This window comes from Lissotriton helveticus, chromosome 4_1 (genome assembly GCF_964261635.1).
Source record: "Lissotriton helveticus chromosome 4_1, aLisHel1.1, whole genome shotgun sequence".
In the NCBI taxonomy this organism is placed as follows: domain Eukaryota; kingdom Metazoa; phylum Chordata; class Amphibia; order Caudata; family Salamandridae; genus Lissotriton; species Lissotriton helveticus.
In genome coordinates, this window is record NC_136063.1 from 2,082,968,090 (window position 1) to 2,083,112,268 (window position 144,179).

Below are 144,179 nucleotides of genomic sequence, written 5' to 3' on the forward strand. Positions count from 1 at the left end.
CTAAACTACAGGCATTCAAGATGGCGCTCAAAAAAACAGATCGCAAATTCCGCACACTCATAGTGTGCGATTCCTATTATTGCGTTCAATCTTATAATGGATACTTGCAGAACTGGATTGAAAATGGTTTCAAAGATGCAAAAGGTGCCACAATCAAGCATAAGTTGCTTTGGGAACAAGTAGTTCAGTTACGAAGAGAACTACAAAAAGCTCACTGTGATCCATACACTGAGTCATCAACGTGATGGTGTTCACGTTGCAGGGAATTCATTGGCCGATGAAACCGCGAAGGCAGCTGTGCAAACGGCTTCCGTAGCTGCAATCACTCGTTCAAAAACAAAAATAGACAGCAAAATAATGCTAGCTGTAAATGCCACAAGCAAGTGCAGTGTTACCTCTAAACTATCCACCCGAATATTCATACATAATTGATGCCAACTCCGTTCCTTTTGCTCGAATCCCTGGAGTGGGGGATAGAGTAATTCCAAACAGGAAACGTAGAGTAGCTTTGATACACAAAGCACATTTGGGAGAGGGTCTGATGCATCAGGGGATCTCTAAATCTATACTAGAATGAAAAGAGACGTATTGGTGGCCAGGGATGAATAGTCACATATACACATTTGCAATTAATTGCCATGACGGCATTAGAGATCGCAGCATAGAAAGCCGCCAGATACCTGACTACAGTGTAGACAGCCCAGGCCAGACACCATTGTTAGACAGCATTAGACTGTATACACGCAGACGTCCCTATGGACAAATGCGTTCCCACAAATTTTAAGACGAGACTCATTTGGAAGTGGCCCCAGCGCTCAGCTGATGCCCGAACTGTTATAAACGATTTGCGAGTCTTTATCGGCACATACCCAGTCGGCACGCTACGCTACCAAGGTCCTGCGTTTAGCTCAAAAGCTTACAAGGAGGCCATGGCCAATCCGGGCGTTGCATTGTGGTTTTCTAGTCCATTCCATCCTCAGGGAAATTCGTTAGTGGAGAGAAAAAAACGGGACATAAAGCAATCTATAACAGCTAGGGTACTAGGCTTGGGTGATAGGTGGGTCAAACATCTAATAAGTGTTGAGCGTAGTCTTAACAATCTGCCAAGAAGTTCTCTAAGGGGAATCATTCCATATGAAATCCTTTTTGGAATTAGAATGATTGTCCAGGACCTTGATCGTCACACTTCAGTGGTAGAACAAAAACCATTTTGATATCAAAGACCGTTTGGCTGTTTTGCAGGACTTAAATGAAAAAGGAAAAAGTCAAAGCAATGTATTCAACGACCACTGAAGAAAAACCACCCATCCCAGCAAGGCCTGCCTGGATTCCAAAGATTGGGGATCTGGTCAGAGAAAAGATCGCGGACAAGAAGGAATTTGACCTTCATAGAGACAACCAGTAGCAATTCACGGATCAAGAACAGTATTACTCCCACCCCTTGCTGGAAGAAAGGAGAACAGGTTTGTATCCATCGACCTGGTAAAACCACATCATCTGGCCAATCATAAGTAGTAGGCCAAGTGGACTTCAAAGATGTAGCAGACGCCCGAATCTGGCTACAATCCAAGAGGTTCAGACTGAGAGAGTGACAACATTCGAAGACTCTGCAACACAGAACAAAGGACTATGTAGCAAAGCCATGGAACTTGTGCTTCTTGAGACCCAAATAACACTTCATTAAGAAACACCTGTCTACAATGATATAGCATCCGAGTATACTAATATGACAAGTGATCAAGTGATTCCCGCAATTTCATCGAATACAGAAGCAATCGCTACAATTGACAGAACTGCCTCTGGCTATTTCATTAACTTTGATACATTTTACGAGGATCTGGGTGAACCTTTAATGCCGCCAGCTAAAAAAACTTTCAAAAAAACAAATAACAGATCTCTTTCAACAACTGGAAAAGACATATCTGGTTTCACCATGGGTTGAAGTATGGATTGTCTTAGGTGCACTTTTTATTCAACTATGGTTGACTATGGTATTTACCTTTGGAAGGCTGGTCAGTGGGAAATATAGTACAAATGACACAGTAAGAAAGAACATCAACTTACTCCTCAAGCCGCATAAATCATCCCATCGTGTACAAAGAGACTTGTCAGCAGTAAACATTACAGCCATTCCTATACCAGGTGGTATAGCTTGGGACAGAACTGAATATGATATTCTTGGTCCGGCGGAGCTGTTGAAGATTCTACACCAATTCAAGGTTTCCTTGAGTGATTTTGTTTCACCCAGCACATTTTCTGAAGATTGGGACTTTGAGACTGTTAATAATATGATGTCAGACCTAGAAATATCTGCAAAATTTACAAATCATGAATACTTAGAAGGTTCATCAGATTATGAACAAATGTACTGTTATAATCACTATGGTCATCATTTCTTGCATAGATCTGCAAACCCTAGAAATGTTTTTACTTATACCCAATGGGAACATTGTTCAACGCCACCAAAAGGTAGCTCAAAAACATTTCATGACAAATTTCCGTACTTTTCGGGCTTTAATGTTTCCAATCAGAATCATTTTACTTTAAAAATGTTAATAGAACAGGAATGAAAAGTATGTTGACAAATACAAAGCAACTGTATTCTGCGGCCTTTTATGCTCAGCTGTCTACATTAGGTTTTGACTTTTGGAATGACACCATTGGGACAAAAACTGTCTGGGGCACAAAAGACTGGCAGGTGCAGGGCTTAGAAGCTTTATTTAGAGCCTGCATTATCCCAGAACAAATAATGTTTTTGAATGACACTGTTCAACAGACATCTTGTCTTGGATTAGCTAAGATAAAAGATTTAAACAAACCGTCAGTACCTACATCTACACCTGAAAGCAGTAACACTTCAGAGGGGGTGGTCGACGTAAAAACTATTTTGCTTAACAACAGAACAGATCCTGATTGGAAAAAAATGGTTAATCTGGCCTACGGACACAAACAACTTTCAAGATAGATTCCTGAATAAAACAAAGGGGTTCACATTCACTAGGCCAGATCCAAGATATGTCCAGAGACAACATCCAGGGATAGTAACATGATACAGTGTGGGAAAACTCAAAACTGTGCCTTGAGTGTCTACACAAATCTACACTAAAGGAAGTAAAACAACACTTATCTTTACTTAAAGATGGGATTGATTTAAGGGACCTCTTACAAGGACCTGTGAAACTGCTTCATAAATGTTTTATATACGCCGGTATCTATGCCATGTATAATGAAGCATGGAAAACAACGCAAGCAGAGACTGCAGAACGGATACGAGAAATTGATCATATTCATTTAAAGAAGTTTCTCCCTGTAGTTGTCAATGGGTTAACGACTCTGTCATCCAGAATATATTCTTTGTACAGCATAGTATCCTCTGCCATTGACATAATGGAACAGGACTTGGTCATTGTCCAGCATGGTCAGTCACAATTGCGTTCTATAATGCTTCATTCTGGCTATTTGCCATGGCGTCTAATCAATACCACGTCATTGTTTTCTGAGTTTAACCTTACAGATAAACAAATCACTTTGTTACAGAGAGGGGCAGACTATACGGTGCTGAGCATTGAAAAACTGGAAAGATTACCATTAACTGTTTCTGAGAAGCCAGCGACAGAATGAATAATACATGGTACAATCATTCTGCCAGTGACGATTTTCCATTTTCAGTATTTTTTTTTTTTGTCCTCATTTATGCAAATTTTCGTGGTTATGGTAGACAAGATCCCCATGTCACGTTACCTTCCAAGGAAATGAAGAACGCCTTCTTCATATCATACTCGGATATTGTCCAAGAACCTTCAAATTGATTGAATTGACCAGTCATCAAGCCTCCAAATCAATTGTTTACAATTTGTTTGTTCGCATATGGTGAAATCATTGGACAGCCCTCCCTACCCTACCTCATGTTCTTATCCCACAGTTCCCAGTATTTAGTTCTCTTACTATTCCTTCTTGCATTGCCAAGCATCCTGACCCTTCTTACATAACAAAGCCAATCTACCCCATTTGGAGGAGTGGCATGAATCCAGTTTACACATATCTCGGACCTGGCTAAAAGAATTAACATAATTAGTAAACATTTTTGTATTTTAGTTAGAATAATACTATCATTATTGTCATCCAAAATACCAAAACTAATAATAAATAGGCTTACCTCAATAGTAGTAGCTAATGCTTTGTCAATAATCTTACCAACTTGTTCCCAAAAAATTTTGAGTTGAGGACACAAGCAGAACATATGGATATCATTTGCTCTTAACTTCCCACATTTTGGGCATTTTTTCTCCACTTGGTTACTCATTTTGGATAACTTTTCCGGTGTCCAATATGACCTGTGTAAAGTAAAAAGGTGGTTTCTCCTAAGAGGTGCAGAAGCTATGAATTGCCATAAAAAAGTGCAGTAAATCTTGAGCTGGGAAAATCTTCTTCCGAATATCATCTGGGATTGTAAATTCTTCCTCTCTTGTTTGTATCAAGTGCCAATACCAGATTGATATTTCCTTCTTCTTCGGTTCACATTGAATTTCAGTTTCTAATTGTTCTATGGCTTCTAAGAATTTCTCTTTGTCCTTCACCCAACTTGACAGTTTATAATATTTGAATCTAGAAATGTTCCCCTTTGAGTCTTCAAGCAAAGAATTCTAACTTCGTAGCGTGCCAAAGTCCAGCAGTTGACCCCATCTTGTTATTCCTACATCCTTCAACCCAATTGCTAAGGAATCTTTTAAACAGTCAGGAGTTCCTGGAGATCCCTGTATGGGTACCAACCAACTGTAATAGGGGATCTTCCACTTTCTTCTTATTTCATATCATGACTTATATGCCGCACGCAATACCTTTAGCTGAATCTTTTTAAAGTATTTGAGATAACCAAAATGTGTATAAGGTGTAGTCTGTAACAGCTTTCCAGTAGGAAAAATAAATGACATGAGGTCTAAAAAGAATTCTTATGTTTGTAAATTGGAAAGCCCTACAATAGGACAGCACGTCAGGACTAGCTATGCCCCCACAATGTTTCTTTTGACATAGCTTTTTCCATGTTATTCTTATGCCTTTGGAAGCCCATATGAACCCATTAATTTCGCGTTGGATCTTTTTTAACCATTGGGTCTTGAACTCCAGTGGTATTGTATTAAATAAAAAAACTTGGGGAGGATAGACATTTTTATGACATTCGATCTTCCCAGAAAGGAAAGGGATAAGCAACTCCATGATTTAAACAGTTTCCTCATCTCCTTAACTTTTAAATTTAAATTTAACTGAGCAATTTCGTCTATATTTTTTACAACCTCTATCCCGAGATACTTAATTCTGTTTTTTGATGTAGCTATTGATGATTCTAGGTTCCAGTACATTATTTCTGTTTTCTCCCTATTAACTTGCCAACCTGAAATGCCTCCAAATTCAGTTAGTAGCTTGGTAATTATGGGGAAAGAAGTGTTTAAGTCACTTGTATACACCAGTAAGTCGTCAGCGTATAGAGCTACTTTGTTATTCCGTACCTTAAATTGAAATGGGACTATTGCCTGAGTTTTCCTTATCATATTTGCTAAGGGTTCAATGTATAGATTAAAAAAGTGGGGGGATAACAGACAGCCTTGTCTCGTCCCTCTTTTGATTTGGATTGCTTTTGATAGGCTGACATTTATAAGTATTTTTGCTACTGGAGCTGTATATATGTTCCTTAGTGCTCTTAAAAGGTTTCCTCCAAGGCCTTAGTAAGATATAGCATTCTGCAGAAATGACCAATTCACTCTATCAAATGCTTTAGCAGCGTCAAAAGTAAGAACAGCTAGTGGGATCTTTTCTTGAGTTGCGATGTCAATTTCTCCAATAATTTGATAGGTAAGATCATGTAATTGTCTTCCCCTTGTGAACCCCTTTTGGTCAGTATGTATAAGTTTACCCTTGATGTTTCCTAATCGTGTGGCTAATATTTGAGTAAACATATTGTAGTCATTATTTAATAAAGATATGGGTCTATATGACTCACAATTAAGAGGGTCTTTCCCTGGTATTAAAATCAGGCTAATAGTTGCATCATTCCGGGATTTAGGGAGAGTTAGTTCTTCCAAATAAATGTTATTGAACAGGTCCACTAATCTAGGAATCAATGTTTCTTTTAAAACTACATAAAACTCATTGGGGATGGCATCTGGGCCTGCTGATTACCCTTTTTTAATCTATTTAGCGCATTCAACACTTCCTCACTAGTGATTCCTGCATTTAATATCTCACTAAGCCCACCCTCTAACTTTGGAATCAAGGAATTTCTCAAATAGGAATCTACTTCATGATCTATGGGTGCTAAGTCCTCTTCGTATAAGGATTGAAAGAAGTCTTCAAAGGTTTCTTCTATTTCAGTCTTATTCTCTACCTATCCACCCATCAAACTACTGTGTACTGCCATAATTATATTTCTGTTGGAATCTATTTTAACTTTCCATGCTAAGAGTTTCCCACTATTTTCCCCATATTCATAATTTGACAATCTACTTGATTCCCATCTTTTCCTTACTCTTCCCTCCAAATAGTTAGATAAGTCGAATTTCTTCTTGGAGATTTCATCTTTTGCTCTTTCCCTTTCTATGTTAGACGTTGTTGTTGCCAGAATATTGTGCTGATCTAAAATGTCTGCTTCAAATTGGAATTATATGTCTATTCTCCTTATTTCTTTTTGCTACCTGACCGATCAAAGTACCCCTAACAACTGCCTTATAAGCATCCTATACTACTTGGATGGGAACTTCCCCATTAATAATAGTTTGGAAATATTCTTCCTTTATGTCCTTCACCTTCTCCATAACTTGTTCGTCTGAAAGAATTGTGCAGTCTAATGTCCACCTAATCTCCCCCTGAGGATATCCTGTATTTATTTCCATTTGGACTAGAGAGTGATCAGAAAGATGGGCAGGTACATGTTCTATTTTAATTACACTTATACTTAACAATTTGTCTATCAAGAAAAAATCAATTCTTGATGCATGCCCATATTTCTGATTTTTATAAGTGAATCTATTTATTTGATCACCTTTAATATTCCAAATGTCTACTAGACCCATATCTTCTTTAAATCTATTCATCCATTCCCTCATTTTGGGATGTCTGTCATTTATAGGGTCTAATAAGAAATTAAAATCCCCGCCCAAGATAATTGGGATAGTTACGCTAATTAACTGAGCATATAAAGACTAAAGGGGGGTAGGATCGTCAGTATTTGGACCATAGTATCCAACTACCAAAAGATACCTCTCCTCTAGTTTAATCTTAGCAGCTGCCCATCTACCTTTCTGATCATTGTACTCTTCTACTATGGTTGGTTATCTTGGAGGGTTTTTTAACAATTATTACCACTCCCTTAATATAGCACGTCTGTCATGTGCACACCTAATTATCCACCCATTTCTCATATTTCATGATTTCGGGCCATTCATAATTTAATAAATGGATTTCCTGTAAAATTATTACATCGCATATTAATAACTTAAGATATTCAAAAATCTTTTGCCGTCTTCTCCTTACTCTCAACCCATTTACGTTCCAAGTTGCAATTTTTATTTTCCTTTTAGTGTCTATCATCTTTGTTTAGAACTCTCTTCCTTCGCTTACTTACAGGTATTTGGCATGATTATACAATCATCGGGATCTTGAATGTCCTTGTTTCTTTCATATTGGACAAATATATATTTTTTTTATTTCTCCCCGCATGCTCCCCCCCCAAACAATTGTAAACTTGTGCTCAAAGTAATCAAAAAAGTTACACCCATCACCCACCCCTGGAGAACCCCCCCTGCTGTCATTGGGCAATGCTATTTGCCCCTTTGAGCTCCGCTTTTGTGAGACTTTTTAGTGTATCATGTTTGTACGGCCATATTTTTTCGCTTTAATTTGTTCAAGTAAGGTTTCTACTTCTTTCGGTTTCCTAATGTTATAGTTTTTTTTATTCCACATGATCTTTAATAAAGCGGGGAACCTCATCTGAACTGTGGCACCTAATGATCTCAATTCTTGCATAAAATTCCCAAGCGCCCACTGACTATCTAGTGTAGCTTTCGACATGTCTGATCGAATCTTAAAAATGTAATCACCCCTGGACAAAGTACCTACTTTCAAGGTCCTACTTGAGATATTCTCTTTCAAAGTATAAGTTTTAAAGTTTACCAATAATTTCTGGGCATTTTTTCTTAATTTGTTCTGTCTGTAGGGGTCCCTGTGTACTCTTTGAACATCATCGTCTAGATTTTCCTCTTCCAATTCTGGGAAGCATTCTCTCAGAAAAGTTACTACAATTGTTTTTATGTTTTGTCCTTCTAGACCTTCCGGGATATTTAGTATTCGTATATTACTTCTCCTTCAATTATTTTCCAGGGTCTCAATCTTGTCTCTAAGCTCTTTTTCACTAGATCTCAGTTTGTCAATGTCATCCTGACAGGTTCTCACCTCCTCCCTGGTTTGTTCTATTTTGTTTTCCATATCTGACACTCTGTCTATTAGAGCAGTAAATCTAGATTCCAGGGCCTCACAGGATGCTTTTGTCTTTTCCTGATTATTTTCAGAAGTGGCGAAACCCAGTTTCATCTCTGTCATTAATGCTCCCAGCAGGTCGCTCGATCCATGCTGCAGTGAAGAAATCATATCCTTTTCGCACTCTATAGGAGGGACACTCTGAATTAGATTTCCCTCTATCTCTACGTCTTCTTCAACTTCTGTTCAATATTCCTCCACCTGATCTTTAAGTGCTAGAACTTGGAAGCGGTTTGGAGATATCACATTATTGTTATCGGGGAAAGATGTTAGATCCTGCATGCTTTGAACACTTACACTAACACCTTCTCCCTAGGAGCGAAGAGAAGGTGTCATTTTTTGGTTGGCCCCTTTCACAGCTTGTTCAGTTTTTGCAGCCTTGGCAGCTCTGGTTGACACTACTGCTGTGGTTTTGGTCTTTATTTTCTGAGCTCTTTGCTTCTTATTTGTATTTATATATATTTTTTTGCACCTCCACCAGGAGTAGTCTTTAATTCTTACTCTTCTGCCAAAAACTGGCCCGTTTTCTCTAAGGGGTCCAGCGTGGGATGTCTATTCCTCAGGCAGTAAGCTGTACCACTTATACTACTTAAAGTAGTCTCTTGCTTCGTGGAGTCTAAATGTTCTAATTGCTCTTTTGTGCCTTCTTTTATATAGCTAGGAGTTCTGTTTTGCTCTAACAGCGAACCCCCCTGGTCGTTGCTTTATTTTACCGGTTAAAGCAGCTCCTCTCTTCGACCTTACCTTCCTCCTTACCGGATTCATACACACCAAGTGGCCCAATTCCTCCTCACTGGCTTCCTTTCCTTTAGACCATCTTCCCGAATCTAAAAACCATCCAGAACAACCACTGGGCGGGCCTCTGAAAGTAATTCTGGCCGTTAATTTCCTTCGTGTTAGTATCCTGGATGCTGCCTCCGTCCAAACGCTCCAGCTTGGCAGGCAGGATGTTGTCCCCCGCAAGGCCCCGCCACCACCTCTGCTCCCAAGCAACGCCAACCTGGGAGCCGCGGAAACTCGCTCTGCCGCTTTGGAGTTTCTCACATGAAAGCTCCAGCAGCCCACAAGACCAAAAACAAAGAAACTCAAATCGCCACTACGCCTCCAAGTCTCCTGAATCAGTTGCGGGTAGAAAACCTATTAACTCAGAGCCGTAACGCTCCATCTCAGCACGCCTCTAGCGGAGCTCGCGGACGGACATTTTAGCCATCCATCATGTTCTCCAGTTGAAGATGCTTTGTTCAACAGAAATGCGGCTGGGGGTAGCGAATAATGTTTTCCATTTTCAGTATTGTTTAAAACATATACCTGCGGGCGAATATGAAAGGTTGGGTAGAGAATACATCAAGATATTCTAGGATTCACATTTTACACACCAATGTTGGAGTGGGGAAAAAGAAGTATTTCTTAGTGGTATGAATTGTGAAAACACACTAAGTGGTTTACTCTTATGTCAGGGTATTAACTTACACGGGCCTGTGATGGTTCCTCAAACAACTTATCCTGCCACCTGCAAGGTTCTCTAGCTGCTTTCTCCCTCTGTCAGGCGACCATATGCCACTTCGGTGAAGCTGCAGCTCTCTCCTCTGCCGAGAGCATCCCCGCTTTGGCTTGTAAGATGTCCTTTATGGGTGCAGTGCTGGAGCACTCGGTGTGAAGTCTTGGTTTAGGGCCGGGCAGTGAGAAGCAGCGGTCCTTATCCTGAGTCAGCAGCTTCAGCTGCTTGATAGCAACACCTTGCACTCCTGTGGCGCTTGATTCGTTGACTCATGGCCGCACTCTGCTTTTCTCAATTTCTCCTGCCACAGCAGATGGGGCCTCAGCCCCAACAGCGCTCCTCACACTCTTGATTTCACCATGTGAAGCACTCCTTGTGGTTGGTTTGTTTGCTCTTTATCAACGTGGTATTTAAAGCAAAGTGCTCCACATACACTTTGGGAGGGAGAAAAAAATCAAGTTCTGTTGCAGGCTTTCTATTAAAACAAAAAGGTGAAGAACAGTCCAGTCCTTTTCCTGCTCCAGGCAGGAGCAGCCACTGCTGGCTGTCCTATACCACTCACATTAGGGGCAGCACTCCTCACGCAGTTTCTTCAGCACTCTTCCTAGGCAGGACACTTTTTAAGATCCTGCAAGGATCTGTCTTGAAATCTTTTATCTCCCAGAGATTTTCAACAGAAGGCAAGCTCACACAAGCCTTGGAGATTCGTCACAAGCAGGATATGACAGCAGGGCAAAAATTCAGTCCTTTTCCTCCATTCCAGACAGAAGCAGCAACTGCACTCCAACCCACCCCTCACACAGAAAAGGCAGCGCTCCTCATACAGTCCCTCAACTTTTCATCTTGACAGGGTACTCTTGTTTCTGTAAGTATCTCAAGTCTTGGGGTTTTGGATCCAATACTTATACCCCATTTTGTCATTGTTCTCTATGTGGCAACGGTGTCTGAGCCCAGTCCAAACCAGTCCTGTCCTCCCTGGTGTGGCAAGAACACAGGGGGTGGAGACAGCATTGTCAAAAGGAGACACAGCCTTTTCAGATGCAAGCGAAACTCCTTCCACCACTCTAAATGCAGACCAGGTCTATTCAGCCCAGAGATGAGTCATCCAGGCAATGCAGGGCAAACCTCAAACCCCTTATGAATGTCTAGAGTGAATGCACATCCCCAGCGCCTGTTACTCCAACCACAGACGCTGAATACGCAAACAGTCTGAGGCACAAGTAATAAATGGGGGGGCCCTATATCGCTCAGCTAGACTGGGCCAGTAAATGTAAACAAGGGAAAAATTGCTAGCTCACCGTTGAAATATGCTGTCATCAATTCAGCGTCCACGGACCAAGATACTTAATAGGTTTGATGCAATCATTTAATCATTGCGTTTTTTATCGTTCTCAGATTGGCTTCAATGATATTTAGCAAAAAAGAAGGACAACACTTCACAATTTACATAAATTCTTCATAATTCAAAAAACGTAGGCTATTTACTTCGCCACTGCACAAGAGTTTGAGACTTTGTAGCTAATTTAAAGCTACTGGAATACTCACTTAAAAAAATACAGCAAGAACAATCTGATTTCAGTTCCACTCCTATCTGCTGCACCGAGGTGGCAGTGGGCGGCTAGATTAAAATGCAGGAGGACTGATTTCCTGTTACCAACCTCCCAGGTGCAGGAGAGTCTAGCAAAGGTTTCTGGGCTTTCTAGTGTGTGAAATTATTTATGCATGTGTTTTCACAGGCCTATGGTCCTCTAAGTGACTCATTTAACACTTGGGGTACAACAAGTGTTGGAGTGCAGTGACATGAACCTATATTTAAGGCCGATCATGATTTACTGAGGCATATATCATAATAAGCTCGAGAAATGTCAGACATTTCACTTAGTCCAGATATAGCGCTATTAAATTTGAGAATGAGGTAAGCCTCTTTTTGAAGAACCAGTACCTTAGCTTTGGTCTCAGGCTGTAAGGCTGTCCTGGTCGCTTCCTGTTGCTGCGTTTCCGGTTGCTGGTTGTTGGTTGTTGGTGTGCCGAGCCGAACCGCGTCGCACTGCCTGGAGGCTCCAGAATCAGGCATGGCTTGCGGAGGTGCCGCGAGGCGAACGGCCCCGCCCACTACTTTCTCCCCGTGCGGTGACAATTCTCTGCCCGCTCCACTACCAGCTCCACTGCCCGGCAGCCCACAGGGAGCTGCTGGTGTGCCGAGCCATGCTGAGTTGAGCCTGTGGCGGAGCTCCTCGGTGTGCAGGAAAGGGTGCTTCTGTGGAAAACTGTCAGGCTCCAGAATCAGGCACGGCTGGCGGAGGTGCTGCGAGGCGAGGCGTCCCGCCCCGCCCACTTCTTTCTCCCTACGCAGCCCTCGGAGAGCTCATGGTGAGCGGAGACAGACCTCTGCTGTCCGGGTCGGCTGCTGCAGTCACACCCAACTAGTTTGAAGGTCAGCTGGAAGGCAACAGTGGAAAACTGAACCAGCAGTAGGGAAAAAAGGTTTTTTACTGGATTAGGGTGGATAGGCTCTGCAGTGGTACGGTCTACCTAAACCCCTAAGCGGGCCTGCCCAGCCTTTGTTGTTTTTTCCTCTACTACACCAACTACATCTGCAAGGACAGCTGTCTCAAGTGACCAAGTGGACAGCGTGGTGCAGCGCTGGAGAAAGGCGCTGCACAGAATTACTACTCTAGGTTAGTGGAACCCTGACGCTACCCCTAAGGCGTTTTTTACACATCAGTAGGGGGGTAGTGCACGCAGAGATCATTCACCGCACACCGTCCCCTTCAACTGTTCTGCCCTCTGCCCTCCTTTGGTGGTGATCCAGGCTGCGCCCCACCTAGCCCAGTCCAGATCTTGCCGGTTGCTGAGGAGCAGATCGTCTGCAAGCAAGAACGCGGTGAGGACACTGCAAAAAAGCCGAAAGAGCCGAATAGCTGCTTGAGCCGCGTACGCCGCTGAAGCGTCAGACAGTGATTCCCCTACTTGGCCCCCCATCATCAGAGGTCATCAGAGGTGAGGCGGCCGAATTTGGAGTCACAGGGGGGCCGACCGGCGACCAGAGCTGCGAAAGACTGCCGCAAGAGTATTGCCGTATACCAGAGACGGCGAACCGAGCCCCCTACTTGGCTCTCCTCGGCCCTCCTTCACCAGAGGTGAGACAACCGGACAACCGGTCTTTGCGTCGCAGGGGGCTGCCTAGAGCCTAGCGCCACGAAAAGACTGCTGTGAAAGACTGTGCTTATCAGAAAAGTTTGTGTGTACCATGGAGGCACGGAGGCGTGGTGGGGTTGGCGAAAGATTGCTGTGAAAGACTACAATATATTAGAAAATTGGTGTGTACCACGGAGCCACAAAAGCTTGCCCATCAAAAGTTTGTTCAAGACAGCAGGAGCCACGGGGTGTTGGCCAGGTTTGGCCAGTGCAGTGGGAAACACAGTGGGTGCAGCAGAAGTTGGTTTAACGTGGCAGGAGTCGCATACTGGAAACATGGCTTCAGTTGGGAAGTGATCCGACTAATGTGGGGGCTATTCCACAAGGTTACACTCTTAAACATTTAGACCGCCAGACAGGCAAAGGTGGCGGACTGGCCATCATTTATAGAGACAGCTATAAATGCCTCATTACTCCATCTACCTCATCAGCCTGTGAGAGCCTGTATTTTACCTTAGAATTCTCTCCCACCACCACATTCTCTGGCATTTTAGCTTATCGACCACCTGGCGCTCTTAATAATTTTGTATCTAACATGACAGACTTTTTCGCCAATGCTTTGTTCACTGCAGCAAATTTTACCTTGCTGGGCGATTTTAACTTGCACTTGGACGATCCTTGTGATACATCAGCCACTAGTTTTCGATCCAACCTTCATGCTATTGACCTGCGCCAAAAGGGTTTTCTTGCGACACATACCAAGGGGCACCTTTTGGATCATATCTATAGTAATTTGGACAGTCTAACGGTTGAGACCCCTATTCCATTACCCTGGACATATCATTTATTAATTCCTTTTACATGGTCCATTAATCCCCCCTTTATTCCTCAAAGCCTTCATAAGCACTGGGGAAGGAAATGGTCCTCGCTTTCACTCCCTGACTGGGAACTGGCTCTCACCAAATACCCTCCCCAGAGGTCGAGGGATCCTAATGTTGCTACAATGAACTTTGATAACTGGATCTCTAGCTCCCTGGATCAAGTTCTCCCTAGGAACCCCTTAAAATCAATAATAAGACCCAAAGTTGCCCCATGGTACACGCCTGCCCTTAGAACAATGAAGCAAGCCTGTCGCAAACTGGAGAGAGCTTGGAGGCAGCACCACCTACAACAGAGGAAGGCTGAGTACAGAGCTGCTATAAAGCTCTATAAAAAGGAAATAAAATCTGCACAATCTCATTTTTATGATTCGAAAAGTAAGTTGGCTGCTAATGCCCCGAAGGAAATTTTTAAAATAGTCAAATCTTTAATTTCTCCCCCCCCCTGAGCGGCCATCATTAGACGGCGCACAATCTCGCTGTAACGATTTGGCCACTTTTTTCTCCCAGAAAATCCAGACCATTTACTCTTCATTTACCACGGGCAGTATTGATTCCACTCCTACAACTTCCGACCATTCTGTTCCCTGTTTGCTCGACAAGTTTCCACTCCTCGACCTCACCACATTAGATAGGCTGATTCGTAAAACCACCTCGGGATCGCCTAATGACCAAGCACCCCCTCAGACCCTCATTAAGGTCATTGACGTCATTTGTCCGGTTGTCCTGGATGTCCTTAACGCCTCCATCACTTCTAATTCCGTTCAATCTTTATAGAAGTGTGCGATGGTGAAAGCTTTACTGAAAAAGCCTACACTGGACCAGAACAACTTGGCTAACTATCGTCCTATCTCATTGCTGCCATGGATGAGTAAACTGCTTGAGAGGCACGTAAATACCATCTTAGTGGACTATCTAGAGTCCAATAGTCTGCTCCGGGCCTCTCAGACAGGGTTCCGCCTCAGCATGGAACTGAAACTGCTCTTCTGGCAGTGACAGAGGAAGCCAGAGCGGTGCTGGACCGAGGAGGAAAGGTCGCCATCATATTACTTGATCTCAGTGCCGCGTTCGACACGGTTAACCATGCCACATTGTTACAACGATTGAGTGGTTTGGGCGTGTCGGGCGCGGCCCTGGAATGTCTAGCCTCCTTCCTCGATGAACGATTTTTCCAGGTCTTTGAGGGCGAGTCAGTTTCCCCCAAGCATCCACTCAGCTGTGGAGTGCCCCAGGGCTCCTCCCTGAGCCCCACTCTTTTTAATGCCTATATGGAACCTCTAGAAGGGATAGTCCAGCCCTTTGGTGTGCGTATTGTTACCTACGCCGACGATACCCAATTGGTGGTCTCCCTTGACCACTCTGAGGGATCGTCTTCCACCTTAGGCCCCTGTCTAGAGGCGGTGGCTAGGTGGATGCAATCTTCCTATCTTAAGCTTAACGGAGAGAAAACTGACATCATGTTGCTGGGCAACCCTTCTCCGCCCACCATAGCATCCATCTGGCCCCCCTGTCTTGGCACGCCTCCTCCCCCCAAATCCCAGATAAAGAGCCTGGGAATTTGGTTGGATAAAGCGCTTGACTTTTCAGTCCAGGCTACTAAAACTGCCTCTACATGCATTGGGCTGATGAAGATGCTTCGCAAGGTGCTCCCTTTGCTCCCATTCCAGGCAAAGAGGATCATGGTTCAGGCCCTGATTGTCTCTCGCCTGGATTATGGGAATGCCCTTCATATAGGAGCCCTGGCAGCAGTGACCCACAGGCTTCAAGTCACACAAAACTGTGCCGCCCGGCTACTGTATAATATTCCCCGTTGGCAGTCAGCCAAGAAAGCCTTGAAAGAACTTCATTGGCTCCCAGTAGCGGCCAGAGTGCAGTTTAAGGCTATGTGCATTGTGTTCAAGTCTTTTCACCGTACCGGCCCGGCAATTCTGCACCCCATATCTATGCCTTATGTCCCGGCCAGAGCTCTGCGCTCTAGTTCTTTACTTCTTGCGACTACTACCAAAGTCACCAAAGCCCGCTGGGGTGGTCGCTCTTTTTCCCATACCGCGGCTAAACTGTGGAACTCCCTCCCCCTCTCCCTCCGAGAGATCAATGATCGTATGTCTTTCCGAAAGGCCTTAAAGACACACCTGTTCGCAAAAGCGTGTTAATCTACCCTTAGCCCGCCACTAGCAATCAGTCAAAGCGCTGCGAGGCCTCCGGGTAGTCACGCGCTATACCAGTGCAATTTTTCATTTCATTTCATACTAGAAAAGTGTCACTTCACGCTGAAGGAACCGCACATCAGAGGGTTGTCTGTGCCATGGTAGTGCTGCCTGGTGCGGTGGAGCCGCATATCAGAAAGGTTGTTTTACGTGGCAGGAGCCGCGGGCCATCTCACAGCGAGGCAGACTCTGGCCCCCGGACGAGTCATTCTTTGGAGCGGCGTGGCCGTGGGGCATTCTTCTATAAGACAGAAGCCGCAAACCTTCAAGAGAACGCAGGCCAGGAAGGCTGAGGCGTTGCCGGTGAGGTGTCTGCACGAGCTCCCTGCAAAGCCTGCGGAGTGCTGCGGTGTGCTGTGGGGGGAAAAGGAGAAGGTGAAGGCGAAGGCGTCTGCTCGCAGAGGGACGAAACTCGTGAGGGCTGATCAGTGAGAAGGGAGACGGTTAAGCATAGAGAATACTAACAGCAGTCAAACATCAAGGTAAATAGCTTGATTTGCACTACAGCACCACAGCTCCACAGCACCCACAGAAGTGCTCCAATCAGAAATCAAGATTTAAAGGTCAACATTCGACTACCTGTTTGGACCATAATTTAATTGAAGGTTTCTAAATACAAAACTTGGCTGCGGGGTGGCATATTCGACGGACTTTCAACGGTCTCGGTCATAGGTGGCCACATGAGGTCGAGAAGAATGAGAGAGGCTATGCCACCCAAACTGAAAGGAAACAAGGTAAAGAAACAAATCCCCAGCTCTCAGGTCAATGTCGAACAAAAACTTATTGCAATTGAGCAGGACCAAAAAGAGAGCACAGTAAGGACGCTTTCAGGTAACGCGGTACCTACTTACCAACCCAAGATATTCACAAAGTTTAATTTTTTTTAAAGATGCAGGAGCAGTCTGTTTCTCGAGTAATGCCTCTCTCAAAGGCCTGCATTCGCCACTGCTACCTTTACCTTTGGAAACAGAAGGGACTGTATCATCTCTGCCTTCCCCAGACAAAAATGGATCAACACCGCAACAAGGACAGAAATTGACGTTTAAACACCAAGTGCAAATACATTCGGCTAGGAAGAAGGAGGAAGGCAATCCACCGCCAGCGGGCTCTGTAGGAATGCCTGGGAAAACAGGACTGCCCTCAATAAAACTCAGACAACAGGACTGCACTCAGAAGAGTCCGACCGCAGAACATGACCCTCAAAAAATAGAGGTCAATGCTAAAGCTGAAGAGCAGGTCATCAATGGAAATAAAAGCAACAATGAAACCAAATCAGACTTGGAATTAGGAGATGGGGTTCAAAATACCGATACTAACACCAGCATTTCAACCAACCTGGCAATAAAAAGCTACAGTACTCCCATTAAAGACACAGATCGAATAAACTCCCTAATGCCACAACTTTTGGCCCACGGTACGGTGATCCGCCAGCTTGGAGATCCAGCTTCAGGGGTCCCGGAACTAAGCTAGAAAGGGGAGGGAAGGGCGACCATGTCCTATCTAAACACAAAAGAATGGGAGGACATGCTCGCTACTTATATACCAGATCAAGCACAAAGAGTGCACCTCCGTCAAGATCCTCGGCAAGAATGTCCAAGAGATTCTTCTTCGGTAGGACAAAATAATAAAAGCGAAAAAGAGACTGAGCAAAGAAAGGAACAAAACTCTGGTACTTGGATCTCACTTCTAAATACAATACAGCTAACAGTTGAAGCACTGCAATATCAGTCTGAAAAAATGGAGATCCAATTGTCTTTATTGAACACACTGGCAGTTTTTACTGCAGGCATTGATGAAAAATTGGGCAATCTAAACGGCCTGATAACAAGAGCGCAAGCAAATACATATCTCAGCTGTAAATGTGAGCAGGTTGTTGATAAACTATCTACCTTGTCCATAATGCTAAGTGGGTTGATAACGGATATAAAAAATGCAACAAAAGGTAATTCAACTAAAGACCAGGACATGTCAAACAGCCCGGAGGGAACAACTAAAAACAAAACATCTGCCAACATACATATACGCAACTCAGAGGCAGACACCGAGAAGGCAAGTGGACACGAGGATGGAGTGCTCCAAAAACTCAATGCTAAACAATGCCGTCAACAGAAAAGGAAAGGGCGTAACCAAAAGCTCCAAACAAACGCAATGAAATACTTTCCCATTTTTGATGGTCTGCAGAACAGACAGAATAATAACCTCAAAGACGCAAACTTAAACCCAACTAAGCAGGCTCAACCGCTACCAGCCAATCCTAACCAGATTACGGCACAGGTAATAGTTACAAAACAGTCACATGGAATCAAGGCACATCCTGACACAGGAGAAGGATCCAGCCAAACGTCTCTACAATGGGAGAACATAGACCAAATAGAAATAAAAAAGCAATGGGAGAACATAGACCAAATAGAAGTAAAAAAGCAAGAGTCTACCACTATTGTGCTATCTAGACCATCTGTAAGAGGTGCCAACGGTCAGCCAATAAACAGATCAGATCTGAGGAGTGAACCTATAACACCTCAAAAGGCTTGTGGAGCAGGACATGACTGAAGGGCCTCAAGTTTGAAAGCGAGGAAACAAATATCTACCAACACGAGCCCTATTATCGAGCCCAGGAGAAAAGAGTATGGAATGACAGAGTTGCTGGACAAGGTCTCACCGGCCAGGGAGACTAAAAAGCTCTGCACACCAACCAAACTGAGCCCCAAATACAAATCATTGGAAAAAGGGCCCAGACTGGGGGCCAACATCAAAACAAATAAGCAATACACCCACAACACTAAAACCGACTAAAATGAACCACATGGCAGAAGGAACAAGTAACCAGCTGGAGATCCAACCAGCAAAAGCAAAAATATTTACATCCTCTCTAGAAATGTCTGACACTACAAATGTACTGCCAACACAAGTATCAGGTACCAGACAACAAGAAATAGAGGCCCTGGTCTTTCATCCGCTATTCACCTTAAAGGGTCACCAGGACACACTAAATCGAGGAAACATTCTAAGACTAATGAAGTCCATTCCAAATTTGGCTAGCATAACTTCAAATGATCTACTGTCTGTAGAATTTAGATCTCCTACCACTTCTACTAATCGAGAGGCTACAAAGACAACATGGTCCACAACTAGAATTGCAGAAATAATTCTAGCTGAACAAGGGGTATTCTAAAACTGGGGTATTGACATTACCCCCCTACAAAAACCACCCTATCCATTCCCGCTACTGAGTACTCTAAGCCCGGCATCAGCAAAACATAAAGCATATGCAAAGAGTGTGCTTAGAGGAGCACAGGGAAGAACGGGTCAAGTGAATACAATCAGCCAGAGGGTTCTATCGGATTCACGGCTGGAAGTAGCTTCCGATTCAAATCAAGGTTCAAGAAGGGAAACAATATCCCGCACAATAAATATGCATTTACAGGACGATTGACGCAACATACGACAGAAAGTTCATAGTAGGTCTATGGAATTGCCCCTTAGCTTATGCTCATGGAATATCAATGGGCTAGCAACAAAAATAGAGGACCCTGATTTTTTTAATTATGTTACTACTTTTGACATAATTCTGCTGCAAGAAACATGGCTCACAGAGCCACAGCACATTAAGGGCTATACATGTTTCGCCACCCCAGCAGTAAAGATCGGCAGATATGGCCACTGCTCGGGTGGGCTGATTACCTACATCATTGCAACAAGCATACTCTCAGCAACCCCCATGGACTCTATGCCAAGCACGACTTTGGCAATTAGAATTAGGATCAAGCTGGACGAAGAGGAAAAGGAGGTCTGCACAATCAATTCATATGTCCATCCCAAATGAAAAGCAAAGGACTCTACTAAAATCATCAATCTTTTGTCAGAGTATGCAGCAGAGGTGGAAAATCCAACATTCATTCTGTCGGGGGACCTAAATCAACATCTCCTTGGCTCGGCAGAAGGGGAGGAGGTAGCAGCTCTGACCAGAATGTTCAATATTCCTAAACAATTGGATCCATTGCATGCAAAGAAGAAAGTTCACCATAGCCACTTCCTTGACGATCTAGAACATCACATCTCCGAGCACTGAACGGAAGATTTCCAAAAGACTGCCCCCCAGTCGAATCCTTCCATTCCATCTCTGCATGCTCCATTCTGGACTATACTTTTGTCAGCCTCGAGCTGTTCCCTTATATTCTTGGGTTCAGAATGGGGGATACGGGTGATAGTGACCACCGCCCCCAGGAAATTCAGATAATAGCTACAGCTACTGCACCTACTTCAATAAGGCCAGATATATCCTTGGGGCCCATTCACACCCAAGATCAAAAAAGGATCAAATGCTCACTGGGAGGTCTTCACAGCCACACTGCCATAAAAGCTTGCAGGCACTACCCCCCACTAAAGTTAACTTCCAAGGAAAAGGGGGAAAAACAAAATACAGAAAAAGCATAGAGTACAGCTCATGACATTGAAAAGATCAATAAACTCAAGTCTGCGTAGGCTGAGAAGTTCGCCAGGAAATGTTAACACACGAGCTTCCCTGCATCAACAGAGGGCAGCCCTAAAAAGATTAAAATGGAACATCAAGAGATACTATGAGAATGAAAGCTGGGCAAAACTCTTATATGATGTAAACAGCAATGATAGCGCCCGTTTTTGGAAAACTGTGAATGGGATATTGCATCCAAAATCTGAGGATATTGGGTCACATATCTTAGAAGGAGCCTGGATAAAATATCTTACCAGCCATTTTAACAACTGTATGGAAAACCTAAGAGAACGAACGGTCAATCGTGGGTTCTCAAAGAGAGCAGCTGTAGCTTGTATACCTTTAGCTAGTATACCTGAACTAAAGGTGCAGCAATGCCCAGCCATAGGAAGCAAACGACTGGGAATAATAAACCATCCGCAGTCACTCCTAATACAAAAACAGATTGTTAAAGGGAGGAAAGGAGGTACCCCGGGACCAAATGGCATACCACCAGCCCTGTTTAAAGCTAAGTGCAAAGAATGGGCAGATATTCTACAACCTCTGTTTTTGGAAATCAAACTGCAAAACAGAATACCAGAAGCCTGGAAGGGCTCAACAATAGTCCCAATACACAAAAAAGGTGACAAGGCCGAGCCCAACAACTACCGCCTAGTTGCGCTAATTGACAACGAAGCGAAGTATTTTGCAGGAATTATTCTAGAGGAGCTCACACTCTGGGCAGAGACGATTCATATGATACCACTGAATCAGACCGGTTTCCGCAAAGCAACCAGCACAGCTACAAATATCCTCGCAATTTCTCTAATAATTGATGCGGCAAAAACTACCAACTTACCATTATACCTATGCTATATTGAGTTTAGTGCTGTGTTTGATAACATCGAGAGAGGCAGACTATGGGAGAAATTGGCACGATGGGGCATTCCCCAGTCTATTTTAAACATCCTGATGCTCCTACACACGGACACCTGGGTACAGGTGAATCTAGGTGGAGGGACTCATCTCTCCTCGAAAGTACCAACCACAAAAGGATTGAAGCAAGGTTTTGTGCTCGCCCCAACCTTGTTTAATTTATTCATGGCTGACCTTCCTAATCGGCTGGATGCCTGCAACTCCCACGCCCCCAGGTTGGGAGGGAAAACTCTAACCAATCTCATGTACGCAGATGACGTAGTTCTGCTAAGTCATACTTACGTTGGCCTGCAACACCTACTAACTGAAATGCAAATCTACGCAAAAGAAAATAACTTCAAAATAAACTTGTCCAAAACAAAGACAATGTCAATTAACAGCAAAAACTGCATACAGAAACATTGGTTTCTTGGCAGCATCAAAATTGACCATGCCAGAGAGTACAAGTATTTAGGGGTTGTATTTGACAAGGAAGGCTCATTCTTGCGTCAAAAAGAGGGAATAAAAAGGAAAGGTCTGTTAACTGCCTTAACGATGAAAAATCTTGCAAACAAACTGATGGGACCGACATTGATCCTCCTATTGAAGGTAGTTCATGCTAAACTTCTCCCCTCGATAACTTATGGCAGTGAGGCAATGAGGGGAAGAGATGCTAAAGAGCTGGATAGGACATTGGTCAAAGCCTATCGAACTATGTTTTGTCTTCCGTCATATACGTCAGCAGCACAAATAAGGCTGGAGTTTGGCCTTCAACAACAAGTCTTGGCTAGATACGGGGCTTATATCATATGTTGGCATAAGATAAGTAAGGCCAATCTAGACACGCTTAACTATCTGCTGTGGCTAGACATACAACATAGGGAGGTTTCCCAAGCAAGAAAGTACCTCAAACTAGCCATAGACTCCACCAAATTGTCTGGATTATGGGAGGCGCAACTCGGCCAACTTACTTTAAAAAAACTGGTCTGGAAAAACATAAAACTATCCTCCCTACTTAAGGATAAGGCAGCCTTCTCGAAAAGATCTCACGCCTGGATGACCCTCAGCTCTTACAAATCGCTCACCCCACAAACATATTTCAATCAGCCCTACCCTAGGGTGACAAAAATGAATTTCCTAAGGTACAGACTGGGGATCCTTCCATGTACCCAACATTCACCACCATGGGTGAGGACCAAAGGCCAAGCTGCCTGCAGACTGTGTAACAACAAGAATGGTGACATTTGGCACCTAATTTGTCTATGTGAAGAACTGCATCAAGCACGGACACCTCGGGCACGCATGGAAGCATGCGGTAGTTATGCCCATTTTGAAAAAACCATCTCTCGACCCCTTAAAATCGGAGAACTACCGCCCGATTTCGCTTCTCCCGTGGCCAGCCAAACTCGCGGAGGTGCATGTTAACACCGCCCTCACTGATCATCTGTCGCGTGCCAACATTCTGGACGACACCCAGAATGGTTTTCGGGCCGGCCACAGTACGGAGACAGCATTGTTATTTATGGTCGAGCACCTGCGGGCAGTTCTGGATGCAGGTCAAACGGCGGCGCTTGTTTTGTTAGACCTAAGCGCCGCCTTTGACACGGTCTCCCATGAAATTCTCCTGCAGCGGCTGGAGGAGATAGGGGTGACTGGCACTGCACACCAGTGGTTTCGTTCGTTTCTCAGGGATCGTTCCTTCTGTGTGGCGTCCCCGCCCTATCAGTCCAAATGTCATCCTCTGTCTCTTGGGGTTCCGCAGGGTTCCTCGCTGAGTCCCACGTTGTTTAACATCTACGTGAGGCCGCTGGCTGAGGTGGTGAAGCTCTGTGGTATGACCATGGTTTCATACGCAGATGATACCCAGCTAGCGGTCACGATCAGCGGGGACTCTGGGGTGGATGCCCCAAGATTCAGAGAAGGACTTAGGGCGGTGGCTGGTTGGATGACGTCCAACTGTCTCCAACTTAACGCCAAAAAAACGGAGGTGATGGTCTTTGGGAAGCGGACGGACCTTTGGGGAGATACCTGGTGGCCCCCTGAGTTGGGTCCCACCCCCACTCCGGTTGCGGAGATCAAAAATCTTGGTGTCTGGCTGGACCCTTCCCTCAACTTTGTTGGTCACACTAAAAGGACGGCGGCGTGCTGCTTTGGCATCTTGCGCAATCTGCGACCTGCCCTTAAATATTTTGATGCCGCAACCCGTCAACTTGTGGTACAAGCAACGGTTTTGGCTCGGCTGGACTATGCCAGCTCCCTTTTCATAGGGTTAAACCAGGCCGAGCTAACCCGACTTCAAAGAGTGCAGAACGCAGCGGCCAGAGCAATCGTAGGTCTTCCTAGGTTTTGCTCGGCCGGTCCAACCTTGCGAGCCTTGCATTGGTTACCCGTTAGGCAGCGGATCCATTTTAAAGTACTGTGCATATCTTTCAAGATTCTGAAGGTCCTACCGCCTCCCTTACTGTGCCAACTTTTGTGCTCTTACATCCCGGGCCGCACTTTGCGTTCGTTGGACCAAGAACTAGCGGCAGCCCCTCGGTTCAAACTCAGTCGGGCGGGGGGTCGCTCTTTTAGGGTGCGGGCAGCCGCGCTCTGGAACGCTCTCCCCTTGAAACTCCGGACCCTTGGCGACTTGCTTTCCTTCCGCAAGGCCGCTAAAACCCTTCTGTTCTCTGAGTTATGTTAAAATCCATACCCCCATTTTTAAATAATATTTTCTGTTTTCTGTTGTGTTGTGTTCGCCACCTTGTCGGTGCGCCGGGACGCTCCTTCGCTGGAGCAGCCGTGCGCAATACAAATAGCCCTAACATAACATAACATAACATAACACAACTTTTAAAAGATTCATTTAATCAGAAAGGGATCCGCACCAGAAGGCAAGCGTTGCTGGCCTGCTTAAACCCGGCGAACATTCAATTAAACTGTAGACTGGTAAAATATCTGAGGATGGGCGAACAAAAAAATGCAGCTAAAGTTTGCTCTCAAAGCCCAACTGTGTGAAACAGCTATTGGAAGTGGATAAGCAGCAGCATCAGGAACTTAATTGTAACAAGCAGAGACAATCTCGCTAGGATATCTGAGCATGCATGGCCGCTGCCCAGATTTCCGAATCACATAAAAGTCACAATATCTCGTGATCCATTGACTGTTCCAAATACCGTAATCCAATCATGTTTTATTACAATGTATTTTTTATTCTAATTTTTAAAATGATTTTAAACAACGTTATATGAATTTTGTAGTGCTACTTTGGCAACGGTTTTAATTAAATATGCTAATAAACTTAGACTGAAACTGAATCTTTTTGAAGAAGAATTCTCTGAAGGTCCCCACCCCTTGGAGGTTGTTTTATAATGCATAGGACCATCTATCTTATATCTCTGTCACAGTGATTTGCTTGCACAAATGATGCAGTGGTGCAATGGTGCAGTCATTACTTTTGTGCCTATCCTGGACCTGTGTTGTCCGATTTGCAAGAGAATCTGTTGGTTGGTTTTGCAAATGTATAATTTACCACACAGGCAAGTCATTGTAATTTTAATTATAAGTTCTTATATAGCGCAAACTGCCACCCTTCAGGTATCTTGGCGCTTAGACTGAGAAAATAACCAGCATGCGAACGGACCAAAGTATCCGGAAGAAGAGGGATCAATCCTTGGGAAAGAGACAAGTTTTCAGACTCTTGCTGAACTCGATCAGAGAATTGATTTGTCTGATACTCTGAGGTGGCTCGTTCCAAAAATGGGCAGCAGCCACACTAAAGGCACTCCCCCCATCCTAGAATGCTTGAATCTAGGAATCACCATCAAACTTGCACTAGAGGAGCGGAGCTGCCTCTCGGGATGGTACCAGGTAAACTTTTCCTGCAGTGGGACAGGGCCCAGTTCGTGTACCGCTCTGTACACCATACAGATCGATTTAAAGTGGACCCTTTCCTTAATATGGAGGTCTCTCAGAGCCAGGGTAGTGGAGGATCTACGTTGCCTATAGCACCAATTTTGCTGCTGCAGACTGGACACTCTGCAACCCCTGAAAGATGTACTGTGGTGCTTCCAGATAGAGGGAGTTGCAATAATCCAGCCTGCTTAGCACTTTGCTTCTCACTACAAGGGAGCGCGAGTCCTCTGGTAGTAGTGGGAGTATCTGGCGCGGCATGCGCAACAAGGAGAAGCACACACTGGTGGTCTCATTTGCCTGCGACTCCGTTTCTGGATTAGCATTGATCAGGACCCCTAAATTGCGCACCGTGCTGACCGGGACCAGAGGTTCCTCCTCAGGGGTGAGCCTAAACTCCAGTGGTATGTGCTTGGACATCTTAACAGAAGAGCAATACACCACCTTGGTTTTCCCACCTTTAAACTGTAAAGAGTTTCTCCTGAGCCAGCTAGCAGTCTGACACATACACTCCAGGAACGTGTCCATGGATACTGCGTGTTTCCCTTCCAGGGAGAACGCCAGTTGGGTATTGTCAGCGTAATTGACTAGGTCGACCCAAAATGATTTAATGATGGAGTGCAAGGCCTGTAGATTGATGTTGAAAAGAATAGGGCTGATCGCAGAGCCCTACGGTACCCCATAAACTACCGGGGATTTGCTGGAGGTGAACGGTGCCAAGGTCACCACCTGCTGTCTCTCCGATAGGTAGGACTGTAGCCACTAAAAACCCGCCCTTCACCCCTATCTTCCCCAGTCTCTCCACTAAATTTGAATGTCTCACCGTGCGGCCGACATATCGAGAAGCACTAAAACAGTGGCATTCCCGTTGTCGGCCCGCATGCGTAGGTTATCCACCATGGTTGTCCGAGCCGTCACGATTCCATGACATGGGCGGGAACCGAATTGGTCCTTATCCAGCAGCTGATTATCCTCCAGAAAGCATGATAGAATCTTGCTTCCAGCCTTTTCCAGGATTTTAATCGGGTATGGCAGGAGGGAAATAGGTCTAAAGTTAGCTGGGGTTGTCGGGTCCAGTGAGGGCTTCTTAACCGCTTCCATGCTCATGACGTCATGAGCCTCGGTTGAGCTGTGCTCATGACGGAGCGGATCCGTCATGGCCCGCCTGGCGCGCCTGCGCGGCGCGAATTCCGCGCCTGCGCTGGACGTTCCATTGAGCGGGCGGGGCCATGACGGAACCGCTCCGTCATGAGCACAGCTCAACCACGGCTCGTGACGGAGCGGCTCCGTCACAAGCATGCGAGCGCCGCTCCGGCCGCCCGCCCCCCTAGCACTACGGCCGAATTCTAGCCGCAGCGAAGGGGTTAATCAATGGTGTCACCACTGCTTGCTTGCACCTCTCCGGGACCGTACCTTCTTCCAAGGACTGGTTACAAATTTATCGCAGCCAGGGGAAGGTAACTTGGCCAAGTGTCTTCCATATTTCGTGGTGGAAGGGATCCAGGGGGGAGCCCGAGGATACACTGTGTGCCAAGTTATTAAAAGAGGTGTCCGTGAGAGTCTGGAAATTGGCCAGGGTGGTTGTCTGCCGCGGATCCTCATCCGCCTTCTGTGTGATGGCATAAACAACATTTTGGGATTTACAATTTGAAAACGTTTTGTGGGTCCATTTAATATCTGTGCCATTTGGGGAAACTTAAAGGGGGGCTTGGCACTCACCAGGTCTTGTTGGAAGCCTGGGCTCAATCGTCACTCCTGCCCGCCCCGGTCCGACGCGGTAGCCAGTACCGTTGCGCGGAGGGCGGGTCAGGGAGAGCCAGGCACGTCCACCCTTCCACTGGAGCGGTTAGCGCTCTAGTTGTCGGATTATCAGGGCTATTTAGCCCTCGGCTGTCTTCAAGAGCGCAGCGATTGCGCGTAGGGAAGCGCCAAAGACACGCCAAAGAGTAGCCCGTCTGCGCCCGTCCGCGACAGGACGGGGCCAGGCGCTATGGACTCTGCCCAGGTCAGCACAGATCCTGTTGTTGTTAACCGTATTACATACTCAGCCCATAAATTATTGACTCTTCAGACAGTGCCCTTATCTGGCTGTGCACGCGACTCCTGGCCAAGCCTAGAGGGTCCCATCTCATGTAGGCACTGCCGGTTTCAGGCTTCCCACCTGGCCACTGTAGCAGGGTGCAAAGGGGGGGAATACCGCAGGCGACTGGCTGGAAGAGTTTCCTATGTAATGTTCACTCCCTACCCTAAACACCATACGGAACTATGGGATCTTATCTCTACTGCCCAGCCCGAAATATGTTTCCTAACTGAGACCTGGCTAAAAACCCACACAGTACCTGCCATTACGCTCGGTATTCCAGCGGGGAATAAAATTGTAAGATTGGACCGTCCCATTAAAATTGGTGGTGGCATTGCCATCATTCATAAGGAGAGGATCAATGTCTCAATAGTCGAACAAAGAAGCACCCCCCAGATGGAAATTATGATCTTTCGGATTAACACCGGGCCCAAAAATCTGTGGAAGAGAGCTCTTGTCTACCGTCCACCGGGACCAAGTACTAATTTTGCACTCTCTCTAGTGGAGGCATAAGCCCCGTATTTTAAAACTGGAACTGACTTCCCTCTCCTAGGGGACTTTAATGTGCATGGGGGGCTCTCTAACAACTCTGAAACATTGTCCTTCTTTGCAGATCTGTCACTATTAGGGCTTACACAGCATAACAAAGGCCCTACTCATCTAGCAGGCCATACCCTAGATATGATCTTTTCAAAAACCTCCAAGATTGTATGCCAGCCCTCCACCCAGGTGAATTGGTCAGACCATTTTGTCATTGATTTCTCCCTATTAGGGTTGGATACGCCTAGTAAAAGGTCCTTCCTCCCCCCATTTTGGCATAGACAATGGCATAAAGTGACCCCAGAGGACTTTCGGAGAGCTCTAGTTGAACCCTCCATAACAGCCTCTGACAACACTGAAGCGGCTTTATCTAATTTTAATTCAGTTATCTCAACTGTAGTCAATACTCTAGCCCCTCTGAAATTATGCAAACAGCGCCCTCCCTCTCATTGTATACTGACCAGCTGCTCTTAGAGAAGCAGGCCTGTAGGAAACTAGAAAAAACATGGAGGAAAAGTCACTTGGAAGCAGACAAAAAGAGGTACTATGCTACCCTGTCCACATACCATAAAAACATTAGATCAGCCAGGAAAAATCACATAGCCTTGCAATTGGCAGAGGCGGGCAACTCCTCAAGGGCCCTTTATCGGATTCTACAAGCCTTTACCAAACCCACGGCCTGTGAGAGCCTGGATGTTTTCTCACAATCCCTATGTGATGACATCTCTCTCTTTTTTAAAGATAAGATAGAGCTGATCTATGACAAAATCATCAAGACAACCTGTATTACGGACTCCCCTCCTATAGCCCCCCCTCAGTCCCAGGTTATGGACGCGGAGACACTCACAATCTTCCCAGCTGCCAACTTAAGTGACATTGAGGCACTAATGGACCACATCAACACAGGGTCTCCGCTTGATCTCATTCCGGCCAGAACTGTCTCCACCTTGGGCAACTCCCTTGGGCCTCTGATTCAAACTCTGGTGAATTGCTCTATTGCTGAGGGCCAGGTACCACGAGATTGGAAGAAGGCCATTGTAAACCCAATCCGGAAGAACTCGGCCCTTCCCTGGTCAGACTTATCCAACCTCCGCCCTATATCGCTCCTTCCGTACCTAAGTAAGATGATGGAAAAGCACATTAACACCCACCTGTCGAGATTCATCGAGCGGTCTGGTGGCTTAGACCGTTCCCAGTCCAGATTTAGGGCCAACTACAGCACGGAATCAGCACTACTATCTGTGACAGATACCATCAGAATGTCACAGGGTAATGGTAGTTCTGTGATTCTAGTGCTGTTGGACTTCTCCGCGGCTTTCGACACGGTATCGCATGAAATCTTACTTAGTCGACTGCAGGAGATTGGGGTTGGGGGTTTGGCATGGTCTTGGTTAAAGAGCTTCCTATCAGGCCGGTCGCAGAGTGTCAACCTGGGCACCTTTCGCTCAGCCCCGATAGAACTCACTAAGGGGGTTCCACAGGGCTCATGCCTAAGCCCCACACTTTTCAATGTGTACGTGGCCCCCTTAGCGGATCTCATGAGATCATATGGATTTATTCCTGTCTCATACGCAGACGATTCCCAGCTGCTCTTCCCTTTTAAAACCCTGACAGCTGCAGTTAAACACTCATTTTCGGAAGGGATGAGTGCTGTGTCCCAATGGATGGCCGCAAACTTCCTGCAATGTAATGTGGGGAAGACTGAGGTCATGCTATTTGGAGATGCACCTCTGCTGTGGTCACCGGACTGGTGGCCATTAGATCTAGGCCCCGTTCCTATCCCCAAACAGACAGTAAAGAACTTGGGGGTTCGATTAGATCAGGGATTATCACTGAAGGAACATGTCAGCCAAACAGCTGGGTCCTGCCTGCACGTAATTTGACTCCTTAGAAGAGTGTTTCCTCTGCTGCCGGATACATCTAGAAAGACTCTAGTCCAGCCCCTAGTGCTTAGTCGCCTGGACTATTGTAATGGGTTACTGATATCAGCCTTTGATAACTCATTAAATAGGCTTCAGGTGGTCCAGAACACCGCAGCCAGGCTGGTTCTCGATGCCCCCCCGATAACTCCCTCGCGCCCTCTTCTGGATAAATTGCACTGGTTACCAATCCGGGCACGGGTGCAATTTAAAACGTGCTGTATAATCCACAAGAGTGTTTTTGGCTCATGTCCTCTGTACTTGGCTGAGAAATGTGTCCCATACAACCCAGTACGCACTCTCCGCTCCAGTAACCAACACCTACTCCAAGTTCCCTCAATAAGAAGGGCGAGACTGGGCTGAAGAGCTCTTTCATTTTTAGGTCCCACACTTTGGAACAAATTACCCCTCACCCTCAGACAGTGCTCCAACCATTTAGCCTTTAGGAAAATGCTGAAGACCTTTCTGTTTTGATTCCATCCCAGTCTTCAATTTGGTGAGCACATCACCCCTACCTGTAGGGCGTACAAAGCGCAGAGATACTCCTTCGGGAGTCGAGTCCAGCGCTATACAAGCCTATAAATAAATAAATAAATGTTGTTGTGCTCAAAGGTGGTTCCTCTACACGTGATCTCACAAAACACACAATTTCCACATTTGTGATGTCCCTCTATTGGTTTGAGATTCCATTGAGCAAAAAGGTCTTGTTTTTCAGTTGTTGTGGCATTTCAAAAGGACAGTCTAGGCCTTCCAGTAAATGCCTATTTCTGAGGATCATTTGGCGGAACATGTTTGTGTGTGGACTGTAGGTAGACACACACAATTTCTGGGAGATGGGTTACTTCACCCTCTTAGAGAGGAGACACTCTCTTGGAGCGAAGCATGCACGCCTTTTAGCTTTTTTAATAAATGCTTTGGGTAGCCTCTTTCCCTTAGTTGTCCGCACAGTGCAGTGGCATGGACATGAAAGTCCTCATTCCTAGAACAGTTCCTTCTGATTCTTAATAAATGGCCGTATGCCAAGTTATCCTGTAGATTTCTTGGGTGTGAACTTTTATAATGAAGGATCGTGTTTCTGTCAGTTGGTTTTCAGTGCAAAGTTGTCCTTAATTCATCTTTTATGGACATGTTTTCAACATCTAAAAATGTGAGAGCGGTCGTACTTTTGGTTATCGTAAATTTGATATCTGGATTCCTGGTGTTTAACCAATTGAAAAAGAGGGATAAAGGGGAATCAGTGCCGCCCAAAGGCACCAGATATCATCGATGTATCGATTCTATTTTGCCAGATGGTGCCTGTAATTTCTCTTCAAATCTGGCCATTTCCGGCGCGAAGGGACATTCCATGGCGGTCCCCATGGTCTGAATATAGAATTTACCATCAAATTTGGAAACATTTCAAGCAATTGATGCAAGTTGTAGGTTAAATTCAGTGGGGACCTGGTGCGGATGTTCCCTTGTAGCCAAATAAGATTCCAATGCTTCAAGGGCTTTGTCTTGGGGGATTTGTGTATATAAAGATACTATGTCAAATGAGACAACCCATTTATTGTCAAGATTAAAGTGGAGGCCTTCAACCTTATTTAAAAATTCCATCGTGTCTCTAAGGTATGATGGGACCTGCTGAAGGAAGGGCTTGAGGAACAAGTCAACATACTTTGAAATAGGCTCTAATACTGAGTCACAACCGGAGACGATTGGTCTTCCCGGTGGATCTAAAAGCTGTTTATGGATTTTGGATACAAAATACATTATCGGTGTTCTTGGATGATCTTTATTCAAAAATTCATACTCCTTTTGACTCAAAAAACCACTTTCCAGGCCTTGATTCAAAATAGGTTCCTGTACTGCTCGTGTCGGGTCCTCTTGTACATGCCTGTACCAGGCATTATTTTGTACTAAGCCACAAGACTACCGCCCCTGCCTTGTCTGCTTGTTTGATGACAATTGATGTATCTTGTTTGAGAACCTGAAGGGCCTTGCGTTATGATGGTGTCAACATAGGAATCTCTATTTTCAAATTGCTGAATAGAGGACAGTACCACTTGCTCAAAAGCTAGCATTTGCTTTGGAACAGAGGAAACTGGAAGGACAAACTTGGATTTGTTAGCTAGTCCTGATGCACCTTTGAGAGACGGATTTTCTTTATTGTGAAAAAAGGCCTTAAGTTTTATTTTTTTAGAGAATTAAACTGCTCCTATCTTGAGGCGGGTTATAACGGTCATTTCGGGACGAATTTAAGTCCTAACTCATTTACTGAAATTCCATCAGCTGTCAAATTTTTTGTGGATAAATTTACAATGAGCGAAGAGGCTACGACTTGTAGTACTGGCGTCGGGTACGCATCTTCCATGGCTGGGTTTTGAAGCAAATCTTCTTCTGCTGTTCCTTCTCTAAAAAAGTCTTCTGTCATTGCTGATTACGGTTTGATCCGCCCTCACCACTAACAAAGCTGATGAAGCCTGTTTGAATAGAATTACAGGTGAAACATATGAGGTAAACACATTGAAAAAGAGGGGCTTTGTTTAATCCATGTGTAAATTATCCCCCTAAACAAAGTTTTTCTATTTTCCTTCTTGGTCCCACAGAACCCAGTCACTGCCCTGAAGAGATGTCCTCTGATTCATAAGGGCTTTGAAACGTGTTGGCATTTATTTTACCAACATGGGATTAAGGTATCAAACTAGGCAGCAAATAAAGGAATTTGTTTCCATCTTGCTGATGTTGCTCTATAGCGTGCCTCATGCTAGAATCTGTTGTTCACTGGCAGATATTTGAATTTGTTTCTCAGTATTTAAGGCTGTTTATAATTGTTCAAATCGTTTTTCTGTGTGAATTACGCTTTGTGTCTTATGAATTGCTTTTTACTCTTCCTTAAATGTTTAATGTGAATTTCTTAATTGTGAATTATAAAGGAATGTATATAAATTGTGAAGTGCTGTCCTTCTTTTGTACTAAATATCATTGAAGCCAATCTGAATAAGATAAAAAACGCAATGATTAAATGATTGGATCAAACTTATTAAGTATGTTGGTCCGTGTCTGTTGAATTGATGACAGCATATTTAAATGGTCAGTTAGCAAGTTTTCCCTTGTTCAAACTTTCTAAAAGAGGCGTTTTCGAACACTGAATTTAAATACCACCTTCACCAAAAGGTGTGTTAATAAATTCTGAGTTTAGAGATCCTAAACTCCAAGTTTCTATCTTGCCCCTATTGGAAGTTACACATGTAAAAAGGTTACAGTCCCAATGATAAGTCAACCTTTCAATAGTAAAAAAAAAAAAACACAGTATTTAACTATCAGGACATGTCACACACACTAATACATGTCCTACCTTTCACATACACTTCAACTTGCCCATATGGCCACCTTGGGCCTACTTCAGGGGTGCCTTACATATATGAAATGGGAATGTTAGGGCCTGGAAAGTGGGGAACTTGACAAGACAACGTGGCAGTTTAAAACTGCATTCACAGAAACTGTACCGGCAGGTGTGAGATACATTTACAGGTATACTCATGTGGGTGGCAAAAGCAGTGCTGTAAGCCCACAAATACCATTTGATGTTCAGGCCCTGGCACACACTGTGCACTTTACTAGGGACTTACCAGAATATCAAATATGCCAATCAAGGATAACCAATCATATCACAATTTATACAGACTGCATATGCACTTTAGCACTGATCAGCAGTGGTATAGAGCCCAGAATCCTATAGTCAGCAAGAACAGGGTCAGAAAAAGAGACAAATGGCAAAAAGTTTGGGGATAAACCTGCAAAAAGGGCCTGGTCTAACAGACTTGTAGCTGAGATTTCACCAAACAGATTTGATAACATAAAACTGAAGATCAAGGTAATAAATCCAAAAATCGTTGTATTCCCAGTTAACAGACCATATCTGATGATTTTAGGGACTTGTCTCATCCTGTTGTATTTGATGCATGTGAGATAATGCAATACATTACCAAATCGGTTAAGTACTGAGTTTGCAAAAACTGTTGAGTTTCAGATACCAACCAAACTGTTTGAAGAAAACGTTTTCTGCTATAGAAATTAAACACACCTCTTCCTGTGGCAGAAGTGCAAAAAGTGCGTTTAATTTATCAGAGCATATATTTATAAGGTCTAACTTTGGCCAATGAGCACTTCCAAAAAATCTTTCTGAGAGGGGCATAAAACGTAGTACCACGATGCAGCACAATTTTTTAATCTGTCAAAACATAGATGAAACCTGGTGTAGTGTAGGGGAAACATCCTTTACAACGCAACTTTTACCATGCAGTGCCTTTACGACGCAACTTTTACAACGCAAACCATTACAACGCATTGCGCTGGGGGGGCGCTCTAGGATAGGGAATACATTTAATTTACTATCCAACACCTTCCCTACTATCCACGGGGACTGGAGTTGGAATAGTAAATTAAACAATTCACTATCCAGCACCCCAAAGCGCTATGCGTTGTAAAGGCATGCGTTGTAAATACCGCGTTGTAAAGGCATGCGTGGTAAAAGCATGCGTTATAATGTCATACATCCGTAGTGTAGTTCCTATATTCTCAATAGGCTCTACGCATTGGAATAATATATCCTATAGATGTGACGTAGGACTTAAGTCGATTAGGTCTTTATCGAATATATTAGACTGAAATGTGAGTGCCAGCTAGCTCAGAGGTCACTAGAAACTTTCTTGTATACACAAGAAGGGATTAGTTTCTGACAACCGCATAAACATGACAACTTTGTTTCCCCAAGATAAAACTGATCTTCAGAGTCGTGGAAACAATAGATAGATATTTCACTCAGTCAATCGTGCATGCTTCTTTTCATCAGAGGTGCAGAGAAATAGAGAGACAGGCGTTTTCAATAAAAGTATTTATTGAACAGTCTTCTTTCTCATGCAAAAGAAATGAATGGCTACAATCGTAATACTGGCTGTAAAGTATAATGCGTACAGCAAGAAGAGTATTATAAAATAATAATGTAAAAGCATGGTATGGTTTCTAAGCCATAAAATACATACATAAATAACAAAGACTAAAAGTACTCAACTGGTGCTTCTAAAATACGCCTACCCCGATGTACCTAACCTAAGTCTAGTACGAGGGGAGAAGTAAGTATGGGTTTAGTTTCTTTGCCAAGAATCTATCCAAGATTTCTCTTAGGGTCTAATCAGCTCCATACCTTGGTTTAGAATGAAGGAGGTGTGGTTTCTCTGTCTCAGACTCGATTTCCCAACACCCCTCGAGTGGAGCTTAGAAAAACTGGAGCTGGATTCTCAGTGCGTCAGCTGGAGGGTTGACTTCCTTCGGCACTTGCTGTAGCGAGATGCGTCCGGCAAGTAGATAGTCGAACTGCTCCAAACCACTGTGTGTTTGCTAGGGCAAGTGTGGGCATATTTATATCTTGAAGGTGCCTGGTTTGACGTTAAGTCAGACATAATAACGTCACAAAGAACGGTAGTTCTTTGAAAATGTCATGATTTCTAGGACAAATAAATATTCAAGAAAGGGGATGTTCCTGACTGCTGAAGCCGAGTTTTCCAAGAAATCGTTGTGGGTTTTTGGTAACTAGTAGAAGTAGCCATGCCTGTATTAGGACTGCATGGGCTATGTCTAAATATGGGAATGATTTCTATGCCTATATAAGGTTAATGTGAATTATACTTATGTAAGGACATGAATCAGGAAAATTACACTAGGGTCCTAAAATGCTATACAACACTGGGGACAACCTACAACAAGACTCATTTGTTCTAATTCCTAGGACTGTATCATGTGAAGGAATAGACAGGTGCTGCAGGGAGTTTACAAGCATGGAGTGGATTTAAAGGGTTACAAGTGCTGTGGAAATTGATAGAGTCATGAAGGAGTGATTGTCCTAGTGGGTTAATGCTTGCAGATCACTAATGAATTCAGGATTGTCTTTTGTCCAAAAGTATTTCTTGTTGAAAAAGGCAGAAAAGTGCAATGCCATCAACCTCTACTTCAGTAACAAAATACACAAAATCCAACAGCACATAGGCAAGACTAAGCCTGCTTCATCTCTTGAACCCACCCTTACCCGTAATATTCTCAATGGGCAGCCTTCAAAGCCCTACTTCTCTCAGATCTCACTGACATGCTCAACTCATGTGGAAAAAGTAGATTCTGAATTATGTTGGACCGTAGTCCAGCAAAACTAGTAACATCACTATTATTAGGACCAGTAAAGGTTTCAGTACTTTAAATCTGCGCGCAACCCTGGTAGCTATGTCATAGAGCAAACAGGTTTAACTTAAGAAAATGTGAAAAGCATTTAGGAGTACCAAAGCAGCTAAACAGTCAAAACCGAAACACAATAGAAATTGTCATTTAATTGATAAAAATAGAGATTATTATAATTAACAAAATGACACAAATCTGACAAAAATCCAATAAGGGGAACCAGACATTTGAAATATTAAAATTTTTAAATAAGAATAGAGCCAAAAGGCATAAAGCCAACCACAGGCAACTGGTCTTGCTGGACAGGTTAAAGGATAAGATTTGAGGCAGACAGCGATGCAGCATGGGTCAGACACAAGGAGCTGGTCGGTCCAGGTCAAAGAGTTACCTGTGGCAGCAGACTGTATCCATAGACGGGGTCGATGATGATGGGTTTCCCCTGTGTAAAGACCCAGTGAAGCCATTGACCAAGGCAGGAAAATCTCTGAGCAGGAATATTTGGGAGTTTGTGCTCCGGAAGTCATTGACCACGGCTGGCTGCAGCTCAGAATTGCGCCAGGTAAAGTTTTGTTTCTTCAGACTTAGGGACTGATTTAGACAATGGTGGATGGGTTAGTCTGTCAAATTGGTGATGGATATCCTGTCTGCCAAAATATAAATCCCATAGGATATAATGGGATTTATATTTTGGCGAACATGATATCTCTCACCAGTGTGATAAAGTAACCCATGCACCAAGATCTATATCACTTTTCTGGGAATTGGATTCCACCAGCTGGAAAAGGATTCAGGCTGTAGCCGGAGAGTTTAATATCATTGGATGTCAGTCTGCATCGGGCACTGAAATTAATTTGTTGCTGCAGAGAAGAACATAGCGGGAGCTGAGGCTCAGTCAGGCCAACCAGTGAAACACCCTCACTAGATCAGCTTGGCAGCTTGGTCCTGTTCTTCGGTCAGTTCTACAGGTAACAAATTGTGATAATTGTTTAAGTCCCAGGTTTTAGGGTTAGGCAGTAAGAGTATACTCAGGCACACGCTAAGGGTTCCAAGACTACTGGCACAGGATTTGTAGGTCCTTGATTGAAGCTATCTGTAGGGACGCTTTCTTAACTGTACTTACCATTGTCAATGCTTCCCTTTCTCAAGGCATCGTCACAGAAGTTTACATTGGGATTTATTCACCTATCCTTCAATGGCAAGATCATTGAAAAAGCACTCTATGCTCAACTCCAAGATCACATCAGTGCTAACCATTTCCCACACAACTAGCAATCTGGCTTCTGATCATGCTACAGTATGACAAACACTAACTTACACATGCTAGATAGTTCACTTTTGACCACTGATGAAGATGACCCCTATGCCCTGATATTGCTGGACTTTCAGCCCCTTCAACAGAGTCCATTGCTACACCTTCTTATGCATGCTGGAGTCTTAAATTGGATTCACTGGCAACGCCCTTCACTGGGTCTTCGCCTACATTTCTAACCAACACCAGTTTCTTCACATTGGCACCTCCAGGTCATAATTGACCTTGATCACTTGTGGAGCTCCCAGCGGTTCAATACTGTCTCTTGTCATCTTCAAACCTTCACATGGAACAGTTTGGTGCTATACACACAGATAACTGCAGCAACAAAAATATGATGGATGGAATGCTTGATTTAATCTCAGCCAATGACTATCACTACAGCCGCATCCCAATACATTAGGTCCAAACTCAGGTGACATGGTGTGCAAAATAACAATGGATTGGGATGCAGCTCTGAGTTATTACCAGTGGCTGAGATTAATAAAAGCTTTCTAGCCATCACTTTTTTGTATGTTTTAATATGTCTACTTACCAATAACAGCATCGAGATTTAATCAAACTGCCAATGAAACACAACTCTACTTGAACGTCTCCTCTGCTTCAGACATCCAGTGCCTCAGTCACCACTTGCACATCATCCAGACCTGGATGTTCAGTGCCGACCTGAATACAAACCCATCCAAGACATAATTCCTAACATTTAACAAAATCAACATACATGATACAGGACAAACCTAGTTGAATGACATGAACTATGACAGCTTCCAACCTCTACAGTCACTGAATGCCATGTATGTTGGATTCACTCTTGACACTAACCTGAAAAAAGCCAAATAAAGATGGCCTGGTATCAGCTCTATCTTCTAGTTAAAATCTACCTGTTTCTTCCAGAAAGTGACTTCAGAACTGCTGTTTAAACCTGAGTGCTCTCATGTGTGCATGGTGATAATGCCCTTCCAGGCTCCACACTCGCACCCAATAAGGGCATTCAACACACTATAACAAGTCTCATTCAGGCCAAGAAGGAATATAATCACATCGCCCTCATCATGATGGAACTCTATTGGCTCCATTGCCAGCCCGCACTGTGTACGGATGCCTGCATTGGAACAATGTGCACCGGGGCAAGGAAAATACTGTATAATTTTGTATTTGTATTTGTAGTTGAATTTATAGGGCGCGCAGCTACCCACAAGGGGTCTCCCTGCGCCAGTAGAAAAGTGCTTACAAATCACAGTTATTATTGAGGGAAGAGACAGGTTTTAAGGTCGCTGCGGAATTTCAACAAAGATGGTTCGAGTTTCAATGTCACCGGGAGAGAGTTCCACAGCCTAGGGTCAATGCAAGAGAAGGAGCGTCCACCCATTCTCGTCAGTTTGAAACGCGGAATCAGGAAGTTACCTTGGGATGAGGATCTGAGAAGGCGAGATGGGGAGTATTGTTGGACAAGAGACTGTAAGTAGGTTGGAGCCGACCCTTGTTTGATCTTATGCATAAAGCAAAGAGCTTTAAATTTGACTTGGTTTTCAATGCTGAGCCAGTGAAGGTCCTTAAGAAAGGGGGAGATAGAAGATTTCCACGGGACCTTACAAAGGAGGCGGGCAGCCGAGTTCTTGACAAGCTGAAGTCTCCTCTGAATCTCCAAGGTGACTCCCAGATAAAGCACATTGCCGTAGTCCAGGCGAGAAGTAATCAGAGCCTGGACCACCGAACGCCTCGTCGAGACTGGGAGCATCCATAAGATCTTCCGGAGCCACCCCAGGATGGAAAAACAGGTGGCTGCCACCTTGACCACTGGGTGACACATGGAGAGTGAATCATCCAGAACAAAGCCAAGGTTGCGGACCTGCGTCACTGGAAGGGGTGGAGGACCCATTTCTGACGGCCAATGTGCGGGGCTCCAGAGGTGCTTGTGCTTGCCCAGAATGACCACCTCCGTCTTATCTCCGTTCAGTTTCAGGAGGTTTGCCTGCATCCACTCTGCCACTCGGCTAAGTCCTAGTTTAAGAACAGATGGATTATTCGCTTTGGCCGAGGTGAGGGAGAAGAGAATCTGGGTATCGTCTGCGTATGAGTAAAGGGAGAGACCTGCGTCTTCCACGATGGTTGCTAGGGGCCTCACGTAGATATTAAAGAGCATAGGGCTCAGAGAGGACCACTGCTGTACCCCATACGCAGATGAGCGAATAGAGGAGGAAAAACCAGAAGAAACAACCTGAAATGTCCGGTGGCTTAAAAAGAGGCCAGCCAAGCGAGGGCAGAGCCAGTCACCCCGGCCGCTTTCAATGCTCTCAAAAGAATGGAGTGTGAGACCGTATCAAATGCGGCGCTTAAGTCTAGAAGAATAAGCGCCGAGGGCTCACCATGATCAAGGCGAGAGCGTAGGTTCTCAGTGACCCCCAAGAGGGTAGTTTCGGTGGAGAAGTGGGAGCGGAACCCTGATTGGGACGGATGTAAAAATCCTGTAGTCTCCACATGACAAGTGAGATGTATGTTAACATGCCTCTCCAGGATCTTTGAGAACATGGGCAGCAGGGAGATGGGCCGGAAGTTGGCAAGCGTCTTGGGATCTGCGCCAAGTTTTTTTAAGAGCGGAACCACCATAGCTCTTTTCCATTCGTCCGGGACAATAGATTCCCGAAGTGAGGTGTTCAAAAGCTCTTGGATAACTGAAAGAACATCAGGAGATAGCTGGCGAAAGATGTCCATAGGGATTGGATCCAAAGGGGAGCCTAACTTTACCTTCGCCATGCAGGCGAAAAACGAGTTTGAATCAAACAGCGGCCACTCCGAGATCTGAGTTGCCGGAAGTGGGGGGTCTGATACGTCCAGAATAGAGGAGTCAAGGGGGGACTTGGGGGAGGTCAGAGAAAGGGCGTTGTAGATAGTTTCGACTTTGGATGTAAAAAAGTTTGCAATTTCATTGCATTCCACTTTCCCTAGCGCAGGTGGGGTGGGGGAGGTGTTAGAGCCTGCTAACTTCTTAACCATAGAGAAGAAAGCTTTCGGCCAATTAATAGCCCTTTCAATAGACTCCGCGACAAAAAAGGCTTTCGCCTTTCTGCAGGCTTGATGGTATCGCCTGAGTGCTGATCGATAGATCAGTTTGTCATTAGGAGCGTAGGCTTTTCGCCAGGATCTCTCCAGGTGTTTACATTCGGACTTCATTGCCTTCAGATCGTCCGTAACCATGGGGCTGGAGCAAGATGTGGGATTGGTCATCTACGACGTGGCGGCAGATGGCGGTTGATGTTAGAAGTTAGCCAGTGAGATACTTCCTGAACCAGAGAGGTGCACCTAAGTTTGGTGTCGGGGCAGGTGGCGGTGAGTGAGGAGTTAAACGCTGAGATGTTCAACCTAGTCCAGGCTCTGTGGTTGGCCATGGTGCCAAAGCAGGGCATACCCTTTGCGGTGTCAGCAAGCAGAGTAAAGTGAAAAGCAAAGTGGTCAGACCAATCAAGGGGGAGGGCAGAGGAGGTGCAGTCAAACAAAATGTTGGAAATGACAGGATCAAGTAGGTGGCCTGCCTGATGGGTGGGACCACGGTTGCGCAGTATTAAATGTATGGCCTCGCAGTCGGATAGAAACATTCTGCTTAAGCCATTAAGCGTGTCTTCCAGATGGAGATTTAGATCTCCCAGGATGGTGAAATTAGCTGACTTCATCACATAAGGGGCTACACGTTCCGCGAATGAAGATAGCCATTGAGTCGGTTTATCAGGGGGGCGGTAGATAAGTATTTCTGATATCATCAGTTGAGGGGTGACTGCCAGTTTGAATTGCGCTGCTTCACAGTCTGGGAGTGGAATAACTTCCAGAAAACAGGAGTAGATATCCTTAAAAATATTTGCTATCCCACCCCCTTTCCCAGTGGCTCTGTCTTGCCTGACTATAACATAACCAGGCGGCAAGGCACTGGCCACATCTGGCCTGGAACTGGCGTGAAGCCAGGTTTCCGTGAGAAACAAGGCATCTGGCTGGGTGGAAGTTAATAGGTCAAATATATGATCTCTGTTTTTGGGCAGAGATCGACAATTAATGCTCCAAAATTTGTAAGGTGAAGTAGGTGGTACTGTAAGTACAATGTTACAGGTAAATTGATAGTTACAATGTGGGCATCTTACCGGGGTATTGAGCGAACAATCGAATGGTACACAGAAAGGAAGGCTGCTATTAAGGCGGCGTAGCTCCTCAGATGAATATGAGACTGGGCGGTGGGTAGCAGGCTCAATTTGGGCAGAATTCATGGCCGCTGGGTGCCTCAGGGCGTGGACGGGCGCAGACGGACGCAGACGGGCTTGCCTTTGGCGCGCCGCCGGCGCACCCGCTGCGCGGCCGGGAAGTGGTGCGTACTATGTAGGGTTGGGAGAGGGCGGGGCTCATCCCAGCACAGGTGCGTAGAATGACTCAACCCCCAATGGCGGCAAGCCCTGCCTCCAAAGCGTCAGATCCTAGTCATCTGCGCGAGGAGCGGGCGATGAGTGCGGCGGGGCAGGGTGAGTAAAGCGCTTGCTAAAAATAACACAATTGCAAGTCTAAAAATGCAGCAAACAAAGAAAGAAAGAAAAAAATTTGTTAAACGAGGCTGTCTCGTCTTCAGGCTTCCGCCTCAGAGGAGTCGCAATCACTGATCTAAGGCGGGCGGGGAAGCGAGGGATTAAGTAGGCGGGTGGGCGGGACTCATCCCAGCACAGGTGCGCAGAATGACTCAACCCCCAATGGCGGCAAGCCCTGCCTCCAACGCATCAGATCCTAGTCGTCTGCGCGAGCAGCGGGCGGTGAGTGCGGCGGGGCAGGGTGAGTAAAGCGCTTGCTAAAAATAACACAATTGCAAGTCTAAAAATGCAGCAAACAAAGAAAGAAAGAAAAAAATTTAAAAACGAGGCTGTCTCGTCCTCCGGCTTCTGCCTCAGAGGAGTCGCAATCACTGATAAAGTAGAGTATAAAGTAGATTACGACATTTTCTTGCCCTTTTGCTATCACACACATAATATTTGGATAAAGATGTAGGTTTGACTGACAATGGGAACCTAAACGAGTTATCATGACTGTGAACCAGAGAGATATACAGGAGCCTATACACCACCATGAAATACATATGTTAACATTTCCTATACTAGCAAAAAAGAGAAAGAGTTAGTGAACAGCAGATTTTGAGATGTCGAGGTTAAGACCATAGGTTCCTAGATTTACTGGACTGAAGAATGTTAAAGAGCCTATGCTGCGAGGAAGTCACTTGGTAATTGAGTTGAAGATATTCTGAAGGTTGACACCAGGAGCTGTTGTTTGATAGAAGCTGATGGAAGAGAGAGAGAGAGAGAGAGAGAGAGAGAGAGAGCGAGAGAGAGAGAGAGAGAAAGAGAGGCATACGTAGGGGAGTATTTGTAAATCAATGAGCAAGATGCCAGTTACAAGTTTTTACTTCTCAGTTTGAGAGGCACACACATTGATTGAAATTCCAAGTGTGTACCATCCTTCTGGTGTGTGGTGCCAGTCCCTATGTGGTTGCAATGCTATGTACAGAAGTCCAGATTGAGGCAGGTGCTAGAGGGGACAACAAGACAGGACCTTAGACATAAACAAAAAACATTAATATATATTAGTTTACAAATATAAAAAAGAAGGTGAGACTTGAATACAATTAAAAGAAGTCCAAGATATGGCAAAACATATATTGACATTTTTTTTATTTAAATAATTTTTAACAATCCTCTATAGTCTGTTCTTAAACGACATGGAATAAAACACATATTAATATTTCTGTTTTGAAATAAAAATGGACAACAACCCTCAATTGTCTATTATTAAAAGACACAGCAAACACATATTGACATTTCTATTTAGAAAACAAAGAAAATTGGTGAGAACAATCCTCTATGTTAGTCAACGTGCCAGCATAGGGACATATTTATCTGTATATATGGGTTACATTATAAGACCTGCCCTGTGTGTCACCACACTGCGTTGTACTGATTTCTGCCCCAGATTAAGCAACAAATTTGGCTGTATGAGGAGAAGTAAAATCAACAGCAATACAACTTGTATAAACTTTTAGGATGTGTGTTACAGGGTGTTAAGGAGGAATATTTAAGTGATGTGCGATTAACAATACAGGTGTGAGTGAAGGACAGACATAGATGAGTGAGGGTAAGTTTGTTTTTATAGAGTAATGGCTGATCACGTTTTTTTTTGGCATTCCAAGATGACAAGTCTCATAACTCAAAGACAAAACTGTGAGTGGCTTACCTTGTCATACATGGCCCTGGGGAAATTGAGAGGGCCATAATCCTACCTAGTACCACATTAGTGTTGTCCTGAAGTGGCAGCCGATACAGCAGATGGGGGTGCATGGTGGAGAGGATGTCCTTCTGTGGAGGGGTGCTTGTAGCATTTATCCAGAAATTAAACTGTAGGTGTTGTCTCCTCCTCAGTAAAAAATCTATTCCTCTTCAACACAGGCAGCATCCTGAGTTTGAGAAAGAAGCAATGGTGAATGCTCAACACTAAATTGAAGAGGAAAGAACAAGATCCTATGTGATGGGTAGTATTTTTGTGTTTTGCATTTGTAAGGGAATGTGTATCAGGTGTGTCTGATTTCTTTCAGCAGCATTTCATTTTCCTATTCACTGACATGCAATTACCCTGTTAGCAGACACTCCACCCCTTGTGTGGAGATCTACTTACTACCATGCGGAGTCTCCACCCTGTCTGCGAGGTTCCGTCCAGAATGTGTAGATTTCACTAGGTGTAAAGTACAGTTGTAAGTTACATTAAGTAGCTATAAGGTCATAAATCATGATTATTCTGACGCCACTCCCTAAACTGAGGGTTGGGAGACATGTAAGTCTACATTTTGGAGTAAATTTACATTTGAATGTTGTAAATAGCCAAAAGTAGGACATTTACTCAACATGGTAATAGAAAATTACACATGTACATTTACACACATATGGTAAGTAACCTTTGTGAAGAAACCCCTATGTCTCTAAGATGTCTGCTTACAGACCCCTTAAAATAGCTGTGTGTGTTTTCATCAAAATACTTTCAGAATATGTAGGAATAAATAATTCATATAAGGGTTTAACCCACTGAGCATAATGTTGCAAATAAGCTCTTTCAAAGTTAAAAAGCTTGAGTAGGGCTAGTAATGTTGTACATATATTTGGAAGTTGGAAAGTAGCACACTTGTGCAGGAAGCCAGGAAAAAATCATTCACTCTCTCTGAATAACTAATATTTATAGGAAAATCACTTTAGATATACAGTTTTAATTTTTTTATAATTGGTTTTCTATCCATGCTGGACTAAAAGTGTCATTATTCAGTTTCTTGTCAATGTGTATAGTAAAGTGGTCATCTGTAGCATAGATGTCTTTTTGGAAAATCTCTATAATCATTACTGCAAGGAGTCCAAGGTTGTTCTTATACCCTTCATTCAATCTTGCATAAGCATACTAAAAACAAAAGAATGAAAAAGGATTCAGATACCAGATTCAGGCTTTATAATTTCATTGAAGAAACCATTAGCTATATCCAAAGTTTTATATTAGAGTAGATTTGTAACTAGTCAAGTACTGTGACAATTTTGTAAAGAATGAGTGATTGCATGTGCATTTAAATTTCTATAATTTAAAGCTATTTTATATTCATTGTCAGGTTTAATACCAGAGAAAATGAGTTTCAGGATAGAGTGACAAGGCACTATTATAACTTGGTATTGTATTTCATCTCAAATAGCTTTTATATTGTGCTCAGCTTTTGACTTAAGAGGATATTGAACAAGGACCTGTGGCTCATTGCTTAGGGGTAGTAAGGCGAACAAGGGTACCCCAATATGTGAACCTGGGGTGATAACTGTTTAAAGGATCAGTGGTTCTAATGTGGCCTAACGGTCCAAGTTTGAAGTAACACTGTGGAGGGCACTAAAACAGAGGGTAGGAACTTAATTCTAAAAGAGAGCGGTGGGTCATTTAGGAGGGACATATAGGTCAGTGTATCACAAAGATTTATTACGCAATAATAGTATTAAGGTGCTCACACAATTAGTAACAATAGACGTGACGTGAGAAGTGAGGGTGAAGTTAAAATAAAGACATCGCATTGACAACAATGATAGAACTCCTTTAGAAGATTTTTATAGAGTATAAGGAGTTCATGTTGTAGGGGGTTGACAAAGTTTTGAACTCAATTATTCGAGTTCATCTTCAGGACAAACAAGGGTGAGCAAGCTGAATTGGGCTGAGGGACTGGAGGTAATTGAACTTCCTGGGTGGAGGGCGCCTATGAAACGCTGGGCTCCTTGAGGGGACGAGGGAGATTGAAAGTTATTAATGTCCGCGATAAGAACCGCCCGTGAGATGCTGAATTGCTTAGAGGTAGGTTTGTGGGAGACTTGTGAGCAGAGTAAAGTACTGCATAGGCAGCTGGCTGCAGTGTGGCAAGGTGCAGTGCTGGTGTTTTATTTAGGATGAATCCGGGGCAGTCAATGAAAGTATGGAGGGTTACTGAAGCGTCTCCAGCCTCTGCTTAGGTCCGCGCTGAGTGCAGGGTTACTTCAAACTTGGACCGTTAGACCACATTAGAACCACTGTTCCTTTAACCAATCATTGCTTAGGGGTAGCATATGTGGTACAACTTCTTTGGATGACCAGTTCAGTTTTTATATGAATCTAAAGTCTGCTTTAAGGCCCATTCATGTGCATATTTTTCCTAGAGCTGCTCTTTAGGTACTAAGAAGGAAAAAACTTGCATTACTAACTCTTCATCTCAATGTGCATCCCTTATAAAAACCAGAGGCCAGTCATCCTCCACAAGGATGATGTTGTCCATCCATAAGTGACAACAGACTATAGCTTTGCTTTTAAGTAATATATCATCCTCAAACTTTCTTTCTAGCCTGTCAAGAGGGTTCACATGTCCATTCGATGTCTCAACCTGTATATTTTTATTTGCTGGAGTCACCACATGATAATCCTTGAGAGTACTGCAAAGTGTTTCCCCTTTTGCTGAGCTGTGCAGAAGCGTCATTGTCCAAATTCTGTTCCATAGAAGAACCCATAGCCACCAAGGAATGCATTTTTGCTAAAACAGCTACTTTTATTTCCTAAAATATGTCTTTGAATCTGAAACTTTCTCTTCTTTATACTAACTTCAACTTCATACACTGGTTCAGATTTATGTGTGACGTATTCTTACTCTAAACAGTACTCAGTATGTCCACTCATTTCTATCCTTTTTCTGTCCTCAAAGATATGAATGGGAAGAATGGCTATTGAGAATACTAATATCAATTTAGCTTTCCACATTTATCAGGGTCCCTCAAATTATTTCTACCCCTGCTGGGCCCATTTAATCAAAGAGATCCAGTTCTGGTTTTCTGTTTTGCTTTCTGTTTTTCCTTAGCCCCCAGTGTAGCTTTCTCTTTGCCATAGCCTTCAGTCCCATTTTTGCATGGGGTTGCAGTTTTGCAGCTTATCTTAAAAAGCTCCAATTCAAGATTTGTGTGTTTGAAAAACCATTGGCCAAGAAGTGTTGTGTAATTTCAGCCCTGGATTTTACTCTCATCGAAATATGTAAAACTGTCTCAAAATATGAGATTCGAAATAGAAAACAAAATGGGGAATAACCTTCTATAATTCACATGGTTAGCAAACCCACAGTAGAGAGGGAGCACCTACTTGAACTGAAGGGTGTGACCAAAATGACTGCTATTAGTAATAATTGGTAAAGTCTTGAGTGTGTCATCCAAGAGTACTCAAAGATCAGGCCTGTATTAGATTTTATTGATTTCTCTGAAGGGCATGAACCAAGAATGGTTTCTCTTGACCCTTCAGCACTTATTACTTAGGGCCTGATTCAGAGTTTGGCAGATGACGGATATCCCATCCACCTGATTACAAGTGCATTAGGATATAATGCACTTGTAATTAGGCAGACAAGAAATCCATCACAATCGTAACGGAGTAACCCATCTGCCAAACTCTAAATCAGGCCCTTAGTCAGTATCACAACCTGAGAAAGATAACCGGATAGACTGCAACCACCCTGCAAGGAACTGATCATTACTTGATGGAGTTACACTTTAGGTAATAATTAGTCCTGTGAAATTTTACGGGGATAGTAAGTGCACACTCAACAACAGTAGGAGGCTAGGAATATATTTATTAAAATCAAAACCATATCCTGATGCACACAATATGAATAGTAGTTAATATAAAATTAAACAAGATAGCAGTGACGATACTTGTCAGAAGGCAGAGCAACAATATGATTGTATTATAGTGGTCCTTTACATCAAAATCCCCAAGCCCTCCTTTCTTTAGACTATTTAAGTTAAACGTAGACCGGAAAGGGATCTATTTCGAGTTTCATAAATGGTCAGTCTTGCGCACCTTTTCTGGACATTCAAAGCAATGTTCCGTAAAGAAACTGAAGCCTACTATTCCTGTCAGCATCTCAGAAGATATGTCCTCAAGTATGCAGATAAGTTTGTGTTACACCTGTCAGTCTTAGGGTGGTCTTCCTCTGAACCTTTTGTCATCCTCCCCCATTTTTGCTGGTCTCACTTTTGCTGGCCTTAGAACTCTGCATACCTTACCACTTCAAAGTAATGCTAAAGTGCATGTGCTCACTTCTTAAAGATTCCTCAGGCCTGCCATTGCAGCCTGCACTTGCGGTTTTAACTGCTATTTCAACCTGGCAAAATAGACCTTTTGTCAGGCTCAAACATATCCTTTTTATACACATATGTCACCCCTAGAGTAGGCCCTTGTTAGACCAGAGGGCTAGGTGCAGTGTATTTTGGTAGTCAAAAACCCTAAATTAGTTTTTCACTACTTCAAGGCCTAACTCTCCCATAGGTTAACCCTGGTGTTAGATTATTACATTTAATCAGTTGTAATTTCCAAATGGAAGCAGGTACCCAGTACATTGTGTGTGTCTTTGTAATTGTAATGAAAAATCATAACTTATAGTGAAGTTGGATTTTACATTGCAATTTTAAAAATGACACTTTTAGAAATTCGACATTTTCATGCCGTAGCCATTGAGTGTCTGTAGCCTGTACTTGGATCACATGACTGGGTGTAGCTGACAGTTGAGCTTTGTGTGTATTTCCTAGACAGCCACACAAAATAGGGAGCTTAGGTGTGCCTCTATAAGCCATCACTGGCAGAATGGGAAGGAGGAGCTGGACACAGCCCCACTTACACTTGAATAGACTGTGCCCTGCCTGCGCACAACGGGCTGCATACCCCCTGTAGTTAGTCTGGAGACAAGACAAGGAAGACAGGTTGCCTGGAGTCATCAAATGGAAAGATCTAGAAGCTTCTCCTCACATCAAAGGCACAATAAGGTATAAATAGTGGACCTCAGACACCACCTCTTCAGTATACCTTTTGACCTGCCTACACTCTGCTAGGAAGAAGGACCGCTGTGCTGGTGAAGTTTGCTAGGCTACTGCATTGATAGACTCCTTCCTTGTTGAGCTCTCTGTTGTCTTCTTGCCTGGGTGAGAAGGACTGGACCTGCATCTCTTGAACCCGGAACCACAGAGTGACTCCAAGGGCTAGTTGGCTAGCCTCCTGAGTTTACCCCCTGCAACAGAATGCTCAGGCAACCGTGCTTTCTGGACTCCGCCACCTGTGACTTTACCATTCAAAGTGGTTCTACCCCAGTCTTGAAACCTTGAAAGTGGGCCTAAGTTGCTCTGCCAATCTCTGTGATCCAGTGGAACCGACACATCTCCTATGGTGGGAAGCACAACCTTGAACAGAATGACGCATTGGCAATCAAAAACTCTGCAAAGACCCGCATTGCGTCATAGCCCGTCACTACATCATTACTGCTGTTGAATGGTGCATCCTCTGCACATGCCCTCACATCCCTTATTGACGGCAGCCTGGACAAGGATAGCAGAGTCTGCATCACATCAGGGGAGGTCATCGGAATCGGCACATCGCTTTGAATGTACAACACATCTTCAAACTCTGGACTTCACATCGCAAGTCCTCGTCGATGGGATCCTCAAATTCGATGCATCAGGACCTTGCGCCACAGCCTCACTGCATCTTGGAACCGTCAAATCGTTCCAGTTGTTCTACACATTTTCGACGCTGATCCTCACAATGATCTAAAAATCAGGTATTATGGCACTCTGTTCTGTTGGCCTAACTGGGTCCCTCAACTTGTGACTTAACCCTGATCGGGTGCAACCACATATCTGGATCTATGCCCTTATGGTGCTATTTTTACTTAAAACTTTGGTATTGAATATGTCCGGGTCTATTAATTGGCTTTTGTGGAGTGTTTTCACTGTGCTACTGTTTGGAGTGTTGCACAAATACTTTACACATTACCTCTGATTTGAGCCTGAATGCTCTGTGCCAAGCAACCGGAGGGTTGAGCACAGGTTAATTTATTATTTGCTTGTGACTTCACCTTGAGATAATTTGTGGTTGCTCTTTAAGAAGGGTTTAACCCTTTCAACCACCAACTTAATTTCTTACAGTACAGGTGGGTGTAACTGGTGTAATTCCCTCTAGCCTAATTTCCCAGAATTACAGAAAAATACTCATAATTATATGTGATTGTGTGGGAAGCGTAATCCACTATTAAGCAAAATGCATTCTCATGTCCAAAATGGGCCACAGTGTCAAAATGACACTTAGGAGCCTTTGGTCGGACCCTTTAGGACTGCATCATAATGTGTTGGTCGGATTCCTTTCCGACTGCATCATTTTGTTGGAGGCGGTTGGAAAGGAATACAACCAATCATTTTGGCTGGCTTCTGACGGGCTCAGAGAGCCAGTCCGACAGTCGGATTAGGCCTTTATTCACAAGTTAAGCCTTGAGATTACAACGCACGGTTTCCGACATGGTTTCCATGCTGGTCTGTCTGACATGGAAACCATGTGCGAAAGCATGTTAGGGGCCTCCAGCAGGGTCCCCTTTGGTGCATGCTCTCCGGTTGGAGGCAGTGGAGGCACCTGTGGTGCCCCCTGTTGATCCTTGCACCTTGTGGCAGGCACTTTGAGGTGCCTGCCATGGGGAGCAGGGATGAACCGCACCTCCCATTTCAGTATGGGAGCCTGCATTACCCTGGTTTTGCGTCCGTAATGCCTGCGCCCATAGTGAAATATATGAATGCGACCGAGCACTGTTCGGTCATATTCTAATGGAGCGGTCAGGACCGACGACCGGGTGTCGGTCGGTCCCATGACCAAGTGGGTGTTGTGCGGAAGTGATTCCACCCAAAATCTTAATGTCCCCTAAATATCTCACTCTCGCCCACTCTTAGTTCATTGTTCCTGTGCTCATGCAATAGTATTTGTACCCTAAATTACTCCTAATTACTCAAGCTGGTGTAATTGTGTGATTATGATCATTTTGCATCACAAGATTAATGTCTAATTACTGAAATTACTCCAATTTGCTCCTGTGTAATTAAACTTTTGCCCAGGTTTACAGATAAGTGGAGGACTCGATGTTCCTTCCCTATAGCCTTCAATTAAAAAGAAAGGTGTTTACAGCTAAAAGATTACTCTCAGTTTCTAATTATTGGAGAGAAGTTGCTCTCTATCTAATAATGTTTTGTTCCAGATTATATAATCTGTTTGAACTTTGTTGAACATTTTCTAAATAAATGAGTAATAGACTTTCACCTACTCATATTCTCTGAAAAAATGCTTATAGTTTTAAAACTATAATGGAAAAGCAATCAAAACTGTGTAGAAATAAACCTAAATATATCCAAGCAAGCTGAATTATCATGCTGCAATGAATAACAACATTACCAATTATGAATTTGTGTTTGACACATATGTCTTAATAATTGAACACATATAATCCAAAGAGGGCATACCAAGAACAGGAAATATATGAACATTATAACATACTGTGATTATTAATATTATTAAATAATCAAATACATCACACATGAGCAGTAGCTAATCTGCCATTCTGCAGCTTCACCCCGAAATGGTCACGCTTTCTAATCCTATTTTTTGCAGCTTTTTAAATCTGTGAACTTTCCCCCTCCTAAACAGGAGTAAAGTTCCTTTGCCCTTTAGACTTAGTTAAATTGTATTACCTATGACTGACATATTAAACTTGCCCGTAAACTAGCCTGTAAATCCCTATTTTATGGTGTAGAACAGTGATTCCCAAACTTTTTCAACTGCCGGTTCCCTTGACGTATTGCCTGTTGGCCAAGGCTCCCCAGTATTATATGTCTTGGTGGTGGTATGTAAGCCAGACATCAAGAGTACTTCCATTTACTTCCATTTTCTCCCTGAAAGCTACTGGGATGATGTAGATGAGGTAATAGAATCATAGATGAAACAAAAAATATATAACAGATGTTTAATAAAAAAACTTCACTTGGTTAAGTCTGAAGAAATACTCTTACACTCGTATATGGAGTCTGTATATGGACTTTTTTAAAACAATTTTTGTTTAAAAAAATTGCCTCTAGCATGTTGGAGGAAAACACACTTTTTTCTGTTGTTGGTAATTAGAGTGAGGGAAGCAGAAGACCGCCCTGTCCATCATCATCAGCAGTACGGGCTGGGCTGTTCCCATGAGGAACAGGGTCTGTCCATCATCTTACTGTGTTTGCCTTGGATATATTTTCCAGAGTTTCCAAGTCATATTGGTATTACCATGTGTAAATGTACTAAATTTGTCAATCTTAGAACAGCAGAATGGTGAGTTACCTACTGAGTGTTCAGCGGTATAATCTGTAAATTATTTTATGATTTCTACACCAATCTAAGCCTCTGAGCTACCTCAGTGGTATACTTTCCTGACAATACGTTACTAGCTGGGTACTACTCCGCAGCAGATACTGTAGCATTCAAGCTATCCAGCAGGAGTTAAATTGTGTACATGCTTGTGATAAACCAAGTCCTGTAGAAGGCACACTAGTAGGTAAGACAGCAATGCAGCTTTCATTTAAAGGTAAACGTAGTGCTTGAACCCTTGATAGCTTACACTGAGATAGTGTGTTCTTCTTTGCTCTAAGTCAGTAGAACAGAATGCATCATATGGTTAATTCAGGACTGTCAGGTGCCATGTAGTGGGGTAACTCATAACGGAATCTTATAAACGCAGTACAACACAAATGTATTCCAGGAACAGAAATAATGCAATCTCACTATTCTATAAGAACTCCCTTTCAACCTGAAATACTCGTTTGTAGCCAAATCTAAAATGAAACATTTTCTAATTTCAGCTAGACAAAAGATGCGGTGCAACCTTCTTTTAAGATATGTTTTAAGGGGGGAATAAAAAATGTTTGAGCTACTTCCTTGGATATGTTTTCTATAATTATATTACTATAATTCTTGAAGAGAACACTTACAACATGTCTCTTAAAATGTTAGCTGTTCTGAGAGATTAATCAGTTTTCTGTTTCACATTCAGTGTGGCAATAATTCACACTGGTCTGGATAGAAAAAAACATTGATTTCATGTTTACACATTTTTCAGTTCCAAAAGAGTTTTATTTAAAAAATATAGGTTTCAACATACAATTGATAAAATTAAGCAAAGGTCATCACCGTACAGAGAAGCTCTTAAAAAAGATACATGAATTTGATTAATGTATTATAAAAATGATATACAATGAATTGGACTTCTTGTAGGCATGTTTGAAGCATACACCAGTGCTTGGCACTCATATCAATATACAGCGTAACAGGTGCCCATAAATGCAAAAGCTTTGGTGCCAGAGACAAGGGGTAAACAAACGAAGTATCCAACCTATGATTGTGGCAAAGTGCATACCACCAAGCTTGATAAGACATTTTGGTAAAGTCTTTCCAATTCCTAGTAATTTGTTGGAAAGCAACTGCTACTAACAAATCAATATTGTTGACCTTAGACGGGTAATTGTGCCAAATAGGAGAGAGACTTCCCAAAAACACGAGTAAATGAAAAAACAAAGCTTGTACCAAAAATTGAACTAATTTGAGACCATACACGTTTCCAGAAACAGTGCACAAATGAGCAGCAAAGAGCATGTGAATCAAATCAGCATTTGAGGATGAGCATGTCCAGCAAATGTCCCCTGCCAAGGGATATCTTTTTCTTAAGGAACTTGGACATAACAAAAGCCTATTATGAATAAAAAATTAATCTTGGCCCAGATCTTTCCCTAAAAAGATAAAAGCCATGATGACCCCAGATCCTGCTCCCATGCACTCTCTATTTTAGATTTTTGTCTGGTGTCACTAGGGCAACATAAGTGAGTGCAAAGAGTGGAGGCTTTAGGCCTGGTACGCAGTAAAGTGTGAAAACTGTCAGGTGGAGCGGAGGGATGAACAATATCCGGTGTAACGAGAAATTGAGTGTAAGTGTCAAGCACCGTCTTTCTAAGGAGATTATGTTTTGGAAGAAAAGAAGCAGGTAGAATAACTAATAGACTGAGCAAAGGGAAAGGTAGAAATTGCGAGTGAGAAACTAATTGGTGAACCCAAATTAAACCTTTCTGTCTCCACGTCTACCAATCGAAAGGTTTATTACGGATTAGCAAATAATTATTATGCCGTATTGAGGATTTGAGAAAGGTCTCAGAGGTATCATGGGTTAGAGAGAAGTTTGATCTCAAAAGCAGAGATGTAAGTTCGATTATAGGAGTTGAAACAGATTGTGGTTTGCGAGAAAAAGAGAGAGATTCTTGAAAGGAGAACGGAGATAAAAATAAGCTCTCGACCAAGGTCCATAAAGGACAATCATCAGTGGAATCATTCAGCCAATATGCAGATTGGCGGAGGAGGAAAGATTATGCTACATGGAGAAATTGTGAAAATGATCCCTCCCTCATTTTTAGGGCGGGTCAGTTTGGATAATGACAATAGAGATTTTTTGTTAGTCCATAGAAACGAGGAGAGGATGGAATTGATTTTTTTAACCATTTTGGCAGGTATAGGCACTGGAATGTTGGAAATAGTGAATAAGACTATAGGGGAAAGCATCATCTGTATCGTATCAAGGCGGCCCCACCAAGACAAGTAAAGAGGATGCCACTTTGTAGTTAGCTCTGAAATCTTTTGGGTACATTTATTCATACATACGGATACTGTATCGGAAATCGGAAGAGTGAAATGTAATCCTAAATATTTAATGTTTTGGGTTCCACGTGAAGTGGGAAGGTGCAAAATCATGTTTAAACGTGTATTTGGTGAGGGGAGGATCTCACATTTATCAGTATTTAACTTGTACCCAGAAATGGAGGAGAAAGATTGCACCTCCATTAAAAAAGCAGGTATAGATAAATTGGGCTGTGACATAAAAAGCAGAATGTTGTCAGAGTAGGCTACCAGTTTGATGTGACATTCTTTAAATTCAAACCCATGTATATCTCTATTCTGACTGATTTTTGAAAGGAAAGGTTCCAGAGTCAAATTAAATAGGAAAGGGGATAAAGGGTAACCTTGGCGTACACCTCTGCCCAAGTAAATAAATTGAGAAATTAAACTGTTGGCGCAAACAGCCACGTGTGGGTTTGAATAGAGAATAGAGATTAAAGAGAGAAACCTTCGGCCAAAACCAAACCATCCGAAGGCATAAAAAAGGTAAGGCCATTTGACTCTGTTGAATGCCTTTTCCGCATCAAGTGCTATTGCTGCAAGGAATTAAGTTAAATCGGAGGATTTAGATAAAATGTTAAAGAAAAGTCGTATTATCTGTAATGAGTCGGCCTTTGAGGAAACCAGATTGTTCTTTCTCTGATAAATTCGGTAAAAATGATTATAGGTGAGGAGCCAAGGCCTTGGAAAAAATGTTGGAATCAATATCAACTAGGGAGATAGGCCTATAATTTCTACAACATTTTGGATCTTTACCCTCCTTAGGGATGAGACTGATATGTGCATCAGAAAAAGAGCCAGTGGAGTCTATTGGGAAACAAAAAGAGTACACCAAAGAATGTAGTTTGGGAAGTAGTAATTTGGAAAAAAAGAGGAACAATTTGACCGTAAAACCATCTGGTCGTGTGTTTTATCTTTTTTAAGATGTGTAAGGGCGTCAAGAAGTTCCTGTTGTGTGAGATCCGATTCTAAAGAAGATAAATCCAGAGTGGTATCTGCAAGTTTTTGAATAGTAGAAATTTTTTTAGCTAATATATGAGCTGTTGAGTGAGTCGCTGCAGTGTATAATGATTTATAGAAGCGGGAAAATTCAGTTAATATGTCAGTGTCTTTAAATTTTAGAGTGGAATGTTCGCCATAAATAGAATCAATAGTTAACTTGTTCTGTTTAATTTTCAGATAATTGGCTAGAACTTTTCCTGCTTTATTTTGACCTCCATAAAATTTCGCACTAGATTTTAATAGATACAGGGAAGCATTATCAGTGGACTCCCTATTGAACTGAAGCTTAGCTTTTATAAGTGCAGATAAACATCCTTGCAAATTAGAAGGGTAATAGGATTGCACCAGTCTCATTATTTCTTGAAAAAGGTCAGTAGTGCGCTTACGAGCTATTTTAGGTTTCTTAGCAACGTAACAAATTATGAAATCCCTGGCAGAGGCTTTAAACCATCCCAAATAGTCGAAAAAGGAACAGAATCATTCTGAATAAACTGAAAATATTCATTAAAAAAGTGATAAAGGATGAAGTAAATGCAAGATCCAAGAGAAGGGTATTATTAAAACACCATCTTCTAGGAGCATTAACCTATGGTAAAATATCAAGTTGAATTGAAGTGGGGGCATGATCTGATAATAAGATAGAGCCAATCTCTGCATTCATGAGAGCTTGGGAAACATTATGGGACACAAAAAAATAATCAATTCTTGATTGGGTGTGATGGACAGGAGAATAAAAAGTATACTAACAAGTGGTGGGATTGCATAATCTCCAAGCATCCAGGAGTTTATGTTGGGTGATACTGTGAACAAAGGATTTGTGAGATTTATTAGGGAGAAAGGTGACCTTAGAATTTCTACCCAAAAATGGATTGAATACCTGATTACAGTCTCCAGCTAATATGAAATTATCCTCAATACATACATTAATTTGCTGGGCTAGTGATGACCAAAAAGAAGAATCACCACCAGTGGGAGCATAAACAATAATAAAAGAGACTGGAGCATCTCTCAACATTAATTTAACATTTAACCAGTAGCCATTTGCATCAGAGTCTTGTGAAATGAGTTTTTTTTTTTTAACACATTTTATTATTGAAGTTTTTGTATCAAGTTTCAACTAGTAAAGAAAATGCATATATTGACATCCATACAATTCAAAATCAGTTTACATAATACAGTTTCCAAAATTACTCAAAAAATGATTTCCAAATTTTATCAAATTTCCTTATCCCCCCAATTCGCTTTGCATAACGAAATTCGCTTGTTCTAACATTATGTGAAATGAGTTTGATAGAAAGTGATTTTTGACAGAGTAACATGATACCATTACGTTTACCATCACCTGAAAAAAAGAAAACATCCCCTACCCAACCCTTTTTCAGTTTCAATGACTCAACAGCTGTCAAATGAGATTCTTGAAGACATGCTATATCTGCGTTTAACTTAGCAAGATGACTTAAAACCCTCTGTCTTTTGATGGGAGAATTTAATCCCTTGACATTTCAAGATATTACTTTCAATGCCATGAGACAATAGAGAAGGAAACAAAAAAGAAATAATCAGAATATCCAACCAATTCATTAAGAAGATTAAAGTAAATAGGAGAGTAAGAGTGCAAGAAAGTGACCAGATGTAGTATTGGGTAGAGAGAAAAAAAGAGGAAAAGTTGAAAAAAACACCAGTAAAGTTGATAAAAGCAAACGTTCAAGTGAGTTGAATTAGTTGAATTGATAAAGAAGAATAAGAGGACAAGAAGTAACCTATAAGAGATATTAGGAGTATGCAAGAAGGAATGAGGGATACAGAAGAGAGGAGTATTGACAACACCTGAAAAGAAAATAGGAAAAGGGTCTGGAGGAAGACCGAAAAGAAAAGATGAAAAATAAAAAAGAAGGCATAGAAGAATAACATACCTACATAAAGAAGATTCAGGGAAATGGGGGGGGGAATGAAACCACATGGAACAGACAAAACATCCGGGGTCGACCAAATGGAGGACTAGGAGACGAACACGCCATGAGGGTGAGACATCTGTGGAGGCGAAGAATAACAAGTGTTAAGATAATTAATAAAACGTGTATTGAACAAGAGAACAGTGAAATCAAACAATGCAGTCTAACACACAAAAAAGCTAGATTAAAACGATGTGCACATCCTATAGATAGCGCTAATTACTGAACATTGCTATAATGGACAAAACAGAATATAGAAGACCTGTTAGGAAAATACATAAAGTCACGCTTTGCCTGCAGAGGAAAGTCCCGAAGAATCTATAACATCTGTTTTACATGAATTTATGAAGCTTTGTAATCACAGCAGGTCTTCATATGTTGTTGTTCTGGTGTTATACGTGACCTTGAAAAGACAAGGGTCAAAAAGGCCATACCGAGCTCCTATTGACCAAAGATCAGATCTCACATTGAGAAATGCCTTACATCTGATAGCGGTAGCCTTGGTGTAATCTTATGCGAAAAATAAGATTGAGCCCGACCAGGTGATTCCTTGGGAAGATTTGAACTCTGACAAAACTTTTAACAAATCTGTGTATTCTAAAAAATACAAGATGACTCCTCTCGGTCTTTGTGAAGGTGAGGTATTTGAGGAAAGCCGGCCCAATCTATGTGCTTGTTGAATGTTCAGTACAGAGCTCTCTGGCATATGGAGCACTTTGGGGAGGAAAGACTTGAAAAAGGTGAGAGGATCTGACCCTTCAATTCCTTCCACTAGACCATAAAAACTAGGCCTGGGTGGTAAATTCCGTTCCGCTAGCGGAATTTGAGGAATTTGGGTAATTTTGCATTCTGCGGGTACCGCGAATTTGCCCAACATTCTTCTTTCCGCAACTTCGTGAAATTTTTTGCTTGTTCGCGTACTCAAAATGCGTGTTCGCCAGATATTATCCCCCGAGCACGCAAAGAGCAATTGCGAACAGGAAAAAAGCATCACGAAAAAGCAATTCCACGTGTTCTGTTGTTATACGTGACCTTGAAAAGACAAGTGTGGAAAAAAGCCATACCGAGCTCCTATTGACCAAAGATCAGATCTCACATTGAAAAATGCCTTACATCTAATAGTGGTAGCCTTGGTGTAATCTTGTGCGAAAAATAAGGTTGAGCCTGACCAGGTGATTCCTTGGGAAGATTTGAACGCTGACAAAACTTTTAACAAATCTGTGTATTCTAAAAAATACAAGATGACTCCTCTCGGTCTTTGTGAAGGTGAGGTATTTGCAGAAAGCCGGCCCAATCTATGTGCTTGTTGAATGTTCAGTACAAAGCTCTCTGGCATATGGAGCACTTTGGGGAGGAAAAACTTGAAAAAGGTGAGAGGATCTGACCCTTCAATTCCTTCCACTAGACCATAAAAACGAGGCCTGGGCGGTAAATTCCGCTCCGCTAGCGGAATTTGAGGAATTTGGGTAATTTTGCATTCCGCGGATTACGCGAAATTGCCCAACATTCTGCTCTCTGCAACTTTGCGAAATTTTTTGCTTGTTCGCGTACTCAAAATGCGTGTTCATGAGATATTTTCCCCCGAGCATGCAAGGAGTAATTGAGAACAGGAAAAAAGCATCATGAACCAGCAATTCCGCGTGTTCGCGGAATTTCTGCGTGTTCGCAGAGATTTTTTACCGTTTCGCAGAGATTTGCGTAACGCGTTACGTAAATCTTCGCAAAATGGTAATTGCTTGCTGCTTTAATTATTTTCTCTCAGTCATTTCATCACAATGCTGGAAAATGGTATGGCGCGCCAACATCAAGGATCCCCAAAGAGTGGCAGTAAACAAATGATGGCCTGAGCACGCTGGGGTTGAATTCAGGCAATTGTAGTTCCACGAGTCCTCAGACGAGAGGAGCTCCGTGAAACAGCGAGATCGCAAAATGGCACCCGCCATATCGCGTCGCCAAAAAGGAAAAATCACTAAGTTAAAAGAGCCCTTTTACCGGTATTAACAGGAATGGTTAGGTTCACATGGTGTCCCGGAGATCTTCAGACACCCCTAATGTGCGGGGACTTCGCAGGAAATAGCCGGATAGCGCCCAGTTGCACCAGAGAGCTTCAGCCGGACGCCACGCCCCTATATTTACACATTTTATTATGTATAGAATGATCTTTTAAACTGGGGTCATGGCCTCTAGTGTTATTCGAATGCAGCTCTGCCAATGCACCTCCAACCTGACCTGCTACTCCTCTGCTGGTACAGCCCCACCCCCACAGCTCAGTCTAACCATGATGCAGAACTCAAATGTGCCTGTACTGTGAGGCTATGCAGGTGCTAGACAGTGCAGCTCAAAAATAAAAATAAGACGACAGTAAATGCAGATCTGCATCACGCCATCTACTCTAATGCAGAGCTTTGGTGAACCATCCTCACTTACCCATATGATTTCTTTTGGTCAGTTAATCCCAGTTGTGTTTTCACGTACACACTTTCACCAGATTACATTTTCAACCGAATAAAGGCTAAATATTTTTTCTGAAAAGGAGCGCTACCTTCCTTCCTCTTTTTAGTATTTTTTCTTTTTGTTCCATATAGGTAAACATCACTTACAATGAAACTTTTACAACGCACTACCATTACAACGCGGTCATTACAACGCAAACTATTACAACGCATTGTGCTGGGGGGCGCTCTAGGATAGGGAATAAGTTTAATTTACTATCCAACACCTTCCCTAATGTCCACGGGGACTGGAGTTGGAATAGTAAATTAAACTATTCACTATCCAGCACCCAAAAGCGCTATTAATGGTATGCGATGTAAAAACCGCGTTGTAAAGGCAGGCGTTGTAATAGCCTGCGTTGTAACGTCATACATCCGTTCATATAATTTTATCGGATTTCCCATGGAGGAAAGCAATTAAGATATACAAGAGAAAAAGACAACTAACCATAAAACTTAGATAGAGTTGTGGATGTAAATGTTCTCACAAAGAGTCCAAGAGAATACACATCTCAGAAGTACGATACATTTTTACGTGAGCTTAGATCATCTGGTGTGCATTTATTTGTGATGCCTCTGGCTAGTTTTGACAGTGCACTAAGGTGCCGCAGCACACAGATTGGGTACCGCTGGTGTAGAAAATACAGTCAGGGCCTGGTGGGTAAATGCCAACTGTGGACCACAACACCCATGGTGCTATCCACAAGACTGACTGCACAATATGGCATCAGGCCTACGATGTGCAGCCTGATTGCTTCAGGCTAAAACCCTACTGTGAAGCCTGTCAAAGTAACTCTATGATGCAATCCATAAATTTGCCCTGTAAAACATGCATCAAGGGCTACCACATATAGCCTGACTTCAGCAGACTAAAAGGCTACTGTCAAACTGTCAAAATACCTTTTTGACAAGTGGGAAATCCTACTTTTAACCAGTAGGTCACCCTTAAGTGAGCTTTGTTGCCAACAAGCTAGGGCGCCTGATATTTAAAAGAAAAACATGAACAATTAAAGTCGACATGTTACTCCAGTAACTAGCCCCAAAAACTATTTTTACTGGCAGGGCTGTAGCTGTATACAAGGCAGATCATACATTTTAATGTGTAACATTTAAGGGGAATTGGCTAGAATAGCTATTTATAGACTATTTCTCATATCTATTAAAAGTCAAATTAATTGGTGAAGTTTGATTTTATTGAATACTTAAGGATAGGTAACTTTTAGAAACGTTGCTGTTACAAGCTTGAAGCTCATGGAAGATAATTTGCATTAGCTTTCCACAGCTTCCCTGCAAGTGCTTGACCTTAATGAAGTGTGAAAACAGCTCCTAGAGTAGTACAATGACCTAGATCTGGTTATAGTGTGGACTGGGTTTGGGGAATTTGATCTCTATCAAACCAGAGAAAACAGTTGGGTTACACCCAGGAACTTTATTAACTTGAGAGGAAAAGAGGTGGGACCTGCCAATTCATAGTTTGGTGTAGGGACATGCCTGTGAAAGGAAAAGCCTTTGTTCCCAAGCCCCATACAAGCAAGGCTGGTTTCAAACTCCATTGGAGGAAAGCTACAGATTTAGCAGGTTTGAAGTAGATGCTTGGGAGGGAAATGCTCCTTTCCATGGCCCTCCCTCTCGGTAATCACAAGAGACCTACACAAGGGGAAAGGCTTTCCCCATTTTGTATTTTAGGAGTGATGGACATTGTGGGATTGCCTGTAGTAGAGCAAACAGGAAATGGTGAAAAGGTGGGTATGGTTAACCCCTATAAATGTTTGCCCCATTAGTTAGGAATAGTCCAGTAGTCATCCCAACCCATTGGCTTGTAACTAAATCCTCCTCAGAACACTTTCTGAACTTGCAGAATGTAGAAAAGGTCTGGAACCTGCTTGTGGTGATCTGGGAGTACCCTGAAGGACAGGTCAGGGGCATAGCTGGAAGGGCAGGGGGTGGTCCACCCTGGGCTGCGCTGCTTCGGGGGGCTGCAGATGTGAGAAATTGTGTCTGCCAACTACCACCATCCCCCCGCCTCTGAGAACTAGTCGGCCGCCAACTACCCCACTTTTACCTGCACTGGGTGGCAAACATAAGGTCTGCCCAGGGTAGCAGTAGGTCCAGCTTGCCACTGGGACAAGACCTACTCTACCTTGTCCCCAGGACAAAGAAGTGGACACCAGGGGTCAGTGGACTGACCTCCTGTGTGGATATAGGGACACAACAAGCTGGAATTGGTTTTTTCCAGAAATGACAAGTTCCAAAGTACTAACTGGAGCCTGACTGGACAACGGTGATGGCCTCTGCTACCTAGGTACTGGTCTCTTAGTGTGTTGTGCTTTTTTGCAGTATTTTTACTTAAAACTTTACAAATTCGAATCTCATGTTCCCCATATTGAATATATGTCATTTGGTGTCATAAGTTATGTAAAATTGTACTCAATTTTTCTAATTACGTTTTTTCTTTTTTGTTTTTTGTTTTATATTACTCTATTGTTTACTGTTTTGTTACTGCATAAACACGTCACACATTGCCCTAAGTTAATCCTATTAGGTACTAAGGAGGTGAGCTCTAGCTTATTTCGTAACCTTAGGGTTCAATGTGACAAGTTTGTGTTATTTTTCCATGACTTGGGTGTTCCCCCACCTCAATATTAATCCACTTTCTTACATGGACATTGAGGGACATCAATATCTTTCTATACTTTTTTTCATTGATTCATATACTGTTTGTTTTCCTTTCCTCTGCCTTTTTACTGATGTAAATCTGTGGAAAGTCATGGATAACCCAACTAAATAATGTAAAGAAAGGGCTTTGTGTCCCCTGGTTTCTCTCTGACTTGAGGTGTGTGATAGGAACCCTCTCCCAGTGCTCACTATGAATCAGCCCGAACACACACAAATTATCAACTCTCTTGTGCTTCTGCAATCTGGTGAAAACAGATGTAGGCTGGGCAATCACTGTGCCATCCTCGTCAGATGTTAGTAACATCACACCTGTTATGTATTGCTGTCATTTGAGTAAGGGACTCTGTGGAATCTCTAGCACCACAATATAGCGCCACAAGTGAGAATGGGGTTCAGCTTCTCTAGCCAATCACAGAAAATTGGAGTGTACAGAGTCACTTTCTCTTCGTACAGATGTTGGTTAAACATAATTGATGAAGATGTTAATGGTTTAAAGTGTGTTTCGGTGATTCTTAGCTCTGTGGAAGCCCCCTTTTCTAAATCTTATTACTATAGTAACAATCTATGGAAATTCATAGAGTTATGATAATTAACCCTTGTTTATTATCATTTTATGTTTGTGCTCGGAGCCGAGGCTCCAAGAGCAAAGGCGTGATATGTTCGCTCTTTTCAAATATAGGTTATTATTATATTATGCTGCTTTCGCCAGCATGAAAGCAGCATCAGGACGGTCCTCAGTGGACTGTGGGATCCTGTGTCTGCAGTGGAGAGGAGCGCGATGCAGCAGGTAAGTAGAATATTAAGCAGGTAGTTTTTTTTTATTTGTCTCGTCATCCGTCTCTCTGTCCCCCCGCATCTCGCCCCGTCTAGCCACGTTATCAACACACCGGCCGGTACTGGAATGAACATGTATGCCTAGAGGGTAGTTTTATAACACCTAAATTCTACTTAGAATCTGCACAAATTATGAATCGGGCACGATCTAGAGGTGGGCAGTAATAAAAAATCTTCAGAATTCTGGTGGAAGGTACACATTCAGAGATGAATCCTCCAGTGAAATTTCCTTCACTATAGAAACTGTGCAGTGAAAGGAATGCAATTAGTGGAGTCTTCTACATATGTACCACTTCCACCACAAGAGGAGGATTTTCACTATCAAGCCCAAAATGAATGTATAAAATTATACAATAATATACATTTGACTCTCTGAATCAGAATTGGTAAATATATATTTAAAATTCTACACACTCAAAGCATCATTCCCTGAACATTTATTTTTTCTACAGCTGATTCATATTATGCATTTTCTGCCAGGTGAAAAGAGAAAACAATTACAATTGTAACAAGGGATGAGGTTTAAGTCACACGTTGACTTGGTTTCACTTTTTTCATGTAGAACTCTGCGGCTGCCTAGCGTTTTCTGTAACAATCTAGCGTTTTCTGTAATGGTCTCAGAGGCCAGAAATGAGGGAAGGAAAGATAACAGCAGCCTCCCCCAGCATGAATCTTCGGAAACTCATCACGAAGCCACATGTCTGTCTCTGAAGGCAGCAGATGGAAGCATGATAGCAAAAGAAGTGTTGATTGTAAAACAGCTGTGCTCCGACCAGATCCTCAGTATACAGGGCATGATTTAAAGACTCCAGATGAACGGCCTCTGTTTGCTGCGGTAATGTTTCTTGATTTTAAAGATATATTCGATGATCTTCTCAAAGAGCATTTTCATCATGTCATTTTAGAGTTATTTTCGTACTGCCAAGGTGTAATACAATAAGGTACAAATATATTCTCAGAATTGACTATCCAGGACATCAAGGAAACAATAAATATATAAAGTTAGGGGGTTGGTAACCAAATATGCTTAACATTCAGAATAACCTAATGCTGGCAAGGTTAGTAATGCAGAGAAAGGTACAGAAGATGGTGCTGGGAGTGTGGGCGTGCTGCAGTGCACAAGCTAAAATGTTAGGTTGTAGTTGCTTGGTTACAAGTTGTGGAACGGAATCATAATAACAGCCCCTTTGATGAATGCAATCAGTTGCTTTTATGCAAATTACAAAATAAATCTAGGTTTAATGAAGCATTTACAACCTTTACTAGCTGACTTTCCTTGAAAATGATTTCCCTCAGTCACGCAAACAAAAGCATTTGCTGGCCAAATAAAAACTCAACCCTTCACCAGCACACTTTTGGAGATATAGTTGATAAAAAAAACTTCAAGACTCCTCTGCAACAAACAGCCAGGGTTATATCCCTCTTGGAGCACTCACAGCAGGCTGGTGTATATGAGATAAAGCCCCTCCTTTCCATCGATGATAACAATAAAACTACCCTTAATCTCCTTGAAGTATCTGTGCAAATTACTACATAGTAGGCCACCCAACAGAGCTTGAGGTTCTCAAACAGTAGACAGGAAATTACAGTTCCATATTGCAGTGGGTCCCTTCATTTCTCACCAGTCATAGCCACAATGTAAGATTTGATCATTTAAAATATCCACAATGCCATCGGTTTGCAGTGCCCCTTGGAGATCATCCCCTTCATTCATTCTCTTCAACATCTTTGCATGCCTATGGCACTGCTTCTTGAGCTACACAAGGAGACCTTCACATATAAACCAACAACATATTGTCCACCCATTGGATCACCCATGATCAACCAAGAGGGCAAAACACAGAGAAAGAATACAATCCATACAAGCACCTCTCCTCTAGAATGTTTTTTTGTGCAAAATGATATTCCAACCCTGCTACATGCAATTCAGGAAACATTTGAAAGCCAAACTATTCAGATCTGCCTTTAATGGAATACAACACTGAACATGGGTTGTGAATGATGTGGTCCAAAACGGTTAATTATTTATGTGTGGCTCTGAACCCTGACTTCCAGTAATGATGAGGCTCTGATTTAAATATCTCTCAAATACAGTGAAGTAAATGAAATAAGACACATGTTGTTGTTAGAATTGACATTTTGGCATGGTTTACCCTGACTTTTTGCCTCTACCTCCTGCATTTTTGATGCTGTGCTGGATTTCGTTTTTGCTGGCTTAGATGCTGTGGGCAATTTGCCACTACTGATCAGTGTCAAAGTGCAAGTGCTCCCTGTATAAATTGTTGTTACAATGGGTTCTCCCTGATTGGTACATATGCTTTACTGGTAAGTCCCGAGTACAGTGCACTGAAGTATGCCGGGCGTGTAAATCAAATACTACTAGTAGGCCTGCAGCACTGATTGTGCCACTAGCTTGAGTAGCCCTAAAATGGTATCTTAGACTTGCTACTGCAGTGTCTGCGGGTGGTTTTGAACTGTCATGTCGACTTGGCAAGTGAATCCACTTGCCAGGCCCTAACCTTCCCTTTTCTTACATGTAAAGCACCACCATGGTAGGCCCAAGGTACACCACTTGGGCAGGGTCCAGTGTATGTGAAAGCCAGGACATGTACTGGTGTGTGTGACATATCCTGATAGTGAAATACTGACAATTTCATTTTTCACAATTGAAAGGCTATCTTGCTCCATAGGATAGAATGGGAAATGCGTTGTAACATCTTACAAGTATAACTTCCCATTGGGGCAAGATGAATAACTAAAGTTTAGGCTCTCAGAACTCAGGATTTAATAATACATCTTTCAGTAAAGATAGTTTTTAAATTGTGTGTTTGAAAATGCCACAGGCATTTTCTTGTTTAATCATTCTGTGTGCCTCTGCTTGTTTGTGTATTGACCGTCTGGTTTTGGAATGACAGGGGTTGGGGGTGGGGGCAGTGCATTCACTGTAGACAGCCACTGGGGGAGTTGAGGTGTGCTTAGACTTTCATGGATGACTTAGAGCTAAGCTGAATGGAGTTTTGCTGCATTTAGAGTAGTGAGAGGAGATTTCCTTGCAGCTGCATAGGGCCTTTCTCCCTTGCACAACCCTGTCTCCACCCCCTTGTGGTCATAGTGCACTAGTGAAGACAGAACTGGTTTGGACTGTGCTCAGAGACCCTGCACAAAGAGAACAAATACATTTTGGAGTATAAGTAGTAGATCTAAAACCCCAGAACTTCAGATTACTTCTGGACTCAAGAGGAACTTTTGCCAAGGAGAAGAGCTGGAGCACTGCGAAGAGGAGTACTGCCCCTTTGCTGTGCCCTGTGTGGGGTTGTCCTGTAGTTGCTGTTTCTGCCAAGGAAAGGGCTAAGACTAGAACTTTGCTTTGAACCTACTTATATATCTCAAAGGGCCTGTGTGTGCTGGCCTCCTGTTATAAAGTCTCAGGGTCACAAAGTCCTCACCCCCAGCTCACCTGAACTCTGCTGCTGAGAGTTCTGACCTTCCAGAAGGTGTCTGTTCCAGTTCTGGGCCTCCAGAGGTTGTTCCTGCTGTTGGGAGCTGAAAGAACCCCAAAGAACTGAAGAAATCGATGAATCGCTATTCTTGCAGGTGTTTTTCGGATGCAGCACTGCTGTGTGATAAGAATCTCCAAGCATCATCGTGCTGTTGCCGAAACCAACACAGCACCTTTCGCTTCTGCAAGAACTGATGCATCGAGGGATCATGGCTAAAAAAGTGACACAGTGCCACTGGAGGCCACCGCATCGATCGATCGCCGCCACATCTTGGATTTCCATGCATCCTACCAGTGTGGCAAGTTTTCCCAACACATCACCCGCAGACCAGAACCGTCTTGGAGTCGACGCTTTACTTCGCAGACTGGATTCGATGCATCACTTTTCCTGCGTGCAGCAGAACAGTTGCATCGCCTCCTCATAGTCTCAGGAACTGACACATCTCTTTGTTTCTTGGTGCTTCCCATTTCTCTGGCTGTGAATTTTTGATGCATATACAGGTACTTTGTGAGAAATTACACATCCATAGATTTCTATGGACCCAGTTGCTTGAAACCTTTTGAAAGTCATATTCTTATTACGTGCATGTTTGATTTTTGCTGTTTTGGTCTTGTTGAGTTTAAAGATACTTTATTTTTCCGAAACAGCTGTGGTGTCAATTTGTGGTGTTATCACCGTATTACTGTGTGTTTTGAGTACAAATACTTGACACATTGCCTCCGTGATAAGTCTGTCTGCTCGTGCCAAGCTTCCCAGGGGGTGAGCAGGGGTTATCAAAAATGTGTATCAATCTCACCCTGACTAGAAGCAAGAGTCCCTGTTTGGACAAATGTGCCTACCTCTGCCAACTAGGGACCCTAATTTCTAACAGTTGCACACTAAAATGTCCTAAAAAATATAACTAAATAAACTTATCTTAGGAACAACCAGAAGACATTTTGTGAAAAATTAGAGATTAGTTATTTCATCAGCTGCAAAACAGTGATGTTACTGCACCTCTGAAACCATGATATTGTAATTTGGAAGATTTTAACTCCAGGTCACCAGGTAAAATAATGTTTCTTTCTGAGTCCTTTATGTTCTGAATAAATGGTGAGCAAAACAGATATGTGTGGCAGGCTGTTTAAATAAATGGCCTTGTATCCCATGCAGTGAATCACATATTTAATTCCAGTTTTAATGAGCAGGTGCCTTCATATTGCTGAGATGCAATCACAATGTTTAAATTTGGCTCATGCGGTTTGAGCCTACTCTTGGCTTTCTGTGGTGGGAGAGTTGGAACCCCAAACTGCACTGTTAGGGGTGTATTTAAGATGCTGTGCTATAGTGGCCACATTTTGGCTTCCCTCTGCTTGCAGCTATCACCTGAGGAGGATGTGGGCAATGGCCATTTTATGTGCCAAAGTAGACATATCTACATATCCTGAATCTGTTAATCCTCCCGTGTTATTTTGTGCCTGAAGAAGTCCCTGTTGCCGACTTCGAGGGCATTTCCATAGTCCAGTCTGCTGGTTATAAGTGCGTGGGTGACTGTCTTCCTTGACTCGGGGGGATCCATTGGTAAGTCTTTCAGAGGATGCGGAGGGTGTTGAAGCAGCTCGATCCGACCAGGTTTACCTGCTTTTTCATGGAGAGAAAGGTGCCGAGGTTCCTGGCGAAGTCCGTGGGGGTCGGAGGGCTGCCAAGTGTAGTGGGCCACCAGATGTTGTTCCATACTGATGGGGTGGTTCCGAGTACGAGGACTTCCATCTTCTCTGAGTTGAGCTTCGGGCAGCTGTTGCTCATCCAGGATGCATTGTCCTGGAAGTAGTGTCTGGTGGTGGTGGGGTCCTTGGAGAGGGAGAGGATGAGCTGAAGCCGTGCTGTCTGACGATGGGGGCCATGTAGATGTTAAAAATGGTTGAGCTCAGTGATGATCCTTGGGGACTCCGCAGTTGATGGCTGTAGGTTCGGAGAGGAAGGGTGGCAGCCTGATTCTTTGGCTTCTGCGGGTGAGGAATGAGCGGATCCAGTTGAGGGTGGTTCCTTGTATGCCAGCCTCGTGTAGTCTGGAGGCAAGTGTGTGGTGGGAGACGATGTTGAAAGCTATGACAGGTTGAGTAGTACAAGTGCTGCAGTGTGGCCTTGGTCCAGGAGGGTGTGGATTTCATCTGTGGCAGCTAGTAGGGCCGTCTCAGTGCCGTGGTTCCTGCAGAATCCGGATTTGGCGGGTCGAGGATGGAGTTTCCTTCGATGAATTTTGTTAGCTGTGCGTTGACGGTCTTTTTCACAACTTTTGCCATGAGGGGCAGGAGAGAGATGGGCCGGTAGTTCTTGAGGTCCATGGAATCAGCTGAGGGTTTCTTCAGCAGGGGTCTGACTTCTGCGCATTTCCAGTCATTGGGAAATGTGCCGGTCAGGAAGGTGGTGTTGATGGTGTGCCATAATTCTGGTGCCGTGGCGGTGATGGATCTGTGGCAAGTGTGCAGTGGGCAGGGGTCACATTGCAAAAACTATGATGAATATCCAAGAACATTTATTCTATTGCATCCATGAGTAGGAGAAACCATGAAATCCATCCATAGAGTGAAACCTCACAGCACATAAAATACTGCAAACAATTTGGGATAACTACAAACGCATTGATGCAATTCATGCCATATGCATGACAAATGCAGTACTATATCTGCAGCAAAATCAACCAAAGCGACAATACTTCATTCGTAGCAATATTCTTACAGTATTTACCAGCAGTCTAAAGAGATTGTCAAATTGATTGCTATATCAATGCCAACTTCTCTGTCCTCCTCCATGAATATCTGCAACAGAGATCAAGATATGTTCTTGTGGAGTTAGTTGTTTATTACTATGGAAAGGGGGCTTTAGTGCAAATATATGCCGCCACCTCAACAAAATGAGGGATTCATAAATAAACCTGGCTCTAAAGCCTGCACTCTCTTCAGTTGCAGAAGAGAAGAATAGTATTAGCTGGTTCAAATTGCTACAGGTTCATACCTCCCTGAACTAGATGGCATACTTGAACAAAATCTGTGCCTCTTTGAATGTGGATGGTGCCTTAAGAGTAAATCATTGACATTGCACTCAAAGATGATATTGACATGAAAGTACTGACTCCTCTATCAGTGACATCTCAAATGTTGCAAACTGGAGGAGGATCTAAAAAAAGTTAGAAAATGCTTGTATTTTTAAAAAAGTAGGATGTCTATCAACATGGGCCCAGACAGCCATGGTTACACCCAAAGTAAGTTAGCAGAAATTTGCATTGACTTACAGCTATTCAACTTTGCAGGGAATACACAATTTTTAAAGCAGGTGATGTCCTCATGGCAGTGGTAATTAGTTCTAGATAATTGGCAATATGAGATCTGATTTGCAGATATCATTAATTTTGAATTCATGTTTCTTCGAGCTACAATGGTTTGATTTCATTCATACAAAGATTTCATTCTAAGCCTGCTTAAATAGGTATACCAATAAAAAGATAGAATATACAATGCCACACAGTTATGCTACGGGTGAATTAATGAAGTTATTGCACATCTGATAGGGGTCACTGCTGTCAGTGAATGCATTGTTGTTCACATCTGTTGGAGAATGACTACAAACATGAGAGACTCAAAGGTAAGGCCTCATGTCTCACCGGCAACAACATGAATGAATGAAATCCAAAATATTTTTTTATGGTTACCACTTCTCAGCAGACTGTAATGTGTCTATTCCAAAGAAAGAAGAGGACATCAAGCGAATGCAGCCTGCAGTCAATTTCTAAAGTGAAATGCGTTGTGGCATGGTCAAGTACGGTCACTGCGCATAAAGAATATAAAGTACCTCAGACCAGTTAGAGACTCCCATGGTGTGGTCCTGGGGTAAAAAAAGGAGAGTGCTAGCACTTCCTTATGGGTGCTGCTGCACCGCTTCCTTACTTTTTCAAAGCATGCAGAGTGTCTTACAGGCTGAGGAAAGGCAAGCCAGTTAGACACTTATCATGTCAGGGCCAGGAAGCCAGTCACTTTACATGTGCCAATGAGCAAGCACCTGGCAGCCGTTCCATGTTTTGCAGGGCTGAAGTTCCCTCAGCCCTGAGGGAAGTAATATAATCAGTTTAGGGAATCCTTGCGAGGGTCTTCCCCCTCAGGACAATGCAGAGCATCACTGATAGAGTTAGCCCTGATCACGTCCGGTTTAAACCCTGATGTCACCAGTAATTATTTTTGTCTATGACACCTCACTTTACCTTTTGCCAACTTACCCTAGAGTGGAGTGGGACTAATAAGTCACACTGACTCCTCCTAAATCTATGACAAGTAGGAAAATTGCTCAGACTCTTCATTATGTCTGTATTACACTAAGTATCAAGGTCTTTCCATTTTCACAGAAGGTCTCCTATTGAGAGGCCAGTGACTATGAATGCCTGGTTGCTTAATCTCAGTAGCACTGTATCTAGCTTACAAGAAGTGATCATCAAACCCAAGAAAAGGGTTGGAGGCAAAGTATGGTTCCCTCACCTCAATAATGTAGACGCGCTGAATAAAGTCAACACTGCCTATTAGGGTTGTGTGGGATCTGTATCCCTACCATTACTGACAATATTCCTGTTGTTCCCTATACCGAGGGATGCCAAATCTAGTAGTCTCCTAGATGGGAAGGTGTAGAGTTGACCTCTGCAGATTACATGATCCAAAAGATTGAATAGGTCTTTGTATCCCATGAAATACTGATTTTATCTGGAATAGTAGTGGGTAATCTTTTCAAGGTAAATAGGTTGATGAACACTTCAAATTATTAAAAATAAATCACATCAAAATTAGTCTAACAAGGGAAGTTGAACCCTTTTGGCACATGTGAACAAATTATTTGAATTACTCATGAAGCCAGTATGCACCCCAATATCGTTGTACATCAGTAAGACAGTTGTCTAAATACATCCCTCATCACTAGTCCTGATACCTTTCTCCTACTGCAACAGATTATAGACTGTCATTTAGAAAACATATTAACTCGAGAGTCAGTGAACAAAAGCGTTCACAGTATACTCAGCTTCTCAGGAGCGAGTGACTCAGGGTGAAGTATCATCAACCAAGGAGCATTTACATTTGAAGGCAGTGCCTTAGAAGTTGTAGCATGAAAAAAAGTTATGTGGAAGTATCACATATTCCCCCGACCCCCGAGATTTAGGTTGGTGAAAATGGGCGGTCGCTCATTTTCCCACCTTGGTCCTAAGCTCTGGAATGTCCTGATTGTTGCTTTAAAAGCTGAAACTAAATTTTCCCTTTTCCGCAAAGGACTTAAGACCTGGCTCTTTTGGCAATGATCTACGGCTGCTCTCCTCTCCTTCTTCTAATCTGTCCCTTGGCGCCGGGAAACCCACTACGGGTAGCTGCGAGCCTTATAAGTAGAATAAATAATAATAATAATTCATTCTTCTTCAATAAGTAACCCGGCCCTTCCTCAGGGGGTCTTGATAGACCTCTTTAGATGTCAGTGGAAACAATGATGCTTACCTGCTGAGATCTCAAAAAAGTACACAACATTAATATTGTATAAAAACTATTGCCTGACACAAATATCATTACGAATTACCTAACAAAAATGTTTTAATGAGAAACTATAGTGAGACAGAATCCTGTAAAATATATTTATTAATATCGATTTTGTTTTAATATTTTGCAACGTTATATGATTATGTCTGTTATTAACCTTTTAATATTAATGGCGTGTTTTAAGTATTTTTTATTGTTTTGATAATAGTTTTAAAGTAGTATTTTATATTGTTTTATTTTTTAAATTAATTAAAGGATTATTCATTTTAAGGCGGTAAGGTGGAAAGTTTATTTAATATATGTTAATATTTTTATACACTTGTTTTTCAATTAGTTCATTTTACTATTCACTATGTAGATTAGCTAATTGTTCAAATATTTTATATTTTTTATAATTTATCAATTTTTTAAATATATTAGTTTGATTAGTTATGTACATTGTATAATTGTTGAATTAATTGATTTACATTTGTTTAATGCATTATGTCATTGCTTTAAATATTTTATGATTTATAATTTGTATTTGTTAGAATGTATTTATTTTTTAATTGTCAGTTTGTGAAAGTGTACTTGAGTAGAGTGGGACACGTTCACAGTTTTTAATTGACAAATAATGATTATACTAGTTATTTTTATAAGTAAATAAGTAACAAAAGGGGGGTGGGGTCGCACACTACTCACAAACTGGCGGTATCGCCCCTAAGGACTCTGGTTAGTGTAGTTGAGTGTTCCGCGATGCATCATCTTTCGATCTTCTGCTATCTTCGCTGTCTTCGCCATCCCTGGACACGTGTTTCGGGGTATCACCCCTCCTCAGCAGGGATAGGCCGTGTTCTAGGGTTGCCGATGGCTGCCAAATATCTGCCAGGTTTAGTACCACTCAGGCGCGTAGGTGCGGGATCCCAGGCTCGTCAGCCTGCGGCTCAAGGGAGCTTAAAGTTACAAAAGGGGGGTGGGGTCGCACACTACTCACACACCGGCGGTATCACCCCTAAGGACTCTGGTTAGTGTAGTTGAGTGTTCCGCGATGCATCATCTTTCGATCTTCTGCTATCTTCGCTGTCTTCGCCATCCCTGGACACGTGTGTCGGGGTATCACCCCTCGTCAGCAGGGATAGGCCGTGTACTGGGGTTGCCGATGGCTGCCAATATCTGCCAGGTATAGTACCACCCAAGCGCGTAGGTGCGGGATCCCAGGCTCGACAGCCCACTGCTCACGAGAGCTTTAAAGTTACAAATGGGGGTGCGGTCGCACACTACTCACACACCGGCGGTATCGCCCCTAAGGACTCTGGTTAGTGTAGTTGAGTGTTCCGCAATGCATCATCTTTCGATCTTCTGCTATCTTCGCTGTCTTCGCCATCCCTGGACACGTGTTTCGGGGTATCACCCCTCCTCAGCAGGGATAGGCCGTGTTCTGGGGTTGCCGATGGCTGCCAAATATCTGCCAGGTTTAGTACCACTCAGGCGCATAGGTGCGGGATCCCAGGCTCGTCAGCCTGCGGCTCAAGGGAGCTTAAAGTTACAAAAGAGGGTGGGGTCGCACACTACTCACACACCGGCGGTATCGCCCCTAAGGACTCTGGTTAGTGTAGTTGAGTGTTCCGCGATGCATCATCTTTCGATCTTCTGCTATCTTCGCTGTCTTCGCCATCCCTGGACACATGTTTCGGGGTATCACCCCTCCTCAGCAGGGATAGGCCGTGTTCAGGGGTTGCCGATGGCTGCCAAATATCTGCCAGGTTTAGTACCACTCAGGCGCGTAGGTGCGGGATCCCAGGCTCGTCAGCCTGCGGCTCAAGGGAGCTTAAAGTTACAAAAGGGGGGTGGGGTCGCACACTACTCACACACCGGCGGTATCGCCCCTAAGGACTCGGGTTAGTGTAGTTGAGTGTACCGCGATGCATCATCTTTCGATCTTCTGCTATCTTCGCTGTCTTCGCCATCCCTGGACACGTGTTTCGGAGTATCACCCGTCCTCAGCAGGGATAGGTCGTGTTCTGGGTTTGCCGATGGCTGCCAAATATCTGCCAGGTTTAGTACCACTCAGGCGCGTAGGTGCGGGATCCCAGGCTCGTCAGCCTGCGGCTCAAGGGAGCTTAAAGTTACAAAAGGGGGGTGGGGTCGCACACTACTCACACACCGGCGGTATCACCCCTAATGACTTTGGTTAGTGTAGTTGAGTGTTCCGCGATGCATCATCTTTCGATCTTCTGCTATCTTCGCTGTCTTCACCATCCCTGGACACGTGTTTCGGGGTATCACCCCTCCTCAGCCGGGATAGGCCGTGTTCTGGGGTTGCCGATGGCTGCCAAATATCTACCAGGTTTAGTACCACTCAGGCGCGTAGGTGCGGGATCCCAGGCTCGTCAGCCTGCAGCTCAAGGGAGCTTAAAGTTACAAAAGGGGGGTGGGGTCGCACACTACTCACACACCGGCGGTATCGCCCCTAAGGACTCTGGTTAGTGTAGTTGAGTGTTCCGCGATGCATCATCTTTCGATCTTCTGCTATCTTCGCTGTCTTCGCCATCCCTGGACACGTGTTTCGGGGTATCAGCCCTCCTCAGCAGGGATAGGCCGTGTTCTGGGTTTGCCGATGGCTGCCAAATATCTGCCAGGTTTAGTACCACTCAGACGCGTAGGTTCGGGATCCCAGGCTCGTCAGCCTGCGGCTCAAGGGAGCTTAAAGTTACAAAAGGGGGTTGGGGTCGCACACTACTCACACACCGGCGGTATCGCCCCTAAGGACTCTGGTTAGTGTAGTTGAGTGTTCCGCGATGCATCTTCTTTCGATCTTCTGCTATCTTCGCTGTCTTCGCAATCCCTGGACACGTGTTTCGGGGTATCACCCCTCCTCAGCAGGGATAGGCCGTGTTCTGGGGTTGCCGATGGCTGCCAAATATCTGCCAGGTTTAGTACCACTCAGGCGCGTAGGTGCGGGATCCCAGGCTCGTCAGCCTGCGGCTCAAGGGAGCTTAAAGTTACAAAAGGGGGGTGGGGTCGCACACTACTCACACACCGGTGGTATCGCCCCTAAGGACTCTGGTTAGTGTAGTTGAGTATTCCACGATGCATTATCTTTCGATCTTCTGCTATCTTCGCTGTCTTCGCCATCCCTGGACACGTGTTTCGGGGTATCACCCCTCCTCAGCAGGGATAGGACTTGTTCTGGGGTTGCCGATGGCTACCAAATATCTGCCAGGTTTAGTACCACTCAGGCGCGTAGGTGCGGGATCCCAGGCTCGTCAGCCTGCGGCTCAAGGGAGCTTAAAGTTACAAAAGGGGGGTGGGTTTGCACCCTACTCACACACCGGCAGTATCGCCCCGAAGGACTCTGGTTAGTGTAGTTGAGTGTTCCGCGATGCATCATCTTTCGATCTTCTGCTATCTTCGCTGTCTTCGCCATCCCTGGACACGTGTTTCGGGGTATCACCCCTCCTCAGCCGGGATAGGCCGTGTTCTGGGGTTGCCGATGGCTGCTAAATATCTACCAGGTTTAGTACCACTCAGGCGCGTAGGTGCGGGATCCCAGGCTCGTCAGCCTGCAGCTCAAGGGAGCTTAAAGTTACAAAAGGGGGGTGGGGTCGCACACTACTCACACACCGGCGGTATCGCCCCTAAGGACTCTGGTTAGTGTAGTTGAGTGTTCCGCGATGCATCATCTTTCGATCTTCTGCTATCTTCGCTGTCTTCGCCATCCCTGGACACGTGTTTCGGGGTATCACCCCTCCTCAGCAGGGATAGGCCGTGTTCTGGGTTTGCCGATGGCTGCCAAATATATGCCAGGTTTAGTACCACTCAGACGCGTAGGTTCGGGATCCCAGGCTCGTCAGCCTGCGGCTCAAAGGAGCTTAAAGTTACAAAAGGGGGTTGGGGTCGCACACTACTCACACACCGGCGGTATCGCCCCTAAGGACTCTGGTTAGTGTAGTTGAGTGTTCCGCGATGCATCTTCTTTCGATCTTCTGCTATCTTCGCTGTCTTCGCCATCCCTGGACACGTGTTTCGGGGTATCACCCCTCCTCAGCAGGGATAGGCCGTGTTCTGGGGTTGCCGATGGTTGCCAAATATCTGCCAGGTTTAGTACCACTCAGGCGCGTAGGTGCGGGATCCCAGGCTCGTCAGCCTGCGGCTCAAGGGAGCTTAAAGTTACAAAAGGGGGGTGGGGTCGCACACTACTCACACACCGGTGGTATCGCCCCTAAGGACTCTGGTTAGTGTAGTTGAGTATTCCACGATGCATCATCTTTCGATCTTCTGCTATCTTCGCTGTCTTCGCCATCCCTGGACACGTGTTTCGGGGTATCACCCCTCCTCAGCAGGGATAGGCCGTGTTCTGGGGTTGCCGATGGCTGCCAAATATCTGCCAGGTTTAGTACCACTCAGGCGCGTAGGTGCGGGATCCCAGGCTCGTCAGCCTGCGGCTCAAGGGAGCTTAAAGTTACAAAAGGGGGGTGGGGTCGCACACTACTCACACACCGGTGGTATCGCCCCTAAGGACTCTGGTTAGTGTAGTTGAGTATTCCACGATGCATTATCTTTCGATCTTCTGCTATCTTCGCTGTCTTCGCCATCCCTGGACACGTGTTTCGGGGTATCACCCTTCCTCAGCAGGGTTAGGCCGTGTTCTGGGGTTGCCGATGGCTGCCAATTATCTGCCAGGTTTAGTACCACTCAGGCGCGTAGGTGCGGGATCGCAGGCTCGTCAGCCTGCGGCTCAAGGGAGCTTAAAGTTACAAAAGGGGGGTGGGGTCGCACACTACTCACACACTGGCGGTATCGCCCCTAAGGACTCTGGTTAGTGTAGTTGAGTGTTCCGCGATGCATCATCTTTCGATCTTCTGCTATCTTCGCTGTCTTCGCAATCCCTGGACACGTGTTTCGGGGTATCACCCCTCCTCAGCAGGGATAGGCCGTGTTCTGGGGTTGCCGATGGCTGCCAAATATCTGCCAGGTTTAGTACCACTCAGGCGCGTAGGTGCGGGATCCCAGGCTCGTCATCCTGCGGCTCAAGGGAGCTTAAAGTTCCAAAACGGGGGTGGGGTCGCACACTACTCACACACCGGCGGTATCGCCCCTAAGGACTCTGGTTAGTGTAGTTGAGTGTTTCACGATGCATCATCTTTCGATCTTCTGCTATCTTTGCTGTCTTCGCCATCCCTGGACACGTGTTTCGGGGTATCACCCCTCCTCAGCAGGGATAGGACTTGTTCTGGGGTTGCCGATGGCTACCAAATATCTGCCAGGTTTAGTTCCACTCAGGCGCGTAGGTGCGGGATCCCAGGCTCGTCAGCCTGCGGCTCAAGGGAGCTTAAAGTTACAAAAGGGGGGTGGGGTTGCACCCTACTCACACACCGGCAGTATCGCCCCTAAGGACTCTGGTTAGTGTAGTTGAGTGTTCCACGATGCATCATCTTTCGATCTTCTGCTATCTTCGCTGTCTTCGCCATCCCTGGACACGTGTTTCGGGGTATCACCCCTCCTCAGCAGGGATAGGCCGTGTTCTGGGGTTGCCGATGGCTGCCAAATATCTGCCAGGTTTAGTACCACTCAGGCGCGTAGGTGCGGGATCGCAGGCTCGTCAGCCTGCGGCTCAAGGGAGCTTAAAGTTACAAAAGGGGGGTGGGGTCGCACACTACTCACACACCGGCGGTATCGCCTCTAAGGACTCTGGTTAGCGTAGTTGAGTGTTCCGCGATGCATCATCTTTCGATCTTCTGCTATCTTCGCTGTCTTCGCAATCCCTGGACACGTGTTTTGGGGTATCACCCCTCCTCAGCAGGGATAGGCCGTGTTCTGGGGTTGCCGATGGCTGCCAAATATCTGCCAGGTTTAGTACCACTCAGGCGCGTAGGTGCGGGATCCCAGACTCGTCAGCCTGCAGCTCAAGGGAGCTTAAAGTTACAAAAGGGGGGTGGGGTCGCACACTACTCACACACCGGCGGTATCGCCCCTAAGGACTCTGGTTAGTGTAGTTGAGTGTTCCGCGATGCATCATCTTTCGATCTTCTGCTATCTTCGCTGTCTTCGCCATCCCTGGACACGTGTTTCGGGGTATCACCCCTCCTCAGCAGGGATAGGCCGTGTTCTGGGTTTGCCGATGGCTGCCAAATATCTGCCAGGTTTAGTACCACTCAGGCGCGTAGGTGCGGGATCCCAGGCTCGTCAGCCTGCGGCTCAAGGGAGCTTAAAGTTACAAAGGGGGGGTGGGGTCGCACACTACTCACACACCGGCGGTATCGCCCCTAAGGACTCTGGTTAGTGTAGTTGAGTGTTCCGCGATGCATCATCTTTCGATCTTCTGCTATCTTCGCTGTCTTCGCCATCCCTGGACACGTGTTTCGGGGTATCACCCCTCCTCAGCAGGGATAGGCCGTGTTCTGGGGTTGCCGATGGCTGCCAAATATCTGCCAGGTTTAGTACCACTCAGGCGCGTAGGTGCGGGATCGCAGGCTCGTCAGCCTGCGGCTCAAGGGAGCTTAAAGTTACAAAAGGGGGGTGGGGTCGCACACTACTCACACACCGGCGGTATCGCCTCTAAGGACTCTGGTTAGCGTAGTTGAGTGTTCCGCGATGCATCATCTTTCGATCTTCTGCTATCTTCGCTGTCTTCGCAATCCCTGGACACGTGTTTTGGGGTATCACCCCTCCTCAGCAGGGATAGGCCGTGTTCTGGGGTTGCCGATGGCTGCCAAATATCTGCCAGGTTTAGTACCACTCAGGCGCGTAGGTGCGGGATCCCAGACTCGTCAGCCTGCAGCTCAAGGGAGCTTAAAGTTACAAAAGGGGGGTGGGGTCGCACACTACTCACACACCGGCGGTATCGCCCCTAAGGACTCTGGTTAGTGTAGTTGAGTGTTCCGCGATGCATCATCTTTCGATCTTCTGCTATCTTCGCTGTCTTCGCCATCCCTGGACACGTGTTTCGGGGTATCACCCCTCCTCAGCAGGGATAGGCCGTGTTCTGGGTTTGCCGATGGCTGCCAAATATCTGCCAGGTTTAGTACCACTCAGGCGCGTAGGTGCGGGATCCCAGGCTCGTCAGCCTGCGGCTCAAGGGAGCTTAAAGTTACAAAGGGGGGGTGGGGTCGCACACTACTCACACACCGGCGGTATCGCCCCTAAGGACTCTGGTTAGTGTAGTTGAGTGTTCCGCGATGCATCATCTTTCGATCTTCTGCTATCTTCGCTGTCTTCGCCATCCCTGGACACGTGTTTCGGGGTATCACCCCTCCTCAGCAGGGATAGGCCGTGTTCTGGGGTTGCCGATGGCTGCCAAATATCTGCCAGGTTTAGTACCACTCAGGCGCGTAGGTGCGGGATCCCAGGCTCGTCAGCCTGCGGCTCAAGGGAGCTTAAAATTACAAAAGGGGGGTGGGGTCGCACACTACTCACACACCGGCGGTATCACCCCATGGACTCTGGTTAGTGTAGTTGAGTGTTCCACGATGCATCATCTTTCGATCTTCTGCTATCTTCGCTGTCTTCGCCATCCCTGGACACGTGTTTCGGGGTATCACCCCTCCTCAGCAGGGATAGGACTTGTTCTGGGGTTGCCGATGGCTACCAAATATCTGCCAGGTTTAGTACCACTCAGGCGCGTAGGTGCGGGATCCCAGGCTCGTCAGCCTGCGGCTCAAGGGAGCTTAAAGTTACAAAAGGGGGGTGGGGTTGCACACTACTCACACACCGGCGGTATCGCCCCTAAGGACTCTGGTTAGTGTAGTTGAGTGTTCCGCGATGCATCATCTTTCGATCTTCTGCTATCTTCGCTGTCTTCGCCATCCCTGGACACGTGTTTCGGGGTATCACCCCTCCTCAGCAGGGATAGGCCGTGTTCTGGGGTTGCCGATGGCTGCCAAATATCTGCCAGGTTTAGTACCAATCAGGCGCGTAGGTGCGGGATCCCAGGCTCATCAGCCTGCGGCTCAAGGGAGCCTAAAGTTACAAAAGGGGGGTGGGGTCGCACACTACTCACACACCGGCGGTATCACCCCATGGACTCTGGTTAGTGTAGTTGAGTGTTCCACGATGCATCATCTTTCGATCTTCTGCTATCTTCGCTGTCTTCGCCATCCCTGGACACGTGTTTCGGGGTATCACCCCTCCTCAGCAGGGATAGGACTTGTTCTGGGGTTGCCGATGGCTACCAAATATCTGCCAGGTTTAGTACCACTCAGGCGCGTAGGTGCGGGATCCCAGGCTCGTCAGCCTGCGGCTCAAGGGAGCTTAAAGTTACAAAAGGGGTTGTGGGGTTGCACACTACTCACACACCGGCGGTATCGCCCCTAAGGACTCTGGTTAGTGTAGTTGAGTGTTCCGCGATGCATCATCTTTCGATCTTCTGCTATCTTCGCTGTCTTCGCCATCCCTGGACACGTGTTTCGGGGTATCACCCCTCCTCAGCAGGGATAGGCCGTGTTCTGGGGTTGCTGATGGCTGCCAAATATCTGCCAGGTTTAGTACCACTCAGGCGCGTAGGTGCGGGATCCCAGGCTCGTCAGCCTGCGGCTCAAGGGAGCTTAAAGTTACAAAAGGGGGGTGGGGTCGCACACTACTCACACACCGGCGGTATCGCCCCTAAGGACTCTGCTTAGTGTAGTTGAGTGTTCCGCGATGCATCATCTTTCGATCTTCTGCTATCTTCGCTGTCTTCGCCATCCCTGGACACGTGTTTCGGGGTATCACCCCTCCTCAGCAGGGATAGGCCGTGTTCTGGGGTTGCCGATGGCTGCCAAATATCTGGAAGGTTTAGTACCACTCAGGCGCGTAGGTGCGGGATCCCAGGCTCGTCAGCCTGCGGCTCAAGGGAGCTTAAAGTTACAAAAGGGGGGTGGGGTCGTACACTACTCACACACCGGTGGTATCGCCCCTAAGGACTCTGGTTAGTGTAGTTGAGTGTTCCGCGATGCATCATCTTTCAATCTTTTGCTATCTTTGCTGTCTTCGCCATCCCTGGACACATGTTTCGGGGTATCACCCCTCTTCAGCAGGGATAGGCCGTGTTCTGGGGTTGCCGATGGCTGCCAAATATCTGGCAGGTTTAGTACCACTCAAGCGCGTAGGTGCGGGATCCCAGGCTCGACAGCCTGCGGCTCAAGGGAGCTTAAAGTTACAAAAGGAGGGTGGGGTCGCTCACTACTCACACACCGGCGGTATCGCCCCTAAGGACTCTGGTTAGTGTAGTTGAGGGTTCCGCGATGCATCATCTTTCGATCTTCTGCTATCTTCGCTGTCTTCGCCATCCCTGGACAAGTGTTTCGGGGTATCACCCCTCCTCAGCATGGATAGGCCGTGTTCTGGGGTTGCCGATGGCTGCCAAATATCTGCCAGGTTTAGTACCACTCAGGCGCGTAGGTGCGGGATCCCAGGCTCGTCAGCCTGCGGCTCAAGGGAGCTTAAAGGGATGGCAAAGACAGCGAAGATAGCAGAAGATCGAAAGATGATGCATCGCGAACACTTTACTACATTGACCAGAGTCCTTAGGGGCGACACGGCCGGTGTGTGAGTAGTGTGCGACCCCACCCCATTTGTAACTTTAAAGCTCCCGTGAGCAGTGGGCTGACGAGCCTGGGATCCCGCACCTACGCGCCTGAGTGATACTATACCTGGCAGATATTGGCAGCCATCGGCAACCCCAGTACACGGCCTATCCCTGCTGACGAGGGGTGATACCCCGAAACACGTGTCCAGGGATGGCGGAGACAGCGAAGATAGCAGAAGATCAAAAGATGATGCATCGCGAACACTTTACTACATTGACCAGAGTCCTTAGGGTCGACACGGCCGGTGTGTGAGTAGTGTGCGACTCCACCACCATTTGTAAGTAAATAAGTACATTGTTTTAAAAAAATTGTGTAAGAGTATTTTGTGGACTGGTTATGAAAATTGCCATTCATATATTTTTTTATGTATTTTTAATTGATAATTTAATGATTATTGTGATATGTTGTGATTTTGTAAACATATTTTATGATATTATTAAATATATTCCCTTCACTTTACCTACTGTTGTCGATGAGGGAGTAGAAAAAGTAAATCGGAATCTAATGCTTTGCCTACTGTTGCTTATGTTGGAAAAGTACATAATATTTTGATGTACCTCATGTAACAAATGTTAAAATGATGTTCTAAATAGTTTTAATTAATATTTTCCCCCAAAATTACTTGTTTCTGTTCTTATGTAAATATCTATATATATATTCACTCTATCTAGAGAAAATCATCCCCACTCGAATCTTGGGGTTAACTTCTTTTATTCACCAACAGCACTTGTATAAAAAACTGGAACCCATTTCGGCTGTAGACACTGCCTTTGTCAACGATAAAATGCACTGATAAAAGGTTGTACATTGACTTATAAAAAGTTGTATATTGCTAGAAACATGCAATAACCGAAATTGGCTTTAACTTTACTTTTCTGCAAGTGATTGCCAAGATGAGAATATTGGGAACTGCTAACACGAAAGATGAAAGACTACAAAAGTGACTCTTTCATGTTTATGTTATTGGATGCACCTGATGAGATATTTTAAAAGAAAAAATCAGTGCATATTATGTTTGACAAAGGCTGTGTCTGCGTTCCAGTTTTTTATACAAGTGCAAATTATTATACTTGGCTAACCCCTCTTTTGGAGGATGGATCAGGCTTCCAAGATCACTTTAAATCTTTGGTGGTTGCTGTTGCTGAATGTATAACTACTAACTCACTCCAACTTAACTCAGATAAAACGGAGGTCTTGGTGATTAGAAAATCTGCCTGTTGGTCGTCGTCCTGATGGCCCCATTCTTTTTGCCCTAACCCTGCCACCTATGTACGCAATCTGGAAGTCATGTTTGATGCCAATCTCTCTTTTGGTGCTCAGAATCAGAAATTAGCTTCCACCTGCTTCCTTATTATGATTTTTTTTTTAAAGTGCTACCCCTTATCGCTTATCCCCACTGTCTTTATGCAACAGTTGATCCAGTCGCTGGTCATAAGCAGATGGGACTACTACACTGCCTTATATGTGGGACTTCTCCTATAGATATCCCATAGAATATGAATCCACCAAAACGGATTCTTAAACATGCAAGTGTTTCGATGCACCTTAAGAAATTACGCCGCCTCCGCAATAAAAAAGATGCCTATTTAATGAACTCTGGGGCCTATTAGCACCAACTAGCAATGTTCATCGCTAAATGCGCTTAGAGCTAATTTTTTTATCGCTTGCTCTCGCCGGATATAATTGCAGGGATAACGTGCTATTAGCAACGTTTATCTCTAATGTCCGGTGATATTCTCACATTAACGCCAATGGGGGCTTAATGTGATAATCCACCCTCCATTGACTATACAGGTAAGTCAACTTTTTAGCAGGCGTTGGTTTCTAGCGATAATTGGGCTTAGCGTGATTTTTTTTATCGCTTAGCCTGCCTTGCTAATAGGCGATAGCTGTGGTAGTGACTGTTTTCAGTTGCTAACAGTTTGGGTACGCCACTTTGCATGTCATTAGTGATAAATATCGCTGACATGCAAAACGAGCCCCAAACCTGTAGCTATCGTCTAAAAGCTGTTGCTAACTGCTGTTAGCGATAGCTTGCTAATAGGGCGATAAAAATATCACCGATTTAGTAGGAAAAAGTCCCGCTAAAGGGGCGATATGCCCCTCTGTCTTTGCCACAAAGCAGTCCACTTAGCTTCACACACAAACTTCATCTCTCCATTATTGCAGAGATATATCCTTCCAAGCCTCTACCCTGCACCAACTTGTGTTTTGGTCCAGTCCCTAGGTTTTGGAGAGCTCGCCTGGAAGGGTGTTCCTTCTCCGTGATAATCGCGAAAGCCTGGATTGCTCTGTTTCTTGTTATCCTTTCGGAACTACGTTGACTCAAGCTCCCTAAAGTCGTGAAAAGGCATTTGTTCAATAACTTTTTGTGTTTCTCTCTTGATGTAATTTTCTCTTCTTACAGGCTGCAGCAGCAGGACACCCAAAATCAAATCAATAAATGAAATCAGATCAACCCTCTGGAACATGCTGAGCCTCCTCATGAGACTCCAGCAAAACTTTCATGCTCACCTGTACCACGTTATCTTATGCGCCTTCTTAATGTTTCCCTTCCTTTTTTCCATCTGTGTTCTAAGGTTATAGAACTATCCTATAGTTTGAAAAAAAAATACATAAATATCTGTAGCTTTATATGGCTAATTAAGGGAGGGCTGCCTGTAGTTCTGTTCTGCCTGAATGTTAGGTTTGCTCTGTTTATTTTCAACACGTGCTGCGGTGTGCGTTATTTTTTATTCAGTGACTTCTGTTAATTCTCTTTGAGCCATTGACATTCACAGCTGTTATGATGAACTGTAATTCACCTCAAGAAATAAAGCAACTCATTTGAATCACTTGCAAAAACAAGGTCCCTTGTTCTTGCCGTCGAGTTTGCAAGATGGCGTCTTCAGGGAGGCCGACAGCGTCTTATTGTGATCGAAAAAAGCATGAACCGTAAAACTCAGCTTCTGTGTCATTATGAGCTCCTGTCCTCGGAGTGAACCCAGGTAGAGGCAGCGACGTCTCCCGTGCCCAGATTTGCCGTATCTCCTTTGTCACCGAATTAAGTCAAGTCTGCAATTTTAAACCGTTGTCGATTCCTATTACTTTATCCCGCGAAGCAGCAAATAATGTCAAGTTATGTTAGATTCAATCAGACCAACCACAAACTGTATGCACGCTGAAATTATGAGATTAAGTGACTCCGGGGGTGTTTTTTTCATCCCAAAGGGTCAGTTTGTGCTTCGATGATTTTTCCTTCAGTGCCAGAATACATACTTTCGTCCTGTACCTAAGATTTACATTTGGAAATCAGAAGAATAAAACAAAAAGTGCAATTTTTTAAACTTTAAATAATTCATGGAGACTCATGAAGCATTGCTGGATGGCTGTAAGTTTATAGTAGTTCGAAAGCTTTCTAAATGACGATTTCACATTTCAATCCAGTAACATGCAATGACATTCATTTTTTATGATGTGCTCTTTACTTGCTCTAGACATACAGATTTAAAATTTATAAGCAGCGCCCTAAATTGAAATACGGTGGCTCTTGCTGGAGACCAAAAAGCATGACGAAAATGGAGATTTAAATTTCATGAAATATAGACAACTGCAAATTCTGTGAAAGATGCAGAGCGTCAGTTGCCTACAAAATACTTAGCTAAATATGTTTATAAGAATGAAATGTGTTGTAAAACAATATTAAAAATGAAGAAGCGAAGAAATATCTTCAAGAAATCCACATCTCCTGCTTAGATGGCAGGTCAGATCTCGGGAGTTGTAGTTTACACATATTTCCCAACGAAATTGATCATACGCTGCAACTTGAAAGGGCATGTGAAAATTTCACTCTTTGAGTGTATATAGTTGCTTGCCATAAATTCTAGGGGCCTTATTTATGAAGGCCTTGCGCCGCCGGTGCGTCACTTTTAACATGGGAAAAAGTGACACACCGGTGGCGCAAGGCTTTCATAAATAAGGCCCTAGAGATATTAGACATGTGAGTATTCAATGAAATTTCAACACCTGTGCTTGAATGGAAAAATAGAAGTCTAGATACTCTGTACCAGAGTACCTGCTTGTTTCTTAGAAGTGCTGGTACTCTCCGATTAAAAGGATTATGTCTCTTTTGAGAAGTGCCGGTACTCTCCCTCCCAAAATAAAAAAGTTTTGGTACTCCTAACCGAACAGTACCAGCCCATTTAAAACACTGCTTAACACATGTTTTGTTCTGTCATGCAGACATGCACGATGAACTTAGTGAATAGCTACCAGGCTCGGACTGGCCGTTGCGGGCACCGAGCAATCCCCCGGTGGGCTGCACGGGTGGGGGACGGTTTTGGGCCCCTGGTGGCATTTTTTGTTACAGGGCCGTTTTTGCAGCATGTGGTGACGGTCTAGTCTTTTGGCGGCGCTTGCCGTGACCGGAACCGGAAGGAAGACCATCTTGATTAGCAGCCGATCCTCCGTAGGTAGCGGACGCATTCCCCAGCGCTCTGGCAATAAAGGAGTTATTTACCTAAGCACCTGGCTCCGAGAAGTTATTTGGGGTACGGGTGCATTTCCACATTGGCGACGAGGCGGGATGTCTAAAAAAAAAAAAAAGAAAAGAAACGAACAAACTCGAGCAAATCCCGGGAACAGCGAAGAGGCAAAGGCCAGTAGCCAGAGCTCGGCAGAGGGAATCCGCGTGCCAGGACACGCGTGGAGGTGAAAAGCAACACAGAGGGCGGCGCAAGGAAGGACAAGGGCGTCCTTAAAGCTCCTACTGCAGGCATACCCGGCATCACAGTACATGCTGAGTAAGCACCATGGAGGAAGTCAGTGAGGCGCCTGAGCACCAGATAGTGAGACTAGTGGGGCACCAGAGAGTGGCAAAGCGCGATCATAGAAGCCACAGAGAGCCATCGAGAGCAGGCGGCTTCGCACCCAAGGGGAAGAGTCCAGCGCCCCATACCGCCAATGCAGCGGCAGAGCCAGGCAGGCCCGCCAGCACGCGATAAAACATCGCGACAAAGGGGCTACAAAGCAATCCTGGACACCGCTGGGACCTCAAGTGGCAACGAAGGTAGCCAAAGTCTGCGAGGGGGACGGGACGAGAGACAAGCACCCGGGAGCCCACCGAACAACGAGTCTACAACCTCAAATCCTAGAGACACAGGGAGGATGAGTGTCCAATCAACATCCCTCACCAGCTTAGTACCGTTTCTACCAAAAAGAGGCGATCCCACAATGCCGTGGGAGGATTAGAAGAGGTATTTCCTCAATTACTTGTCAGCATTAGAGGAAGAAGGCGAAGCAGAGTTCTCAAGCTCAAGACGGTAGAAAATACTACTGCACAATCTAGGCCCAGAAGGCATTAGAGTGTACGACAACATAGTGAAGGTAACCAGGCCTGCAACAGACACAGACGTGTTCCAACACGCCATAGAAGATTTAGACACGCACTATCGACTGGTGGTCTGTGTGGCCATCGACAGATACAACTTTTTCCAAAGGAAACAAGAAAGCGGCGAAACCATAGACGAATATGTGGCGGCACTACAAAAACTAGCACTTACGTGCAAGTTTGGAGCATTAAATGATGAACTGGTAAGAGATCAAATCATCATGCACACATCAAATACGGCAGTGCAAGAAAAACTATGGGTCAACGGCGATGCACCACTGAAGGAGGTATGGGCATCGGTGAAAAAGGCTGAGTTGTCCAAAAGGTGTGTGGAAGCTGCGAGGAAGGACACGGTTAGCAAAACCACGGTGTGCAGAGTAATGGAGAGCAACAAGATGGAGAAGAACAAAGTGACAGGACCCCCCAGAAATCAATACTCGAAGAAATATCAACAGAAAACAGGGACTACACAGAGGATGAAATGGGAAACGAAAGAGTACTGCTACCGATGTGGGAGCTCCTCACATGTGGGAAATGACAAAGTGTGTCCAGCGTTCAAAGCCAAATGCCTGTACTGCGGGATTTAGGACATTATGAGATGGTATGCAGACGCAAACCCAAAGGTGCAGCAGTCAGATACATCAACCAGGGCAGTGATGAAGGAGAAGACACACAAGGAGCAGAGGAATTCGGGGAGTAGATCCTGTACATAGACGACCAAGTATTGGATGTAGACTGCAAAGGTAACAGCAAACCGGTACTAAAGATGAACATAGGAGGAGTGACAATCGACATAGTAGCAGATTCGGGATCTCCCATCACTATTGTACCAAGACAGGTGTGGATAGAGAAGTTCAGGGAAGCGATAAAAAGAGAACTTACGACCCCTGATGTGCGACCAGTCACCTACACAGGGCAAAGGATACCCATGGTCGGTTATTGCCCATTAGAATTTGAGTTCAGGGGACGTAGAGCTCAATGTAAGTTGTATGTAGCGGAAAAAGGTCCATCAGTACTGGGATGGAAGGACCAAGGAGCATTAGGCATACAACTGAACCCGGGAGGAGTGGAAAAGGTGTTGCTCATAGACATCGAACATAGGGAAGAAGGAGAAGCATGGAAAGGAAAGTGTTCAGCGGGAAAATAGGCAAGTTAGCGAAATTCACGCACCTGATACTCTTGAAGGAGGGAGCATGCCCAGTGAGCCGCAAAGCCAGAAACATTCATTTCCGGTGCCGTGAAGCGGTCCAAGAGGAACTAGAACGGCTGGAGAAGAGCGGCATAATTAATGCAATTGAAAGTGCAGAATGGCTATCACCACTAGTGGTAGTGCAGAAGCCTAATGGTAAGGTGAGATTGTGCGTGGATCTCAGGGAGCTGAACAAGAACATTTTGGTCGACAAGTTTCCACTGCCACGCATAAACGAAATGCTGACGAAAACTAAAGGAATAAAATGGTTTTCCACAGTGGACTTGTCATCAGCATACCATCAAATAGCGCTGCATCCCTCATGCAGCCACCTCACTTCCTTCATCACCCCGTTCGGATGCTACAAATTTGTGAGAATGCCCTTTGGACTGGCATCGGCAGCCACAGTATTCCAGAAAATAATGCACAAGCTATTCCAGAAGGTGGAGGGAGTACAATATTTCCAGGACGATATCCTCATTATGGGGATATCAGAAGGAGACCATAATGGAAGATTGCAAGCGGTACTGGGGATACTGAAGAAAAACGGGTTCACGGCTGAGTGGGAAAAATGCAGGTTTGGAGTACGATCAGTAACCTACCTTGGACATGAAATCAGCGAGAGGGGCATCGAACCGAAAAGAGCCAATGCTGCCGCGATAAGGGATGCACCCATCCCCGCCAGGAAGGAGCACATCAGGTCATTTCTAGGAATGGGTTTAAATGGGAAAAGGATGAACAAGAAGAATTTGACTGTTTAAAAAAGGAAATAAGTGAACCCATACCCTTAAATGGATTGGACCAGAATGCCGAATCTATTTTGACCACAGATGCCAGCGACCAAGGATTGGGAGCAGTTCTGATGCAAAAGTCGCGATCAGGTGAAATCTCCACAGTCTGCTTTGCATCCAGATCGTTGGCACCCAACGAAGAATGATTCAGTGTAATTGAGAAGGAAATGTTGGCCACTGTATGGGCCATGGAAAGGTTTTGACAATTCCTATGGTGCTCAAAATTCTTGCTGCGCACGGATCACAAGCCGTTAGTAAAGGTGCTCACTTCCAGCGGGCATGCGCATGCAACACCCCGGATAGCAAAAATGACACTAAGGCTCCTGGACTATGTATATGAGGTGGAGTGCATACCGGGTCCTAGGAACAGGGTAGCCGATTTCCTAGGCAGAGCAGAAGCCAAGGAAGGGTTGTAAAAGCAAGAACCCCCCGGATGGGAAGGGTACATGGTAGCCACGACCAAGGACCACGAGCAAGACATCAGCGAGCAGGAGTGGTCAGAAGCATACACCCAGGATGAGACCCTAGAAGCAGTAAAGGGGTGTGTGGTGCATGGTTGGCCGGAAAAAAACACTTAGACAATCAGATGAGGAAATTTTGGGAAGTGAGAGAAGAGCTGTCCATAGGAGAGATATTTTATCAACAACAGTGCCTCTGACACCATAGATAACACTCTTTCTTTTTGCCACAATAGTCCCTTTTATTGACTTTGGGCTTTTAGATAGATAATTTTTCCATTATTATGTCTTTTTTTACATTGATATTCACCTTCATTTCAAAAGCAATTCTGTTCAGCTCTCCTTGTTTTTGATCATATATCACATTTAAGACACATCAGTTTACATACAACATCTATGTACACAAAACATTAACTATACATCATATATACACTTCCGGTCATATCGTGATTTCATTCATGAACAATTGATAAAGATTCCTCATATAAAATCATCATACACATGATCAATACTTGATTTTATCAAAGAGAGTTATTTTTCTCCTCTCTGTCCTACTTTTAATATCAAGACTGTCTGACTGGGGTCAAATCCTTCTTTTTCCCTCATTCGCATCTATTTGTATAGTCCTATACAGGGCTGGTTTCGGTTCTCAGTCCGGCCCTGATAGCTACCAATGTTCCACCCTACGTATGAGAGCCATTTCGATGTTTTCAGTGTACTTATGAGTGACATTCTGCTGCAGAATTGAATTGCACAATGAGGGACAGTTTCTTGTGAATGAAACCAAGCAACGGTGCTTGCAACTGGGTGACACACCACCAGTGAGTAGTATTGGTTAACTGGCCTCGGACGCTGACCCTGAGATGATCTTGAGTTATAAGTTAAGTTCTAACTTTCTTTGCCAGGGTTGAAATGACTCACTTGTTCCAAGAGTCGAGTGCCACCCAGTGACTTTCAGCGAGGTTGAGCCCGAGGGCCACTGGGTGGTGCTGATTATATTCTGAAGTGGAGAGGCTGGGCTTGCTTGTCAATAGTAGCTTCAGCAAGGTTTCTAGGCAGCATGCCACTGGGCAGTGCTTTTAAAGGGCAAAGTTGTTCAAACAATTTACACAGGCCAAGGTGTTAGGATAGCAATAAGTCACCTCTCCACGACCTGGATCTGGTTCATCACAGCATGAGGCTGCTTAGTTCAAATTTAAATACACTGAAAAGCTGCCTGCAACACCTCATTGAGCTGCTAGGAGCAAGAAATGTGTGACTAGGGGTTTTAGTGTGGCAATGTGGAAACCAAATGTGTTAGTCTAACTCCTGATATGTAATACTTGGAAGGGCTAGCAATGTTATCGGTTAATTAGTTAGAACAGTCCACTTTCTGAATCAAATGGGTCAATAATGAGCAGTCAAGGTGTGTTTAATGGATCACAGATTTCTTTCTAAGAACTGGAGGAGTTAATGCCCTTTACTGTTCACTTGTGTGTCCAAAACTTCAAGCTTATAGTGTTGTTTAATAAAAGGGGATTGGACTGGCACAATGGACTTAATTACAAGTCACGTGGAAAGAAAGTGATGCAAGGTTTCATCCAATAATGTTTCTCGGCTTCGTTATTAGTGGTTAGGTTTTAACAAACCCAGGTTTATTGGAAGTGAAAAACCCTGACCCAAATTTACCGTCTGGAAAATTTGCAAAAGACTTTGACTGTAGCAACAGGCAAGTCTAATGCCTTTTTTCCAACAGGGGAAAGCATACAAAGCTTCTCTTGCTAAAAAAAGTCTCCTTCCCTTCCGTACTCCCCCAACCTTCACTCCTTTACCTCATGCTCAGAGCAGATAGTAAATGTACTTGGTAAAACCCCCTAGAATAGGCTGGTGCTTCCCAAACTTTTTAGAACCACAGCACAATTTTTAGAACGACAAACGTTTGTGAGCCACATGCTAAAACTATATTGCACACAAATTGTAATGTGTGAAAATCGCATCACAGTGAATATTTATCATTTGAGCATCACCAAGTAAAATATATTGATTTGTTTTGATCCTGTTACAGTTTTTGTTTCCATTACACTTCAGAATTATTATTATTATTTTTTTCTAGGGGATAGCTTGATATCCTATTGATCAGACGTTGTAACCCTAACTTTGTTTGGCTTAGTGGGATAACATTGTCTGCATATAACAGGTTTAATAAACTGAGGTATTATATATTTTTAAATTAGCTCACATGCATATACTGTAATCATGATGAAGGTATACCAATAGTATTTCCATCAGACAGAAATATGTTTTCAATGTCAGGATAGAATAATTTGTGTCTTCCACTTACTTTACGATAAAGAAACAGACAAAAGATGTTCATACTCTCTTCACAGGTTGAGAGAAATCAGCTCCCGTCTCCTCAGTACAGGCACAATGATTGAAAGCCCTATCAAAGAAATTCATAGAGCTTGGCTGAAGCAATTCCATCCACAGAGTACCGGGGTTGCACACAATTATATGTACGGTATTGCCCATCATCTTTGGCTATGGTGATTTCAGAGTATTAATTTTTCTAACTGCCCACACCTCCAACACAATGGAAAATCTTGAAAATTCATAGAATTCTACCACACAGTTGTACATAAAAGAGGTCCTTGAGCCAGGAATATAATCAAGTTACTCTTCTTAAAGTGGATTATGGTCTGGTTGAACCCAGAAGTGGATGTGAACCATGAGATCCTGAGGGACTGTCTTAGTTTAGAACATTGGGAATCTATTCAGTGGCTAAATTATGTTAAAAAGGTCGCAGTTTCACTAGGGTGCCCAGAAATATTTGAGGAGCCGTCTAAACTGGTTAAGTGAGACATAAAATGGGTCAAGACTGCTTTTAAGCTCCATAGAGGGATGGATAGAGAGGGCTCCGAGTTGAGTAAGCCCACCGTGAGAGCCCATCAGCTAGTTGTAACAGCAGATAACGATTTGGAACTATATCTGAAGGTTGTTAATAATGCCAACCACAGATATTTATTAACCAAGTTTAGATTAAATAAATTTCATCTACTCCTCTCTGGGCGCCACTGCTGGACCAAGGTATCAGATTTGAAATTATGTACCTGTGATGGTTTCTTCATAATGGACACCGTCCACTTCATGTTCTTTTGTGGTTATTTCATTGATATACGGAAAAAATGTATTGTACCCCTACTAAAGGATAAGGGGTTTAAACAAGTGAAACCTGCCCTATTATACCTTCAACTGCTGTCTAATACGTGGGAAATTTTTAATGTTGCCACCTTTTTAAATATAGCCATGAGACTAGTCAGTTTGAGATAACAGTTCTCCGTGATCTACTTGTAGAGTCTGTTCAATAATGAATTTTTATTTTAAACTAGATGAATTGTGTATGTTTTTAAACTCATATATGAACTTGATACTTAATTTTTACTGTTTTGTAATTTTTACGTTCTCTTTTTCGTTGCTGTGTTGCTATAGTTAGCTTGCCATATTGCAATTTAAATATTTTTTCCCTTTTTGGACCTCTGTATACTTTTGTGGTTTTTGTTATGAACCGAATAAAGTATTTTGACTGACTGACAATCAAGTTACTCTTTAATTCAAGTTGGGTTGCTGGTCCTGATCATAAGATGGTAATATAATAAAAACCCCACCAGGAGTGACCTCCCTGTCGCTCAGCCTTCCTGCCACCAACTCCAGTCAGCTACAGGCCAAGCCCCCAACATTCTACGATGTCACCAAGTATTCTAACAGTGACATCATGTAAGTCACAGGGAAATCCCAACTAGGGGAAAAGAGACATAGATCACATACAACATATCTCCTTTCTTTAGGGAAATAACAAAAGAGGAATTAGAGAAAGCAACAACAACATCAATGAACGAAAATCTACATCAAAATAGAGCATGCATACTCAAAACATAACATTCACATTGTGAAGGAAAGTATTGACATACATACCCAATTCATTTGTAAATAAGTAAATAGGTGGCACGTACACCATCCCCATTTCTTGGAAAGGAAGGCAAAACAAGACCTGTGCCACGAAGCTACGTACACCTGACAACACATAATGTAACAGGCAAAGGAAAGAGAAAATAGAGAAACGCATGTATAACACAAGTAAACCTGACGTCTCAGGTTCACTTATGCATCATAGATCCAGTCAACGGCAAAAGAAGAAAAGATGGATAACAGAGGAGCCACGAAGTTAACAGCGAACCAGCACTGAAGAACAACAAACAGAAAGGACCATAACCAGAATGTAGAAACATGCGTGACAACTGGTACTCAACAACGAAGACACCAGAAGGAAAACAGGGATACACTCACCCAAAACAAGTTGAAGGGATACACTCACCCATGAATACAACAAGAACGTAACGGGATTTACAAGAATACCTTAACCCGTGAGAAAAACTGGCACACACAATTGTGCACATTACAGTATTTCCCTCACCCAGAAACTTAAATAATCAATAATAAATTTGGACACACTCATACGTGCACATTACAGGATTTCCCTCACCAAATACATAAATAATCAAGAATGAATTGGGACACACTCGCACGTGCACATTACAGGATTTACCTCACCCAAATGCTTGAATATTCAATAATAAATTGGGACACACTCACTCGTGCACATTACAGAATTTACCTAACCCAAATGCTTAAATAATCAATAATGAATTGGGACACACACATACGTGCACATTACAGGATTTCCCTCACCCAGGACTATCCTTACCCAAATACAATAAGAACATTTCTTGAAACACACTGTGTGCATAGGAATCATTACTGTGACACACACAGACCCAAAAGCAAACAACTAGGAGAAGGGTCAAGACTGATTTGCATGTGGCTGTTTAAACTGTGGTGGCATAATGAGCAAAAGAACAATGGATTTAACACAGATCTCTTGACTGGGGGTGAATGTTTGATTTGTTCTGCATTCCTCCATCATTTCTGTGTATTTTACTTTTAGAAACTTTTCTTTTTGTTGCCTTAGCCATCTGGGGCCTGCAGTCTGTCTCTTGGTCACATGATTGAGTAGAGCTAACAGTTGGAGTTTGAGTATTCCTCCTAGACAGCCACACACAATAGAGAGCTTTAGGTGTGAGTGGATGGGCCATCACTGGCAGGATGGGCAGAAAGAGCTGTGCTCAGCCTCACATATACCTGAGTAGGCTATGTCCTGTTGCCAGGACTTCAAAGGGAAAGCTCTAAAAGCTTCTCCTCCACTTCAAAGGCATAACTTGGTAGATATACTGGGCCTCAGACACCTCCACTGCAGTAAACTACTAGAACTTTGGATATTCAGCCAGAAAGAAGGACTGTTGTGCTGCTGAAGGACTGCCACTCTGCTGGACTTTTGATTTAATATGCTGTTTTAATATGCTGACCTGCTGCATTCTTGCCCGAATTAGAAGGACTGGGCCTGTAGCTCTTGAACCCACAACCCAGAACGACTCCAAGGGATAGATGTCTGGTCTCCTGATCCAAAGGCTCTGGGACATAATAGGCTTTCAAAAGCTTACATATGAACCCGGCCATCTGGGAGTCTACCCTGCCAAGTAGTGCCACCCAGTCCGAGACCCTTGGGAGTTGGATTAAAGTGCTTCACCAGCCTCTGAGGAACTTGTGCATCTCCTCTGCTGTGTGATGCAACCCTGCTGCTCACCAAAGCTCCTCACACACAACCAACAATGCCCTCCACGAAGCTGGAACAGCATACCTGAACCCCCGCCTTTCATTCCAAGTGCCCACCAGACACCTATACTCTACCCAAATAGCCATTGCCACTGTCCCTCGGATACGCAAGACCAGGACCAGTGGAAGATCCTTTTCCTACATTGCTACCAAAACCTGAAACACCATGCCTCTCGACCTAAGGCTATCCCTGTTGCAGACACAATTCAGGAAAGATCTCAAGACCTGGCTGTTTGGTGGAACTGCAGAGCCAAGTCAGATCTGCAACCCCCCTCTTCTGCGATTTGAGACCCTCATGGGTGATTAGACACACTTAACAAGTATTGATTGATTGATGCATCTCTGCTGCTGCGGGGATTTCGCCAGTTGTAAAGATTTGCATCAGTGCCCCAACCTGCATCGCCTTCGGAACAGTTGCTGACTGATGCATCCTCAGCACAGACACTTGCATCCCTTGTCGATGGCAGCCTCAATGATGATGCTGAACTTCGCATTGCAGTCTTCGCAGCTCTTCAGAACCGACACATCATCCGACGCCTTCGGAACAGTTTCTGACTGATGCATCCTCAGCACAGACACTTGCATCACTTGTCCATGGCAGCCTCAATGATGATGCTGAACTCCGCATTGCAGTCTTCGCAGCTCTTCAGAACCGACATATCATCCAACACCTTCAGAACAGCTGTTGACTGATGCATCCTCGGCAGAGACACTTGCATCTCTTGTCGATGGCAGCCTCAATGATGATGCTGAACTCCGCATTGCAGTCTTCGCAGCTCTTTAGAACCGACACACCTCAACCCCAATGCCAGACGTTGCATTGCAAGACCCATCGACAGGATCCTTCACATCTATGCAACAGGACTTATCACATCCACCTCGCCGCATTACGGACCCAACGCATCTCTTTGTATGCTGTCTGGCTTTTCAAAACACCTGGATACAATGTGAACACTCTTCTAAATTGGACTAAACACCCTTTAGAGTACCAAAATACAGCATAAACAAAAGCCCAAAACTTATTTGCATATAATGAATGTATATACACAAGAATACATGCAAAGAAAGATAACTGCATGTTCACAAGCATGAGCATGAGTAATTAAATCTTGTAATATATCACTGGCTGTTTATTTTGCATCATCTCTGCCAGCATGACTGGGGAAACCATTGACAGTATCAGACAGGCAGATCTTCAACCAGGCACAATAGCCCTGGGCAGTGCATCCAGTATGGAGGAGAGTTCGTGTCAAAGCACCAAAAGGTCTCCATCGTTGTACTCTTACTCACACAGAGAGAGGCTTCTAGAAGCTCCCCCTCAATTCTTCTGCACTTGTGGTGCTGGCTGCACTCTCTGTTTTGAGGTCACTCAATGGAGCTGGCCAGGCTCTGATGAGAGCTGAGGCAGATTTCTTCACTTTATCATCCTTGGATCTTGTACACAGCACACACCTGTCCGTTCTCCCAGCTTATCTCTCCCACTCAGTGAAGTAAAAAACGTGAACATTTCTGTGTGGGTGTAAGTAACCTGGAGCCTGCCTGCATTTGCTGGTAAAAGGCAGCATCAGACAGACATAAGCTGAAACCGTACTCACGCAAAGTGGTTAACATGGAGTCAATGGTCAACATATGTTCTCGAAATTTATATATAAATGCCTGTAGCATTATAGCGGCAATGTGTTTCTTCAACACGGGTCCTTGCAATGCTCCACAACTCATATTTAAGGTATATTATTCAGCCAGCCTAACAGTCCCTGTTTCCCTTATAAAAAAATGGGGAGATAACTGGGGCAAGAGGGTTTAGCTATTATAACCAGAAGCAAGGCCCATGCTGTCTACCACTTTTGACGCTCATTTGGGGAAACATTTCTAAGAAATCATACAACACAGTGCAGTAAGGCAAGCTGCTGCATTGCGTGTGAGGGAGAGAGCTGAAGACCACCATATTACAAGGATATGGTGCTATCCAGCTGTCTCCCAGTCCTGATGCACTTGTGGCTGCCTAGCACCAACACAAGCACTCTTGTGCCATGCTGGAAGGGTGGCTACATTATGGGCAGGATAGCTAGTATGCAGTAAGTGATGCATCTAGCAAGGGATCTTACCAAACATACAACATTGTATTGAAAGGCTATGCTTCCACTACATCCTGAACTAGGCGGCACATGCTTATCTCTGCAAACCTGTGCTTCAGGCAAGGCAGCTTTAAATTCTACAGGAATGTGATCCACCACCGCAGCAGGCCAATTTTAATAGATGTGGCTCTCGGTTTTTCCTTATGCAATGCAGCACAACACATTTAGTCACCTTGTTGAGTTGTGTTAAAAACAACTTAATAAGCCCCAATATCTGAGTGTCCTACACATAAAGAGGTCTGGGTAGAAAGTCCCGACCTCACTAAATCTTTAGTAGAGTGATCCACTGGCTAGCATCGAGAGAAACACTGTGCTTTGCGACAAATGTATTTAGGATATTGCAAAGATACAGGTTTGCTCGCTGTCAATACGTATATTTGCGGACCAGCCCACTATGTGTTGGAATATTCACTGATATTCTTGGTTACTTGTAATGGTGGCCTTATGACTGAACCCAATGGGTCTTGTTAATAAACCCCTCACACACCAACCTGGTTGGTGTCATGCTTCATCATCGGGGTCCAACCAGGCAGCCGAATGCCGCCTGGTTGTGCTTCCACGCCTGACTACAGCGGAGCAGGTGTTGTGCAACAGTGTGATGTGGATGAAGATGAGTTTAAAAGATACCGCTGGGAATCCTTACCTAATGTTTTATTCTTGCCGGCCCAGGGTATTGATTAAAAATATGTGATGCAATTACAAATAGAGAAATTATTACTAAGAGTTGGCTTATGTGTTGCGGTCTACATGTTTCAGTCCCTTCTGGAAAAAGTAAGCAGGACTTTCTTCAGGACCAAGAGAAAGGTGAAGTTAGTGGCAAAATGTGGTGCCACAGGTGATATTATCCTGCACATGCTCTAAGGTGTGTGGAAAAAAGTGAAAAGTAAAATCAGTGTCTATATACTTACAGACACTTGACAATTGCACGCCCCAGTGTTGATCTATTCACCAGCCCATTGGTAGCTCCTTGATAAGCAAGCGCCACGTCCTGATCTTCCCATGGCATGCCTCAAAACATTGAGTGCATGTCGCGCTCTCTGAGCATCTGTCACTTGAATTGGCCCCCAGGACCTCTCATGCATGACACCTAATCAATCGCATTGTATGCTATTTCTACGATTGCTGCATCATATATGTTGCGTATTGTTCCTTCCTTTTTTTCATAGGATTTTTCTCGCAATTGGCAAGTGTCTGTAAGTATATAGACACTGATTTTACTTTTCACTTTTTTCCACACACCTCAGCGCGTGTGCAGGATAATTCACCCGTGGCACCACATAATGCCACTCACTTCACCTTTCTCATGGTCCTGAAGAAAGTCCTGCTTACTTTTTCAAGAAGGGACTGAAACATGTAGACCGCAACACATAAGCCAACTCTTAGTAATAATTTCTCTATTTGTAATTGCATCACATATTTTTAATCAATACCCTGGGCCGCCAAGAATAAAACATTAGGTAAGGATTCCCAGAGGTATCTTTTAAACTCACATTCATCCACATCACACTGTTGCACGACACCTGCTCCGCTGTAGTCAGGCATGGAAGCACAACCACGCGGCATTCGGCTGCCTGGTTGGACCCCGATGATGAAGCATGACACCAACCAGGTTGGTGTGTGAGGGGTTTATTAACAAGACCCATTGGGTCCAGTCATAAGGCCACCGTTACAAGTGACCAAGAATATCAGTGAATATTCCAACACATAGTGGGCTGGTCCACAAATATACGTATTGACAGCGAGCAAACCTGTATCTTTGCAATATCCTAAATACATTTGTCCCACAGCACAGTGTTTCTCTCGATGCTAGCCAGTGGATCACTCTACTAAAGATTTAGTGAGGTCGGGACTTTCTGTCTAGACCTCTTTATGTGTAGGACACTCAATTATTGGGGCATATTAAGTTGTTTTTAACACAACTCAGCAAGGTGACTAAATGTGTTGTGCTGCATTGCGTAAGGGAAAACCCAGAGCCACATCTTTTAAGATTGGCCTGCTGCTGTGGTGGATCACATTCCTGTAGAATTTAAAGCTGCCTTGCCTGAAGCACAGGTTTGCAGAGATAAGCATGTGCTGCCTAGTTCAGGATGTAGTGGAAGCATAGCATTTCAATACAATGTTGTATGTTTGGTAAGATCCCTTGCTAGATGCATCACTTACTGCATACTAGCTATCCTGCCCAGGTTGGTGTGTGAGGGGTTTATTAACAAGACCCATTGGGTCCAGTCATAAGGCCACCGTTACAAGTGACCAAGAATATCAGTGAATATTCCAACACATAGTGGGCTGGTCCACATTGATTCTACATAATACATTTGGGGACAGGACGCGCCCCTAAAAACCCTTGCTCTCTCTTTTGATTATCTTAATACGTATATTTGCCCAGGCCATAGTGCCAAAGACCTGAAATAAAGGGTTCAAATAGTCAAGGGTGGAATAAAGAAAACACAATATACATTTATGAAGGCATTATGCGTATACATATAAATATGGTACCCAGCCCATTCTGATTTGGAATGCTAGAGGACCTTAAGGCTAAACTAGGTGGACATTAATCAGTTTCTCTTTGGGCACCCTGAAATGCCAGACCACACAAGATTACAAATCCTTCCTATAAGATGGATGAAACTAGCTTTGAGTTAATCTTGGCAAGTAAATGAACTAATATCCAGGCAAACTCTGCATCGAGTGCCCACGTTGTAGACTTTTTAAGTTTAAAAGCACTGTGTTAGACCTGGCATCTTTGGCGTGGTTTCCCCCTATCTTTTTGCCTCTACCTCCTGTATTTTTGATGCTGTGCTGGATTTCGTTTTTGCTGGTTTAGATGCTTTGGACACTCCGCCACTGTTGATCAGTGCCAGAGTGTAAGTGCTCCCTATGTAAATTGTTATTCTGATTTGATATACATGTTTGGCATATTTGTATCACCATGAAGTCCCTAGTAAAGTGCACTGGGTGTGCCAGGGCTGGTGATGACAAATGCTACTAGTGGGCCTGCAGCACTGATTGTGCCACCCACAGGAGTAGCTCTAAAAATAGTGTCTAAGGCCTGCCACTGGAGTGCCTGTGTGCAGTTTAGAAACTGCCATGTCCTCCTGGTCAGTGTCCTCACTGACCAGGCCTAACCCTTCCCTTTTTGTGTGCATCAGTCACCGCTATGGAAGGCCCAAGGTACCCCCCTGGGCAGGGTGCAGTGTATGTAAAAGGTAGAGCATGTACTAGTGCAGGTGACATGCTCTGATAGTGAATGGCAGCCATTTTCGTTTTTCACTATTGTTAGGCTATCTTGCTCCATAGATTAACATGGGGGATGCTGGCTACAGTGGCTTCCAGCATTTCTTCCCATAGGAACAAGATAGGACATAAGTATCTAGTATCCCCGAAATCAGAATTTAATAACACATCTTTTAGGAAAGGTTGTTTTTAAATCCTGTGTTTGAGAACAGCACTTTTAGAAAGTTGCTGTTCTCTTGTCTGACCCTTCTGTGTGCCTGGGCCTGTTTGTGTATTTACTGTCTGGTTTGAGAGTGACAGGGGCTGAGGATTCCCCAGGAGGCTGGCTGAGTCAGCCCTAGGCTGAATGACTGTGTTAGAAGCGGCTGTCTCTAGTTCGCAGAGGTATACACTTCTGACAAATAGGGACACACCTTTTCTAGTCAGGGCAAGGGGATCACACACTTAGATAACCCCTGCTCACCCCCTTGGTAGCTTGGCAAAGCAGACAGGCTTATCTCAGAGGCAGTGCGTTAAGCATTTATGACCACATACAGTAATAAAGTGAATACACTACAAATGGACACGACACAGTAGTATTATAAAAATAAGGATGTTTATATAAGGCTTAGCACAAGACCAAATAACGACAAAAATATACCACAATCTTAATAAATACTCTTGGAAGGGAAAAATAATAGTTCAAGTACGGTTTCTTCTTAGCACAAAGTCTTTAGTAACAAAAGCAACTCTTCTTCCTTAAATCAAAGTTCTTGGCAACAATGTAACCCCCACAGGAGTCACACGACGTCGAGGCGAAGTTATTCCAAAGGTTCTGCGTCGACCGCGAGGAGCGCTACTTCAAGCCCGGAGTCGCACAGACCCCCACAACACAGTACCTTGGAAAAGCGAAGCACACGATGATCAGCGACGTCGAGATGTCCGGCGTCGCGTCTTCGGCGTCGATCGGGCCTCAGAGTCGGGGCGATCTGCAGCGGCGTCGACAGATGTCAGGCAGGTGCAGCGCTCACGAGGCGAAGCAGGATACAGCGTCGTCGTCGATGTTGATGATGATGTTGCAAGAGTGAGCAGCGCTCACGGCATCGAGAGGGCTCGGTGTCGATACGATCAGCGGCGGCGTCGACACAGGGTCACTTGGAGCTGGAGCCGAACTCGCTACTCACTGGCGTCGCTACTGGCGTCAATCGGGCCCGGCGGCCGGCGTTGAAGGTGCGAGACACGGGAGCTGCACTCACGATGTTGAGCTGGATTCGGCGGCGTCCGTCGGCGTCGAGATTGCTGGATTCTTCAGAGGTGCTGGATTCTCAGGTTCCAGCAACAAGCACTTTCAGCAAAGGATGAAGTCCTTTAACCCTGTGACTTCAACAGGAGGCTGGCACTCTTCCAGCCCTTGGAGATTTTCCTTGGCAAAGCTTCAGAGTACACACTCAGTTCCTCTCTCCTGGTTCCTTGGCAAAAATAAAGAAGCAACTGCAGGATTCCCCCAACAAAGAGCACTCTGGCAGAAGGGGTAGGCAAGTCCTCGGATCAGCAGGCTTATTGTCCTTGGTTCAGGTTTCCTTGTCAGAAGTGATCTAAATTCTCAGTTATGGGGTCCTTCTCTTATACCCCTTTTTGGCTTTGATCCCTTTGTCCATGCAGGGGAATTTTCCCCCATCCTGGGTTTGTTGTGGGTGTTGCCAGGCCGAGGCACCTGGCCTATTCACTGTGCAGGGCAGAGTCTTCAGCCGCCCAGCAGGAGTGGAGCCAGCATTGTCACTGGCAGGGGCAGGGCCATCAGTCGCCCGGTAGGAGGTGGGGCCAGAATCGTCCCTGGCAGGCACAGAGCCATCAGTCGCCTGGCAGGAGGTGGAACCAGCATTGTCTCAGGCAGGGCAGGCTATCAGGAGCTACTCTTCCCCTACTCTCAATGCAAATGCCCCACTCACCCCACACTGACTCATTCAGACCTCTGGAGCCACCCAGCTCCTGTCACACGCACACCAAACCAGCAGAGACCAGTAGACAGTCAGACAAGAAAATAGCCACTTTCTAAAAGTGCTATTTTCAAACACAGAGTCTAAAAACCATCGACCCAAACGGATGCGTTATTAAACCCTGAGTTCAGGGATACCAAACTCGACATTGCACCATCCTCCCTGAGCCCGCTAGGATTATAGTATTAATAATCCTGGCAGCCCATTCTAACTGATGGAGAGCAGGTAACCTTACAATAGTGAAAAACGAATATGGCTGTAATTCACTATTAGGACATGCCAACCTTGTCAGGCTTGTCCTACCTTATGCTTACAATGCACCCTGCCCGTGGGCCTACCATAGGGGTGGCTAACATGAAGTTAAGGGAAGGTTTAGGGACTGGCAAGTAGGTATACTTGCGCAGCCCGCATGGCAGTCAGACGGCACGTAGTTCTAGCAATGGTAGACCTTCAGACATACTTTTGCTAGGACGCTCTTGTGGGTGGCACAACAAGTGCTGCAAGCCCACGAGCAGCATTTGTATTTACAAGCCCTGGCACTCCTGGTGCACTCTACTAGGGACTGACAGTAAACCAAATAAGCCAAACATGGAATCCAACCAATACATCAATTTTACATAAGGAGCACTTGCACTGTGGCACTGATCAGCAGCGGCACAGTGCCCAAAGCAATATACCAGCAAAAATATCGTAAACAGAGGAGGCAAACAGAAAAAAAAATGGAGGAGAGACTCATGCCAATGATGCCAGGTCTAACAGACTGCATTTGCAACTGGAGTGGTGGGAGGAGTTAGCACCTGGGCCTGAATAGGGCTGTGCCTGCCTTCCACAATGCTGGCTCCACCTCCTGCTGGGCGGCTGACGACCCTGCCCCTCACTCTGAAAGGAAAGAAGAAGCCAGCAAAACAAAGTACTCAGGAAACACCCAGAACTGGTTCAGACCGGGCTCAGGGCCCACATGCACAGAGAGAACAAAGACTTTAGGGGTATAAGTACAGGACCCCATACAACAGAAAATTAGATCATCCTGGAATCAAGAAGGAACCTCTGCCAAGGAGAAAGCTGACACTGAAGAAGGTAGACTGTCCTGCTGTTGCTCTGCTGGATTGACCTGCTGTTGCTTTGCTGCCAAGGAGAGGGGAAGGACTTTGCTAGTGTGCTGTGTTCCCTGTCTTGAAGGAATCTCCAAGGACCTGAGAAGAGCTAGCTCCCTGTTCTGAAGTCCCAGGAACAAAAGGACTTCACCCCAAGCTTCCCTGAACTCTGCTGAGAGAGTTCTGTCCTTCCTAGAGTGCTTGATCCAGTTGTGGGGCCTCTGGAAGTTGTACCTGTGCTGGGAAGCTTGAAACTAAGCTTGAGAGACTTTTGAAATTGAAAAGTGTCGCATCTCTCGCTTGCGGAGCACATCCCCGACAGTGCGAGAAGTTTCCCGCCGCTACGAAGGCCGAGATCGTCGCAGCGCCTGACGCCGCTGCCAGAGCCGTCGCATCCTTCGTTTGCGGGACGCACCAGACCGGTGCAGAAAATCGAACATCGTTGCGAGTGTCGTCACAGAGCCTGTCGCCGGTGGGTGAGATTGCCGCACCGCTTGCTTGCGGACCACATCACGTTACTGCGAGCATCGTCGCAGAACCATCGCATCGAGGAGCTACGAGAGAGAGGATCACCGCTGGACTGCGCATCGTCGCCCCGGAGATCGTCGCAGCCCCTACGAGATCGTTGCATCGTGCCCTTGCGAGAACAGACTTCCTTCGGAACCTAGGCACTGGAATCCATACAAGTGGCCTTCCTCCCCATACAGACTGGATTCGTCGCAACACGCCCGCTGCTGCAGCGGGGCTGTCGCAAACGCCTCCCCAGGGTCTCAGGAGCAACGCATTGCTTGTTTTCCACCACACCAGCTTCTGCTTTTGGAACTTTGTTGCAACTAAAAGGTACTGTGAGTAAACGTGACGCAACTGTGAACTTTTCACGCATCTGTAGAGAATTCTATCGCAACCTAGAGAATTCTGTCGCAAACCTTAAGAACTCTTTTGAAACCATATTCTTGAACTGTGTATGTTTGATTTTTGTTGTTTTGGTCTTGTGTAGTTTAGATTAAATACCTTTATTTTTCTAAACAGTTGTGGAGTCAGTTTGTGGTGTTTTCACTGTGTTACTGTGAGTGCTGGTACAAATACTTTACGCATTGCCTCTGGTTAGCCTAGACGGCTCGTGCCAAGCTACCTAGAGGGTGAGCAGGGGTTATCTCAGAGAGTTATCTCCTTGCCCTGACTAGAAGCAAGGGTCCCTATTTGGACAGTGGAACCTACGTCTGCCAACTAGAGACCCCAGTTCTAACACACTGCTATTGGCAATTACATGTGCTGAGGTCTGAGAAATGTAAACACAGTGAGGTGGGGGTTTATTTGTAATTTTCAAATGTATTACATACCTATAGTATTGCAGATTTTTCAGGACAACCATGGACACATACACCTCTTTTTCTGATATGTTAGCTCTTTCAGCAACACGGTGCATGATTGGGTCGAATGAAAAAAGTTATCTCACACGGCTATAAGGGTTGACACAAGCAAAAGTGAACACAGAAGCCGATTCTGAGACTGATGTGGAAGATTATTTGGCCTGTAAATTAATCTCATAATCTTCTGTTTATTTCGATTAATTTATAAGGTTTTTTGAATGCTAATTACCAGCTATAACGTCCCTGAAACCTCTGTTTTTTTAGTGCATTTCTAAAGTTCTTTTAATGCCTACACAGGTAAGACATGCAGAAAGAGAAAGAAAGGCACAGAAAGAAGCAAAAGAAGTGCAGAAAGTGGCAGGAGAGGTGGAGGAAGAGGAAGAGAGGTGCAGAAAGAGAGAAGAGGGCTGCAGAAAGAGGCACAAGGGGTGCAGAAAGAAGCAAGAGAAGTGCGGAAAGAAGCAACCGATGAGCAGAGAGAAACAAAAGAAGTACAGAAAGAAGGAACAGATGTGCAGGAAGAAGAAAGGGAGGTGCAGAAAGAAACCAAAGAAGTGTACAAAGAAGGAACAGTAATAAAGAAAGAAGCAACAGGTGCAGAATGAGGGAAGAGGGGTGGACAAAGAGGCAAGAGGGGTGCAGAAAGAAGCAAGAGAGATGCAGAGAGAAACAAAAAAAGTGCGAAAAGAAGCAATGGGGGTGCAGAAAGAAGGAAGAGAGGTGCAGAAAGAGGCATAAAGGATACAGGAAGAAGCAAGAGATGTATAGATAGAAATAAAATAAGTGCAGGAAGAAGTAATAGAGGTGCAGAAAGAAGCAATAGGGGTGCTAAAAGAGGGAAGAGGGGCACAGAAATAGGCATGAAGGATACAGAAAAAATCAAGAGATGTGCAGAAAGAAGCAACAGAGGTGCAAAAAGAAGCAACAGCGATACAGATCTGAAAAGAACCCAACCTTAGATGCATCCTTCTCTACGCGCTCCACCCGTAAACACGCCGTTAAACTCTTGGACCTACTCGACTCAACCACCCCAGACGTCGACTTCCTGATGGAGACCTGGCTGAACCCCGCCACAGCACCTGACATAGCCATAGCTGTCCCGGAAGGCTACAAGATCACCCGCAGGGTCTGCACCAAGAGCAGGAGTCGCCATCATCCACAGGAACACCCTCAGAGTCTCGACCAACACCGACGACACCCTCAGCACCGCCAAACACCCCCACTTCCACATCAACACCGACCCCAACACCCCCCTCAGAGGCACGCTCATCTACAGACCCCCCGGACCCTAACCACAGTTCAGGGACTCCATCACTGACTTTGTTAACACACACACCCTCGCCTCCATGGACTACATCCTCCTCGGGGATCTGAACTTTCACTTGGAAAACAACAACGACACCAACTTCACCACCCTGATCGATAACCTAGCCAACCTCTGAATCAGACAACTCGTCACAACACCCACCCACTCCGACAGTCACACGCTTGACCCCATCTTTTCTGCAAGCCTCTACGTCTCCTCCAACCACACCACCAAACTCCACTAGACTGACCATCGCTGCATTCACTTAAGCTTCAAGAAACACACCACACACCACCGCACCCAATAGATGCCTCACCGCTGCTGGAGCAAAGTCACCGAAGACCAGCTAACCACCACCCTCGCCCAGAGCCCACCTGTCGACTCCACCGACCCCGACACCACCGCTCGCCCAATCAAGAAACCCTCCAGCAGTCACACAAACAAGAAAGCCAGCTCATAAACTGAAGACCTCCGGGCCATTGAGTAAACCTGCCGAATGCTGGAGAAGATCTGGCTCCGTGAACGAACACCGAACAGCCACCCAGCCCACAAGATCGCCACCAGCAGACACCATCACCTCATCAGATCCACCAAAAGGCCTTCAAAGACCGTCTAGACAACAACGCACACAACAGCAAAGAGCTCTTCAACATCATGAAGGAACTCCCAAACTACAGCTCCAACACCAATGATGTCCCCCCTCGCAAGACCTGTGTGACTCGCTGACCACCTTCTTCCACCGCAAGATCGCAGACATCCATGACAGCTTCAACGCCACGACCGCCCTGACAACCACTTAGACCTCCGTCCCCACGACCACCATCTGCACCAACCGCCTGTTCTCCTGGATCAACATCAACTACGACGGTACCATCAAGATCATGAACAACATCCACTCCGGATCTCCATCAGACCCATGCCCACACCACATCTTCAACAAAGCCAGCACAGCCATCACATCCCATCTCCAGAAAGTCATTAACACCTCGTTCGAGACAGCAATCTTCCCGGAGAGCTGGAAGCATGCCGAGATCAACGCCTTACTCAAGAAACCCAAGGCGGACCCCAAGGACCTCAAGAACTTCCGGTCCATCTCCCTGCTCCCAGTCCTGGCAAAGGTCATCGAGAAGACCATCAATGAACAACTGACCTGCTACCTCAAGGAGAACAACATCCTGGACTCTTCTCAGTCCGGGTTCCGCAGCAGCCACAGCACCGAGACTGCCCTCATCGCCACCACCGATGACAGCAAGTCCCTGCTGGACAACAGAGAAACATCGGCCCTCATCCTCCTGGACCTGTCAGCTGCCTTCAACACGGTCTGCTACCACACACTACGAACACGCCTCCAGAACCCTTGGATCCAAGGGAAGGCCCTGGACTGGACCACCTCCTTCCTCTCCGGCAGAACACAGAGCATCTGCCTTCCCCCTTCCGCTCCGAAGCCACCAAGATCATCTGTGGCGTACCCCAGGGCTCATCCCTCAGCCCAAACTTTGTTTAACATCTACATGGCACCGCTCGCCCACGTTGCCCTCGGCACGACCTCAACATCATCTCCTATGCTGATAAGCTGATCCTCTCCCTCACCAAGGACCCCCACACCGCCAAACCCAACCTTCACAAAGGAATGAAGGCCATCATTGAATGGATGAGGAACAGCCGACTGAAGCCGAACTCGGACAAGATGGAGGTCCTCATCGTCAGTTCCACCGCTTCAGCCTGGGATGACTCCTGGTGGCCGGGTGCACTGGGAACCGCCCCAACGCCCACCGACCACGCACGCAACCTAGGTGTCATCCTTGACTCCACCCTCTCCATGACTAAACAGATCAATGCCATATCCTCCTCCTGCTTCAACACCCTCCGCATGCTCTGCGGGATCTACAAGTGGATCCCCACTGAAATGAGAAAAACGATCATCCAGACCCTCGTCAGCAGCAGGTTGGACTATAAAAAACGCCCTCTACGTAGAAGCCTCGGCCAAACCCCTGAGACGGATCCAACACATCCAGATTAAGTATGGGCGAAATATGCGAATTGGCGGTCCGCAAATTTGTGCGAAATTGCCCAAAAAGTCAGCGAGTTCGCGAATTTCCCGACGAACTCGCGGATTTTTGTCCCATTTGCACAAATATGTAACCACGTGTGCCTGTAACTTTGCCAGCGAGCCAACGAGCCAAAAGGCGCCGAGGTCCCTTGAGTGAGCTGGCCATTAAGTGGGGACAGGCGGGAAGACGTTTCATACCGCTAGTGTGTGGTGGATGGGGCCAAACGGGTGGGGTTTCTATGCGGGTTCACATGCATCTTGTTTATAAAGGGTAAGAGACCGAGCAGAGCAGCAGATCAGGAGAAAGCAGCCTCCTGGTCACAGGAGCTACACAGGGATGGTGCTCGGGAAACTCATGGATGCAAAAATACGTTTGGCACAGGACCACAGAATCCTTCAGATGTCAAAGATAGCTCTGTTGCGCGTGTTGGTACAAAGCCATTCTGATCTTGCTCAGTGGGTTCAGGCGCATGTAGCTGCTGCTACTGGACAATATCCCATCTCATACTAAACTGCCCCGTACAGGCATATGCTGGCGCTGGGCAGTAGGGTGCAGTGGCATGCGGGTGCTCCACGCCTGGTACATGCGCATACCGGTGCCAGGGTGGACACGTGTTTATTGGTGCTGTGTAGCAAGTTATGACTTTACATTTTGACTGCACCAGACGGTGGTACCACCTTCACGTATCAGGAGCATCCAGGCACCAGACATCATGGTGCAATAGCATAATGGTGCTGTGCGGTATGGGTATATATGTACTGGGGACAGGGGGACACTTGGCACAATGTGTGCGCACACCCAGAGGGCTCCCAGGCAATTGAGCACAAATGATTTTCATACTGACAGGGCTCCGGGGCAGTTCAGTAGCACAGGGGCTCACACCCACTGGGCCCCAGGGCAGTTCAGTAGCGTGTTGGCTCACAATCCCTGGGCAGCTCAGCAGCTCAGGGGCTCACACTGCCACCCTCTGGTTCATCACTGCCACCCTCTGGTTCACCACTGCCACCTCCGGTTCATCACTGTCACCCTCTGGTTCACCACTGCCACCCTCTGGTTCATCACTGCCACCCTCAGGTTCACCACTGCCACCCTCAGGTTCACCACTGACACCCTCTGGTTCACCACTGACACCCTCTGGTTCACCACTGCCACCTTCTGGTTCATCACTGCCACCCTCTGGATCACCACTGCCACCCTCTCGTTCATCACTGTGACCCTCTGGTTTATCACTGCCACCCTCTGGTTCATCACAGCACCCTCTGGTTCACCACTGACACCCTCTGGTTCACCACTGACACCCTCTGGTTCACCACTGCCACCTTCTGGTTCATCACTGCCACCCTCTGGATCACCACTGCCACCCTCTCGTTCATCACTGTCACCCTCTGGTTCATCACTGCCACCCTCTGGTTCATCACTGCCACCCTCTGGTTCATCACATCACCCTCTGGATCATCACTGTCACCCTCTGGTTCATCACTGCCACCCTCTGGTTCACCACTGCCACCCTCTGGTTCACCACTGTCACCCTCTGGTTCATCACTGTCACCCTCTGGTTCATCACTGCCACCCTCTGGTTCATCACAGCACCCTCTGGTTCACCACTGCCACCCTCTGGTTCATCACTGTCACCCTCTGGTTCATCACTGCCACCCTCTGGTTCACCACTGCCACCCTCTGATTCATCACTGCCACCCTCTGGTTCATTACTGCCACCCTCTGGTTCGCCACTGCCACCCTCTGGATCATCACTGTCACCCTTTGGTTCATCACAGCACCCTCTGGTTTACCACTGCCACCTTCTGGTTCATCACTGTTACCCTCTAGTTCAACACTGCCACCCTCTGCTTCACCACTGCCACCCTCTGTATCATCACTGTCACCTTCTGGTTCTTCACTGCCACCCTCTGGTTCACCCATACCACCATCTGGTTCATCACAGCACCCTCTGGTTCACCACTGTCACCCTCTGGTTCACCACTGTCACCCTCTGGTTCATCACTGCCACCCTCTGGTTCATCACTTCCACGCTCTGATTCACCACTGCCACCCTCTGGTTAATCCCTGCCACCCTCTGGTTTATCACTGCCACCCTCTGGTTCATGAGTTAACCTCTGGTTTATCACTGCCACCCTCTGGTTCACCACTGCCACCCACTGGTTCACCACTGCCACCCTCTGGTTCATCACTGCCACCCTCTGGTTCACCCCTGCCACCATCTGGTTCAGCACTGCCACCCTCTGGTTCATCACTGCCACCCTCTGGTTCACCACTGCCACCCTCTGGTTTATGACTGCCACCCTCTGGTTCACCACTGCCACCCTCCGGTTCATCACTGCCACCCTCCTGTTCACCACTGTCACACTCTGGTTCATCACTGTCACCCTCTGGTTCACCACTGACATCCTCTGGTTCTCCACTTACACCCTCTGGTTCACCACTGCCACCCTCTGGTTCATCACTGCCACCCTCCGGATCACCACTGCCACCCTCAGGTTCATCACTGCCAACGAGCCAAAAGGCGCCGAGGTCCCTTGAGTGAGCTGGCTATTATAGTGGGGACAGGCGGGAAGACGTTTCATACCGCTAGTGTGTGGTGGATGGGGCCAAACGGGCGGGGTTTCTATGCGGGTTCACATGCATCTTGTTTATAAAGGGTAAGAGACCGAGCAGAGCAGCAGATCAGGAGAAAGCAGCCTCCTGGTCACAGGAGCTACACAGGGATGGTGCTCGGGAAACTCATGGATGCAAAAATACGTTTGGCACAGGACCACAGAATCCTTCAGATGTCCAAGATAGCTCTGTTGCGCGTGTTGGTACAAAGCCATTCTGATCTTGCTCAGTGGGTTCAGGCGCATGTAGCTGCTGCTACTGGACAATGTCCCATCTCATACTAAACTGCCCCGTACAGGCATATGCTGGCGCTGGGCAGTAGGGTGCAGTGGCATGCGGGTGCTCCACGCCTGGTACATGCGCATACCGGTGCCAGGGTGGACACGTGTTTATTGGTGCTGTGTAGCAAGTTATGACTTTACATTTTGACTGCACCAGACGGTGGTACCACCTTCACGTATCAGGAGCATCCAGGCACCAGACATCATGGTGCAATAGCATAATGGTGCTGTGCGGTATGGGTATATATGTACTGGGGACAGGGGGACACTTGGCACAATGTGTGCTGACACCCAGAGGGCTCCCAGGCAATTGAGCACAAATGATTTTCACACTGACAGGGCTCCGGGGCAGTTCAGTAGCACAGGGGCTCACACCCACTGGGCCCCAGGGCAGTTCAGTAGCGCGTGGGCTCACAATCCCTGGGCAGCTCAGCAGCGCAGGGGCTCACGCTGCCACCCTCTGGTTCATCACTGCCACCCTCTGGTTCACCACTGTCACCCTCCGGTTCATCACTGTCACCCTCTGGTTCACCACTGCCACCCTCTGGTTCATCACTGCCACCCTCAGGTTCACCACTGCCACCCTCTGGTTCATCACTGTGACCCTCTGGTTTATCACTGCCACCCTCTGGTTCATCACAGCACCCTCTGGTTCACCACTGACACCCTCTGGTTCACCACTGACACCCTCTGGTTCACCACTGCCACCTTCTGGTTTATCACTGCCACCCTCTGGATCACCACTGCCACCCTCTCGTTCATCACTGTCACCCTCTGGTTCTTCACTGCCACCCTCTGGTTCATCACTGCCACCCTCTGGTTCATCACAGCACCCTCTGGATCATCACTGTCACCCTCTGGTTCATCACTGCCACCCTCTGGTTCACCACTGCCACCCTTTGGTTCATCACTGCCATGCTCTGGTTCACCACTTCCACCCTCTGGTTCACCACTGTCACCCTCTGGTTCATCACTGTCACCCTCTGGTTCATCACTGCCACCCTCTGGTTCATCACAGCACCCTCTGGTTCACCACTGCCACCCTCTGGTTCATCACTGTCACCCTCTGGTTCATCACTGCCACCCTCTGGTTCACCACTGCCACCCTCTGATTCATCACTGCCACCCTCTGGTTCATTACTGACACCCTCTGGTTCACCACTGCCACCCTCTGGATCATCACTGTCACCCTCTGGTTCATCACAGCACCCTCTGGTTTACCACTGCCACCCTCTGGTTCATCACTGTCACCCTCTAGTTCATCACTGCCACCCTCTGCTTCACCACTGCCACCCTCTGGATCATCACTGTCACCTTCTGGTTCTTCACTGCCACCCTCTGGATCATCATTCTCACCCTCTGGTTCATCACTGCCACCCTCTGGTTCACCACTGCCACCCTCTAGTTCATCACTGCCACCCTCTGGTTAATCACAGCACCCTCTGGTTCACCCCTGCCACCCTCTGGTCATCACAGCACCCTCTGGTTCACCACTGCCACCCTCTGGTTCATCACTGCCACCCTCTGGTTCACCACTGTCACCCTCTGGTTCATCACAGCACCCTCCGGTTCACCACTGCCACCCTCTGGTTCACCACTGCCACCCTCTGGTTCACCCCTACCACCATCTGGTTCATCACAGCACCCTCTGGTTCACCACTGTCACCCTCTGGTTCACCACTGTCACCCTCTGGTTCATCACTGCCACCCTCTGGTTCATCACTTCCACGCTCTGATTCACCACTGCCACCCTCTGGTTAATCCCTGCCACCCTCTGGTTCATCACTGCCACCCTCTGGTTCACCACTGTCACCCTCTGGTTCTTCACAGCACCCTCTGGTTCACCACTGCCACCCTCTGGTTCACCACTGCCACCCTCTGGTTCACCCCTACCACCATCTGGTTCATCACAGCACCCTCTGGTTCACCACTGTCACCCTCTGGTTCACCACTGTCACCCTCTGGTTCATCACTGCCACCCTCTGGTTCATCACTTCCACGCTCTGATTCACCACTGCCACCCTCTGGTTAATCCCTGCCACCCTCTGGTTTATCACTGCCACCCTCTGGTTCATGAGTTACCCTCTGGTTTATCACTGCCACCCTCTGGTTCATCACTGCCACCCTCTGGTTCACCCCTGCCACCATCTGGTTCAGCACTGCCACCCTCTGGTTCATCACTGCCACCCTCTGGTTCACCACTGCCACCCTCTGGTTTATCACTGCCACCCTCTGGTTCACCACTGCCACCCTCCGGTTCATCACTGCCACCCTCCTGTTCACCACTGTCACACTCTGGTTCATCACTGTCACCCTCTGGTTCACCACTGACATCCTCTGGTTCTCCACTGACACCCTCTGGTTCACCACTGCCACCCTCTGTTTCATCACTGCCACCCTCCGGATCACCACTGCCACCCTCAGGTTCATCACTGTCACCCTCTGGTTCATCACTGCCAGCCTCTGGTTCATCACTGCCACCCCCTGGTTCATCACAGCACCCTCTGGTTCACCACTGCCACCCTCTGGTTCACTACTGCCAACCTCTGGTTCACCACTGCCACCCTCTGGTTAATTACAGCACCCTCTGGTTCACAACTGCACCACTGTAGATTATGGGGAGAAAGCACACCTGCCCAGCCTCAAGGGGGGGCTGGTTAATGTGTTACTGAATTTGAGCTTCAAGTCCAGCACCTGCTTCCTTATCTGTAAGTGCTTCCTGTTGCGGTTTAATTTTTGTGACAGCCTGGAGCATTGTGCCATGCTTGTAACTATTCTCTGACCCTGCTTCGAGGGTCAGAGCAGGGTCAGAGAATAGTTGCAAGTAGGCAACAAATCTGGAGGCGCCGCTCAGGAAGCACTTACAGGGTTATAGGCAGCAGGTGCCCAAGTTGAAGTTAATTTCATTGAAACCATTTTGTAAATGGTAACAAAGAAATTAGTTTCAACTTGGGCACTTGCTGTAACCCTGTATGTGCTTCATGTACTTCAGTTTTTGAAAATCCGTCCGGAACACGATTTTGCGGATTTTTCTGCAATTTCGCGAGAATCGCAGCCGCGAAATTGCAGAAAATCCGCAAATTCCGTGAACGGAACGGAGTTTACGCCCATGCTTAATCCAGATCGCCTCTGCACGCCTGGTCCTCGACATCCCTCGCCGCAGCCATATCACACCCCATATGAAAGACCTGCACTGGCTATCACTGCCACCCTCTGGTTCATCATTGCCACCCTCTGGTTTATCACTGCCACCCTCTCGTTCACCACTGCCACCCACTGGTTCACCACTGCCACCCTCTGGTTCACCACTGCCAGCCTCTGGTTTATCACTGCCACCCTCTGGTTCACCACTGCCACCCTCCGGTTCATCACTGCCACCCTCCGGTTCACCACTGTCACACTGTGGTTCACCACTGCCACCCTCTGGTTCATCACTGTCACCCTCTGGTTCACCACTGCCACCCTCTGGTTCATTACAACACCCTCTGGTTCACCACTGACATCCTCTGGTTCACCACTGACACCCTCTGGTTCACCACTGCCACCCTCTGGTTCATCACTGCCACCCTCTGGATCACCACTGCCACCCTCAGGTTCATCACTGTCACCCTCGGGTTCATCACTGCTAGCCTCTGGTTCATCACTGCCACCCTCTGGTTCATCACAGCACCCTCTGGTTCACCACTGCCACCCTCTGGTTTACCACTGCCACCCTCTGGTTCACCACTGCCACCCTCTGGTTAATTACAGCACCCTCTGTTTCACAACTGCACCACTGTAGATTATGGGGAGAAAGCACACCTGCCCAGCCTCAACCGGGGGCTGGTTAATGTGTTACTGAATTTGAGCTTCAAGTCCAGCACCTGCTTCATTATCTGTAAGTGTTTCCTGTTGTGGTTTAATTTTTGTGACAGCCTGGAGCATTGTGCCATGCTTGTAACTATTCTCTGACCCTGCTTCGAGGGTCAGAGCAGGGTCAGAGAATAGTTTCAAGTAGGCAACAAATCTGGAGGCGCTGCTCAGGAAGCACTTACAGGGTTACAGGCAGCAGGTGCCCAAGTTGAAGTTACTTTCATTGTAACCATTTTGTAAATGGTAACAAAGAAATTAGCTTCAACTTGGGCACGTGCTGTAACCCTGTATGTGCTTCATGTACTTCAGTTTTTGAAAATCCGTCCGGAACACGATTTTGCGGATTTTTCTGCAATTTCGCGAGATTCGCAGCCACGAAATTGCAGAAAATCTGCAAATTCCATGAACGGAACGGATATTACGCCCATGCATAATCCAGATCGCCTCTGCATTCCTGGCCCTCGACATCCCTCGCCGCAGCCATATCACACCCCATATGAAAGACCTGCACTGGCTACCAGTCAACAAGAAGATAACCTTCAAGCTCCTCACCCACACACACAAGGCATTCCGCAACACCGGACCAACATACCTCAACAGAAGATTCATCTTCTATACCCCCACCCGCCAGCTCCTCTCCGCCAACCTCGCTCACGCCACAGTCCCCCGCTTCCGAAGAGTGACCTCCGGTGGCAGATAGTTTTCCCACCTCGCCGCCAAGACCTGGAACACCCTCCCTATCCACCTATGGCAGGCCCAAGACCTGCTGACCTTCAGAAAACTGCTCACAACCTGGCTTTTCGAGCAGTAGCAGCATTCCCTACCCCAGCGCCTTGAGACCCTCATGGGTGAGTAGTGACCTTACAAATGATATCATTGATTAATTTATTGATTGAAAGAGGTAAGTGGGGTGCAGAAAGAGGCATAGGAGGTCTAGAGAAAAGCAAGAGAGGTGAAAAAAGTAGCAAGAGAAGTGTAGAAAGACACAACAGATGAGGAAAGAGGGAAGAGGAGTAGAGAAAGAGGCAAGAAAGTGCAGACAATAGCAACAGAGATGCAGAAAAGGGTAAGAGTGGTGGTGGAAGAGGTAAAAGGGTTACAGAAAGAAGCAAGAGAGATGCAGAGAGAAACAAAAGAAGTACAGAAAGAAGGAACAGAGGTGCAGAAAGAAGCAAGAGAGGTGCAGAAAGAAACCAAATAGTGCAGAGAGAAGGAACTGAGGCAAAGAAAGAAGCAAAAGAGAAAAAGAAAGAGGCAACAGAGATGCAGAAAAGGGTAAGAGGGGTGGTGAAGATGTGAGAGGGGTACAGAAAGAAGCAAGACAGATGCAGAGAGAAACAAAAAAGTACAAAAAAGAAGAAACAGAGGCGCCGAAAGAAGCAAGAGAGGTGCAGAAAGAAACCAAAAAAAGTGCATAAAGAAGAAACAGAGGCAAAATAGGAAGCAATAGAGATAAATAAAGAAGCAACAGAGGTGCAGGAATAGGGAAAGGGGGTGGACAAAGAGGCAAGGAGGAGGCAGAAAGAAGCATGAGAGGTACAAAAAGAAACAAAAGAAGTTCAGAAAGAAGTTACAGAGGTGCGGAAAGAAGCAAGAGGGGTGCAAAAAGAGGGAAGAGGGGTGCAGGAAGATGCATGAAGGATACAGAAAGAAGCAAGAGAAGTGCAGACAGAAGCAACAGAGGTGCAGAAAGTAGCAACAGAGTTGCAGAAAGAGGGAAGAGGGGTGGAGTAAAAGGGAAGAGGAGTGCCAAAAGAAGCAACAGAGATACACAAAGAGAGAAGAGGGGTGGTGAAGGAGCCAAGAGGGGTGCAGAAAAAAGCAATAGAAGAGCAGAAAGTTGCAAAATAAGTACAGAAAGAAGCCAGAGAGGGGCAGAAAGAATGAAGAGGGATGTGGAGAGAGTCAAGAAATGTGCTGAAAGAAGCAACATAGATGCAGAAAGGGGGTAGAGATGTGGAGGAAGAGGCAAGAGACATGCAAAAACAAGCAAGAAAGGTACAGAAAGAAACTAAAGAAGTGCAGAAAGAAGGAATAGAGGTATCGAAAGAATGGAGAGGGGTACAGAGAGAGGCAAGAAAAGTGCAGAAAACAGCAATAGAAATGTAGAAAGGGAGAAGAGGGCTGGAGATAGAATCAAGAGGGATACAGAAAGTAGCAGGAGAGGTGCAAAAAGAAACATAAGAAGTACAGAAAGAAGGAAGAGAGGTGCAGAAAGAGGCAGAGGGATGCAGAAAGAGGGAAGAGTGGTGCAGAGAGAGGCACGATGGGTGCAGTAAGAAGCAACACAAGTGCAGAAAGAGGGAAGAGGGGTGGAGTAAGAGGCAAGAGAAGTGCAGAAAGTAGCAATAGAGATGCAAAAAGGGGGAAGAGGGGTGGAAAAGAGGCAAGAAGGTACAGAAAAAAGAATGAGAGGGGCAGTAAGATATAAAAGAAGTACAGAAAGAAGCAAGAGAGAGGCAGAAAGAATGAAGAGGGATGTGGAGAGAGGCAAGAGAAGTGCAGAAAGAACCAACACAGATGCAGAAAGAGGAAAGAGGGGAGCAGAAAGAAGCAAGAGAGGTATATAAAGAAAGAAAAGAAGAGTAGAACAAAGGAAGAGAGGTACAGAAAGAGGTAAGAGGGGTGCAGAAAGAGGTAAGAGTGGTATATAAAGAGGCACGATGGGTGCAGAAAGATGCAAGAGAAGTGGAGAAAGAAGCAACAGAGGTGAAGAAAATGGGAAGAGGAGAGGGAAATGTGCTGAAAGAAGCAACAGGGATGCAGAAAGGGGGTAGAGAGGTGGAGGAAGAGTCAAGATGAATGCAGAAACAAGCAAGAAAGGCACAGAAAGAAACTAAAGAAGTGCAGAAAGAAGGACTAGAGGTACTGAAAAAATGGAGAGGGGTGCAGAGAGAGGCAAGAAAAGTGCAGAAAGAAGCAATAGAGATCGAGAAAGGGAGAAGAGGGATGGAGAAAGAAGCAAGAGAGGGACAGAAAGAAACAATAGAAGTGCAGAAAGAAGGAACATAGGTGCAGAAAAAGGCAAGAGGGATGCAGAAAGAGGCACGAGAGGTCCAGAAAGAAGCAAGAAAGGTACAGAAAGAAGCAAGATAAGTGCAGAAAGGAGCAACAGAGGTGCAGAAAGGAGGAAAAGGGGTAGAGAAAGAGGCAAGAGAAGTGCAGAAAGAAGCTACAGAGATACAGACAGGGAGAAGAGGAATGGACAAAGAGGCAAAAGGGATGCTAAAAAAGCAAGAGAGGTACAGAAAGAAACAAAAGAAGTGCAGAAAGAAGGAACAGAGGTGTAGAAAGAGGCAAGAGGGATGCAGAAAGATGGACAAAGGGTGCAGAAAGCATGAGGGGTGCAGAAAGAAACGAGAGGTGCAGATAGAAGCAAGGAAATTACAAAGGGAAGCAACAGAGGTTTGAAAGAATGAAGAGGGTTGGAGAAAGAGGCAAGAGAAGTCCAGCAAGAAGCAACAGAATTGCAGGGAGGAGAGGGGTGGAAAAAGATGCAATAGGGGTGCAGAAAGAAGCAGGAGAGGTAAAGAAAGAAACACTATAAGTGCAAAAAAAAGGAACAGAGCTGTAGGAAGAGGTAAGAGGGGTGCAGAAAGATACACAAGAATGCAGAAACAAGCAAGAGAGGTGCATAAAGTGGCAAGAAAAGTACAGAGAGAAGCAACAGAGGTATAGAAAGAGGCACGAAAAGTGCAGAAAGAGGCAAGAGATGTGCTGAAAGAGGCGGAAAATGTGCAGATAGAAGTAAGAGGTGTACAGAAAGAAGCATCAGGGTTGCAGAAAGAAGCAAGAGAGGTGCAGAAAGACGCAAGAGAACTGCAGAAAGAGGCAAGAGAATTGCAGAAATAGGCAAGAAATGCTGAAAAATGGAACAGGGGTGCAGGGGTGCAGAAAAAGGCAAGCGAGGTAATGAAAGTGGGAAGAAGGTTACAGAAAGAAGGACAAGAGGTGCAGAAAGAAGCAAGAGCAGTGCAGAAAGAACCAACAGAGGTACAGAAGAAGGCAAGGGGATACAGAAAGATATAAGAGGGGTGCAGAAATTTACAAGAGAATTCCAGAAAACCAACAGAGGTGCAAAAACCGAGATGAGAGGTGCAGAAAGAGGTAAGAGAAGTTCAGAAAGAAAGCAAAAGAAGTGCAGAAGGAGGCAAGGGAACTGTGGAAAGAGGCAAGATAATTACAGAAAGAGGCAAGAGAGGTGCAGAAAAAGGGAACATGAATGCAGAAAGAGGTAAGAGAGGTGCAGAAAGAGGGAAGAAGGGTGCAGAAAGAGGCAAGAAAAGTACAGAAGCAGAGGTGCAGAAAGAGACAATAGAACTATAGAAAGAGGCAAGATAGGTGCATAAGGAGGCAAGAAAGGTGCAGGAAGAGGGGTGCAGAAGGACACAAGAGGGTTGCAGAAAGAAGCAAGTGACGTACAGAAAGAAGCAAGAGAAGTGTGGAAAGAAGCAACATAGGTGCACAAAGAGGCAAGAGGGGTGCAGCAAGAAGCAAGAGAAGCGCAGAAAGAAGCACAGAAACAAGCAAGAGAAGTACAGAAAGAGGCAAGAGAAGTGCAGAAAGAGGCAAGAGTTGTGAAGAAAAAGGCAAAAGAGGTGCAAAAGAGGCAAGAGAACTGCAGAAAGAACCAACATTGGTCCCGACAAACACAACAATGGTGATAAAGGAGGTGAGAGAAGTGCAGAAAGAAGCAACAGAGGTGCAGAAAGAGGCAATAAATCCACAGAAAGAGGCAAGAGAGTTGCAGAAGGAGGCAAGAGAGGTACAGAAAGAGGGAACAGTGGTGCAGAAAGAGGCAATAGAGGTACAGAAAGAAGGAAGAGAGGTGCAGAAAGAAGCAAGAGAACTGCAAAAAGAACCTACATTGGTGCAGACAGACACAGGAATGGTGCTAAAGGAGGCGAGAGAAGTGCAGACAGAAGCAACAGAGTCAAGAAAACCATCACATAAAGAGGCAAGAGAAGTGCAGAAGGAGGCAAGAGAGGTGCAGAAAGAGAGGTGCAGAAAGACGCAAGAGGGTTCCAGAAAGAAGCAAGAGATGTGCAGAAAGAAGCAACAGAGGTGCAGAAAGAGGCAAAAGACGTGCAGAGTGAAGCAAGAGATGTGCAGAAAGAAGCAAGGGAAATGCAGAAAGAAGCAAGTGAGGTGGAGAAAGAGGCAAGAGAAGTGAAGAAACAGACAAGAGAGGTGCAGACAGAGGGTGAAGGGATAAAGAAAGAGGTCAGAGAGGTACAGACAGAGGGAACAATGGGTCAGAAAGAGGCAAGAGAGGTACGAAAGATGGAAAGATTCAAGTGGGATACAGAAAAAAGGAAGAGAGGTGCAGAAAGAAGCAACAGATGTTCAAAAAGAAGCAACAGAAGTGCAGATAGAGGCAAGAGGGGTACAGAAAGAGGCATGAAAAGTGCTAAAAAAAGCAACATAGGTGCAGAAAGTGGCAAAACAAATACAGAGAGAAGCAACAGAGGTGCAGAAAGAGACAACAGAAATACAGAAAAAGGCAAGAGAGGTGCACAAATTGACAAGATATGTGCATAAAGAGGGAAGACAAGTGCAGAAAGAGGCAACAAGGGTGTAGAAAGAATCAAGATAGGTACAGAAAGAAGCAACAAAAAAGCAGAAAAAAACACTGGTGGTGCAGAAATAGAGCTTTGATTTTCTCAGCTACAGCTGTAGCTGAGTAGATCTTCGCTTTATAACTTCATTCAGAGTCCTACTTAACAAACTTCAGGGAACTGTTTCACTCTTTAACAAGTAATTGGTCATAAGTTTGATGTAGGGTTTATGATCTTTGAGATTTTAGGATATTTTCTTCTGAGATTTTATAACAGATTTCTTCTTCTCAGTCTCTGACCTTTTATTAGATGACATGTAATTGTCTCTCTAAGGCCAAATATCATGTGTACTCGGAATTTCCTTGTAAAGTTATATGACTATACTTTAAATGCTACTAGTTGGCTGCAGCTGTTAATATTGAAAAAGTTGATGTCATAATGAATAACGATGCATTCATGTATAGAAACAAACTTGCATCTTTATTGATGAATTCGTTGATGTGAACTCCACTTCAACCTCAACTCAGAAATATGTAGCTATGCAGGCCTTGAGAACCAGGCCCAAGGTCACTGATTGACAGATTACGGGTGGAGTGGTACATAGCTGGCAGATAAACATGTGTATAGGATATACCAGATCAATCCCACAGATAGGTGCAATGACACCATAATGGTCCAGTGTGATTGGCCCCAATAAAGCACACATGGCCGGAGGGGTGCAGACATTCTCAAAACACCATAAAGTCAGAACATATAGCCAATCAGGAAACAGCACACACAGTACATACAGTGATCATGCGCTCCCTGTGCCTGACATCTGGACACATTACCCATTGGTCACATTGTGTGGGTCGAGGCCCACCTGGATTAATTCATTTATGGCTCCATAGACATGTCTGTGACTGTGCTCCCGGCCACATTGTTTAATTAAATTAACTGTTCCTGTTTTTCAAAAAGCCTCTAGTGTCTTGTTTTTACAAGAAATTTCATGTTCAAGCAAAACAGCACTGGTTGTGTCACCCACAGAAGAAGGCTTTAAGCTTGTCTCAGGTAAGCCACTGCAGTGCCTGTGTATGAAGTGTACTTCCACTTTGACTTGGTATTTAAAACTACTTACCAGTCAACCCAAGGCAGGGCCTAAGTAACCCCAAGGGCAGAGCGCAATGCAACAAAAAAGTAGGGCATGTGTCATTCTATTCTGCATACCCTGTTAGTGACAAACAGCTTATTACATTTTTCACTACAATGAGGCCTATCCATCTCATAGTTCAGCATTGTGAATTCCTTATTATACTTATATGCTGTAATTCCTGATCAGAGGGAAGTAGCTCTTTCCGGTTTGATATGTTTGGAATGTTAATGATAAATGATAAATCTTACTTAGTGTTAAAGTTGGATTTAACGTTACTTTTAGAAAGTGGTCATTTCTCGTTACTTACTGCTCTTTCTGCCTGACAGTCTGTCTCCAATATATGTCTGGGGAGGGTGACAGTTACACTCTGTGCATTCCCTCTAGACAGCCACAAACACAGGAAAGGTGAGGCTCATCTGCATTCTCATCGTTACTGTGAATTCATCTGCATTCTGATGGGTCTCTTGGGCAGGATGGAATGGGAGGGACTGACACTTACACTTCAATAGGTATTGTCCTGTCCACACACAAACCACTGATTTACCTCTCCCTTTATCCCCCTCCCTCAGGATTAGCCTGGCAGACAAGACTGGGTTGAAAGCGATCCATGTGCACTTCAGAGAGTTCCTTTGAAGTTAACCCCTTCATCAAAAGTACTTTTGGGTGTAAGTACTAGGTCTCTGACCCCCTAAAATCAGACACTTTGGGATTGTGAGCTGAACTTTTGTGAGTAGGACTGCTGTGCTGCTTAAAGGACTCAACTGAGCTGATTTTCTGGAAGGACTGCTTTTATGCCTTCTGCCCTACTGCTTCTGCTCCCTGTCTCTGCTGGAAGGAGAGTTGGGCTCGGCCTTCCCTTCAAGTGATTTCCAAGAGCTTGCTAGCTTGGTTTTGGTTTTATAAAGTTTCAGGGACCCAAAAGACTTCCTACAAGTCTGCTGGTGCTGCTGGACTCTGCATTATGTGACTTCTACCCTTGCCCGAGGTGCCCCCTCCAAGCTCTATGCCTGAGAAGTGAGTTCTGTAACTGTTTTCATGAAAAACTGATGCATTAAATTGACTCAATGAGAAATTCAGCCGCATCACACTTCAACGCTGATGCAGCGGCTGCCCAATGACAGCAGTTCCACAGCCTGCGTGGCTTGATGATGACGCTCTGCGCATCCCTACTACGATGCATTGCTTCCACTTCAGCAAAGCTCGGCGACGATGCAGCAGCCTGACTGCATGGAAAAAATCAACGCATCGAGCCCTCAGTGTAGTCACTTTCCTCCGTTCCAATGTACTTTCTCAGTGGGCCCTGCATGGGTCCTGTAGCCAGCCTGCCCTCCATCATGGTTGACCTGAATTTTGTATTTGTATCGGTCCCTTGCGAGCTCAAGTAACATTTGGACTGCTAGTGAGTTTTAGCACTATTGTTGGTTTATTCTTTACAAATTCATATCTTGACTTCTACTTATTGGATTCTTGTTGTTTTGGTCTTATTGTGCTCTGGTAAATATTCTCTATTTGTCTTAACCCGGTGGAGTCTTTTTGCAGTGTTTTCATTGTGGTATTGTGTGTGTATCTTTACAAATACTTTACACATTGCCTTTGTAATAAGCCATACTTCTCTGTGCCAATCTACCACAGGGTCTGCACAGGTTATCCTAGTGTGTATCTAGCTTATCCTGACTTGAGTGATGGTTCCTGCCAGGCCTGGGTGCATATCTCAGCCAGCCAGGAATGCCCTTTCTAACAGCCAAGATAAGCGATAGTGTTGTAGCAAAACGATGAACACAGAAACATTTTGAGTACCATTAACCTAGGGATTACTAATATCTGTTATTTTGAGGTGCTTTGAATAGGCAGAATATGCTCTATGAAGCGTTGAATAAGAAACAAGGTATTGTTACTATTATTATTATTGTTAATATCATTTTTATTATCAGTAGTATTAGTAGTCGTACAACAAAGATATAAATGTAAGGGAAAGCCTTGCCAGAGAGAAAGGATACAGGAATTTAGAGGGGAATTGAGATAATGTAAAAAACAATGGATTTCAAGATATATGGCCACTAAGAGGTACAAAGGGTACACAGAGGAGTAATGGACACATGGACAAACACGGAGGAAAGAGATAAATATTGGGATCTGGCAAAAGACATGCTACAAATAAATGATGCAAAGAATGGAGGGAGCGATGAGGGGCCATTGAGTTTCCCATATCTCACAGATATTAACTGGCCTTCTGATGTATGGGGGCCCTCTGAAGAAATGGGTTCCCATGTAGTCACGTCATAACATAAGCCCCACAACGCCCACTGTGCGGGGGGTCCCCGAGCTCCAGGGGGCCCCCTTAGCAAAAGTGGTAGGTGGTTGACTGGGGAGGTGCCCCCTCTTTGTACTTTCCAGGGTGGCCCCCTCATGTTTTGTTACTCTCTGACTGCAGGAAAGACCATTAATTTAGAGACGAAGGAGAGAAGGAGTATAAAGAAAGAAGCACCATGGTAGGTGAAATATGTTGTTCTGAGAAACATGTGCCAATGGGAAACAAACGTGATGGTAAGAGAGAGGAAACATATTGGAAATCAGTAAGAGAACACAGATGGAATGATGGCAGAGAGGAAGAAGGAGCAAAGATAGTGATGGGCAGCCATGGAGACAGAAATCAAGAAGGTGACCTTAGCAGTGCCTCCCTAAATCCATCAAAGAAATAAGGGTCTCATGCGTAAATGGGCATCTAAGAACCCTGAAAGGGCCCTGGAAGAACTTTTGAACATAAATAGGTCACAATTCTTGACACGCCTCGAAGATGAATTAAACCCAAAGAGCATGCTAGAATTGTTCACTGACATCACTATAACAATAAACAACATTTTAAAGTGTGATACAAGGCCTAATCCCTATAAATAGTTTAAATGGTTTAAAAGTGATTGCACAAGGAGTCACAATAAGCTTGTAGAAGCTTTGAAACAAAAGCACAGAGATTTAGAATGGGTGAGAGCATGTAGATGCCACAAAATTAAGCACTAAGTTGGAATTTCTTTGTGTCCCCCTGTTGCACTCCAATGGTTAAATTAACCTTGATCCAATTAAAATAAGGTCCACAAAAGTTTATTTTTTTCTTTCTTCAAACTGATTTCATTTGATTTTTTATTGCTTATTGTAGCATCACAATGATCATTCACATATATGACTGTACATTATTTCGAAATAATCTTGGTATCCCATGTATATAATGCATTTCATCAATTGTCCCAATGCATTTTGTAGTCGAGGACCCTTTTATCAGGGGACTGTATAACCTAAAAATAAATTATCAAAATCACGCATTTGGAACCTTCTAATACTTACAAGCCAAGTTTCTGGATTCAAATCTGCTGTAATATTAAGGTAGCATTCGTGATAAAGAAAAGACCACAAGTCCTTTAATAGAATGGACATTGTGAAGGAGGCATAACCAAAAGATGCTGAAAGATTGCAGTGATAGTGACACAGTAGTTAGTTGAGAGCGGGTGATACAGAGACTTTTAGGTTGTGCCGTGCGGTGCCAAGAACTACACAAAAAATCTTATTCTAAGACCTCTAACTTAACAATTAAGGAAAAACAAACCATCAAAACCTTAGTTAATAATCGTGACATAACTTGTTGTAAAGCTGACATGGTGGGAGCCTTTGTCGTCATGGATACTTCATTTTACCAACAGAAAGATATGGATCATGTACAGGATCAATTGACATACATTAAATTACCTGGGGATCCAACAAGGGCATTCCAAGAGATTCTCAATAACATAATTGAAAAAGCTTGTGATTTCAGAACAACCACAGAGAAATACAAAAAGTACTTACAGTCAGAACATCCAAGAAGCCCTACCCTGTACATGTTACCTAAAGGGACACAAAATCCACCTTTTCAGCCAATCGTGTCTACCTTCAACACTATACATGAACCTACTGAGAAATATCTCAACAAACATCTGCAACCCGTAGTACAAAGCATGATGACAGATCTACGTGACATTACTGATTTTCTCAACAAAATTAACTATATTGAGTTTGATGATGACCAAATGATCATATTGTGTACCATTGATGTATGCGCATGGTATACATCCATCCCACACCAGCAAGGAATTGAAGCAGTAGAATCCTTTCTGCTTAACCATCCCACAGAAACAATTTGAAAATATTCTTGCTAGAATTATTGCAATTCACACTACTCCACAGTTACTTCTGTTGGAACAACGAGTACGATAAACAACTGTCTGGGACATCCATAGGCAATTGTGCAGCTCCATGCTACGCTTATCTCTATATGCACCGACTTGAAATTGATCAGATTCTACATTCTATCTAACCCTAATTGGAATACCAGCATTTTAAGATAACCTCAGATACCAGAAAAAAATCAGACATAAAAGAACACTTCCTTGCTTGAATTGCAGTCATTGCAATAATATTATCAAAGGAGCGATCCTTTCTCATCCCACCAAAGGTACATCGATTCAGCTCTGAACCACTGCTACATGTGACCCCAAAGATCTTATATACCTATTGAAGTGCCCATGCAGACTTACGTGGGTAAAACAGAATGAAAAATCAAAGTGAGATTGACAGAACACAAGAGCAACATCAGAACTAAATCAGAAAAATCACCAATAGCAGTTCACTTTAACAACCACAGACACAACACAAGCCAATTAAGGTTCAGGATATTAGAAACAGTTACTTTACTTGAAGGAGTGGACAACCGGAAAAGATTACTGCAAAAGGAACTTATATGGATACAAAAATCGGACTCTTGCCAGCCAAAGGGTCTTCATGATCGTATAGAATACAGTTGCTTTTTATGAATACTTTTTCATGATTTTGTGCACAGCCTTGATATGTGATTGCTACCTCTGTTATATTTTTACCACTGTCTGAGTAGGCTAGACTTATGAAATTTCACATCATGCATCTTCCTAAGATGGCACCTGTTGTTTCTTTATGGCCGCCTTCTTACACTTTTACAAACCCCATTCCTTGCACTGTTTATATTTACATCATGCACCTCTTCACGACGATGCTCGTATTTTTCTATTACAGTGAAGATTGCACTTGTCTCCTATTTTCCTGTTTTCTTAAGGGTTCCGTATACACTTTGTGAACCATGAGAATCTTATTATATTATATATTTTTTTCTCTTTCTTATCATGCTTTATCCACATGCACCTGATACATTATTAGGTCACGCTTTTCACTTATACCGCGATCATACCTCACTGATCGATAATTCCGTAGTACTCTTCTAATATGGCGCCATCTGCTTTTTTAAAACTTGGCTACCGCACAATACACTCTGAGTCTTTTTTTTACTTTTACTTTTTGCGTCATAACGCATTTAACTCACTCAGCGTGCACCTTGTTCATAAACAATTACTGCGTTTGCGCCGCCTTTCAAGTTTGAACGAAGTACCAACTACTTATAGGTAAGCGTCCGTCATATCGTTCCCCAATTGATTTTTTCCTTGTCACGTATGCTCCTAAGCTCACCGGCGCTAACTCTTACAATTACCTTTCAGACTTCGTGAGTTCAAATCTACAGTACCCACTTGGTATTTCCAGGTAGGCGTTTTCCTAGAGCACGCCACTGTAACTCGCTTTTGACCATCGTGTATTTTTGGTGCTTTATATGTCACGTTCTCCTTCATTCAATTACACTATATCGTTAGAATTGGCACCGCACGCCACATCCTAAAAGTCTCTGTATCACCCGCTCTCACCTAACTACTGCATCACTATCACTGCACTCTTTCAGCATCTTTTGGTTATGCCTCCTTCATAATGTCCATTCAATAAAAGGACTTGCAGTCTTTCCTTTATCAAGAACGCTACCTTCATATTACAGTCGATAGTTTGGAAAACACACTATACCCTTGGAGGCTTGGGCAGTACAATGAAAGGTAAAAGGGATTTAATTTAAAACAAACCTTTGTTGGTATAATATTATTCTGGGAGTTAGTCATTACGGAAAAACTCCAAGGTGTCATTAGACAACATCAATCAATGGAATTTCTTAGCATAGAAAACATGGGAGGACCTAGTAGAGTGAAAATATGTCTTTTTATATAATTATCAAATTTCAAGAGGAGTACAAACAAATGTAATCAATCAGCAGACAGTGTTATCGTCCAACATCACTGATTGACACCACATGTAATTTGATGGGCAGTGTTTTACTTGACCACCTCGAAAAATGGATATCAGAAAAATTTACATTTTCCGATATCCAATAAGGTTTTAGAAGGGGCCTGGGTACAGTGGAGCAATGCCTTAATGTTCACTAGGTAATCAGAAAATATACTATGGCAGAAAACACTAATCTATATCTGGGCTTCATGGACCTGACATCAGCCTTTGATTGTGTGATGAGAGGGAAACTATGGCAAAAATGTTTAGGTATGGGTGTAGATGCTCCCCTGGGTCACTTTCTACAATGATGCATCGGGAAGTGTCAGGCAGAGTGAGATATGAGGCGAATGGAGAATTATCATCCCCCAATAAAAAGAACAGTGGCGTTCAACAGGGGTGTGTGTCAGCCCCTTTCCCGTTCTGTTTGTATGTAAATGATTTGGAGAGTTTCTTGAATGAAGTGGCGATTGATGTACAAAGGGTGGGGCAGAGAAGCCTCCCATTATTAAATGCAGATGATTGCGTATTAATCTCAAGAACAGGTGTGGGTCTTCAAAACCTTGTCAACATATTTAATGAATTCATGAGTGAACTGGGTCTAAAGAGCAAACCCTCCAAGTCACAGGTCCTGGCGATGGGGAACGTTCATTGTAAAATAAGACCCTGTTTCATTAATAATGAAAAATTATCCCAACTTTCAGATTTTTGTTACCTATGCATCCCATTTGACCAAAAAGGCTCCTGGTCCAATTTCTTAGAGGTCAAGAAAAGGAGCTTCGATAGAACGCTTGAAGCCCTATTCAGGTTCTCTAGGATACTTGGTTGCAGACCTATCAGGGCCCTCATTAACATCTATGCTGCCCAATGCTGTGCTGTGATTTTGCACGGTAACGTACAACAATATCTCACAATATCTCACAAGGGTATCAGTAGAAGGACAATTAGAGTTAGTACAATTAATTACTGAAAAATAAATCAAGAAAGGGAAAAAAGAATCAGGGAAACCAGATACTTTACAAAACAAAATATAGTGATACATTCACATATTTGACATATTCAATTCCATATTATCAAACAAATAAAGGGTTGTGCTGCGTTACATTAAATGTCATGTAACCTGTTGGATACTGTGCACAAGTGCTCGTGGAGGATTGTGACTGCGCAAGTGAGACTTGAGGTAGTATATACAGCGACGGTGAAGGGCGCGACGGCGAACAAGTGAGCTTTAAAATTGTACAAAGTCAGGATGACCAAACAGTAAAGTTCAGGCGGCTTGGCGGACAGCTGTAGGTGCGGAATAGATCGCGGAGCCAGCATCAGTAGCGGGAGCAGGATCATGAAGCCAGCTGTAGTCAGGCTTAGACTTTGCAAGGGGCTGGGGTGTGGGCATTCAGTAATTCTTCTATCTTACATCCTCCTTAGAAGATTAATATCTGTCCCCCAACAACCTGCCCTCTATCATATGCCATAGGGAACTGGGGCTAACCTCCCTCGCAGATCGAATGCAAAGTGCACCAATCATGCTATGATGCTCGATCTGGGTAAATGAAGAACCGGTCATCATACGAGAAATAATTGAAGATTGTTTAAAATGTGATCATGCACACAAAACACCACAGCTCAGCTATGTGAAGACGCAGCTGGCTTACATGGGAGGCAGGATTGTTTTACAAACCCTAACCTTTTTACCTCCGTCGTACAACTCCAACTAAAAAGAGATTTTTAAAACATTTTAAATGAGCACAGAGAACATGTAGAGCCCAGTAAAAAGCAGGTAGCCGACTACTTACCCCTGGTTACCACTGAAGGAATTGAAACATATCTTCTGTACCCTTTCAGTCATTTACATTTTCTTTTACCTCATCAGATTCATATTCCGCATCGCTCTTTTATTGGTGTTGTATCCTAGAAATACATAGCATGATGCCCATCATGATCCCTGCCCTTGTGACTGTAATTCAAGCCAGAGCATGCTGCATTTATTCTTTTTCTGCGAGTTATATAATAAACCGAGCAGGGAATTCATTTTACCATTCTTGAGGGTTTTGAACATCAGAAAATGTAGGCCAGGTTTATTCCGTCTCTGATAACTCCAATCAAAATATATCTACAAAGTGATACATATATGTATTTCTGCTGCAATTCGCTTAAGGAGGTTAGTTGGAAAATGATTGTCCTCTTTTCTCTTGTCTTTTGCCCTCTGAGTTTGTTTAAAATGATTTCTTGCAAACTGTGGAGGATTTCAAATGTTTTCTGCTACTGTCAAAAAAGCACTTTAAACTTTAATAATGACTGTTTAGAAGGTAGTATGTCTTGGCTGAAACCCAAATTGCATCTGAAAGTAAATGAAAAATAGGATAATGGATTCCATTGGATCGAAACCTGCACGCCACTATTGAAAAGACACTTTGCCATGATGTTTTTGGTTTGTTTTTAACGAATTTTAAGTGTGTTAAGCTGCTCCCTGCTAGCTTTATGTTTGTTATGCATTTTATGTTTTTTTACGTGTGTGACTCTTATGGTTTACTAAAAAAAACAAATAAAGTTTTCAAAAGAAGAAAAAAGAAAGAAGTCACTTAGAGCAGGAGAAGTAATTATAGAGTTAATCAGAATTGTGTCATAGAATGTGTCATTGGAACATCCTGGAATCAAGGTCACAACTAGAATTCCAAAAGAAAAATCGATTCTTAACAATGCCCTGATGGCGAAGGACACTATTTACATTAAACAGTAAGAGCAACGCCTTGTGCTGGTGCTATAAAATGAGGCTGGTTATATGGATTTGTGAACACTTAGTGTCGTGCCATACAACACAAAATAACCATAGGCCCCTATTAACAGAATTTTGACATAGGGCAGCACAGCAAGGAACCTTGCTGCACTGACCTATGTCAAAGTGTAAGGGAAGGAATTCACTATATATATGCAATATGGTGCATTCCAGTCCTTTCTCCCTGTGCTGGTGCAGTTTCGGCAGCCTAGTGCCAATGTAGGCACCCTAGCCTTTGTTGCATGTAGGATTCATTTTGAGCAGGAAGAGGCACCTTCCTACACAAAATCAATCCTAAAACATGTTTTTTTTCTCATTCTAAGTGTGCTGCACCGTGCAGCACACATAGAAAGAGAAATAAACAAGGGGAAATACATATATTTCTCCTCGTTACACCTCACCTTGGGAGTTAGCGCTGCCCCAGGTTAACATGATTTTGTAAATCTGGGGCAGTGTCAAATTCCATGGGTGTTGCATGGAAAAACCCACTGCAAAGCCCATGGAACGTCTCCTGGGGGGCAGAGTAAGGTGAAGCAGTGATTTGAGCTGCGTTACCTTTCTCATGATTTATGATGCCACACAATAGCCACGCCGGACGGCTGTGCGTGGCTTCATACATCTGATACAGAGCCCTGCGTCATGTACCACTTTATGTGGTGCATAAGTGACGGGGGCTCTAAAAAATAAGCCTCACCATACATCAAAGAATCTAGACTTTGTTCCGAATTCTTTCATCCGGAATGATATAACACATCTAAAGTTAAGGGATACACTGATCTGTGGATGTCAAAAGGCCTCACAACAGCCAAAGGAATAGTTTTACAAAACTGGAAAAGCAGAAAAAGACTAAGGGGCTTATTTACAAGCCCCTTGTGCCACTTTTGCGTCACTTTTTCCATGTTAATACCAAGTTTAAGGGCATGAGTTCTCAAATCTCCTTGGAAAAAAACATTTGGGAACTTTAGATCCTACCTACATTATGTGGCAACATTTTAAACCAAGCTATGAAAAACTTACCACCAATCCATTACCTGAACTCATTATTAAAATTAATGGGGAAATCAAGATATGGTATGATCTAGCACTTTTGGACCATGATGAATTCCTTTACCTGACTTTGAGTAGTCCCAAGGCACCTTGCCTGTATACTCTTCCTAAGGTCCACAAATGCCGGGACAATCCGCCAGGGCGGCCGATTGTCTCCGGCATAGGTGGTCCGACGGAACGACTATCCGAATTCATAGACTGCTTCCTGAGACAATATGTATATAACCTTCCGTCTTTTATTGAGGACACAAAACATGTTCTAAACCTACTGGAAGATATAGTTTGGGAAGATGGCATGTTACTAGTTACACTAGACGTGGTATCATTATATACTATCATTGATCACAGTCTAGGTATACGTGCTCTGGACCACTTTCTCAGTCAACGACCGGTTGAAATGTATGACCATACTCAAATGTTATTGCGAATTACTAAATTAGTTTTAGAGAACAATGTGTTCTTGTTTGACGGAAAGTGGTTCAGACAGCGCCTTGGGACCGCGATGGGCTCACGATTTGCTCCGTCTTTCGCCAACCTGTTCATGGGTTGGTTCGAGGCGGAGCGAATCTGGGGCCCGGCGGGAAGTGAATGGACCCAATATATACACTATTGGGTATGAACAACTGTGCCCCTGCACTTACACAAATGTGTACAATTTCAAAATTCGTATATGATTGTATGCATGCAATAGTGACATATAGCACATCAATCTAAACAATTGGTAGAGAACCGTAATTTAGTGACAATTTCATCTATTGAGACGGGTAAGTCAATCAACAGTCTGTATTTGGAGTGTCCATTTTCTGTTTATTGTTCCATTTCCAAAAAGGCCAACACGTGTTTCATCGCAAGGAACAAATGCGAATCTTCAGGGCTAAACAAAAAATACAGGGTCTGTTTTTACTACACATGTTTGGTTTATAATATCTATGCAGACAATGGGTGACTCATGGTGTCACCCTGGTGGACACGGCATGCGCAGAGGGTGGTAATGTGACTTAGTGTCCATGTGTGGAACAGTCTTGGCGCAAATGACATAAGTGACTTGGTGGTTTGTGTGGTGCCAAACGATATTTACTCAGGAACAAGGTGACTGGTGTGACTTGTTGATCAATACTTGAACAGAAACCTGGCCGGTTGTGAAAGTGAAGTGATGAGATAGATGGTGTGTGGTATACAAAGGACGGTTTCCCAAATTTCTCGTGCGTGACACAAGTGAACGTAATTGAATCACATTAGGATTGACAATATTACATAATTGTGGTTGTCCATTGCATAGTGCGTATAGAGTATAGTATCTATAATTGTTTTTATTCTAAAGTGCGCACTTTATTAAATTGGTTTTGTGCTGCTGGACTGCAGTTTAAGCATACCAGACATACCTGGAGAATGACTTTCAGGCCAGGATGTTCTGGTTATTAGTGGACATACATTAGTAACATTAGTTGTGTTTATCCACACAGCAGGTACCATTGTAAAATAACGCGATACTGCCGCTACCGGGGCAGACACCCCCAGTGCGGGGAAGCCAAATAGACATTAATATTTGGCTAGCTTGGTGAGTTTCTGCACTTACAATAATATAAATTCTTTAATTTTTACTTTTTTAATTTTCTACTTTTGCGATTGTTGAACGTTTTTCAAAAAATACCCCTCCGCATAACTATTGGCTCGCAATCGCATTTAGCTCCGGGTAGTGGACCCTACTGGTATTTTGGTTCTTTAGTTGTGTTTAATTCTTATATTTGGTCACATCAGACCACTGCATCAATCCTTATCCCTCTCATATAAAATGCATTATTAGACTCAATCCGCCTGCCTTGAATGGTAAAAAAATTTGTAACGCCCAGCGTGCTTCTCACTGTGCTGTAATTCATATAGCTCTCCACAATCTTGTGTTTATAATTTTTCCTCCGTTTCTCTTTCATCTGTCGTTTTGAAACCCTCTCACTAACGATGAACACAGTCCACGACCTGACCGGTCCTTTCGCGCCCTTTCGTATGTCCACTAATAACCAGCACATCCTGGCCTGAAAGTCATTCTCCAGGTATGTCTGGTATGCTTAAACTGCAGTCCAGCAGCACAAAACCAATTTAATAAAGTGCGCACTTTAGAATAAAAACAATTATAGATACTATACTCTATACGCACTATGCAATGGACAACCACAATTATGTAATATTGTCAATCATAATGTGATTCAATTACGTTCACTTGTGTCACGCACGAGAAATTTGGGAAACCGTCCTTTGTATACCACACACCACCTATCTCATCACTTCACTTTCACAACCGGCCAGGTTTCTGTTCAAGTATTGATCAACAAGTCACACCAGTCACCTTGTTCCTGAGTAAATATCGTTTGGCACCACACAAACCACCAAGTCACTTATGTCATTTGCGCCAAGACTGTTCCACACATGGACACTAAGTCACATTACCACCCTCTGCGCATGCCGTGTCCACCAGGGTGACACCATGAGTCACCCATTGTCTGCATAGATATTATAAACCAAACATGTGTAGTAAAAACAGACCCTGTATTTTTTGTTTAGCCCTGAAGATTCGCATTTGTTCCTTGCGATGAAACACGTGTTGGCCTTTTTGGAAATGGAACAATAAACAGAAAATGGACACTCCAAATACAGACTGTTGATTGACTTACCCGTCTCAATAGATGAAATTGTCACTGAATTACGGTTCTCTACCAATTGTTTAGATTGATGTGCTATATGTCACTATTGCATGCATACAATCATATACGAATTTTGAAATTGTACACATTTTTGTAAGTGCAGGGGCACAGTTGTTCATATTCATTGTAGACCAGGTTTCTGGTCTTTCAGAGTGGTTGTGAGGTATTACCACTCGCCCTATTGCCTACACCATTTTTACTTTTGCTTGTCACCATTTGCGGTTACCAAGGTGTGCGCCCAGTGTATCTGGAATTCCCTAAAAGACCTCAACAGGTGCTATTGGATATACACTATTGGGGACGTTTCATTGATGATTGCCTGTTGATATGGACAGGCACAGTTGACTCATTGAAGGGTTTCTTTGAATACCTCAATGAGAATGTATATAATTTGAAATTTACTACGTCCTATGACACACAGAGCATAACTTTTTTGGATGTTGAGTTGTTCGTTGAGGGTGACAGAATAAAGAGTAGGATGTTTAGGAAACCTACGAGCTGCAAAGCAATCCTTCATGCAGAAAGTAGCCATCCTAGTTGTCAGAAAAGAGCCATACCCTATGGTGAATTTATTAGGGCTCGTCGCAATTGTGTGAATGACAACGATTTTGAGAGTAATTTGTTGGACATGTCCAACAGATTTCGTAACAGAGGCTACAAGGAGGAAACAATCAGATTAGCGGTATCTAGAGTTAAGAAAATAAAAAGGGAATCCACCTTGAAGAGACATAAAAAGGATGGAAAAATTGGTGATCAGAAAGTTAGACTTATTACGAATTATGGTGTTGACAGTTCTAAACTATTTACAATTTTGCAGAAACACTGGCACCTTCTTGTTATGGATAATGATCTAAGACCACATTTATACGATAGACCGAGCTTGACCTTCAGGAGAGGGACTACCTTGAGGAATTTATTAAGTCCAAGCTACCCAAACAAATTGAATAAAACTGATTGGCTCAATAGTTTTAAGGGGTTTTATAAATGTGGCCGTTGTGTGTCCTGTAGATGGGCTAAAAAGAAGGTACTAACCTTTGAATATAATAATTCTGGAATATATACAATTGGAATGTTTATGAACTGTGACACCACATTTGTGGTTTACGTGATATCGTGCTCCTGTGGAAAGATTTATGTGGGGAGCACAATTAGAAGGCTTAGGGACAGAATTGCGGAACATTTTAGAGCCTTGAAAAATGGTGATACACGCTATCCGATTGCATCCCACCTAGTACAAAATTTTGCAAACAAAGATCAGCATTGTTTTACGTATCATGGTATCGACCATATTAAAGCAGACCCTCGTGGTGGGAATAGACTTCTGATGTTAAGAAGACGTGAAGTTCAATGGCTGATTAAACTGAAGGCCGTGGAATGCGGTCTCAATGTGGATCATGAATATGAATTTTACCTGGGCAAATGAATTTGTAGTATTATGTACATTGACATTATGAATGAAGAGCTGGAGCATGTTCTATTGACATGTTATGTTGTTGTTTTGTCGCCTCAAGGACATACACAATATCCGATGTGTACAATATATTATATAGAATTGTTGAGACTGGGATGTTTCTATGTTAAATAGATGTTATAAATGCTCATGTGTAATTTGACTTAAGATGTTAGCGTTAAGGATACCGACCGTTCAGCTACCCCTCACTTTGTGTTGGCGACTTTGTGAATTTGAATCGATACATTAGGATTTGTGTAACCCATGTGTACCGTGGACTGCTTGGTTAACGCATTGCAGCGAGTACAAGTTAAATATTACATTATTGAGACATACACATACTATCCGTTTTGCACTGTTAGCTTACAACCATTGTTTTAGAGACTTGGACTCTTAATCATGATTTGGGTGCAAATTTGAATATAGCTATTGGAAGGTGGCGCTGTGAGTAAATCCAATTGTTACAATTCATAAATAAATTTTATTAGGTATAATATGGCACCATAACATACTAATAATGTTGGATATAATTTGGAGCACCTCCTAATAGAGGTTATGCTTCTCTAGCCATTATCATGTTGATATATGATTGCTACTAGTGCGGACTAAACCATTCTAAAATGGCGCCCTTAGAATTGGTGCGTTCACGCGCTATCGGTTACTTACATCAAGCCATTACAAGATGGCGCGAAATAGTCAAACCCAATCGTTATAGTTTACAGATGCTCTCTTACGAGTATTATACAGTACCGTTTAATATTCTAGCGATGATAGATATAACTTAGTGAACCTCTTAAGAGGGGATCACGTATTTCGAGTTATCGTGAAGTCGATATGTGACTACTACTAGGGCAGACAACACCATTACAAAATGGCGCCCGTAGTAATGATGTTTTACGCGATGATCAGTCATCTATATTAAGCCATTACAAGATGGCGCGGACGCAGAACGCCACGGAATACGCGACTCCGGAAATACTGCACGGTGAGTTTTTAGACTGGTGGGATTACTATGAGAGTTAGCATTAAAATAGACATACTTATGATTGTATGGCCTGATTTTCAGATACGTACCCGTATGGAAACGGCATTTGGATATAGAGAAGTAGGAATGCAGAGAAAATCTTAAGGCTTCACAACGTACATTAGGTGAGATTACGATTTAGATAAGGGTTATAAGGTGCCAGATACCAACTTGTTTCTTGATAGTTGGCCTTTATTGGTTTAGATATGTGACTTATACATTTAATACATTATTTGTAGATACGTTTATGCTTCATACTCGCCTGAGGAGAATATAATTATTTTTGTACCTGGATTTAATGAAATATATATGATCCAGATGTTGTTTTGATTTGACAGAGAACATCAAATACTGATTTGGTGAGTAATTTTTAACTTTTAGAGATTTATGTATGAGGGACTGTGAATTACTGTCTGACTTGAGCAGTTATCTTATTATAATGGGTTTTCTTGTAGGGTTAGATATGTATAAACCCGTAATGGTATTGAACTGCTATTGATGCAGACAAATTATTGAAGAAGTGCTACCGTTATTGACCAGATCATTTGAGACTTCATTGAGTTAAGGGTGAGTTAATTATCTCATATTAATAGATAATATGCAATGCATGATCCAGCTAGCCATGCATCATGTGGTGATCACAAACCATTTATTTGATTTTATTAGTAAAAATAGTTAATGTAAACTTTTTCATGAGTACAGAAGCACGAATTTGGCGAATGTTTCTTCTTTCACACTCACATTGATATAGTTGTGAATTAGATTTTGGTTTGAGGGTGTTTCCCCTTTACTTCTTTTAGATTGCTTCTTTTACAGACGCATGTTGAAGCAAGTGTTGATAATTCATATGTTACTGTATTTAGAATTGATTGTAATTGTTTTGGGTTGCAGCCCTGAAGAAGTCATTGTCTTACAGACAGACGAAACACGTGTTGGCTGCGCATTTGAATAAATCGGAATTTCTAAAGATACTTTTATTTGTTTTGGACTGAAGATTGGATGAGTATTGATGATTGAAGACAACAATCGATAAAGACATTAATTTGTAGAGTGCTCGGAGGAATATCTTAACATTTTAAACCACATTATGTGGCAATTATCTTTTTCGTTAATTGGCTTTACTATTCATCTCTGCTCTTGTTGCGTGTAAAATGCCTTCTTTGGTCCTTACTTCTTGAATGACATTTTATACTCATTCTGTACACAGTAATGTTTGATAAATTATAAAATTAAATTAAATCTGTCACTAAAACCTAAGTGCGAAGAAAGGTAAAGAAGAATGTGAACAAGGGAATGGAAAGAACTGGAGAACATTTGATTACTCACTACATCTGACGGAGAGGTCCTTGAAGAAAAGTTAACGTCAGTGAACAATAACTGTTTTGCAGTTGTCCACACTTCGAAGAAACGTGCAAAAATGGGCACTTCACTCAACAGGCCCCATTAAGAATATCACAGTGAAGGACATTTCACTGAAAAGGTCCTTCAGGGAAAGTGCAATACACTTGACTTGGAATGCCATTAACAGAAAAGTGCAACGAATGACATGTCTCTGGCAAGGCTCTTTAAATAGGAGAAACGAGCATCATCACATCACTAGATAGGCCCTTTTATTCAAAGTACCAGAACCAACAGTAAACTAGTTATGCTATTGAAAAAGGAAGCATTCAGATTACATTTCAATTGACAAAGTGCATATATAAAGCACAACGGAGCATGCTTAGAAACACAGTACTATTAAAGGAACCCATTAAATGCCACTTCACTGGATTATTTCTGAACAGACACTTTATTGCACTCCTAGCAAATGTACTGCTCCTCGGGCCTCAAATGTATTGTCCATATTGCACACCCTCACATCACTCTTTAAATAAACATTTTGTAGCACAACCTATAAGCCCTTCAATGCTGTTTAATATCATTGTGTATTCTTGGGCAGTACTACTACAAGACTCATGCTATGAATTCTCAATCTCATACTTAATGCTTAAGTTTTAATTATTTATTTAAAAAACTAGCAAAGCATATTTTCTGACATTATTCTCCATTTCTTGTAGAACGCCCCAAGGCATGGCCGAAGCAACAGAAAGATAGCCTCAGCGTTAGTGTCAGAAGGTGCAAGAAAAGGCATTGAAACAACAGCAGGTGCCTCTTTAACTTGAGAGTTAGTTTGGAATAAAGAAGGTTATGTTGTTACCCCAGTGTTTGTGTTAGTGTCCTTCAGCTGTTTGTGTATTTCGGGCCCCAGGGGAAAGAACCATTTTCAATATTATGATTATCATGACCACAAGGAAGTAGCAGCAGAATACCAATGTACCTCCTATGCAAATATATGCAGCAATTAGGATATTCTGCAGGTCTGCTTTTATAGTGGAAAACCTTCCTTGGCCTCCAGGTGTAAACAATTCTTCAATGCACATGGGAACACACTGCTAGGTTTAAAGAAATACACATTTTTATATTTCAATATAAATGCAGACAGATTTAAAAATGTAAGCCTGCGAAAATACCAGTACTATATTGTTTGATTTAAATGATTCTCTGGAAATATTGGTAATCATTTTACTGAACTTCAGAAATCAGGACACTGGTTATGTGGCGCCAGCAGTGAGCCCATATAATTCATAATTCAGCTTAGACTGAGAGAAATGCTCTGCTGTCGTGAGTTTTAGACAGAAAAGTATTTAAGATAAGAATGCTATATCTTATTGAACGAGTAGCATAGGGTTTCAGCCAATGACTTACTGATAAGTGCCCTGATTTGAAAATGTATTTCCTCACCTTGTAATTTTTTTATCTTACATCTGAATTCCAGGAGTGGGGTGGGAATAAGCCAAGAGTTCCCAAGTGAAGTTCAGTAGTGAGCCAGGACCACTACAATAGTAAGTCACATCTACTCATAGCATAAACTTTGTGAACTGGATCCAAAGTGTTAATTCTTCACATCAGCAGATTTTGACAGCATAAATCAGTTCTCTAACCTTGACAACCTCTTGGAGAGCATAGAGCAGTAATCAGCTGTTTCTAATCATACCCTAAAAAGTGATGTTGGCACAGAAAATTAGACAACTCTATCCATCTCCTTTGTGATCCAGTAGAGCATCCCTCACGACCTATTCTCTCTCCCATTATGGTTAATCTTTATATGGAACCTCTGCTCTCTCTCCTAAGACTACATTTTACATACTACAAGAAGTCCAATTTATACCTAACATTTCCTTACATAGTGAAAATAAAATGATTACCACAACTGACATCCAGGGTATCTTTTGGCTAAAACAAGATTGGTTGTTAGGTCCAGATGAAAGTGAGTGTCCTTTCAGCATTTTAGACCAAAGCGCACATCTATGAGAGATACCCTAATGCGCCTCCTGAATGGAATAATACAGTAGTCATGTCTGTCTATCAAAGTACTTTATTTTGCTAGTCATAGAAAAAACTATTTACAACAAGGGGTGGTGAGGGACAGAGTCTCTGAATTAAGCAGAATACTCTCACCCAGTCAAGAGATCAGGGCTAGAAAAAACAGCATAAAATGTATTTCATCAGCAAATACAATCAAGAGAGACATTATAAGGTTGCTTAAAAATTCAAACCATTCTATAAACATATACATTCCAAAAGATTATCCTCATAACTGGCATTTACAGGTCCTTATAGCGCTTTGAAGAAACAGAGCCAAGCAATAGCATGTATACTGATCAGGTAACTGCTTTAAGAGATAGAGAGCTGATCGACATTGCCTCAACCCGAGTGTGCGCTACATAGGGCATACAAATCTCTTCCTCTATTCTCTATATCGTGTGCAAAAAAATAGCAAGTGGAGATCACATTGAATAGGTATAGAATCACACGGGAAGGAGTCAAAGATTTCAGCAAGTACATATTAGCAGAATAGCCAAGCATCAGTGGAATATGATTCATACGAAATCTTATCAACAAAAATCTATGGTAATGATTGGTCACAAACAATAAATAGTTAAGACCAAATGAGTTTGTTTTAGGGTCAGAAAAATATTGTCGTACCTTAGGTTTGAGATGATTGGTTTCCCACCTCTCCTTGTCCTGCTTTTCAAATAAGAGTTTTTTTCAACTCAAATCTAGAGATGGAAGAACAGGTCGTTGGATCGTCAAATAATTTTGGATATCCAATAGCATATAAGCTAGACGTGACAAATTGCAAACCATTTTATTTTGCTGCACCCATCTCGTTTTAGACAATCTAAAATGATGTCTGGCGTCAGCTTTAAGGGGTTCCTCCTCCATATCGAGTGCCAGAGAAGAGAGGAGGCGGTGAAAACTTTGTCAAAATACAGGGGAGATCTAATTCAGTGAGGCAAGTAATAAAAGGATGTTAGAAATGGGATCTCTGTTTGGCTAAGGCTTGAGGGAAAGCCAGGCAGAGACCACCACTCTAGTCGGGGCTTAGGAGTTACAACCCAAAGATAGCCCCTGCTCACCCCTTGATAGCTCGGCACGAGCAGTCAGACTTATCCTTGAGGTCATGTGTAAAGCATTTGCGCACGCACACAGCACCTACATCCAAGGCACACTTCAAAAGGAACTCCACACAAAGTTATATAAAAAATAGCCTTTGTATTGTCATAACACATTAGAATAGTAATCACACAATATACACTGTGCCAACTGGCACTGGGAAATATTTACAAGGGATTAACTACACATGAAGGGCCACATGGACCACTGTCAGAACAATCACAAAGCAAACTTAGTAAAAATGAAACTGATCATAAACGTACAACCAGTAAACACTGGTAATAACTGTACTTAGCATCAGCCTGTAACATAAACTACATTATTCACAGTATCACATCAGGCGCAAATTACATTCTGCGCCAACCTCACAAGTCTAAACCCCTTAGACCTTAACCTCCTAAGTATAACTCACATTAGGGGCGTAAATCACACAGTGAAACATCATCTCACTAGCATAAACCACAATATGCAAAACAACCTCATATTCATAAACCACAGTTGAGAGGTATAAAACGGTGTGTAAAACATACTACATGCATTACATTTCCTAGCACCACATAATTTTTAGCATATAAATCACATTACGACCTGACGCCCTACAAACCTACTAGTCCCCCTGGCCAACTGGCTATCTCAGAAAAGGGGCTCAAATGCCCTGTCGCCCAAAAGTCAGGGCGTGCTTCCTAGCAGCGATATCCAATTGCGCCACTGCGCAACCCTAAACGGTGCAGCTGGCACTAAGTGCTGCGCAGCTGTGAAGGGATGGGCAAAGGAGTGCATTTCACTCCTAACTAACAATCCATGTCCCCCAAAGAAATCAATGGCCTAAACGTTGCAGCTGCCCATTACTTGCTGGGCAGCTGTGAATCTCCAAATGGGGCCTGGCACCACTGTGCTGCTTCTGTCCCTCTCAGGGACTGCTGAAATACCAAAGCACCCTTTTTGCAGCAGCAGCAGCCCGCAACTGCGGTGCCACTGTAAAGCAAGTACGGAACTGGCACCACAGTGCCTGGCGACCCCCACTGGGGCCCCTTCAATCAAATTAGCCCAACGGTGCAGCTGCCCTCTGCAAGCCGGGCAGCTGGGAGAACTGTGGCTATGGGCCTGGGCACCTATGTGCTCTCACGTTGGAGCCACACAGGGCTCTAGAACAACTATGCCCCCCAAAACCCCCACGGGGACTTTAAACATAAATGATGGCCACGCTGGAGCCGTTTAGGCTCTGGAAATAGATATGCTCAAACGGTGGTGCGGCCCGCTGCAAGACGGGGCCGCTCAGGAATGTACCAATGACTTTGACCTCGAAGGGCACAAAACATGGAGCCCCCACTCACTGGAACCCTGTAGCAGAACTCCTGGTCTCCCTTGACGCTCCTGGCTGCTCTGCTCTTCGCCCAGTCCCTCTACTGGGGCCGGGACTTTACAGTGGAGCCTGGAGGCTCAGTCACTCCTCTCTTCTGTACTGGGGGAACTCGGCCCGGGGAACACTCGATGCTCCGGTCAGGCTCTTCTCTCGGGCTCCTCTTCACCCTGTCTCTCTCCTGGGACTGGGATTTCTGCAGGGAGCTTCCGAGGCTCCCAACCTCCCAGGCAGCACACGGGGCTCCTCCTATGGACAGGGGAGCCCCAACCAGACCAGCCGCATCCATGCAGGCAGGGTGGGCTCCCGCCTGCCTACTCCTTCTCACTCGGGCACAGTCCAGAGCTGGGGTGGGCTCCTGCCTGGAGTCTCCACTCACTTCCCCTGTACCAGCGGCGTGCGTGGGACTTCCCTCTGGAAACCAGAAGTCCTGCCAGCCGTCAGGCAAATCTTTGCCTGACTTCCTCCCGGCCGCATATTTCAAAGTGGCTTGACCTTGGCTGACCTTTTAACAGTGGCAAAACGCGGGGTGGGCACCCATAATTCAAATAGAAATACACGGCCAGTATGCAGGGTGGGCACCTGCAATTAAAATCCAAAATAGGCAGCCATGCGGGGTGGGCACCCGTAATTAAATAAAGATAAGTGGGGTGGCACCCACAATTATGGCATTACAGATTTAATGCAATATTAGACATGGCACAGTAAAGAAATACAAAAAAATTTACATAAGGGTTCAAATGTTTTTGTAATTTTGCATATATTAGTGCATTTAAACTACATGTTTTAATGAATTCTTGAAGCACATGGATTTATGGATTAGTTTTTGGTTCCAACTTGTGTATATTGACTTATGCTGGGCTGAAATAAAT